This window comes from Achroia grisella, unplaced genomic scaffold (genome assembly GCF_030625045.1).
Source record: "Achroia grisella isolate CSIRO2021 unplaced genomic scaffold, CSIRO_AGI_Agris_v1 utg976, whole genome shotgun sequence".
NCBI lineage: Eukaryota > Metazoa > Arthropoda > Insecta > Lepidoptera > Pyralidae > Achroia > Achroia grisella.
This window is the reverse complement of record NW_026713078.1, coordinates 1,287,323-1,431,501: the sequence shown is the minus strand read 5'-3', so window position 1 is coordinate 1,431,501 and position 144,179 is coordinate 1,287,323. Positions and strand designations below refer to the sequence as shown.

The 144,179-nt window shown below is 32.9% G+C and overlaps 1 protein-coding gene across 1 annotated transcript; it reads left to right on the top strand.

The window, feature by feature from the left end:
• The first annotated feature begins 78,880 nt into the window (after window positions 1–78,880).
• LOC131854293 (elongation of very long chain fatty acids protein AAEL008004-like) lies at window positions 78,881–138,548 on the top strand. Its single transcript, XM_059205391.1, has 7 exons — window positions 78,881–79,081; window positions 119,820–119,885; window positions 132,353–132,543; window positions 134,930–135,010; window positions 136,269–136,431; window positions 137,281–137,417; window positions 138,099–138,548. The coding sequence occupies exons 1-7, from the start codon at window positions 79,075–79,077 to the stop codon at window positions 138,354–138,356; spliced, it is 903 nt and encodes a 300-aa protein (XP_059061374.1). The 5' UTR covers window positions 78,881–79,074; the 3' UTR covers window positions 138,357–138,548.
• The last annotated feature ends 5,631 nt before the right edge of the window (window positions 138,549–144,179 follow it).

The following is a 144,179-nucleotide window of genomic DNA, read 5'->3' as shown; positions in this document are numbered from 1 at the left end:
GAGAAGACAGACAAAAAAATTCAAAAAGTTATATGTATATACTCCATATGTATTTAGTGAAAAGCTATTAATTAATTTGACACTACAATCAGAGATATCACTTTCATTTATTTATATCTATATGTAGATTGAGATATGTTGTGTTGATTTTTTTTAATTTAAAAACCCACTTTCCACTGTCTTGTTAAATACACACCGTCAGAGCAGATTCAATGCAGGAGTACCATTCAATAACCATAAATAAAACATTTAAGTGCTTTTATTTACCTATATATAGAAATATCTTTATTGTGTTTGTCCGTTTATTGAAGGTTTGCCAACATTTGCTGTTGCGATTACTAAAACACTGGCATACAATAATTTGAAGTGACTTTTTTTTACGCGAACGAAAGATAAAACGACTGATACTTATATAAAAAATACGTAGGGTATTTTTAATAACATCAATTCAAAATATCTTTATTCATGTAGATCTAATACAAACTCTTATGATATGTCAAATTTATCGTCCGTTCGGAGTGCTTTCGAGCTAAAAAAAAACAGACAAGAAACTCAGTTTTTATTCTTTTTAAATGAGTTTGTCCGTGATGACAAATATACAGATTCATTTATTAAATGTCAAATAGAGTGAATGTAATGAACACTAACCTATGTTATTGTATTTTAGTCCTAATAAATACTCTAATCTGTTGCCTCTAATATCGGCTCTCACACATACACCACTGTTCTCACTCGATGTTCATAGCATAATGGCCGCATGACGCCAGCAGTGTGCGCAAGAGACGATATAATGCTTCCTTCTCTTTCCTACATATACAGATATATACAGATACTTCAGTCTCACCTATTTCACTTTTGTAAGCTGTGTTTCATTAGTAGGATTAGGCAGTGAAATTTCAGGATAAGAGGCAGTCATGGCGATACTGAAATTCTAGTATTGTAATATCACAGACGTTACAGATCTGAGCTAGACATATTTACATGTAACTTGTTGAATTTTAACAGAATTACTTAAGTAATACGTAAATTTTAAATTGTTATTGTTTAATTTTTCCTAAGAGCATATTGGGAAACTGTAATGCTCGCTTAGTTCTGATATCAATAAATAAATACATATACACTAAACATTAAACGTAACTGTATACTCTAAGGAATTAGCACTTTAATAGAGGATAGACGCTACGTTCAGTTTTCAAACAAAACAAGTGCAAGCTCAGACTAGTTTCTTGATAACAAGAACTTCTATGGTTGTTTATCTTTAGAAGTGCTGACAAAGCTTTTCTAGTACATTAATTTGCTAAGATCGTACTTTATATATACATGTATAAATACACACACATGTTATTTGAAAACAATGTAAATGTGTAGATACATATGTATTTATTTAATTTATTAATATTCAGAGTACCTATGTTATATAGGTACATTATATATGTATGTAAGATGTGAGGTATATGACTGTAAAAATACATACAAAAAAATAGATTTATACATTATATATGAGGAAAACTAATTTCGGTACTTTTATAAAAGTTTTTTTTTATTTAACTGGAATGGTAAAAATTACGTAAAGTGGTAACTTTCATTAATATACATGAACAGTACCACGGACCATCACGTTATCATGCGACGCCCGTGATGCAAATCATGCATCGCCATTCCAGGCGACTAAGATGTCATGCCTCTTACCCTAATTTCGTTGCTGGGGGGAAAGGGGAAACCCTATTGCTAGCAATGGGGTCATCAGTTCACATTACTAAGTGTCAGCTTGACCTCTAGGCGGTTCCCATGGGAACCATCATGACAAATCCCTGATGAATTTGTCATGATGGGCAAATTGACCTGACCTTTTCATCGTTTCATCCTCCACTGGTGCCCCATAATCGTTAACGTAGTCGGGTGCACTACTCCATTATCATCTGTAAAAAAAAATTTACTACTCTAACTTAAAAATCATATTTAACTCTTTATTTGTATACTCTTGGTATTTTTGTACACTAAATGTGACTATAATAATCCCTTCGTATCTATAAGAGAATAGTTAACTAACAAAATCGTAATTTGTATATTTACCAAAATTACCCAAGTCTGCAGTGTCAGTGGTTGCAATAAATTGCTACGGTTAATATTGATCAGAGGCGGCCAACTGTTATGATACATTTTGTCTAAATAACAAACAAAAGTTCTTCTTGTTTGTTATTTGGTCAAAATGTATCTACTTAACTAAAAAATGGTAATTTGTATTTTTACCAAAACCACCCAAGTCAGCAGTATCAGTGGTCGCATTAAATTGCTACGATCAATATTGATCAGAGGCGGCCAACTGTTATGGTACATTCTGAACAAATAACAAACAAGAGTTCTTCTTGATTGTTATTTGGTCAAAATGAATCTACTTAACTAAAAACTGGTAATTTGTATTTTTACCAAATCTACCCAAGTTTACATGGTCAGTGGTCGCAATAAATTGCTACGGTCAATATTGATCAGAGCCGGCCAACTGTTATGATACATCTGATATCCGTGGCAAATCACGCGGTGTATGACAGGGCACAAATTATCTATATGTTTTTTTATTTGACGTTCAATATATCACTCATACATATTCTATGTGGTGAGTTGGCGTTCGTTTAACATGCTATTTTATGTTTTATGTCGGTCTCTTTTGGAATGGAGATGACGTATTCAATTCCTTAAATATATAGACCTTTCAGATTTTTCTACGCTGGCGATTTAGGCATTTATCATTTTGTTATGAGAAGGTTAAGTTAAAAATTCTTAAAGGTCGTAAACGGTAGGGGACGCTAGGGTAGGTAATTCACATTCATAAGCTAATATTTCCTACATAAATAAATGCTTTATGGATTTTTTGAATTTTTAAATTTGAACGCGTACGTGACACCCCTGGTCATTCGAGCGTCCATAGGCTTAGGTAACCGTTTACCATCAGATGGGTCGTATGTTTCTTTGGCATCAACGAAGCAAATTTTTTTTTTTTTAATCTTTTTACTTATTTTCTCAAGCTAAAGCAGACCTTGTATTGTGGGTACTAACTAGAGAACTAATATTTATTATATATACTTAAATACTTTTTTTGCACCGTGCTGGGAATCAAACCTGTGACTGTAACTAAAGTTATAAATTTCTCTTCTTACCTTTATAAATTTATTAAAATATCAAATTAAGTTTCTTAAATCGGTGGTTACATGGTGGAATAAGGGTTATAGAATTTATATTCTTCCTAATACACTGATACTGAAGAACTTTTTCTTCTCAAAAAAGAATAAGTTCTTCAGTATCAGTGATTTGGTGATCAGACGAAAGCGTGGTCTATTGGCTAAAACCGACTTGACAAAACAGATACGATCCTATAGATTTATGAGGACAAAGTCGAGGCCATTTTCCAGTTGGCTAACAGAACTATAACGGCCATAACTAGTGTTGATTGTAATCCAAGTTTAAATTAGGTTCTCGTTATTCAGTAATCGAGAGTCCACTCGAGTCCGTCGGCCGGTATCGACAGGAGGCTGTAACTGGGACGCGGTTAGAATGCTAGCGGATAATTATATTAGAGTAACTAAAAAAAAGATTAGAACGCTAACGGATATATAGAATAATTAAAAAAAAAATAAGAAGATTTGATTCGTTCGATTCCTAAATAAGTTAAGCTATTTAAAGCTTGTGTTATAGGTACTAGATAACTGATACTGTTGTTGTTTGTCACAATAATAATCTTAGGACATAATAATCTTAGGACAATTCACACAGTGCCATCTAGACCCAAGTTAAGCTAGCTAAAGCTTGTGTTATGGGTACTAGATAACTGATACAAAATACATAGATAATTTTTTTTTGTAAATACATACATATTATACATAGAAAAATGTTTGTTGAAAACAATTGTTTGAATGAAAACAAATGTTTGTGCCGTGCGAGGAATCGAACCCGCGACCATCGGTCGTAAAGCGGTGTACTAGACCGCTGGACCACCGAGGTCGTCGACAATATATATTCAACACTAAGATATATGCTAAAATATATAATACAATTCTTAATAGTAAAAAATACAATTTAAATATGAGATTTAAAACTATATATGGCCAGTACATCAGTAACAGATATAAATACATAAATTTTTTTTTTATTCGTATATACGTACATATATGCAATAACAAATATAGACCACCCAGACCGATACAAACAATTATACTCATGAATACAAAATGTTTGCCCGTGCGAGGAATCGAACTCGCGACCATCGGAAGTAAAGCGGTGTGCTAAACATCTAGACCATCGAGACCGTCAAACATATATTCATTCAATTTGATACGTCGACGAACAGAGACTTTTTGCTATAACGAGCAATCTATAGAAAATAATGATGTATGTAAAAATCGCTTTGTTTGCAAAGTATGACCACAACTTAGCAGGCACTCTAAAGATTCGATATTATAGGAGGAGCGAAATGCATTCTAAGATTAATGGCTCTTACACTTTTTGCTTACCGCCAAGCACAACACAATAGCACTTAACGTTTTTTTATACAACGCTGTTCGCTCCTTTGTAATTTGTTGCATTATATATATTTTCTTTCATTTTTTATACAACACGCGTATTTTTTCTTCAATATATCATCATACTAGTTTTCACACGCGATTTCATCACCGGAGAATGAACGTAGAATAGCTTTTCCGCATCAAACTCTCGCTTTATATGTAAAGAAATACTGTTAAAATATTTTAGTTTATTTATTTTATTTGTTACCTCTTCAAATATATAAAAATATAGTGATATTAATTATATTTGTATTCATATATTTAGTCTGTATAAAAACGTAAAAAACTGTCGCATTTTTATAGTAAGAAGTTTTTTTTTAATTTTGTCAATTTTTATGCATATGGAATGAACGAACAAACTGACCGAGAGCCCTTGGAAGTGGTAACCGTCAGTTCTTTTAGTTTGGAGTAGCAATCTTTATTTTGGAGTTATTACTAAGATTAATATTAATATCAAGTAGTCGTCTAAATAGTCATCTCGATTTAGAACACATTACATCTATACTATACTAGCTGAAGAGTTTTGTTTGCTCGTTTGTACGCGCTTATCTCAGGAACTACTGCTTCGATTTGAAAAAATATTTTCTTATCGGATAGTCTACTTGTCGATAAAGGCTTTAAGCTATATAACAATACGCTACGACCAATAGGAGCGAAACTGCAATGGAAAACATTGCAAAAGGTGAGGAAATTAAACGCAGATGAAATTGCGCGGAACAGCTATACTATATGTATAAGATTTATCCAATCCTATCTTACTGAACCGCAACTATCTCAGCCTTTACGGTAAGGGCTTTAACAGAACTGTCCATATACACGTCCCGTAATTGGATAAGGTAACAAAGCGGGAGATGTCTTTTGTTATGCCTGGAACAAGCTACAACAGCTATGTGAACGGTATGTTAATTTATATGTAGCTTGCCTGGAACAAAAGCGAGTGCATTTTCAATAAACGCTCTAGATTTAGGCGAAGATGACCCATTTTGACTACTAGTTTGACTTTTAATGTCAAAAGATCTTTGTTATGCCTGGAACAAGCTACAACAGCTATGTGAACTGTATGTTAATTTATATGTACCTTGCCTGGAACAAAAGCTAGTGCATTTTCAATAAACGCTCTAGATTTAGGCGAAGGTGACCCATTTTGACTACTAGTTTGACTTTTAGTGTCAATAGATCTTTGTTATGCCTGGAACAAGCTACAACAGCTATGTGAACGGTATGTTAATTTATATGTACCTTGTCTGGAATAAAAGCGAGTGCATTTTCAATAAACGCTCTAGATTTAGGCGAAGGTGACCCATTTTGACTACTAGTTTGACTTTTAATGTCAAAAGATCTTTGTTATGCCTGGAACAAGCTACAACAGCTATGTGAACGGTATGTTAATTTATATGTAGCTTGCCAGGATCAAAAGCTAGTGCATTTTCAATAAACGCTCTAGATTTAGGCGAAGGTGACCCATTTTGACTACTAGTTTGACTTTTAATGTCAAAAGATCTTTGTTATGCCTGGAACAAGCTACAACAGCTATGTGAACGGTATGTTAATTTATATGTAGCTTGCCAGGAACAAAAGCGAGTGTATTTTCAATAAACGCTCTAGATTTAGGCGATGTTGACCCATTTTGACTACTAGTTTGACTTTTAATGTCAAAAGATCTTTGTTATGCCTGGAACAAGCTACAACAGCTATGTGAACGGTATGTTAATTTATATGTAGCTTGCCTGGAACAAAAGCGAGTGCGTTTTCAATAAACGCTCCAGATTTAGGCGAAGGTTACCCATTTTCACTTTTCGTGTCAAAAGATAATTTATCATATTGTGGAATATTTACTTGATGATCTTGACCGCCTCGATGATCTAGCGGCTTAGCACACCGCTTTACTTCCAATGGCCCAGAGTTCGCTTCCTTGCACGGTACAAACATTTGTATTCATAAGTATGATTGTTTGTAACATTCAACTTTGAACTTTTAACAATAACATTCTGGGTGTTTTCTATGTATATTATGTATGTATTTACAAAAAAAAAGTAATAATATCGTAGTAGTATTGTCCAGTATCCATAACACAAGTTCGCTTACTTTGGGACTAGATGACGTAGTGTGAATTGTAAAGGGAATAAAAATATATAAAGTACCTTTAATGGAGGTTCGTTTTTTTAGTATTAAATGTTAAAGTGGAGAATTAATATGGTAACATAAAACATCAACACCTTTTAAAATAACACACATTTCTATTGTCCAAGAATATTCTATAATCACATGTACTGGCAGTCGCACAGGCAACAAAAGAGAACGTATTTTATTTAAAAAATAAATATCATTCTGCACTCCTTCTCTATATAAACCATAAGTCTGAAAATTTCATTCCCCTCCATCTGCGCAATTTTTATAAAAAGGTGTATAAAGTTTTTGCTTCACGTATTAATCAATATATATAGATTAATCAAATCATGTTGATTAAGATCAGAGGCGGCCAACTGTTATGTCAGCTCTGAGTGGAATATTTTATTTTTTCTTTGTAAATTCGGTTGAATTGAAAGCATTTTTATTGTTCACGGTCAGTTAAGTAAACATCGGTAGATGATCATGTTTAAGTGATAGCAATATTACCTATTTCCTTATTATTTGTGATCAACGGCTTATGTACGTACGTATAAAATTAATCTACTTAACTAAAAACTGGTAATTTGTATTTTCACCAAATCTACCCAAGTTTACATGGTCAGTGGTCGCAATAAATTGCTACGGTCAATATTGATCAGAGCCGGCCAACTGTTATGATACATCTGATATCCGTGGCAAATCACGCGGTGTATGACAGGGCACAAATTATCTATATGTTTTTTTTATTTGACGTTCAATATATCACTCATACATATTCTATGTGGTGAGTTGGCGTTCGTTTAACATGCTATTTTATGTTTTATGTCGGTCTCTTTTGGAATGGAGATGACGTATTCAATTCCTTAAATATATAGACCTTTCAGATTTTTCTATGCTGGCGATTTAGGCATTTATCATTTTGTTATGAGAAGGTTAAGTTAAAAATTCTTAAAGGTCGTAAACGGTAGGGGACGGTAGGGTAGGTAATTCACATTCATAAGCGGCTAATATTTCCTACATAAATAAATGCTTTATGGATTTAAATTTTTAAATTTGAACGCGTACGTGACACCCCTGGTCATTCGAGCGTCCATAGGCTTAGGTAACCGTTTACCATCAGATGGGTCGTATGTTTCTTTGGCATCAACAAAGCAATTTTTTTTTTAAAATTCATTTTACTTATTTTACCTCAAGCAAAAGCAGACCTTGTATTGTGGGTACTAACTAGAGAACTGATATTTATTTTATATACTTAAATACTTTTTTTTGCACCGTGCTAGGAATCAAATCTGTGACTGTAACTAAAGTTATAAATTTCTCTTCTTACCTTTATAAATTTATTAAAATATCAAATTAAGTTTCTTAAATCGGTGGTTACATGATGGTATAAGGGTTATAGAATTTATATTCTTCGTAATACACTGATACTGAAGAACATTTCCTTCTCAAAAAAGAATAAGTTCTTCAGTATCGGTGATTTGGTCATCAGACAATCCCAGAAAGCGTGGTCTATTGGCTAAAACCGACTTGACAAAACAGATACGATCCTATAGATCTATGAGGACAAAGTCGAGGCCATTTTCCAGTTGGCTAACAGAACTATAACGGCCATAACTAGTGTTGATTGTAATCCAAGTTTAAATTAGGTTCTCGTTATCCAGTAATCGAGAGTCCACTCGAGTCCGTCGGCCGGTATCGACAGGAGGCTGTAACTGGGACGCGGTTAGAATGCTAGCGGATAATTATATTAGAGTAACTAAAAAAAAATAATTAGAACGCTAACGGATATATAGAATAATTAAAAAAAAAATAAGATTTGATTCGTTCGATTCCTAAATAAGTTAAGCTATTTAAAGCTTGTGTTATAGGTACTAGATAACTGATACTGTTGTTGTTTGTCACAATAATAATCTTAGGACATAATAATCTTAGGACAATTCACACAGTGCCATCTAGACCCAAGTTAAGCTAGCTAAAGCTTGTGTTATGGGTACTAGATAACTGATACAAAATACATAGATATTTTTTTTTGTAAATACGTACATATTATACATAGAAAACACCCAGACCGACACAAACAATCATACTCATGAAAACAAATGTTTGTGCCGTGCGAGGAATCGAATCCGCGACCATCGGTCGTAAAGCTGTGTACTAGACCGCTGGACCACCGAGGTCGTCGACAATATATATTCAACACTAAGATATATGCTAAAATATATAATACAATTCTTAATAGTAAAAAATACAATTTAAATATGAGATTTAAAACTATATATGGCCAGTACATCAGTAACAGATATAAATACATAAATTTTTTTTCGTATATACGTACATACTATGCATAGACCACCCAGACCGATACAAACAATTATACTCATGAATACAAAATGTTTGCCCGTGCGAGGAATCGAACTCGGGACCATCGGAAGTAAAGCGGTGTGCTAAACATCTAGACCATCGAGACCGTCAAACATATATTCATTCATTTAGATACGTCGACGAACAGAGACTTTTTGCTATAACGAGCAATCTATAGAAAATAATGATGTATATAAAAATCGCTTTGTTTGCGAAGTATGACCACAACTTAGCAGGCACTCTAAAGATTCGATATTATAGGAGGAGCGAAATGCATTCTAAGATTAATGGCTCTTACACTTTTTGCTTACCGCCAAGCACAACACAATAGCACTTAACGTTTTTTTATACAACGCTGTTCGCTCCTTTGTAATTTGTTGCATTATATATATTTTCTTTCATTTTTTATACAACACGCGTATTTTTTCTTCAATATATCATCATACTAGTTTTCACACGCGATTTCATCAGCGGAGAATGAACGTAGAATATCTTTTCCGCATCAAACTCTCGCTTTATATGTAAAGAAATACTGTTAAAATATTTTAGTTTATTTATTTTATTTGTTACCTCTTCAAATATATAAAAATATAGTCATATTAATTATATTTGTATTCATATATTTAGTCTGTATACAAACGTAAAAAACTGTCGCATTTTTATAGTAAGAAGTTTTTTTTTTAATTTTGTCAATTTTTATGCATATGGAATGAACGAACAAACTGACCGAGGGCCCTTGGAAGTGGTAACCGTCAGTTCTTTTATTTTGGAGTAGCAATCTTTATTTTGGAGTTATTACTAAGATTAATATTAATATCAAGTAGTCGTATCTCGATTTAGAACACATTACATCTAGACTATACTAACATTATAAAGCTGAAGAGTTTTGTTTGCTTGTTTGAACGCGCTTATCTCAGGAACTACTGGTTCGATTTGAAAAAATATTTTCTTATCGGATAGTCTATTTGTCGATTACGCTACGACCAATAGGAGCGAAACTGCCATGGAAAACATTGCAAAAGGTGAGGAAATTAAACGCAGATGAAATTGCGCGGAACAGCTATACTATATGTATAAGATTTATCCAATCTATCTTACTGAACCGCAACTATCTCAGCCTTTACGGTAAGGGCTTTAACAGAACTGTCCATATACACGTCCCGTAATTGGATAAGGTAACAAAGCGGGAGATGTCTTTTGTTATGCCTGGAACAAGTTACAACAGCTATGTAAACGGTATGTTAATTTATATGTAGCTTGCCTGGAACAAAAGCGAGTGCATTTTCAATAAACGCTCTAGATTTAGGCGAAGATGACCCATTTTGACTACTAGTTTGACTTTTAATGTCAAAAGATCTTTGTTATGCCTGGAATAAGCTACAACAGCTATGTAAACGGTATGTTAATTTATATGTACCTTGCCTGGTACGAGAGCGAGTGCATTTTCAATAAACGCTTAAGATTTAGGCGAAGGTGACCCATTTTCACTTTTCGTGTCAAAAGATAATTTATCATATTGTGGAATATTTACTTGATGATCTTGATGGCCTCGATGATCTAGCGGCTTAGCACACCGCTTTACTTCCGATGGTCCAGAGTTCGCTTCCTCGCACGGTACGAACATTTGTATTCATGAGGATGATTGTTTGTAATATTCAACTTTGAACTTTTAACAATAACATTCTGGGTGTTTTCTATGTATATTATGTATGTATTTACAAAAAAAAAGTAATAATATCGTAGTAGTATTGTCTAGTATCCATAACACAAGTTCGCTTACCTTGGGACTAGATGACGTTGTGTGAATTGTAAAGGGAATAAAAATATATAAAGTACCTTTAATGGAGGTTCGTTTTTTTAGTATTAAATGTTAAAGTGGAGAATTAATATGGTAACATAAAACATCAACACCTTTTAAAATAACACACATTTCTATTGTCCAAGAATATTCTATAATCACATGTACTGGCAGTCGCACAGGCAACAAAAGAGAACGTATAATTTAAAAAATAAATATCATTCTGCACTCCTTCTCTATATAAACCATAAGTCTGAAAATTTCATTCCCCTTCATCTGCGCAATTTTTATAAAAAGGTGTACAAAGTTTTTGCTTCACGTATTAATCAATATATATAGATAAATGGAATTATGTTGATTAATTGTCAGCTCTGAGTGGAATATTTTATTTTTTCTTTGTAAATTCGGTTGAATTGAAAGCATTTTTATTGTTCACGGTCAGTTAAGTAAACATCGGTAGATGATCATGTTTAAGTGATAGCAATATTACCTATTTCCTTATTATTTGTGATCGACGGCTTATGTACGACGGAGTTGAAGCCAGCGGTGTGGAACTCGTAGCCAATCATTAACGTTCAATGTAACGTTAGCAAAAGAAATGCTCACAAGCATATAACATGCACTCCATATAGATTTTTTTTATACCACGTAGGTGGCGAGCAACCATACGGCCCATCTGATAGTAAACGATTACAACAGCTTATGGACGCCTGAAACAGAAGGGTTGTCACATTCGCAAAAACCCCAATCTGTAGTCGCTCGAAAAAACTTAGGCAGGTAGTTCATTCCACAATCTGTGTTCCCGGGAGGAAGCTCCTCTGAAACCGCACTGTCCGAGACCACTTAGGTTTCAGATATGAAAATTGTATGAAAGGAACTAATTAACGAAGATTCAGTTAAGGGCAAATGTTATCAGACTGACACTATCAAACCGGCTACACAGTAGTCCATTGCACAATGTTCTCATACAGTTAAAAAATTGTACCAGATGGAGACAAATTCCGAGGAGCTCTATCACCAATTACAATAATGAAGAGAATTCACTGATACCATCAAGAAAGCGACGACCATTCTGTCAATAACGTACTACTAAAGAAGAACAAGATCATTTGAATAGAATAAGAGAAAGGGAAGGAGGAAGAGAAGAAGAATTGACAAGTATCCCATACTTGTCAATTCTTCTTAGATCGAAAGCACTCTCTCACAACTGATAGATTTAACATATCATATAAGTCTATAATAGAGATGAATAAAGATTGTTTGATTTGATTTGAACTTAAGGAAAAAAGGACTTTGTATGAAATCTATGTAGTCAACTCTATCCTAATTATTTCAATCGTCAAGGAGGTTGTTAGTGTTTTGGAAGGGCATATATAGCAATTAAATTATAGGATATACACCTTATACGTACAGAATGGTACCTCATAAGTATCATAGACTATATTTGTAGTACTATACATGTATTTAAGCATTTTATGTTACTATGTCATTCCCCGAGCGGTGTAGTTTTATTCGGCAAATTATTTGTTTCAATGCTTTCAATGTTTTCCTTGACTTTGCAAATAAAACTGATAAGCTTTATGAGTGTATTTCTTTTTAATAAATTAGAAACAAAGGGACCAACCAGTTTATTTGGTGTCAAATGACTTTCACTGTCTTTAGAGATGCAAAGGTTACACACGAGAGGAATTGCAGGGTAATGGCATTTGAAGAAGATATCCTAGGTCCTTCCTTAATGGTTTTGATATCGAGATTGGAAAACATCTCCCAGTTTCATCGACTATGCCTAAATTGTTAATACATTTTTTTAAGAGATATATCTATCATGAAGACTCGCTAACCTCAGGGGTAGGAAAAACGGGTACTACCAGCTAAAATCACCACGATATTCCTCACCGACATAATGCTGGAGCCACGAATTCGCTGTGCATTCTACTGCGATCCATGTGAACCTGTTATAGAAATCTAAGACTCAAATTATTTTGCTATCCGTATGTAATATACGAAGCTGGTCTGTAGTAGGTTGCTCTTTCCTATATCGATACCAATTTATAAACATAAATCTATTTGCGCTGAAATTAACTACGCCTGGCTGCCCTATGCAGTTTTTATAGAGTTTGCAGTATTATTATTCTTATTTAATTTTATTTCTTTCTTTCAGGCTACTAATGGCCCATATTATAAATATCTTATAGATTAATATACATAGGTAATAATAATGTAAATACAAATTGTCTCTGTGGTCACGGCATAGACGACGGCAATTTTGCCACGGTAGCGCTGATACACCAACCTTTCTGCCAGTAGACCTCCTTCATGAAGATGGTCAGCATGTTGGTGCAGTGGCACAGTAGTTCCGATTAGCCTTATTTTAACAGTTTGGTTTTTTCTGCAGTACTATGTGCAATTTTTATATAAAAAATGTTACCATAATAAGAATAATGATAACCCTAAACAATTCATACAGCGCCATATAGTCCCAGAGCAGTGCTTATGCTATGTGCATTAGACAACTGATAGGATATAGTTTTATATTTTTTGTAAATATATACATAATATACGTAGAAAACACCCAGACAAATAAAGACAGTCATACTCATGAATATGTACAATTTTTTGCATTGTTCGAGCAATCGAACCCTTGAGTTCAAAACCGCTGGACCATAAAGGCCGTCAGAATATTATTTATATATACAACTAGCTTTTGCCCGCGGCTTCGCTCGCGTTAATTTATCCCCTTAGGGGAGGAATTTATCAAAATCTTTTCTTGGGCTACGTCGTAGTAGATTTATGCATGCAAAGTCTCAGCCCGATCTGTTTAAAATTGACAAAGTTTCATACAAACTTACATCCCCTACTTTATCCACTTGGTGGTAGAATTAATTAAAATCCTTTCTTAGCGGATGCCTACGTCATAAAATCTACCTGCACGCCAAAATTCAGCCCGATCCGTCCAGTGGTTTCCGCTGTGCGTTGATAGATCACTGTGTCAGTCACCTTTGAGTTATATATTGATGTGTATGTACTTAAAAAAAAGTAGTTATGTTATGTTTATATTAGTTGTCTAGTACCTATAACATAAGCTCTGGATTAGATGGCGCTTTTATTATTATTCTTATAGTGAAAATAGTATCGAAGTCCTTTACGTAGTTCAGAAGAAGTAAACAGATAAATAGTCAGACAAAAATAGCCAGTTTCCTTTATACTATATAAAGATATGTGCATTATTAAGTACATGTTTGTATACGTATGTTTATATTTTATTATATATATTAATAGGTATATTTATGTACAAATATATCTAGACATATTACGATTATATATATATTATTATGTCAAAGCCGAGTTCAAGTATATATATTTATGTTAATTACGTGCACTACCTACCATTTTCTTATCTTAATGTTAAAATGTGAATTATGTGTTATTGTAAATATGTACAACATTTAAAAAAAAATACGAGCTGAGTTTCTTGTCAGTTCTTCTCATCTCGAAATCATTTCGAACTGACGGTAGATTTGACATATCATACGAGTCTGTAATAGACCTACATGAATAAAGATATTTTGAATTTGAATTTGTTACTTTCTCTACTGGTAGTCTGAACGAAATTGCTTAGCTGTAAGACCGACTTTTGTATCAAAATTTTCATGTTCTGTGTTTTCTTTGTCTGGTGCAATAAAGAGTTTAAATAAATAAAACAAATATATATCTATATATATATACAGATAAAACAAAGTATGAATACTGCAACTACCCTCTATAATTTGAGGGACAATTTACCCTGTAATAAACAATCTGATGTTGTACATTTTATTGCGTACTTTCTCTAACAACTGCCTCATTAGTGGATTTTTATGATTGATATTATTCCATGGGGCGATGACGTCACGAGGGTAGGGTAGGAAGGGTAGGTACACTCCCATAGGGTGAATAAGTATAACATCAGAATGAGATATATCGAATTTTCTTGATGTAGTACCACGGACCCTCCGCACAGTGGAGACCCTTATCTCAAAGTATGGGGTTTGATTCAATGGCGAGATATTTTTACAAGAGAAATAAATCCTGCGGAGATTGTGTTTATTTTTTCAGATCCGTTGTACGTGTCGGAGATAAAATATCAATTTCGTAGTTCAGTTCAACACAAATGTCTATTTCATTGTATATAATTGTATAATATGCCCCGGCTTCGCTCGGGTGATCATCACTTTGTGAGTTTGCATATATTAACATAGTATGTATTATACAATGTTATGTTATAAAATTGAAGAATTTGTAAACGATAATAATGTTTTTGCAGAAAAAAATAAAAATTCATAACGCTGACAATATTATCTGATTGCACTAAGAATGAGTGCGTAGCGGTTTATATGTTGATTATCGCATGCCTTTTACTTGTTATTGTGTAATTATTTATTTTTAATAACATCTATTCAAAAGAAGAACACACAAGTTTCTTGCTCATTCTTATTGTGATGAGTCTGCGTTCCGAATGAGTGGTAGAATAAAAAAAAATGCCTATTCAAAAGTGCTTGTTTTGAATTTATTTGAATAAAGACTATTTCTATTTCTTATGCTACTCTATAATAATGTAATAATAATAACTATAATAGTAGAATATAATCAATTGATTACACACCACGTCACAAAAATAACGACACTCACAGTAAACAAATAAAGAATTTAACAGTACATGCAAATACACAGTTACAACATTAAGTATACATAGGTTATCTAATATAATATAATAATAATAATAATATATTTTATTTTCAAAAAGATGATTAATGATATGTTTATAAGCTTGTTCTAATTTGTTCCTCATAAGAGGTGTGGAAATTCTGTTTGGTAGGTATTGTTCGATTAATATATATATTTAGTGTATATATGTGTAGGTATATAAAGATCTAGCTCATACTTGGTCACGTTTTTAATATGTGTGTATGTTTTTGACAGAGCACAATAATCAGTGGGCATGTAATACAATTCTCCGTATCGCCATCATGGAGGGCCGCGACCCATATAAATAAATCTCGTTCGGATATCCAATAAATACCGACAATTTTGTTTTATCGACTTAAAGTGGTTATTATATATAGAAACTATACATGGTGTTATTTTTAAACTTTCTCTTACTGTACGTAATAGTGGTGCCCGCTATATACGCGTGTATATTTTAGATCACCATGTATAATATAGACAAAAATAAATTAACTTATAACCAAAGTTGTCTAACCTATTTACATCCTCAGTAAATAGGTTATCCAACATTAGAAGAATTTTTAAAATCTGATAATTGGTAGTATTGTTAATAATAATAAAACGACAAAAATAAATAAAGTTATAAGTAAATATAGCCTATAGACTTCCTAAATAAATGGGCTATCCAACACTAAAAGAATTTTTAAAATTAGATCAGTAGTACCGGAGATTACACCAAACATCCAGACTCACAAACTCTTCATAACATTGCTATACATTACAAAGTACTAGAAGAATATTAAATTGTATCATAGAAAGAATTACACCCTGTATAAATTCAGCTAAGTTATTCGGTTCTTGAATATTTATAGCCGTTAAGTTAACGGTTATGGCGGCACTTGACATATACCGAGCATTATTTTTATTCTCGCTGTAAAAGTGGCGCATATAAATGGTGCGGACATCGCTTAGGATACGATCCAAAACAACGTCTACTTACTCTGTAGTCGATGAATACATCCATCCGTCCATCTATCCATCCATACTTACGAACTTTCTCGTTTATAACATTCAGGCCGAATTTCACCAAAGAAACTGATCGCGTTTAGTTCGAACTAAACGCCATTAGAACGTTTAAACGTGTGCAAAGGTTCATTTTCCTTATATAAATTACCCACAACCAAAAACATCTATTAAAAAGGCCACACACAAGTTTCTTGCTCATTCTCCTTGTGATGAATCTGCATTCCGAATGACTGGTAGAATCAAAATATGACTATTCAAAAGTGATTGTAATGAGTTTATTTGAATAAAGATTATTTCTATTTCTATTTCTATTTCCACAGCGTCAAATATTATTTTATAAGCGTGTAAAACTGTGAACGAATGGAAATCTAAACTTTATTTTGGTAAACGCGATCTATGTAACGCTGGTGAATTCCATTTAAAGTAAAACGAGATCAACGTCGTTTTTTCGAGTTCACGCTGAACTCCGTTTCATTAAACGTGTTTATACTACGATTGGTGAAATCCAGCCTTAGTAAGATTGACAGTGTATATTTCTAATGCATTGAAAAATTAAATGAATTTAATAAATTAAGTACTATTATAACTTCATCATGCTGATTTATACATATAAATAAAATTGGAGTGTCTGTTTGTAATATTGAAATAACTGTTTTTTACTACATGCATATAAATACGTATGTATTTATATGCATGTATTACTAAAATAACATTTTTTGCAATTTTTGTCTGTCTGTCTGTCTGTTCCGGCTAATCTCTGAAATGGCTGGGCCGATTTTGACGGGACTTTCATTGGCAGGTAGCTGTTGTAATAAGGAGTAACTTAGGCTACTTTTATTTTAGAAAAATAATGTTAAATTCCACGCGAACGAAGTCGCGAGAACAGACAGACTTAAATATAATTGACTAGCTGTGCCTGAGGTTTCACTCGCATGAAATTTATAGCCTATGTATAGATAGATTGTTGTAAAGTATAATCAAAATCCGTTAGTAGTTTTTGCGCGAAAGAGTAACAAACATCCATACATCAATTACCTAATGTATTGAAAAATTAGATTATTATACTTATATGAATATAATAAATATAATTGACTAGCTGTGCCCGCGGTTTCATCGGAAATTTATAGCCTATGTTATTCTGATGTATAATATAGATTGCTGTAAAGTTTCATCCAAATCCGTCAATAGTTGTAGCGTGAAAGAGTAACATCCAGAAGTTTGTGAGTATGGACGGATGGATGGCCATCCGTCCATACTCACAAACTTTAGGGCTTATAATATTACTAAGATTGATAGTGTATATTTACCAATGCACTGCCAATAAATATACTTCAAAATCACTGAGTAGAGAGTAGTAGAGAAAGAGAGTAGAGAGATGAATACAAGATACCATTTCTACTCACTCACATATACAAAAAAAATATGCAAAGCTTACTAATATGTTGGACATTTTGCAATAAGCGAGCGGAGTGTTAATATTAGACTCCACTACATATGCATAGACTCACATATACAAAAAAATATGCAAAGCTTACTAATATGCTGGACATTTTGCAATAAGCGAGCGGAGTGTTAATATTAGACTCCACTACATATGCATAGTGCTCCAGAAGCGACATTATCGATCATCCTATTGGGCTGTCATTTGTTCCTAGTGACATTCGCTCACTCATCAATCAAACGGCGCGTCCACCACCCTAATCACGGTATACGATGCACAGAGATGTAGAGGAAACACGGATATAGACGGGAGACAGCAAGTACCATCTTAGTCCTTAATATTGAAATTATGTTTGTTACGCTTTCACGCAAAAACTACAGAACCGATCATCATGAAATTTTGTACACATGTTCTTGGAGGTATTAAAATTAAGTTTTTATTTAAAAAAACAAATATTTTTTATTCAATCTGAGCGAAGTCGCGGGTAATTGCTAGTAAAATTATAAATGCGAATTTTTGTAAGTATGGATGTTTGTTACTCTTTCAGGCAAAAACTACTGAAGGGGATTTTCGATGAAACTTTACAGTAGGTAATATTGCTTACGTATCAGTTTAACACATAGGCTATATTCTTATTGAAATTTATATATTACAATTTAACGCGAGTGAAACCGCGGGCACAGGTAGTATTATTACATAGTATAAAACAAAGTCGCTGTCGCTGTCTGTTCGTCCCTACATATGCTTTAAAGATTTAAGCATATACGCCACGGATTTTGGAGCGGTTTTTTTTAATAGACAAAGTGATTCTAGAGGAAGGTTTATATGTATAATACATGTACACCTGGGCGAAGCCGAGGCGAGTAGCTAGTTATTGTATAAGTAGTAAACAAAATCTTCAAAATTTTCGTTTTATTCTTTATTAATTCAGGGACTCTTATTCATTCAAAGAACATTATTTAATAAACACAAAAAAAACAATTAAAACTATATATTATAAGTGTGCCATTAAAAAGGGATTAGAGGATTGGGGATTATTATTAATATGGATTGTGTTTTTGCTAGCAATATCAGGTTGACCGCCACGCGGTTCACCCTGGAAACCATCGTTATCAATTCCATTAAAATTAATCACGACGGGCTAACTGACCTGACGAGCCTGAGTGCAGAATTCTACTACATTTCTTTAATTATGAATAAAAATACATTCATAAATATAAAAAAAAATTACATACACGACCATGTATTTGACATACTAGCGGATGTCAAAGTTTGCGTTCACCACATCGACAGTTGACAATCCGGATGACCGTGTGTTGGTTACGTTCTTACCCAGATGTTAAATTCAATTGCGGACAACAATATCTCAAAGTCCAAATAAAACAATACGACTTATATTAAAGATGAAAGCAGCACTTAAAAGTTTCAGCAACTTTATAGGAAATGGGGAAAAATTCAACTGTCCCAATGCATGCCGTAAAAATACAACTTCTGTATTGGCAAGAATTTGAACTATTAAAGGCAATATACGACTTTCTCTAGATATTTCTCCTCTGGCTGCGAAAATCATTTAGCGTATAGAATACAACAGTTGTATTGCATGTTGCGCATTTAACAAAAATTATAATCTATACATATAAATAAAATTGGAGTGTCTGTTTGTAATATTGAAATAACCGTTTTTTACTACATGCATATGAATATAAATACGGTACATACACTAAATGCACGTAAAAGTATATACGATACTTATATAAATTTGTCTTTTTGTTTGTTCTTGCTAATCTCCGAGAAGAATGGACCGATTTTAAAGCGACTTTCACTAGCAAATATCTTATGTTATAAAGAGTAATTTAGGCTAATCTTTTTAAAGAAGTTTTATTTAATTCCACCCGTACAAAATCGGTAATATAATGACTCTGTATTATGTACGTCTAATTTTCAGATGGATTATTTACTCTAATAAAATTAGGGTCTTAAGTGAATTGATTCCTTTATCATCACGCTCAGTCAAAAGTGGATCAATCAACACTGTAAAGAATTAATAAGATACCCACCCTCGACCTGCACATCATTTGTATGAACCTGATGGGTACGAAGCTTCATTATTCACGAAGTAATTTCGGTTTGCTTTAAGATAGCCAATGATGGATTTGCCGGATTTTGGTGGGAATTTGCGTTTTCGCTTTGTCTTGTGAGACACTTAAATATTTGCATTACTTTATTGTTTTATCTTGAACGGGTTTTTATATATACTTTATGGCATAGTTATCTTACTAATATATATATCAACGACCTCGGTGGTCTAGCGGTCTAGCACACAGCTTTACGTCCGATGGTCGCGGGTTCGATTCCTCGCACGGCACAAACATTTGTATTCATGGGTATGATTGTTTGTATCGGTCTGGGTGTTTTCTATGTATAATATGTATATATTTACGAAAACTATAGATAGGATATAATATAAAAAGATATTATGTAAATTGGGAGATATAGATAGATAGATAAGTGTGATGCAGACGAAGTTACGCGGATCTGCTAGGATAATAGTAATATCTTAGGACAATTCAAATAGCGTTATATAGTTCCAAGTTACGCAGTACTTGTGTTATGGGTACTTGACAACCGATATATTATAAATATATAGATAAATTTTCTTTGTAAATACATATGTACATTATTACATAGTACAAAATAACGTCGATGTCGCTGTCTGTCCGTCCCTATGCTTAAATTTTTGAAACTACGCAACGGATTTGGTAGGGTTTTGTTTTCAATAGATAGAGTGATTCAAGGGGAAAATTTCTATAATAATTTCTAAAAATACATGTACGGGTGTGTGGGAAGCCGAGACGAGTAGCTAGTAATATATAACAAACACTCAATACAAACAATCATACTCATACAAAATTAAGACTCTGAGTCTTCTGTGAATATCCTCATTTCTGATAATATCACGCAGAGAAACTCCAAGCATAATCCTCTGCATTGTCCTCTGAGTGACTTTGAGCTTATTTATGAGACCCATAGCTAAAGTGGTCGCTAACTATTGGCCTCGTAGTTTAATAAATTCAATAAAGAATTCTCCAGCTCTCATTAAAGTATCTTTATAACAAAATCTTTGACATTTAGATGCTATTGTTTCTTTTGTATAAAATAATGAAGTAACAAACTTGTTCAATCTTTTGATATAAAAAGACGGTAGTAAATATGTAAAGAAACCCGGAAAAGGTTATCAAATCGGTAAAGTCGTAGAAATATTAACAGGAAGCGCAAACTGGGCAGCAAAAGAACATCTTATGAAAATAAGAAAAGAATATTCTAATACAATAGGAAGGGTTCGCTCATATCATTCCGGGCACACATGTGCAGTTCATAAGTTTTTGCCCAATTTTTCCCTCTTTATAAATTCTGCCGTATGTATCGAAGGAACATCACACAAAATATAATAATATTGTGTTTATCTCAATTACTTTATAACGATACTGGATCAATACTCAATAATATCTGCAAACGATTTTTTTTTTCATAATTATATAAAAAATTATTCTCGTAGGACATTTTAGCCGCTTATGAACATCATTTTTTTTGCTATTACATGATTTTTTAATTAAAAGTGATCTCCGAGTGAAAGTCCCGTCAAAATTCAAGGTTAGCAAGAACAAACTAACCGAGATACAGATTTTTTTTTATATTAACATCGTACATACTTTCATATGCATTTAGTGAAAAGTTATTAATTCGAAATTATAAACACTTCAATTTTATTTATTTACGTAGATGTTTATATATCTATCTAAAACGTAACATTCTTTTGGTTTATAATAAAAATCCATTGCTTACTCCAGTAGTTTCCCGACCGAGTGATGGAATCAATATCAATTTGCCATCAAGAGTGCTAGCACTCCAGTATTTGTTGCTATCCTAACAGTCTAGATCATAATTCATTCCCAAATGGTTGGAACTTGTGTAATTTCGCCTCTAAGTTCCTTCCTCGGAAATGTTTCTCTCAACTTCACATCTGGGGACATTTAGGCAAAAATAAAACATAACGACAAAAAGTTCTTGTTTATTTATATACTTAAGTAGCTTGAATTAGAAGTTTTAATGCTGAGAAATCCCCCTGTGACTTAGTGGTTTATTACGTATAACGTTAATTCGAATCTGGATAAAATTAAAATTTTTGTCAAGTTATATTTCCGACGGCCTTTGATGTAGCGATTTAGTATACGTACACCATCTTACTTCCGATGGTCGCGGGTTCGATTCCTCGCCCGGTACAAACATTTGTATCAGCATGTGTGTTTTATAAGTACAGACCGGAATTGAGGCAGTGTTCTAAACCTCTACACCGCTGAAGGCAATATATAACGCAGATGTTACAAATCTTACATGTATTTATATTTCAAACAGCACTCGAAAATCGTAATTATAAAATCTACGTTCACCCCTTTCACCCCCTGCTCAGGTAGTCAAAGCGAAATTAGAATGCGCTTCGTAGAGACAGGATTTTGGTGTTTCGCGCAACGTCAATTCTAACGTGATTAATTATTACGTAAACTATTTCTCGTGGTTTGTCCTGAGAATAGAAAATCATTTATTTGAATAAACTTAATTTAATCCCTTTTGAATAGTCACAGTTATCATTCTTTTAATCTACCGCTCATTCAGAAAGCTCATCACAAGAAGAACGAGCAAGAAACTTGCGCGTTGCTCTTTTAAATAATCATTGTAAAATTACATTTAAATCGAAATTTGCGAATACAAGCCACCAACTAGCACTAATTTATTAGGGTCTCATATTAAGTACCCAGTAGCATTAAAATAGTCGTAGTGATTTTTTTTATGGATGATAATGGAATGTTGCACGCACCTTGAGCTAACGGTTTACGCCAACGGGGCACCAGTGGAGGATGATAAGACGAACATGAGGTCAGGTCAGTTAGCTCATCGTGACAAATTGACGACCTCGGTGGTCCAGCGGTCTAGTACACCGCTTTACGACCGATGGTCGCGGGTTCGATTCCTTGCACGGCACAAACATTTGTATTCATGAGTATGATTGTTTGTATCGGTCTGGGTGTTTTCTATATATAATATGTATGTATTTACAAAAAAAAAAATATCTATGTATTTGTATCAGTTATCTAGTACCCATAACACAAGCTTTAGCTAGCTTAACTTGGGTCTAGATGGCGCTGTGTGAATTGTCCTAAGATTATTATTCCAGTTTCCAGGAACCGCGTGGAGGTCCACCTGACATGGTACATTGCTACTAATGAGGTCATGAGTCCATATTACTAACAATCTCCGCAGTCGTAGTGATAAGAGCAGACCAGTCCGTACAAACAGTACTCGTTCACGAGTATGACGTACAAGTAGCATTTACTCCTCTTCACTTTGTGGATTTAATACATTTTATAATTGTAAATAAGGTGCTTATTCTTAAATTGAAGCCGGTCCTTGTTATTTGATATTGGGTGAACAGGGCAATTGTCAGTTAATTAAATAGCTTAATTAATATTTGTATTTTAGACTCCGCTTCAGTTTTACAGGCGTTCAAATGAAATGGGCTTTTCCACTTCATCTATCAGGCCAAGGATTATTAAACAATAAAATTGATCTGTTTTCTCGTTATTCATGTAGGTCTATTACAGACTCTTATGATATGCCAAATCTACTGTCACTTTGGAGTGCTTTCGAGTTAAGAAGAACAGACATAAAATTCCGCTCTTGTTCTTTTCAAATGATGTTGTATATGTTTACAAAGATACACATTCATTTTTAAATTCACAATATCAATATTCATGTAGGTCTATTACAGACTCTTATGATATGTCATATATACCGTAAGTTCTTGGCTTTCGAGCCAATTACTGCCAATAAACTCAGCTCTTATTCTATTTAAAGGAGCTTCAACATGTTTAGAGAAAATCTGATTCAGTTCTTAATTCAATAAGGAAGAATAAGGGAGGATTTCCTTAGTGATTGTATGAGGATATCCTATAGTCGTATTCATATTTTGCTATCTCGATCTAGAGGTTTTAGAATTCGATCTGTTTTAAGTACATTAATAAAAGGAGTGCACCAATTAGTCAAAAATGTTCCATCAGTTGACACACATAGTTATTTTGAAATCGACCAGCAACAATTATTTTCTTCCTGTGAGAGGTACAATAATGAGTTTTGCATTCATTCATTATAATTATAATTCAAGAGTTTATGTGAAATGATGGAAATTGGCTTCATTGAGTCGGAATTTACAGAGTAGAACAGCAGATTTGAAGGCGACCATTGGGGTTGTGGAACTAAACCACTAGGCTATAACACTACAATCGTATGCCCCTCAAACGGGGATCGAAATTACAACGGCCTGAGCCGAGGTTCGAAGCCTTAGCGGTGCCCTCAGACTAAAGTCGTATCCGTCAGGCGACAGTCGCTCCATAAGTCCTTCCGCGGGTTTGGGACCCCTATCGTCCGGTGAAGCTGTAAAGGCCAGCTACTTACAACAGCATTAGAGTATTCCGAAAAAAAAACTACAGTCAGATTATATAGTAGTGGACATCTAGCGGTCGAAATTAGATCATAATTAATCTATACATATAAATATAATTTCAGTGTCTGTTTGTAATATTGAAATAATCGTTGTTTGCTACATGCATATGAATATAAATACGGTACGAGAACATACACCAAAATATCATTTTTTACAATTTTTGTCTGTCTGATTGTTCCGGCTAATCTCTGAAATGGCTGGACCGATTTCGACGGGACTTTTTTTGGCAGGTAGCTGATATAATAAGGAGTAACTTAGGCGACTTTTATTTTAGATCATAAAGTTAAATTCCACGTGGACGAAGTCGCAGGAATAGCTAGTTTAAAATATTATTCCGAATATTATAAGTTCTATTGTCAAAGACTATATACATACTGCTATGCGTGTGTATATCTATCATATACATGATAGTATGTGTAATGTTTTCTTTATTGTTTTAATGTATTTTTTTATATATAATTTAAGAAAATATATTAGTATTCTGCACTTGTTCGTTTATACAGAATAAACTATATGTGGGCGATATTTTATAAACGTACATCCGCGCAATTTTCGTAAAAAGGGGTACAAAGTTTTTGCTTCACATCTTGATATAATGTAATATATTTTATTACTGTGACGCATATTATATTTATTTTTAACTTTCTAGAAGTTTTCGTATACCATGTCAGCTGGGAGATACATATTTGCCACAAAAACTTTTAGGAGAAAAAGGTCAGAGTAAAAAGTAAATTTGAGAAATGACCACGTTTCGGGAGTTACGCTCTTGACCATTTTAAGATAGAATAAATTCTTATCTTCCTGTCTCTCTTTCTATTACTATAATCCCACTAGTGGGCTTAATTCTACAACCGTGGATTTTTAATCTATGTAGTATCCAAACACGGTGCCCTTATGACATAATTATATTGACTTAAAGCCAAAGATTCTTATTTGGATTTGAATGACGAGTACCTCGGTAGTCTAGCGATTGAGCTTTATTTCTGGTGCTCGCGGATTCGATTCCTCGCAAGATAAAAATATTTGTAATCAAAGACTGATTTTATTGTATATAAAAAATACGTTATTATTGTTAAAATTAAAATCACAAGATAACTTATTACTTTATTAATATCATAATTTTAGGTTTAAAATCTAAAATAATAATAGATATTATATCGTATTTATTTACATACAATAATTGGACTTAAGAAAACAAATAATTTTATCTTGTATGTAATTAGAATAGCGAACAATTAACGTCCCGCCTTATGGTAAACTAACCATCGCCAATATAAATATGAACATCACTACAATTTTTTTTTTAATTTTATCCTTTTACTAGTGAAATCTAGAATCTTCTGACACATCTTGTCTGTGAACCCACTAAAGTTCTAGAACTTTAGTGGGTTCATATTAAAACGTGTATCTAATATAAAGTTGCAAAGGCTCCTACCAAATTTAGCTAACAGAGAGAGAAACAAAAGCAAGGCAAGTGTTGATGTACGTTGGCAAGGGGCCCGGCCCACACCCGGGTCACAAGTCCCGGGAACTGCTCGGAGTTTCCCTCTCTGCCACACTATAGATCGTCTCCCGCATTGTGTATCTGTGGAATGCTAAGAAGTCTTACTCATGCGTTGCATTTCAGAGGACTAAGATGTCATGACACTTATCCTGTGTATCGATAGGTCCACAAATATGTAATCAAATGTTTGAAGTTCTATGGAAATAATAAATAAAACTCCTGGACAAATTACACTACGCCATCTAGTCCCAAGTTAAGCAGAGCTTGTGTTATGGGTACTAGAAAACTGATATAAATACTTAATTTTTTTTTGTAAATAACATAGAAAGAGGGAAGGGGTTTGTTAGTAAAGTCATGTGGACTCATGACCCCATTACTAGCAATGTACCATGTCAGGTTGACCTCCACGCGGTTCCGCTGGAGACCATCGTGATACATTTATGGTAAGTATGTCTCGATGGGCTAACTGACCTGACCTCATGTTCATCTTATCAACCTCCACTGGTGCCCCGCCAGCGTAAACCGTTAGCGCAGGCGAGTGCACCATACCATTATCATCCATAAAAAAAAAATAACATAGAAAACTCCCAGACTGATACATACATCATACTTATGAATGCAAATCTTTGTACCGTGCGAGGAATCGAACCCGCGACCCTCGACAGTAAAGCGATGTGCTTAACCACTGTACCATCGAGGCTGTCAAATAGATACTGAAGTAAGGATATTATTTAGAAATCGGTCCCTGTTCCTGACGTTTTGAGGTCAGTTAGACAAGTCATATTCTACGGGCTAGCTCTAAACTGTGTTTATAACTTTGTTCCAAATATATTGTTATCAATTGTATGAGATAATAGGACATATATATATATATGTATAACTAGCTGTCTCGGCAAACCTTGTTTTGCCTTAAAATAAAAATAAAAATTTAGGGGTGGATTACCCCTAACATTTAGGGGGAGAAAAATAGATATTGGCTCATTCTCAGACCTACTCAATACGCTCACAAAATTTCATGAGAATCGGTCAAGCCGTTTCGGAGGAGTATGGGAACGAAAACTGTGACACGAGAATTTTATATATAAGATTTAAATCAAATCAATTAAAGAAATATTCATTCAAGACCCTTAGGCCTCTTAGGCCTGGCCTTTTTATCAATATCACTAATATCTCGTTCAGTTGAGAACCCACAAGAAACTCATCAAGTACTTTTCTATATATAAAATATCTATACAAATATTACAAAGAGGTAAAATTTGTGCGGGGGGCATTCTACGTATCTACTGAACCGTTCAGTGTTGGGTGGTGGGTTCAGTGGTAGTAAAAAATTGTTCAGTGTTGGATAGCCGTATTATTTCGATCAGTGATTCCCAAAATGGTCTATATCGAGCGGTCAACTTGTTGTTTTTAATTTATATTTTTGACACTAAACTTTACTACAGTAAGAAATTTACAAAAAATCAATACCAGTTAAGAATGGAGGGTCTACCCAAAACCGAAAAATATGGCAAGGATCTACGACACAAGAAAGTTTGAGAACCTCTGATTTAGATGTATAACATATGACTAATAGGAGCACAGGAGCAATAAAAAATATAAGAAATTCTGGGAACATATGACGCAGACGAAATCGAGCGAGACGCCTAGTATTATACATATATACTCGTATATGGAGTCCGAGATGAAAGCGGTAATTAATTTATATGACATAATTCGTATTTTATACTAACATTCCGAAGATGGAAACACTAGTAACAGACCGAGATATACAAGAAACAACAAAATTAATAATTAATTTATATTGCTTACAAGATCAAACAATGTCACAGATTCTTCACTATATCTATAAACATGTATAAAATGCGGTAGCACAAGTAGGTACTATAGCAAATTTAAAGTATATAAATCAGCCCTGGGTTAAACATGTCCTGAGCGAAGTGGATACTTGGCAACTCTATTCCCATCTAAAACGCTTCAAACTTGTTGAAACAAATTATTGTCTAGCTACTGGCCAGAAACGATCTTTTGAACTTAGTTTAGCAGCTGTTTATGAGTTAGATCGAAGCTTAGGTACATACAGTTTATGGGCATTTAGAAAAGTTTCAAACTTCCGATGTCATGCCGCTGCTGTATAGTGTTTAAGAGGTAATTCTCTTCTTATATACATATACGTGTGTATATACATAAATGGAGAGTATATGTAGACTATGAAAGTATGACTGCCTGTCTGTTTTTTTTTCACATCTTAACGGTTGAACAGTTCCTTATGAAATTTTCCGAGAAGATAGACTGTATCACGAAGATAAATAGAAGATATCTTTTATATTAAAGATTATTCTGGAAACACTCTATTTTTTCTCATACAACCTGTTCCTAGCTATCAATCTGAACATTTTATAGAATAATAGAGTAAAATGATATAGAATGGTGTTCTTCTTCTTCGTTTCAACGACAACCAAATACATATATTTAAATATATTTTCCCCAGAACGCCGCGACAACCCTTGCGCACTCCGTCGCATCCCTTAGGTCCCCCTTTGTGCAGGATGCTGGGCACAAAGGACAAGCCAGTGTGTGCCATAGTCTGGAATGGCGCTCCGCAGTCACAAGCTTCCCTTGAAGCGGCACCCCACTTTACCAAGTTGTACCTGCAGCGGTCCATCTAGGTTCGTAGTCTGTTGAGCGATTTCCAAATGGGCCATTGCAGGTCGCTACCTGGGAGCAGGTGTTCGACTGGTTGAATAAAGCCCAAAGGAGCAGGATGATTGATTATTTATGATTGATGATTTAACTTCCATAAGTCTACTTTGAGAATGGTGTTGAATGGGACAGACTCAAAAAGTGAACATGACCTCCTGATACTGTCCTCTAGTGAAGTCACTGGCCAGTTATTGATATATTGACGTGCTAGAGTTTTGTAGAACATTCTTAATTCGAATTCTGAAAACGTGAACATTCTCCAAATAATGTTCAACTCTTATGAAGTCACTGGCCAGCTATTGCTATATCGACGTGTACCAGAGTTTTGTAGAACATTCTTAATTCGAATATTCGAATTTTGAACGTTCTCCAAATAATATTCAACTCTTGTGAAGTCACTGGCCAGCTATTACTATATCGACGTATACTAGAGTAATATGATATTACGAATACATAGTTCTCTTTATTAAAATATTCTTCATTTGAAATTTTAAAATGTTATCCAAATTGCATCTTGTGTGAACTCGCTGGCCAGCTGTTCGTATGGTAACAACGTGAACTAGTAAGTAGATAAGTTTTACGAAAAATACAAATGACATTATAAAACATTCTCAATTTGAATTTGGAATAAGTGAACATTATCCAAATAATGTCCAACTCTTGTGATGTTACTGGCCAGCTGTAGCTATGGTATGGACGGGTACTAGAGCAATATCGTTTTATAGAAAACATAAACGTCGTTATTAAGACATTCCGTATTTGAAATTGTAAAAAGTGCACGTTCTCCAAATTTTGACTAACTCTTGTGACGTCACTGGCCAGCTATTACTATGGTAACGAGGTCTAATAGAGTAATATCATTTTACGAAAAACCTAAAAGTCATTATTCAAACATTCTTAATTTTGAAATTTTAAAAAGTGAACTTTCTTAAATTAATTCTAACTCGTGTGAACTCGCCGGCCAGCTGCTATAGTCCACTTATTTGGTCTAATGAAAAAAGTTGAAAACACTGGTCTCACTTTCAAATTCATATTCTCCTGAATATTACCAGCTCGTTTCGCTCAAGATTCGGTATAGCTTTTAATTATTCAAACACAATTTGTCGCCGGGATTATACTTCGAAAATACACAAAATTTTATAACGAATAATTATAGAGGACTGCCTTCGCTCGGCTGCAATTAGTTTATAATATATGTTTATTTATTTTTAAATAAAATATCCCTAATGTTTCTAATATTAGTATACAAACATTGACAGCCGCAATGGTCTAGTGGTTTAGCACACCGCTTTACTTCCGATGGTCGCGGGTTCAATTCCTCGCTCGGTACAAACATTTGTATTCATGAGTATGATTCTTTATAGTTGTGATTGCTTATATTGTGTGGTCTGGGTATTATATATATAACACCCAAAATTTATGTGTTTTTACAAAATAAAAATATCCGAGTATTTCTATCAGTTGTCTAGTACCCATAACTTAGGACAAGATGATTGTTGTATAATATAAATACTAACTTTTACCCATAGCGATGCTCGCGAGGAAATAGTAAATAGATAATTAGTAATTTTTTTTCAAATCCAATACTTCTTTTTAAAATAGATATCACTTTAGGTGCTCTATTTGCCTTATGTTTCTACTAGGCTTGTATGCGTGTGAGACGTGGACATTATATCAAAAAGAAAGGGACAAAATGAAGGCGTTCGAAATGTGGTTTTGGAGAAGGATGGAAAGAATTAGCTGGAAAGATAAAGTAAGAAATGAAGAAGTACTACACAGGGTAAACGAAACAAGGCAGATATTGAACACAATAGAAAATAGACGAAGAAAAATGTTAGGACACTTGATACGGCACGATGATTTCATGAAAATTATTATTGAGGGGAAATAGAGGGAAAGAGGGAAGGGGAAGACCAAGGCATTGTTACATCATACAAATTAAGGAGAAAATGGGAGTTTTGTCGTATCAACAATTAAAGAGTATGATGGAAGATCGCGGAAAGTGGCAAGAGCTCCACCGGCAAGAGCGTGGCTCTTAAATTATGAATGAATGAACCTAATGAATGAATTACTTTAGGTAAATTGTTATAGTGATATTGGTTGTTTATACATTAACTTTTCACCTCCTTAAAAATCGTTTGACTGGAAAATGGTACTGGCAATGTGACAAAGTAATGAATATTAAAAAAAGTAATACTGAGGGTTTATAATATTAAAAAAAAGAATAAAAATTCTTTCGACAAAATAACGAACATTTATAAAGTAATAATAAAACAAATTATCATAATTATTTAACTTAAGAATTCGTAATACGCTTACGTCGAAATAGTTTAATGGTCAAGAAACAAAGTGAGTATAAAGAATAATTATTTGAAAATTTTCACCTCTCTGAAAAATCATTACTAAGGGTATTTTTGAAAAATGTTAGAACACTCGAACAATGCTGTCTGTACGTGAACATAGAACCGTCTAAACTTTTAGTACAGTCAGCTTGTTAGTAAATTTTCGCTGGTTTTCACTTCAAAAATGTGTCGAAACTTTATAGGTAGATCTTTGCGAACACAACCCTTTTAAATATATTTTTTTATTTGTTAGTTGATGTAAAAGGATAGGGCTAGTTATTTCAAACGTCAGTGAAAGATGCAGAGCATCATCTGGTTCTTCCTTATCCCATTTAATTGGGGTGGCGTAATATGTTTTTCACTTCCATTCATCCCTGTTCGCAGTCATCTCGTTATTTACTCCCTTTCTTATCATACCACCTTTCACACGGTCAATCCATCTCTTCTTCGGCCTTCCTCTGCTGTTGTAACCATCTACATTTATATGTAACACCTTCTTTAAAATATTATCTTCATTCCTACGCATTACATGCCCAAACCATGATAGACGATCACTCTTCAATCTCTCCGACGCTGGCGCTACTTTTATACTTCCTCTAATGTATTCATTCCTTATCTTATCCATTTCACACCACACATCCATCTCAACATTCGCATTTAAGTTGTATGGAGTCGTCTTTCATACATTATTGTAGATATAATTGTTTTAATGCTTCTCTCTCTATTAGCAAGGAAGCTGACTGATCACCGGGGGGTAAGTGCCATTCTTCTCCAAACAACATTACGGAATAATTAGTAAAAATTGCGGGCTCTTACTTATTTTTATTAAGTTGTATTACATTAAATATATGTGAAGATACTGTGAGTATAGTTTGCCGAGATGTTTATAGAGTAAGTTGCAATAGTAGCAACAAAGAAGACGTGTGAAGGTGGACGCATATGCCCATAAAATATATTTTATTTACCATCTACCTGCTGCTCTTCAGTTTACCCGTGATCATGGCGTTTGAAACACTGTCGATATATCGGGAACTCAATAAAAATAAAACGTGGTAAGATCCCGTGATTTTTACTAATACGCATAAACATCACAGAATTTATTATCTCAGCCTTTAAGCGAAACAGCTTATAAAGCAAGCTGCTTGGCTGCTGAAATTGGTGAGACAGGGATATGTTACTTCTCTATTCTGTGGGGATATAGCATGTATCAAAGTCAACCTCGCTAAAAAATACATGGAACTGAAAAAGTGAATTCCCCATGGAACTAAGTGAAAAATACACGATCAAACGATCTTCACCAGTAATATTCCATTAGTATTACACGAATATGCTTCATTCGAAGATATGATTCTAAATTCTAAGAAGTGAAAATGAGAGGATATAGATTCTAAGCAATCTTTTTAAGGATGATTTTTATTATACTTATACTTTAGCATATAATAAAATCTAAAATATATATAGGTATAATAAAAAATATATATATATACATACTAGCTATATAGTATATTATATATCTTACACCTATACAATGTTTAGAAACACGATTAATTAAATTTTGCATTCACAGCTTATTTCATTATACGCAAATATAATTAAACATCGCTCTGATCAAAGGATGTGTGTGCGATGTAATATTATATTTACCTGGTAATCTATATTATTTATAAATTGTTAACGAGCCAACTCCTGTCAGACTGAGAATAATTTTGTGAAACAAATTAAGAATACCCCTTTATAATTACTTATCAAAGAGTTTTAATTACAGATTACGGAAGCAGAAATAAATATAGATTATTATTTTATCAAAAAGTTGAAAAGTAAATTAATTTTTTTTTATGAAATACGACTTTGGCAAACAAGCATATGGCCCATCTGATGGTATACGGTTACCGTAGTCTATAGAATGTACGCCTGAAACACCATGAGTGTCAGGTTCGCGTTGTCGACCTTTAAGAAACCTTAATGTAGGGTTTATTAAGGTTTCTTATGGGTCGGCAACCACGTCTAAAAATCCCGAGATTTTCTCGAAATACTACATATTTTGAGAAAATGAAAATGCTATGTCCATACTATTACTAACATTATAATGTTAGTAATAGTATGGACATAGCGAAAGTTGGTACTTGTGGATAGATGGATGATATATGTATTATAACAGAACTGTAATATAAATATTTCAATTATTTATTATTTTAATTGTTAATAGTAAGTTTAGTTATATAATTTATGTATGTACGTGTGTTTTGTTTTATTGATTTACCTCTTAGAAACTAAACAAGCTTAGTTTGGGATTAGTTGACGCTCTATGAATAGTCTTGAGTTATTATTATTATACTAGCTGTGTCCGCGACTTCCCCCACGTGTTATAGTGGCCTTGACCAAATATAGAAAGAATATTAAATAATATAACCCAAAGAAAAAAGTTTCATTGTTCTAGCTTCAAAAATGACGAATTTCCATACAAATTTTGATTCCCTATATTATTTTACCACCTTAAAGGTAACATTTTTACAGACTTTGAATGTCATATTTATTTATATTTAATCTACAGCTTAAAAAATGAATTACAATTTTTAAATGTGACGATATTTCCAAACAAACTTTCATCTCCCTTTTCAACCCCTTACAACCCTTCTTTCGCAATAAATTGTAGCTTATGTCCTTTCTCAGGGTCTAGACTAAATGTCTACCAAATTTCATTTAAATCGGTTCAGTAGTTTTGGCGTGAAAGCTAGACAGACAGACAGACAGAGTTACTTTCGCATTTATAATATTAGTAAGAATAGCGACATTATCAGTAATAACATGGACTGTATTTTATTTTAAAAAAGTATATATAATAAATGTATATAAATAAAGTCATAATTATATATCTGAACTGTGTCGGGAGCTTTAGGGTATTAGGTGCATTGAAGAGCTAACTGCGAGATCGTGTGTCAAAGTTTCTCTGTAACATAGTATGCTTGGTCAGTTAGATTTTAATCTGTTGCTAACAAGCCAAGGCTTGCGTTAACGACGCAATGGACAGTCACCTTTAAGCCGCAACTTCGTAAATATTTGATCGCAAATGCGCTAACCACATATAGCGGATTTGCCTTGCAAATAACATATTATGAATAATACATATTGCATGTAAATTTTAGTTTAACATTACAAGAGTACACACTATATCACTGGAGACAGGGGCGCAAATAATATGAGCGGAAATTTGAATAATATAACTAGTTATTCGCCGTGACGATGCTCAAAGACGATGCCGTGAGTTCAAACAAAGCGTCGTTTGTGTGGATTTACGATAATTCTATCTGCAAACCAAATTTTGACCAAATTTGTTCAACTGTTGTAATATCGTTATGTTACAAACATACAAACTTTTACATGTATATATTTTAAAAATTGCGCAATTTTTTTTCAGAATATCTGCGCTTATATAACTAATTCTTTTTTTTCTATTTGTCAATTGTCCTACCAAGGTTTGTATGAAATAAAAAATATATATAAACAGAAATATTAAAAAAATGTTAATAATAATATTTTATCCATTTCTTTATTGAATGGATTTATATTATTTTGTTCAGGTCCGCTACCATCGGTATGTATGAGACCATAAATATTCAGTATGGAAACCTGCCTACTGCTATTGGAACCTTACGACCATGTATAGAGCTCGGATATAGCTTGGAAGCCTAGTGTTGGCGGAGGTTCAGTTCGAACAATCAACACTAGGCTTTCAAGCTATATGTCTGTACTAGCTTTGCCCGCGGCTTAGCTCGCGTTAATTTATCCCCGGTGGAATTTATCAAAATCCTTTCTTAGGGGATGTCTACGTCATAGTAGTTTTATGCATGCAAAGTCTCAGCCCGATCGGTTTAAATTTGATAAACTTTCATACAAACTTTCATACCCTATTTTATCTCTTTGGGGATAGAATTAATCAAAATCCTTTCTTAGCGGATGCCTACGTCATAACATCTACCTGCATGCCAAATTTCAGCCCGATCCGTCCAGTGCTTTGGGCTGTGCGTTGATAGATCACTATGTCAGTCGGTCAGTCACCTTTGAGTTATATATATTTCGATTATTTATGCTTAAAATCAACCCTATATCCGTTGTAAACACAGATTATTATATTAGAGCCCGTAAGTTTCTAACCTCCTCTTTTTCCCTTTACTTAGGTAAGGGACAGTACGGACCGTCTTATCTTGCGCGTGCACATTCCCTAATTATGTATAATAAAAAAATATTATAACCTGTGTGCAAATTGAGTGATTAATTGACGGAAAACAAGTGAAAATATGTACTGGACGTTGGCCCGTGTTAAGGAGGCGAGGAAACCCTATTAGGAGCTGAGGAAACCCTATTAGGAGCTGAGGAAACCCTATTAGGAGCTAACGAACTGAGTCGCGGTTTGGTCGACGAATAGTCAACACTACGCTTCCGAGCTATATCCGAACTCTTTTCAATGCATTATGATACCTCGTACAGAAGCGAAACACAATATGAGTGTAGACTCAATAACGGTCGGAATTTGATCACCATTAGAGAAGGTCATAACGGAAGTCAAGTTTCCACGCTGAATATTTGTGGTCTCATATATGCTTTTTGGTAGCGGAATTAAACAAAATGATATAGAATAGAATAGAATAGAAAATCATTTATTCAAATAAACTTAATTTAAGCACTTTTGAATAGTCATAACAATTTGTTTTTTATCTACCACTCGTTCGGAAAGCTGTCTCATCACAAGAAGAACGAGCAAGAAACTTGTGTGATGCTCTTTTAAATAATCCTTGTAAGTTTACATTTACAAGTCGAAACATGTGAATACAAACTACCAACAAGCACTAATTTTTGGGTCAAATATAAATATGCAATAAAATTAAATCAGTCGTAGTGATAAGAGCAGACCAGTCCCTACAAGCAGCACTCGTTTCACGAGTATGACGGATGAGCCAGCCATCACTGCGCTCGACCATATTTTAGGGAGCCCAATAAGATAGTAATATATGTATTTACAAAAGTATATTTAGTACCTACAAGCTCTGCTTAACTTTTAACTCCATGACGTTGTGTCAGTACTCCAGGGGTATGTATTTTTATGAATGCTTTCCCACTGGCTACTAAATCGAATTTGTTATTTCAGTAACACAGTTTCACAGTCCTTGCTTAATGAAATTAGATTTGGAAGCTTGCAAAACTCAATAAAATGATTTTACCTTTAACTGGCAACGCTGCGGAGGATTTGAAAGCCAGCAACAAATTTCTAAGCACGCTAACTAAGTTTAAAATGACTGGCGAAGTTTTAAATTGAATCTTTCACTCCTATCCGGATGGTCGAGTTTTGAATTTCCTGTTAGTAATTCATTATTGTATTAAATCACCTCACGTTATGAATGGTAAAAACGTCATATATTAATATCATATTTAAATTCAAATTTCAAGTTTTTAATATTTTCTATGAGTATGTAGGTAGTAGCAACAACAATACTAAAAGAAAAAGGAGGTTATGTTTATATTTATTAATTGTAATTGTAATTTTAAGTTTTTTTCGGACTACTCTAATGCTGTTGGCCGCAGCTGGCATATACAGCTTCACCGGGCGATAGGCGATGCAGATGGCACTGCAAACCCGCGGAAGGACTTATGGAGCGGCTGAAGGCCAACTCCCGCCTGAAGGATACGACTTTAGTCTGAGGGCACAGCAAGATATTTGAAAGTAGTAAGCTTGGGATATAAAGTATTGAAGAAAATGAGTTGCTACCAATAGTTTCTATTATGTTTTTATAATAGTTAAATAGAGCACTCTGTGGATGAGCGCGCCTTTGTTGCTATGAATGTGTATTGCTAGCCCGTGGTACAATAATACAGATCCAAACAATCTTGATACTTTGCAATACAATACATGAACATTTTAAATATACTTTATTGCACTAAAACTATAAAATAAAGAGAGTTATACAAAAATGTGAGCAAGGGTGGGCTTGTCTCTGAAAGAGATCTCTATCAACCAACTATGTAATGCTGTGACATAGGTGGTAGTTAAATTAGTATCGGACAACAATAGTGCTCAAGTTTGAGTAATTACAATATTATAATGTATACTTTAAAAAACATATTTCATTAATATTTCTTCGGATATAATAAAAAAATCGCTGGACAATTCACACATCACAATCTAGTCCTAAGCTAAGTAGACGCTGTGTTTTTAAATACATAATAATGTATATTATGTATTTAAAAACACATGGAAAGGAAACATCTAGACTGTTTGTACCGTGCGAGGAATCGAACCTACGACCATAGGAAGTAAAATGGTATGCTAAACCACTAGACTATCGAGGCCATCAATAATGAGATATGGTGCTCCACTTGCTGTAACAATATATGCTGGGTGCTCACCGGTAGAGGGCATCCTCTGATTTCGATTCCTCCCACAGTACAGACATTTGTGTTCATTCGGTACAGACATGAGTATGATTGTTTGTATCGAACTGGGTGTTTTCTATGGTTTTTTTTGCGAATGATAATGGAATAATGCACTCGCCAGTAATGTGCCTCGCCAGCGTTGACGATGTGTATACATATGTGTACTTACACAAAAAATATTTAAGTATTTGTATCAGTTATGCTATAAAAATGTATTATTATATTAAAAAAATATCAACAATGAATGACCGCAGTACACCAATGTAACTAGTACGGTAACAGCGACCCCCTTTCGATACAACGTTTATATTAAAACTCGATGCGTCCAGGAAATTGCTATCATACTTGATCTCAAACTGTCACTAAGTTACAGGGAGTCGATAGTGGCGAGCGGAAAGCGAGTACTTACAAGCGGAGCTACTAGCGGGCGGCTACATCTTTTCGGCTGAAGACCAACTCCTTACTGACGGATACGACTTTAGTCTGAAGGCATCGCTAGAGGTTCAAACTTCGGCTCAAGTGGTCGAATTTTCGATCCCAGTTTAAATTGATCGGGGCATTGTAAAGTGAGCATATTGGAATCATATTTTGCAAGGTTTTTTTTAAGTCTACGCTGACTCCATAATTAATCTGATTTTTAACTACATTTTTAATTACCGGAGAGGCGGAAAAATGAATTTATGCTTAAATTTTTAATGTCGACAAGATTACGATCTCGCAGTATATAAGACGGGGTTATGTCTAAAGGGTCTACGTATAATTCAGTACCTACCTGCTGGTCGGATTGACGGACGAGTTGAGTTTATACGTTCACACATATAAATCCATCACACTTTGCTTCGGCATAACACAATTTTGGTAGTATTCACACATTTCACCTTAGAAATGTAAAGTTATAACTAAACTAACTATCTCGGCAAACGTTGTTTTACCTTAAAATAAAAAAAAAATTAGGGGTGGACTACCCCTAACATTTAGGGGGATGAAAAATAGACGTTGGCCGATTCTCAGACCTACTCAATACGCTCACAAAATTTCATGAAAATCGGTCAAGCCGTTTCGGAGGAGTATGGGAACGAAAACTGTGACACGAGAATTTTATATATAAGATATTTAAAAGAGCAACACACATATTTCTTTCTTGTTCTTCTTGAGATGATCTGTTTTCTATGTGTATATTCATAGAAGAAAAGGTCCAATCTAAGTATCATTCTGTCTGTTTGTTTATTTATCATAGCTCTGCTTAGTTTGGCTCTAGATGTCGATAGTAAGAATCTTTGATAAATAAATAAATAAATTAACTTATCAACGCTTCTGCTATTACAATATGTTCTCAATATTATTGACATTGTTATAATGGTCTCTGCAAATAAAATTGATTTCTATTGAAAAGAAGAAAGGTAAAGTTTGCATAAGCATAACATCATCGCAATGCAAGACTATAGTGGAACTAGGTCTATAAGATTAACAAGTTTTAAACATTTGTATTATTGTGAAATTAATATATTTGCAAAAAAAAAAATGAATTTAGTTAATAGTAATATGTCAAGGTTTTTTTTTAACTGTTATTGGCAACTGTTTACTAGTTGCCCAAATTTATAGGCATGAAAATTATGAATAAGTTATAAATTAAAAAATCCATCTTTTATTAAAATTATTGTATGTCTATGTAGGTATATACATATATATGTGTATTTATATTTATGTATATTTGCATGTATTATTTATATATTAGTTGTGTTGTTATTTGCACCACCTACGAAGAGATTGCTTAGCGATAAGGCCGCCTTTGTACCTATGATTGTATATTTATTTATTTATTAAAGCAAAACCAAGGCTATTCAAGTATATCTTAAATAAAATCAATATATACGTCATACTAAGCCACTGACAGGCTTTCACTAATAACAATAGACTAATTCTTAAAAAATTTACATCACTACGTATAAAGGCATTATAAAATTAATTAACAAGAGTACAGTAACAAATAGTAAATTTATAGAAATATATACATATACATGATTTTCAATAATAATTAATTGTTATTTAAAGAAGGGCTCACTTCGTTGGTGACTCGTTGATTTAATATTATTACAAAATATATCTATATTAACTGTTTTAGATAGTTTATTAAAATTGTTCCTAGCTCGCCAGAGAAATGAATTCTGCTTATAGTTCGATGACACTAGGGGAACAGATAGGAGAGGATTGTGCCTTGTTGATACTCGTGGTACATATAATAATAATAATTAATATTTTTTTTTGTTCTGGTGCAATAAAGTGTATAAATAAAATAAAATAAATAAATTATTGTTAAAGTCACTATTATATCTCATTTAAACCTTGTATGTTGTCCTACACAGCCGATGGCTTCGGTGGTCTAACGGTTTGGTAGACCGCCTTAATTGCGGTGGTCGCGGGTTCGAACCCTCTTGTATTTGCATGTGTGTTTTTATACAAAATATGTATTTATGTGTATGATATCAGTTATCTACTAACCATATCACAAACTTAACTTGGGACTAAATGGCGCTGTGTAAATTGTTCTGGGTTATTATTATTATCATTGCTACGTTGGTACTTTCTCTTGTTTGAGAGTTGGTAGGATATTAAGATTGATAAGCGAATTATATATATCGATAAATATCAAATTATGGAGTCTGTTTTGCAAAATTAACTTCATAATTCGATCCCGCTGACAACCGTAACAATAAACCACTCAAATTTAATTGCTCTAATTATTGTACAATGTAAAGGACGATTAACTATATATCTTGTAATTACAATAATATTCATTCATTCATAATTTAAGAGCGACGCTCTGGTCGGTGGTGCTCTTGCCACTTTCGACGATCTTCCATCATACTCTTCAAATCTTGATACGACACGACTCCAATTCTGTCTTCCATTTGCTAGATGTAGCTGTGCCTTGGTCTTCCTCTCCCCCTCTTTCCATCTATCTTTCCCTCAATAATTACTTTCATAAATTCATCATGTTGTATCAAGTATCCTAACTTTTTTCTCGACTATTTTGTATAGTATTCAATATCTGCCTTTTTTGCTTCAACCTGTACAATACTTCCTCATTTCTTACTTTATCTTTTCAGCTAATTCTTTCCATCCTTCTTTTATTTTAATTTTGTGAAAGAGAAAATATGAAGAGGTTTGAAAGAAAGGAACAAACTGGACGCTTTTGAAATGTTGGACAAGGATGGAAAGAATTAGCTGGAAGGATAAAGTAAGAAACGAAGAAGTATTACATAGGGTAAAAGAAAAAAGGCAAATATTGAACTCAATAGGAAATAGATGAGGAAAAATGTTAGGACATTTGATTTCATGAAAATTATTATTGAGGGAAAAATAGAAAGAAAGAGGGGGAGGGGAAGGCCAGTCAACCAGCTGACCAACACAGATACATCAAACAAATTAAGGAGAAAAGGGAGTCGTGACATATCAAGAATTAAAGAGCTTGTTTGTTTGTAATTCTTTATTGTACAAAATAATAATAGATACATATGTCTGAAAATATAAATACATGGTACAATAGCGGATTTATCCCAAAAGAGGGATTATGGAAGATCGCAGAAAGTGGCAAAAGCTCCACCGACAAGAGCGCAGCTCTTAAATTATGAATGAATGAATGGATAGATAATAATAATATCTCAGGACAATTCACATAACTCCATCTAGTCCCAAGCTAAGCAGAGCTTGTGTTATGGGTACTCAAACATTGAAGGCTGTAAAATGCTGGTCAACTGGCAAAATTTGGAGCAAAAGCAACTAAGCTCGAATCAATGCTCAAATTGAGTGTTGCTATTGTTTAAAAACAATACATCATGACTAGGCCCATCACCGGTCGCCGCAAATTAAATAAACACTTGGCAAACTTAAGAAGGAAGAGGGAACGCCACTACACATCATATATTTATTGTATCGCACTCATGCATAAAGGAAATATCTTTTCTAGAAAATATACACTCTATCGTCTTGTGCCGTGCGAGGAATTAAACCTGAGACCATCGGAAGTAAATAAGAAATAATAAATTTTCGTGTTTGATACATCATAAGTAATAAACCAAGTTTATTGTTTGAAATATTGTAGTTACAAACATCCGTCTATAGGAACTCTAGAGGTTTAGTACTCGTACACTTTTTGACGGCTCGGTGGCCTAGTGGTGATGGTCGCAGGTTCGATTCATGGCACGGTACAAATATTTGTTTTTTATTTATTCATAAGTATGATTGTTTGTATCGGTCTGGGTGTATTCTATGTATATTATGTATGTATTTACAAAAAAATATCTAAGTATTTATATCAGTTGTCTAGTACCCATACCACAAGCTTTGCTTACCATGGGACAAGATGGCGCTGTGTTAAATGTCCAAGGATATTTATATTTGTATATACATACAATAAATAAGTATGAAAATATGTCAGCATTGCGAAAGATAATATTTTTAATCGGCTTTTGAATATTCCTATACTAGAGTTGACACGTAGTTCGTGAGGTAAAGAATTCCACAATCTAATAGCCGATTAGTATTCTCATTGCTATAGTGATGTGGACGATGTCGCGGGTGAATGGTAGTATATACGTCGTAAACAATGATCTCTACTAGTTCAAATGTCATGGATTGCACGTTTTTGATGAGCGGTTTTGCTAAATCGCTAAATCAATAGATACTGTAGTATGCTTACTGCCATACCTTCTAGCAGACGCAGGTTCGATACTCCTACCACATTTGTATATGTTACTACTTAAATTATATGACAATTATTTACCACTAAAATATACCTACGAAATAAAAATATACTATGTTTATATATATACCATAATTTTTCTTTACATTGGGTCTGTTTTCGCTTGCTTAATTTTACACTATTATTTTGCATAGAATATAAATACTGAATCCAATAAATCAATGTATATAAATATTCATTGTCATTGTCATTTATTCATAATACAATTGTCTTTGAATAAAAATACTATTCATAAAAAATATTGATCTAAACTACGATTTTTTTTATTGAGTAACTTTAACATTGGTTTATTTCTGAATAGTTAAAAACTTCTAAATATGAAGTAAGGGAGTATACTCCATTCTATTTCTTTATTTCAACTAACTGCATATGGTTTTTAAGTTTTATAATATAAAGACGATCTGTCCAGACAGTATGAACTTAGCTACTAATTAAATATAGATAGATAGATATAGGTATATATCGTTTATTTGTTTGTTACTAATCACACACAACATGTCATAAGAATAGACAATACATAACACGACATAAGATTTATAAAATTGTGTTATTATGTGTGATCTGTAGCAATACAAAAAGGTTGAAGCTCAGCGTGAAACATTGTTCAAGGGACAAAACACTGATTTTCAGCTTCAACCCATTTGAGGGGACGTGAAAATAATAATTAAAATGAATATAAAATAAAAAGAGCAATTTGGTGACTGTCTGTGCGTTGGGTATATAATAAAAATAATGTAAATAGTTCAGAGTATAATTTGATATAATTTTAACTAAGCGGTAAGGATTAAACGAGAATAAAGAACATATTTATAAGACATACATAGAAAAAAATTTTAAAAATAAAATTAAAAATCATTACGTGAGATTGCAACCGATAGCCAATATACTGTAAACTAAAGAATAAAATCATTACTTTTTTAACTTAACTCTATTTTTTTATTATTTTGTAACGTAAGGGACAGACGAGTTTGCAGATCACCTTATGGTAAGTGATTATCGCAAGCAATATTTTGTCGGTTTTTTTTCGCTTACCTCTTCTAAACCACGTAAAATATTTTGATATATTTTTTGATTGGGAAAATAAATAAAAAATGAAATTGTAAATATTACATGAACGGGAAAGTTTGTTTAATTCACGGCTGCTCGTATAATGTCATTTTTGTCCGAGTCACTGTTCATAGACCGCCATCTTGTATTCCACTACTCTCTAAAAACCCGAAGTGATAACAAACACATAATTAATATTGTATTTTTTTTGTAGAAGACAGACATAAATCTTTAGTTCAATCAGATGCGATCACATATCATAAAACTGTGCGGAAATTTAGACAATTCTCTTGGATTTGCAAGCGTTTTATATAAATCAAGCTTTATTGGCATCGAGAGGGCCGTATCATTTCGCAAGATATCTATTCAGGAGCTATGCCAACTGAACGTGGTTGGAATACCAACTATTACACAGCAAACATAAAATGGTATATCATCGAGTGAGAATTTTTCACTTAAAAATTTTAATGACCTGTTTTTAAAGTTGAAAATCGTATGATACGGTGATTTGGTAAGTGAATATGTAAGTTGGTTACTAGAACAATGTTTCCTACACTATCTGTCAAACGATGAAATAAAGTGAGAATAAGTCCAGATATTTTTATGATTGCTGTAAAAGGTGGTGGACTCCATAATACCCATGTTCTGTTAGTCGAAACTTCGATACAATATAAAATGGACTTTATTATCGTGAATATAGTTTTCATTTTATAGAAGTATATTTTTTTAATTTAACATAGAATAGAATAGAAAATCATTTATTCAAATAAACTTACATTGAAGCACTTTTGAATAGTCATAACATTTTTTTTTTAATCTACCGCTCATTCGGAATGCTGTCTCATCACAAGAAGAACAAGCAAGAAACTTGTGTGTTGCTCTTTTAAATAATTTATTCTTACTTACAATTTAAGTTTAAGTGTGTGAATACAAACCACCGATTAGCACTAATTCAATTAAATACTCAAAAAGAAAAAAATATTGAATACATAACCAACTGGTTAAACAATTAATAAGAGGAAATCAGTCATAGTGATTAGAGCAGACCAGTTACAAGCAGCACCCGTTCACGAGTATGACGGATGAGCCAGCCATGTAACAATTAAATTCCCTTTATAAAATGAACTTTATTTCTGAGGACATAGTTTTTATGTTTTGAACGTAATTATTTCAATTAAATAGAATGTGACAAAGATGTAAAATCCGTTCTGGATTTACGTATTTCTATTTAACTAATTTTGTGAAAAGGAAAAATTTAATATTTGATATATTTGTTTATAATTCATAAACGCAAAAACTACATGACCGATTTTGATTTCTTGCACGAACCAGTACCACCAGTAGCACGCTACCAGTAAGTAGTAGGTATGCTGTTATAAAAAATTACATTACTATTTTTTGCTGAGTGTATCTGCGCGAAGCCAGGGCGAGTAGTCAGCAATAAAAAAGCTAAATTTTTTAAAACATGTTCTAGAGCTCTTAGTCAAATTTACAATGCCTTTAAAACTCCATACTATGATTTCCATTGTTTTTGTGCCAAATAGTAAGCATCTCTACTTGCTCAATTCAACTATTTCCTCATAACGCAGTATTGCATTACACTGTTCTAATCATTTACAACTCTCTACTCCATTGTAATAAAGTTGAAAATGCTTTAAATAATATTTCACTAGTTCTTAAAGATTATTTGGTTTGCCTCTGTTTTGTTACTAATGAGTAAAACTGAAGAGATTGTTTGTCTGTTTGAACGCGGTATATCTCTGAAACTGGTTGTTGTATTTGAATAAAAGTTTTTGCCTTTGATAGTTCAATTCTTAAATAAATTTACCGCGGTAAAGAAGTTTTGACTAATGTACTTTTTTTTAAATTTCGTCTGCATGCAATTGGTACCTCAGTTTCACCCATTTTAGCCATCAAACAGCTTGCATTATAAGCTGATTCGATTAAAGAGCGAAAGCGAGCGAGCGAAGATGGTGAAATTACGAGATAATAAGCATCTTAGATTTCCAGAATTGCATGGGTGTGATGAGCGGTGTTATGGGCGTCACATGATAGTTCTTTTATACAGAAGAAGGTTACCACTTACCATCAAGGGGACCTTCAGCTTCTTTCATGAAAAGGAAGTAGTGGCAAGTCACGTTACACGTTACGCTATAACCCTTAGAAGCTGAACAGATAGAAAAAAATCTGCCTAAACCCAACGCTAAAAAAATAATGTATTTTTTACAAACTATTCTAATGCTGTTGGTCAAAGCTGGTCTTTACAGCTTCACCGCAGATGGCGAGTGCAGATTACACTCCAAATCCGTGGAAGGACTTATGGAGCGGCTGAAGGCCAACTACTGCCTGACAGATACTACTTTAGCCTGAGAACACTGCTAAAGATTCGAAATGAATACATTATTTTTGTATTTGAATTTGAATTTGAAAGTAGTAAGATTGGTTAAATTTGCAACTTCTACGTGTCGGATACGACTTTAGTCTGAGGGCACCGCTAGGGGTTTTTTTTTTTTTAAAGGATGATAATGGAATGGTGCACTCGCCTGCGCTAACGGTTTACGCTGGCGGGGCACCAGTGGAGGATGATAAGATGAACATGAAGTCAGATCAGTTAGCCCAACGTGACAAATTCACCGGGAATGTATCACGATGGTTTCCAGGGGGTACCGCGTGGAGGTCGATCTGATATGGTACATTGCTAGCAATGAGATCATCAGTCCACATTACTAACAATCCCCTTCCCCCCCCACCGCTAGGGGTTCGAACCACGAATCGGACCGTCGACCTACGATCTCCGTTTGAATTGGACGGGGGTTTAATGAGAGGAGTTAAAAATAATAGAATAGAATAGAAAATCATTTATTCAAATAAACTTAATTTAAGCACTATTGAATAGTCAACATTTTTTTAAATGTAAATGTAAGTAATCTGATGTGATGTGTTGAGACGAGTATGGCCGCCATTTCTTTATAATTATTCAACCCGTGTAACCGCGGGGCATTGCTAGTTTTACTAGAATATTATAAACTATAAATACTAGAATATTACACCGCAAGGAAACCGAGGTCGTTATAGTAAATGAAGCGTGCACAAACACACATATTTGCAAGTTTATTACGCGTATATGATTTTAGGTGTTCATATTGTGGCCATTTCTGATTCTGTTGGATGATTTCTAGATTTGTAGGGTAGTTGGTTGTGATTTATACTATAAGATATCTATAAGGCGTTGGGAATGATATGAATAATTTCTATATTAGTTTTTTCTTCGTCAACGAAAACAAACTTGTTATAATTGACTAACTGTTATTTATTCTTAATTCAACTTTGTGAACACCAAAACCTACACTTTCTGACATAAATAACAGATTTATTTACGGGTAACCACTTACCATCAGTTTGTTTTCCATTTCATTTACATAAGAATTTCATGATATGACGGTTTGAGTGGTGTAGCAGTATAGTACATAGTTTCACTTCAGATGGTCGCGGGTTCAATTCCTCGTACGGTGCAAACATTTGTATTCATGAGTATGATTGTTTGTAACGGTTTGAGTGTTTTGTATGTATATTATGTATGTATTTACAAAAAAAATCTAAGAATTTTTATTAGTTGTCTAGTACCTACCCATAACACAATCTCTGCTTACCTGGGGACGAGACGGTTGTGTTAATTGTCCAGAATTATTTATTCACTTATGACATATGTTTGTTGGGCACTTTTTAAATACAAATGCATTTTGTACCCCAAAAATACACCTGCGCATTTTAACTCTATCTTTAGATATTAGTATACATTAACCACAGACAATACCTGGCTATAATATAATAGCTGTCTTTGCTACTCTTGTAATTCAAGAGTATTAAAATTTGCGTCATATTCCAAAATAAATCATCTATGAGTATATTAATCCTCACATAGATAGAGTTAAAGTAATCCATTTAATATAGTAAAAATTTCGTCAAGTAACTACAGATGAAATAATATAATCAGTCAACAAAACGTAAAAACAGCTCTTAAATTTTACCGCACTAATACTCCAAACCACAACGTCCCCACTCTAAAAATGTTTGTTTTAAAAACAATCTGAGACCCTCTCGCTTTCAGAAGAAGTAACGCGTTGGCGACACACCATGTGTGGTTAATACCCACTTTGTTGAAATGTTTTTTTCCAATCTTTTTCTTTAACATTTTTTCGTATTTCTTCTTGCGTGCGTAACACGTGTCAATACTTAATTGTATGAAGATTTACAGCTGTCTTTTGCCTTTTAGATGACATAATGTAGAATCGTGTTATAATAACGGATTTGGAACCAAGGGAATCATTTTTTATATTAAATAACGTGAGAAAAATGAGTTATTTTTTATATGTTCAATTTTTTTTATTAGACACAGTTATAACGATATTTTTAATATTAAGAATTGTATTTCTCATATATCTAACTGGAGTGGTAAACAAATCGATGATTAAATGCCAAAGGGCTACATGACGCAAACGGTAAATTTTACAGGAGAGCTCATCGAAATTATCACTGTGATATTTTTACTTTTTTTACGAAGCTATAAGTATATATATGTGTTAGCTCTAGAATCATGGGTGTCTTTTTTTAATATAAAAATTATAACGATTTAGATACCGTTTTTGGATAAAAAATAATTACAGTTCTTTTTTGCGTTGTGGCTCTTTGGCATTTGAATTTGAAATGGAGTATTATCAGATACATATACATATATACATACTTATACTATGATAATCTAAGTATATTGAGTTAGATAGATTCTTTATTCACCATTTACAAACACATCATAATTAAGGTACAGAAATAATAAATATAAAAATTAAAGAAATGGAGGTAGCTTTTTTTTTTAGTGGATGATAGAATGATGCACTCGCCTGCGCTGACGGTTTACGCTGGCGTGGCACCAATGGAGGATGATAAGATGAATATGGGGTAAGGCAGCCTTATTATAATTAAAAATTCACTTCCTTAATTGTTTATTTATTTTCGATGGTTTTTTTTTTATATAACGCGGGGACAAACTGACATGCGGCTCACCTGATGGTACATTGATTAGCAATGCCGCCCATGAGCACCCGCAACTCCAGGAGGGAAAAGGATTGTTGTCGCCTTTTAAAAAGGAATAAGCTTTTTAGTAATCAATATCGTGTCGTAGGAAATAAACATGATTTCTATGTATTTAATTTAATCTGACAGAAGATTTACTTTGGCAAAAGAAGAATGTTTAATTCTCGCTAAGGTTGCCTTTAAAACATTGCTTACAGCAATAAGGCAGCCTTATTATAATTAAAAATTACTTCCTTAATTGTTTATTTATTTTCTTTACTATATGTTACAAATAGTATATTCCTTCTTTTTTATTTGACGACCTCGGTGGTCTAGCGGTGTAGTACACCGCTATACGTCCAATGGTCGCGGTTCTATTCCTCGCACGGTACAAACATTTATATTCATGAGTATGATTGTTTGTATCACTCTGTGTGTTTTCTACATTATCTTAAGTATGTATTTACAAAATATATATATGTACATATTTATATAAGTCGTCTAGTAACCACAATACAATCGCTGCTTAAATTATGGTGCTGTGTGAATTGTCCTGAAATATTACATTACATAATATCTATCTAATTCTTGATATATATATATAATTTCTATGATAGTTCATTTGTATAATTTACAAGCTGAATCAGCAGTTGGCGGACGTCTAATAAACGTCAGTGTTATGCAGTAATATAGGTTCTTAGCAAACCAAGCGTGTTATTTACTTTGGCCAGTGCTACGAAGCATATTTCATAGTCTTTTTGGTTTAAAACATGAGTATAAATTATGACGGGGATTTCGAGAAATTGCAACCATTTTAGAGTATAGCCAGTACGCTATTTATAAATTTGTTTACTGTCTGTATGTCTCTAATACTTGTTATTTCTACTCTATGTATTCTAATATGGAAAACTGTTGTGTTACACTGTTTGTAATCGAACTCCCCTGTAACTTCTTGAACGATTTTTATAAAATTTTTGGTAAGTCTGAGAATAGATCATAGGCAATTTCTTATACATAGGATTAACCCTATGCAAAATTTAAAAAGGGTTTGATTAGGCTGACCAGAGACATTGGGCTTGCGGAAGACTTCTCGCGCATTCCCGTAGCTCTGGCAAAAGACTAAGAGAAGAAACAACTTGGGTTTTATAGACGGTAAAAGTCCAGCAGTAACCATCTACCCCCGGGCTGGTATGAAGACCGCTTCATGAGGATTTTTGCCGAGAGGGGCCTTAAAAAAAGGGTTTACTCTATTGAAAAATAATTTATACTGCAAAACAATTCCTCGGTGGTCTAGTGGTCTAGCACACCGCTTTACGTCCGATGGTCGCAGGTTCGATTCCTCGCACGGCATAAACATTTGTATTCATGAATATGATTGTTTGTATCGGTCTAGATGTTTTCTATGTATAATATGTATATGTATGTATTTACGAAAAAAATATTGATATATTTGTATGAATTATCTAGTAGCTAGGCTAACTTGGGTCTAGAGTGTGCTGTGTGAATTGTCCTGAGATTATTATTATTATTTGCTTGGACAGCTATGTAGTCTATTTTACTATACTATATTTCCTTTTTAATTTTGTATCATAAAAAAAATTGTTGCATTTCACAATGTAATTTTTTTCCAAGCTTCATATTGATTAGTTTTTCAATGGAACGAGGCATAAGACCTTTTTGGTTTATAATATAAATATAAATTAAGACGACAATGATGAGAAATGGCAAAATGATGAAATCTGTTTACATGTGTTATATATATAACTTAACGTAAACACAGCTCTATACTCATTGCAATATATATTTTCTAAATTATGATAATTCCTTTTTTTAAATTCCTTTTTTACCGCCGCGACACCATGGTGAATTTATATTGATTTTTATTTCCACAAAAAGCTTGTTTAGTTGTAGAATTTAAGTAGTTTTATATATGGACTAAATTTATAATTTTATTCTTTGTATTAAATAAATATTATTCTTGTCAATTAAGTAGGAAATAATATTATTTTAGTTTAGTCTACAAAATACGCTTTTAAATTGAACTAGTTTTTATTGTAGAACAAATTTTAAATTGTCATGAAATCGTTATCGTTGTAATTAATACTGTCATGACCTAAGTCATGATCTGTCATGACATAAGACATTCTAAGAAATTGTAATAATATAATAATTCTGTGAATTTTCAGTCAAGTCAGTCACAGCACTCTAATGACATTTTATTTAGTTCTCACACTCATTTTTTTCTTTTCACTTGATTAAGCCTTACTATTTATTTAAAATTATATTGACTTGTAATCCAATTTATATTAAGTTCAAATTATATTATTAAACATTTCCCACGTGGTGTGTTACGGTCAGGTCACTATTTTCACTTATCTTCTTTTAAACTATTTTCACTTAAGGTAAGTTGGGTACAAATGAGTTGAATATGCAAATCAGTGTACTGTTCTCTAAACAATCTACCACTCTCAGCTTATGACCTTTTTATATAGATAACACATAATAACACAAACTTGTTATTCATATATTATTTATATGTTAAAAAAACACACATATGACAATGTATATGGAAGAGCGCAATGTACCTCACACAGACATTGCTATGCTTACTAGGTCATCCCAACATTGTTATCGTAATTCAATTGTTTAGAATAATAATCATTTTTTTATTTTCTATTTCATAAGTTGAACTATATATTATCTATATTTATATAAGCGTAATTGTGTGTGATTGGAAACAATAAAATAAACGAATAATCACATTGCTATGTTTACTAGTTCATCCCAACACTGTTATGGTAATCCAAATATTTTTTAAAGAAATAAATATTTATTCATTTTAATTTTCATATGTTATCTATCTATTATCTATATTTATAAAAATGTATCTGTGTGTAATTGGAAACAATTAAATAAACGAACTATCAGTCTATCTAAATTTGAGACAGAATTTGCTATAGCATTTTTAGTTCTCTGCAATATACGAACAACGTCTATTATGCAATCTGCGCGATCGCAGTCAAATATCTGGAAATTGGCATAATTAAAGAGCGCCGTGGGAACATTTAATTTCACCCGTTCGGTGCGCCCTCAAAGGGCCTTATTGAATTTTTTCACCAGCACCAACCTTTGTGCCAAAAGAGTTCCATCTTTAATTCTAAAAAACGACACCATTCAAACTATACGAAGGTTGAAAGACTGGTTTTGCATTTGAAATGGAAGATATTAAATAATTTTCTTAATTTGAATTTGCAATGATTTTCATAAAAGTGGTAAATCGTTTTTCTTTATTAAATTTATTTCTTCGCGTCAGTTTCTTTTTAGAGTTCCCAACAAACAATGTATAGTGACAATTTATTTGTACTTACATCTGTAAGGCTGTCTGTATTCGAAACAGTCGATTTGAAATAGTTTTCAAACACCAGTTTTCTAAATTTCTATTCAATTTTAATTTTTATTCACACACTTTTTCTATAACAAGCTGTGTTATGTTTATTGGAATACCTCTACATTAAAGATATTTTCTCCGTATGCTGTCGTACAAAAGGTTTGTCAATATAAAATGTTCAAAATTAATCTTCACTTTGTTTCTTGGTGAAAGCGTTTCAGTTTTATAAGTTTGTTTGTAATTATTTACTGTACAGATTATATATAGAAGGATAAATGGTACATTGGCAGACTTATCTAGAAAGAGGGATTATAAGTATTCTACCTTTTAGCTTAGACCGATTACAAGTTACACAAAAATCTGGGACAGTATTGGGGAGCACTCTGGATCTTTTTCTTTTCGGACTACTCTTTACTAGATCGCCTTGTACGTAGCGAAAGTTGGACAGGTTTCAGATAATATACAACTGCATTACTGCTACCGATTTTTGAGTCGATGTAGACTTTTTATAAATGTTACCATTTACCTAAGGTAAATGTAAAAAGATAGACTTTCGTCTATTTTTGATAGATACATTGATAGACTTTCGTCTATCTTTGGTACTTACATTTACCTAAGGTAAACTATAAAAAGTCTACATCCGTCAAAGTCGTCTGCGGGGATAGCCTCGCCTATTTTAGCTGTCAATCAGCTTGCTTTGTAAACTGTGTTTCGATGTAACGTCAGATTAGGCAGTGAAATTACAGTGATAAAACGCATGACATCATAGTGCTCTGGAATAGCAACGCATGAGTGGTATCACGGGTGTCACATGATAACGTGATATAGGCAATGGTTACGGCTTTCCAAAAGATTTCCAACAGACAACAAAAAAGAAAAAAAACGATTGGTTGCCAGCTTTTTATTATTAGGGGGTTTGGGCTATTATCAGGTGTTTGGATCCGTAGCACTGTGATTTACATAGATAAATTATGCTCGCCATTTTTCAGAGTTCGCTACCTAGATCCGTTAGGCACAAGAATTGAAGGATATTCTTAGGAGCGATGGTTTTTATTTCCTCAGGACAGAGTGTAAACTTTCCAAAGGAGATATTACATTTATGCATGAGTGGGCTATACCCACATAAGATGTATAGTGGCGTTTTCTATTCAGTTTGGCAAAATCTGCAGATTTTTGTTGTGCACAGACCAAAGTTTGCCATGTCTGTTTAATTTGCAGCGTCCTGTGAGGGCGTCAGCTTAGTTGCCATTCCAGTTTCATATAAAAAATATATATCCTTTTTGCGTAATCTTGAATATATCTTATAGTTATTTGTGATTAGTTGCTTTAAGCAAGGTCGGGATGATTAGTTCCAACATGGTATCCATAATATTAGACGTATCAAGAAACTATCAACACGACTTCTCGGCCTAGATATTACTTGCAAATGGTCCATGTACCTTGAAATGTCAGAAACTTTGCGCCAACCGGCAAACTTCTTCGGCCACTGTTTGGCCTACATTTAGTATGTTTCGTTGAAACAGCGGAAATGTCTTAATAAACAGTTAATATAGGTACATTATAACTTTATATGTTTGCGATAGCCTTATGTTTGTTTTAAAAAGAAAATTATTTAATTTGAAAATAGAACGTCACGCTTAGACCATCGATATTGGTTTGTTTCTCCTCGCGACGCCATCTTTTAGGCAGCGCGGTGATTTAAAAAAGTAGAATGGCGGGAAAGCAACAGTGTGCATCACAGTTTTATGGTTGAGTTTTTTTAAAATCAAGTATGATAAAAAACATCGTACGATATATGTCCGTATTTAATACAGTCGGCTCTATTATGCCCTCGACTTCGGCTCAGGCTAAAATTCTGCTTCGTGTGTTATAATCATCCTAACGCACTTATATTCTAATATATTATTATCAATAGATACGTTAATAACAGTAAATAAGAAAGTATTGATATAAATAAAACATATGTCTATGTTTTAACATTTATGTGTTGGTTTTATGTCTTTATCAACGATGTATCCGGCCGTTTATAAAATAAAAAAAAGAATTTCCCCCGAACAAGTGAAGACGACATAACTTTCAAGTTACATTTCCCGGTTCTTAGTCAATTTACATAACTTTGATACGTTAGAAGTTGGTGAAATAGGTTTCCGGACCACCTACATTGTCTAAGTTGTACCCCTTGAGTTACGAGAATCGAGTTGAATTTAATGTAAATTTTATCCATATTTCTTATGTTATATCACTTTTTTCCTTTTAGCTAAACTGCCGAGAGGAGGGGTGATTTTCAAGAGTTATACCTAGTCTTGCCATAAATATTGTTACAAGGAAAAATCGTTACTTTTGTATTGAATATAACATTTATTATTGTAATGTGTGTTAGTTTAAAGATTAAAAACATATAAAACTTGTTGGAAATGATCTCCATTGGCTGCCATAGGATTTTTAATGTCTAGATCAAATTGGTAATAAACCCGTAGATTAAGAAGTGAACTGACTTAAATTTAAAGGAACGTATTGGAACTTTATTGTTACACTTATATCTCCTATAGTCCTAGTAGATTGAAGACGGAACTAGAATTTTGTATTTAGAAGTATGAGTTTTATTTTATACATTTTTTTAAATATTCGCTGTTTATACGTTGTGAGCCTTACCAAGTATATATATATTTTACTTTTAATTTTATAGTTCAATATTTACCTATACGTACGCAATACTTTATCGTCAATGTGTCTAGAAAATGCTTGTTTGAAATCTTTGATTAAGGCATCTACATGAATGATATTATATTATAATTAAAGATAAATGAAGATAATCCTTGTACCTCTCTTTTTTATAATATTTTTCTTTAATATTCTTGTATGTACAATAAACATTATAACGATACTATAATAATGACAGTGATAGAAGTTTGTGTGTAACAGCGTAAGGGGTGAGATTAGGCAATGATATTAATGATATAAAGCACAAAGGCATGACACTTTACTATAAAAATGGGAACGAAATGGTACCAAAGACGTTATAAAGATAGTTACCACCACCAACGCTATAAGGACTAAATATATAAAAATAAAACTATTTGACCCTACAAATATTAGCATAAACCCTTCAAGTAGGAACCGTGAATATACCCAAAGCAAATATAGTATATTGCTCTCTTTTTCTTATTTTATTTACGCAAACGCGCATCGAGAAGGAGGTTCAAGATTGATACCACAATTGGCTGTAATAATATATTACAGTCCAAGAGCAGGCAGATGTCAACCATAAATATTCTAGATGTGACCAAATAGATATTCCTAACTTTAAAACAATTCGTATATTATTTAAAATAAAAAAAACAATGACTCACGTTTACATGCGCTGACTTTCACGCGCCAAATCGCGCGCGCTTCTGAACGCATGTAAATGAATGTGTTGGTTATAGGCAGTTATAAACGACACATTCATTCACATGCGTGGATGCATGTAAACGTGAGTCATTGTTTTTATTTATTTCTTGTTGTGATAGGGGTTTAATCTATTTCATCCCTTTCATGTGTATGTCATAGTATCTTTTAAACTTTAATTTAACTCATATATATCCAATATATACATTTATATATACTGGACCTACAAACAATATATTATTATATCTTTCAAGAGCGTTAAGAATTTAGCGCGCGCGATTTAGCGCGGGAAACTCAGCGCACGCATACGTGAGTAATTGTTTTCATAAATTTTTGTTTGTTTGTATCGGTCTGGGTGGTTTCTATATATAATATGTATGTATGTAACGAAAAAAAAATATCTACATATTTGTATCAGTTGTCTAGTATAACAAAAGCTTTAGCTAACTTAACTTAGGTCTAGATGGCGCTGAGTGAATTGTCTTGAGATTATTATTATTATTTTATCTCTTTCACGCATAATTGTGCGTATGTTTATTGTCCTTCATATTTAATAAAGCAATATTAAATACGAAGTATAAATGAACAATATATAATTTTGAAACTTTATTTCATATTCCATTGATATTAATTTCTAAAAATGTGCATAGTTGCGACACTATAATTATATCTGCACATTTTATTATTTGTCTATATTCAAATGTCAGCCATTTTATCATAATTAACTAGAGTGATCGACATAGCCCGAAGAGTTGCGACTTTGAAGTGGCAATGGCAGGGCACATAGCTCGTAGGACAGATGGCCGTTGGGGCAGTAAAGTCCTCGAGTGGCGACCACGGACCGGAAGACGCAGCGTGGGAAGGCCTCCAGCAAGGTGGATCGACGATCTGGTCAAGATCGCTGGAAGGCATTGGATGCGAGCAGCGCAGGACCGATCGTCGTGGAGATCTTTGGGGGAGGCCTATGTCCAGCAGTGGACGTCTTCCGGGCTGCGATGATGATGATGATGAACTATTACAAAAACACGCTAAAGCATGCACTATTGCAGGAAGTGGAAATGCGGGAGCTGGTGGTTCGCGTGCTCTTTTTCTCTCGTCGATTATATAAGATACTATCCATTGCAGGCTTCATCGTAGGCTGCAATGGATAGTAAAAAGATGAGGGGTTTTCTGATTCAACTAACTTAATTTCTATTGGCTCGGCTATTAAAGTTTGGCTACTTTAGGTCAGTTGCCGACTTTTTCCGATCGAATATACTTTTTACGTGAAACTATTCGGAAATAGTACAGCTAGGAGTTGACTTCACAAAGTAGAGGTGCATGGCAAAATTATATACATACAGATAAATAATAATAATAATCTTAGGGCAATTCACACAGCGCCATCTAGATCCAAGTTAAGCTAGCTAAAGCTTGTGTTATGGGTACTAGATAACTGATACAAGTAAATAGATAAATTTTTCGTAAATACATACAAATTATACATAGAAAACACCCAGACCGATACAAACAATCACATGAATACAAATGTTTGTGCCGTGCGAGGAATCGAACCCGCGACCATCGGTCGTAAAGCGGTGTGCTAGACCACTAGACCACCGAGGTCGTCAATACTTACAGATAAATAATGTATTTGTAAAATATTGCGCCATTTCCAGTTACAACTGTACATCAGGCGTGAAACATAGTGGATCTGTATGCATTGGTTGGCCGACCCCATTTGTAGGAGCCCGCCAGATCGTCCCATAACTTATGTCGACACGCGATTGATCAAATATTCTTGCAAGATATTTATGATAGCTGACCGTTAACTTGGAAACAATATTGGGTAACGATACATGTTCATGTTTCACAAGATTAATATGTTTCAGTTTCAGGCATATTGAAGTTGCTTGAAATACGAGCTCTTGGCTTTGTGACTTGGGCAAGCTGATCTTATTTATTTTAATTTTATATTTTAATTTCAACCAATAAAATATATTTCAATCAATCAATCAAAAATCATTAATGAATGAATGAAACTATTTATTGTTCCTCTCACAGAAATACAATTACATATACAATTATGTATAAAATGACAAAAAAAACACAATTAACAAGACAAAGAGATAACAATGGGCAGCCTTATCGCTAAACAGCGATCTCTTCCAGGCAACCTTAGGATAAAGAAAAGTGATTAGATTTGCGTCTTATAGAGGTGTATTAATGTATTAATGTAGGACATGTCCCCTTATGAGCCTTAAATAATTTATTTCACTACCGTCCAATTAAGTATACAGATTTCATTGAGAAGAACTGGTAAGAAACTAGAACGGTATTTCTTTTTTTTTTCTTGCATTCTTTAGTTTGATTGTGTGGTGGTATGTTTAATATCAATATCAATTTTACAATAATGTTTACAGAATGTTGTTGCGTTTGCCGCGCTTCTGTAGTGCATCCACAATGTTTGCAGCAGCATCTACAGGCGACCTGTATGCCATCAGACGCAAACGGATCGCCTCTATATCGCACAGACTGAGGGGCAGCAGTAACAGCATTCTAAAAATGCTGTGCAATAAATTTGACAGCCCAATACTTTGTTTTTGGACCCATATTGTTACGGGGTCCCTTAAATGATAATATGTAATTTTAGATATGCTAACATAGGCTAAGTACAATTGTTACTAACAAATTGGATCTCTGTTATCTGAATAAATCATCATCAGGTGTTACCTACTCACCACTAGCTATGCCACATTGTTGGGTTGACTGGTAGAGATCTCTCTTAGAGATAAGTCCACCTTTGCTCACTCTGTATATGTTTAAGTTTAGAACTGTATTTAAAAGTGCAATAAAGAATATATATAAATAAATAAAAAAAAATATATATGCACTCGCATTGGTGCACTCGCATGCGCTATCGGTTTACGCTGACGGGGCTGGAATACATTTTGGGCTATTGTCAGGTGCTTGTTACAAGTACCTGTAGCATTGCGACCGCCATAGATTTTTTTTTCCATGGAATGGTGCAACCGCCTGCGCTACCGGTTTGCCCTGGCGAGGCACCAGTGGAGGATGATAAGATGAGCATGAGGTCAGGTCAGTTAGCCCATAGTAAATTCACCAGTAATTTGTCACGTTAGTTTCCAGATGCAACCAAGTAGAGCTCAATCAAAAGATACATTGGTAGCAATGGTATGACCTCGGTGGTATAGCGGTCTAGCACACCGCTTTACATCCGATGGTCGCGGGTTCGATTCCTCGCACGGCACAAACATTTGTATTCATGAGTATGATTGTTTGTCTCAGTCTGGGTGTTTTCTATGTATAATATATATGTATATACGAAAAAAAAATTATCTATGTATTTGTATCAGTTATCTTAGTACCCATAACACAAGCTTCAGCTATCTTAACTTGGGTCTAGATGGCGCTGTGTGAATTGTCGTAAGATTATTATTATTATTATAATGGGCTTATTAGTCCACATTACTAACTAATCTCTGATCCCCGAAACGACATACATATAGTATTGTAACTACAAATAATATTGTAAACCATTTAGGTATAACGAATTTTCAATTGACAACTTCATGCTTTGTTATTAAACGTTTGATGACAGTTCAAATTGTTGAACTTGCTAAAGTTATTTGCTTGTTAGTTACTGCCAAGTATTCCAAACTATTGATTTGCTTTAGTATTTTATGCCTATAGTAGATTATATTTTAACTATCTTCTGCAGACTAAAACACTATGGAACTTGCGTTTTGTGAAACGAAGTTAAGATATCACACTCTGTTTAGCAATTACCTATCTACGAAAAAAACATTAAAAAAATAACTAATTCATGCTCTCGGTATTCTAGCGGTTAAGCACAGCGCTTTACGTCTGACAGTCGCGGGTTCGATTCCTCGCATGGTATAAATATTTGTATTCATTTTTCATTTCATTAAATTTATGTTTATTATTATTCGTATTGGTTTGCGTTTTTTCTATGTATATTATGTATGTAATAAAAAAATGGATAGTGTGAAAGATTGTATACTATAGCAAGAACGGGTGTGAGTATCGAGATCACTGCGAACATGGATGAATGGAAGAGAAAACATTAGGCCGACCACAAATAAATGATAGGGAAGAAGCGGATGATAATGAATACATCAGAAAGTGGCACCGATGTCGGAGAGGTTAAAGAGTAATCGTCTATCGTGGTATGGGCATGTAATGCGTAGGATTAAAGATCATATCCTAAGGACGGTGTTACATGAATGTGGATAGTTATAAGGGTTGAGGAATACCGAAATTGTTTATTATTATTCGTATTGGTTTGCGTTTTCTAAAAGAGATGGATGGACTGTGTGAAAGATGATATGGTGAGAAAGGGAGTAAATAACGGGATGACTGCGAACAGAGATGAATGGAAGAGAAAAACATATTACGCCGACCCCAAATAAATGGGATAAGGAATGGAAGCAGATTATAAAGAAGCGGATGATAATGTTACATATGTACATATATTTTAAAACTTAATGCCAAGAGCGATAAAAATTAGGACAAAACTAAAGTGAAAGAAAAACAGACAAAATTAAATCCATATTGCATAAGACTTAATTTGTTTCGGGTTGTCTGTAAGAGACTGCTGATAGCGATAAGACCGCCTGTAAAACATTTATTTCCATTGTTTTGTACTTAGTTATTGAAGTCGCTGGCGGAAGGCTCAAAAAAAAACAATTTTATTAGTAAAAGTAAATTTAATTCTAAAATTGATTATTACAATAAAAGAGGTGTCTTCGGCTCGATGTGTGATCCGTGAGTGAAGTTATATAAGATAAAAAATGAGGGAAACGGGTGCTATTGCTGCGGGAATTGAACTGCTGACTCAACGCAGATGTCTTTCCCGGTATCTACTATTACAACTTATTGTCCTTTGTTTATGTATGCACAATAAAGAGTTATTATTATTATAAATTTGCTGTGATTGACTTTTTATTTGTGGTTAAAATCTTTAGAATTCCCGGTAGTATTATTTGAATGCTTGAATAAATTGAATACTATTTAAAGCCTATTTTAAATAGGTTCAACAAACAATTGATACTGACATGGTAAATCTCGCCAAAACTCAATTTAAAACCTAATATAATGAATAAAGTATAGCTACTAATAAAATAATTATAGCTACGCAAATGGTAAATCTCGCATAAATTCAATATAAAACCTACTATAATAAATAAAGTATAGCTACATATGTGGTAGATCTCGCTTAAATTCAATATAAAACCTACTATAATAAATAAAGTATAGCTACAGATGTGGCAGATCTTGCTTAAATTCAATATAAAGCCTACTGTAATAAATAATCCATAGCTGCTAATAAATAAACTATAGCTACAGAAATGGTAGATCTCGCAACCTTCATCGGTTTTAGTGAAGTGCAATCTGCAGGCTCTAGCGCAATTATTCTACGCCTAAATTGAACAGCGCTGTAACCGAGGCGATTGCAAGTGCCTATATAAATCTAGAGGCGAATTCGATATCCTATTGGAATGACAATATGTAGAGAATAGATATATATTCAACGTAAACAATCGAATATTCTAGAGTAAAATGTTGGAAGAAGTGATACGTATTAGATACAAGTTTATTTATGTGACGAATTCTTAGCATTCTATGGATTCTCCGTGCGGGTGCTATGTCCATCGTGTACTAGAGAAGGAAAGTAGAGAATAGATATATATTCAACGTAAACAATCGAATATTCTAGAGGAAAATGTTGGAAGAAGTGATACGTATTAGACACAAGTTTATTTATGTGACGAACTACTTAGCATTCTATGGATTCTCCGTGCGGGTGCTATGTCCATCGTGTACTATAGAAGGAAAGTAGAGAATAGATATATCTTCAACGTAAACAATCGAATATTCTAGACTAAAATGTTGGAATAAGTGATGCGTATTAGACACAAGTGATACGTATTAGACACAAGTTTATTTATGTGACGAACTACTTAGCATTCTATGGATTCTCCGTGCGGGTGCTATGTCCATCGTGTACTAGAGAAGGAAAGTAGAGAATAGATATATCTTCAACGTAAACAATCGAATATTCTAGACTAAAATGTTGGAAGAAATGATACGTATTAGATACAAGTTTATTTATGTGACGAACTTCTTAGCATTCTATGGATTCTCCGTGCGGGTGCTATGTCCATCGTGTACTAGAGAAGGAAAGTAGAGAATAGATATATATTCAACGTAAACAATCGAATATTCTAGACTAAAATGTTGGAAGAAGTGATACGTATTAGACACAAGTTTATTTATGTGACGAACTTCTTAGCATTCTGTGGATTCTCCGTGCGGGTGCTATGTCCATCGTGTACTAGAGAGGGAAACTCCTAGCAGTTCCCGGGGCTTGTGACCCGGGTATAAGTTTAAGGAGCCTCTTAAAAGGAGTTTAAGGGTGGTTTCTATGTATAATATGTATGTATTTACAAAAAAATATCTATGTATATGTATCAGTTGTCTAGTACCCATAACACAAGCTTTAACTAGCTTAACTTGGGTAGATGGCGCTGTGTGAATTGTTCTGAGATTATTATTATTATTATTTCAAGGGAACAAATCATGTGTAATCACATAGCTAGCTAGTTATATTTAGTAAGTATGACCTGAGCTATCAAAATATGCCGAATCACGATTACTTTGTCACATTTCTATATTTAAGACATTGAACACAGAAACCGTTAAATCTACAGCCTTCTGTGAGGCATAGATTCCCTTTATAGAATCTAATCCTGATATTGAGTTTCGAGAACATTCTGGAACTTTCTTACAATGGTTCGGGCGATAAACATAGGTAATTCTAAGTCGAATATTAAACAAAGGCCTCGACGTTGTTCGAACACAATAGATTAATTGATTGCTTGTCTAATTAGTATCAAAAATATTTTGTATACAACACAATATTTGGAGAAAATGCCTCAAGGTGTTAAATCCGAGGTATGTAGCCTTATTTTTTTTATAGGAATTTAATTTAAGTATTAATAAATAAATAATTTAATTAATATATTATTACTGAAAGACTTTCTAAAACGATGTCTACGTGGATAATAGATCTATTTCAGCCGTTAAACAGCTTGGTTGCTATAAGTTGTGTTTTAGTTTGAGGCAGTGTAATTACAGGATTTCTTATATTGAGGGTTTTGGACAATTGTCAGGTGCTAAAACCTCTAGCACTGCGACCTGCGTAGATCTATTGTGCTCGCCCTTTTTCAAAGTTCGCTACCTAGACCGATCAGGGACAAGACTTGAAGGATTTTCTTAGGAGCGATTGTTTTTATCTTCTTTGGAAAAATTACAGGATACTCAAACATGTCATCAGGCAGTGTACAGCCTACCTCTGTATATGACAATCATAATACCAATAATATCTCAGAACAATTCACACAGCACCATCTAGTCCCAAGTTAGGCAGAGCTTGTGTTACAGGTACTAGACAACTCATACAAATACATAGATACATTTTTGTAAATAAATACATAATATACAAAAAAAACACTAAGACCGATACAAATAATTATATTCATGAATACAAACGTTTGTAGCGTGAGAGGAATCGAAGTCGCGACCATTGAAATTAAATGGTGCGCCACAAACCACCGAGTCCGACAAAGCTACTCGTATATTAAATCAACTGATAATCTGTCAATGAAATATAGACCATATTCCTAAAAGGCTATGTTATAAATTACAAAAAGCTTAGAATCGGTCAGATTTTTCCCCGACTATCGTATACCTATAACTAAGAACATTATAACAAATCCTAATATACCTGCGTGAGATGAACCCGGTTTTCTAGTGCGTACCAATAAATCATTCAGGCTAATGGCACGGCTAGAGTAGGCCTTTGTGATCCTAAATCCTATTTTAGACAAATGTTTGCTATTTTTCTGAGCAATGCTGGAGAATTGTTAAGTGCCAACATACAATCACGTTTCACATCTCGAAAGAGTAGCGTAGGAATGCTGGTAGCACTTAAATTCCGTGCTGAGAATGCATTAGACTATAACAGATATTAGACAGCCTCGGTGGTGTAGGGGTTTAGCATAACACTTTACTTCCGATGGTCACGCGTTCGACACAAACATTTGCATTCATGAGTGTGATTGTTTGTATCTGGGTGTTTTCTATGTATAACATGTATGCACTTAAAAAATCTATTTTTTCATTTTATTTATACTACTCTTTATTCACCAATTACAGAACAAGAAAAAACAATTAAAATAGAAAATATACATTGACTGATACAAAAGGCGGTCTTATCGCTGAACAATCTCTTCCAGAATACATACATACATATACTTAATAGTGCACATACATTTTGAAAGAATGAAGGAAGAAGGGGCTATTAGTTAAGAGAATAATAAGATATTAAAAGGATATATGTTTTGTATCAGTTATCTAGTATCCATAAAACAAGCTTTAACCAGCTTAACTTGGGTCTAGATGGCGTTGTGTGAGTTGTCCTGAGATTATTATTATTATATGGTAACAAAGGGAGTAAATAACGAGATGACTGCGAACAGGGATGAATGGAAGAGAAAACATATTACGACGACCACAAATAAATGGTATAAGGAAGAAGCAGATGATGATGATGTGTATATATGTATTTACAAACAAATATCTAAGTTTTTATATCAGTTGACTAACACCCATAATACAAACTCTTATAATCAATCAAATATCCTCACCGTTGCTTCTCAATACATTTATGAAAATATCATCTATGCCAGGAAGAATATAGACAGTTTCAAAAGAGTTAGTGATTGCGCTAATAAAAGCTTGCGTAACAATAACAAACTGATTTTACCTAAATGTCGTTTGGTTAAAGTTAGTAATTCGTTTTATGACAATTGAGTAAGGTTTTACAATAAAATACCAGAGTCTGTTATAAAGCTGCCAGAAAAATGATTTAAATGTCAAATAAAACACTTCCTTTGCAAAAAAGCTTACTATAAAATTGAAGAATTCGTTAACGATAATAATGTTTTTATAAAAAAACTTTAAATCCATAGCACTGACAATATTATCTGATTACACTAATAATGAGTGCGTAGTGATTTCTATGTTGATTATCGCATGCCTCTTACTTGTTATACTGTAATTATTTATATAAAAAAACATCTATTAAAAAGAGCAACACACAAGTTTCTTGTTAATACACTTGTTATTTCAAACTTTCGTATATTTTCAATCACATAGGTGTCATTTTTAGTTACAACTAGCTGTTCCCGCGACTTCATCCGCGTGGAATTTAACTTTATTTTTCTAAAATAGTTCTAAGTTACTCTTTATTACATCAGCTACCTGCCAAAAAAATGTCCCGTCAAAATCGGTCTAGCCATTTTAGAGATTAGCGGGAACAACAGACAGACACACAGACAAAAATTGTAAAAAAATGTTATTTTGGTGTACATATATACCGAATTTATATTCATATGCATGTAGTAAGAAACAGTTATTTCAGTATTACAAACAGTCACTCCAATTTTATGTATAGATATTCAATCTGTGGTATTTTGTAAGCAGAGGCAAATTTGTACCTAGTACCATTGTCTAAATTACATCTGTTCCAAGTCGCTTGCTTTTTAAAAAGAGGACATTCTTTTAAACTAATGTTTTATGTTAGTACCGTATTATAAACGTATATAATATATTTGCATATACATTTAATGAAAAGCTGTTAATTTGAATATATGTGAATATTTCTATGCATGTGTGTGCCAAATACATTTTTATTGATTATATGTAATTTTTATGCATTATTAAAAATGTATATAACTCAAAGGTGACTGACATACTGTGATAGTGATCTATCAACGCACAGCCCAAACCACTGGACGAATCGAGCTGAAATTTGGCATGCAGGTAGATGTTATGACGTACCAAAGTCCTTTCTTAGCGAATGTCTAAGAAAGGATTTTGATTAATTCTACCCCCAAGGAGATAAAATAGAGGATGAAAGCTTCTATGAAACTTTTTATAAATCTTCTTAAATTTTCGACTGATTGAACTGAAATTAAAGATTGGAGCTACTATGATGAAGACGTTTGCTTAAATAAGATTTTGGTAAATTCAACCCCCATGGGGATAAAATAAGGGATGATGCAGGATGTAAATGTATTAGTTTCAACCTATCAGTACCTACCTAATGGAACGAATAAATTAAGATAACAAAATAATCTTTAGGCTACTTTTATTTTAGAAAAATAACGTTAAATTCCACTTGGACGTAGTCGCAGGAACAGCTAGTATGAAGTATAAATGTGTAAAATTTCATACTTCTCCGCTCTCACTATATCCGTAGAAAGAGGTACAAAGTTTTTGCATTATGTATTAATTTAATTATTATTATAATTACATAAAGAACCTACCTGCAGTACTTACTTATTTTTTAATAAGTACCCTCAGTCAATAAAGAAATCTCACCCTATCTGTTACTAAGCAGATACTTTTCGCTCCAAATTACTGAAGCTCTCGAAACTAAGGCTCCACGAAAAGTTATAAACCAGCGCTTGGGAAATTCAAATAAACAACTCTTAATCAAAGCTGCTAATTTCAGTTTTACAGCCACAAAGAGGTACGAAATTAAATTCAAGCAATTTGTTTTAATGTATACAGGATTTTAGATACTACGGAGCACGCGTTATGATCTATACATATAAATAAAATTGGAATGCCTGTTTGTAATATTGAAATAACCGTATTTTACTACATGCGTATGAATATAAATACAATATATATACGAAAATGACATTTTTTTTAATTTTTGTCTGTTTGTTCCGGCTAATCTCTGAAATGGCTGGACCGATTTTGACGGGATCTTTTTTGGCAAGTAGCTGATGTAATAAGGAGTACCTTAGGCTACTTTTATTTAAAAAAAATAAAGTTAAATTCCACGCGGATAAAGTCTGTGTCCGAAGTAGGTATACGTAATTAAAAAACAAGATTAAAAATATTTTTCAATGCGATCATCAACGTGTTAATTATTAAAACTTGAAATATGAACTGTTTTGAAGAATATTTCCAATTCATCTGCCTGCTATAACAGCTTATGCTGGCAGGGCACCAGTGGACGATGATAGGATGAGCATGATTTCAGGTTAGTTAGCCCATCGTGACAAATCACCAGGAATTTAATATAATTATTTCCAGGGGCAGCCACGTGGAGGTCAAACTGACATGGTACATTACTAGCAATTCGGTAAACGAATTGCTAGTTCATAACAATTGTTATTAAACAATATAAATAATTTGGAAATATATTTTACATTAGACATTAAAAGAAATTAATTTTAGTTATAGCGCCATCTGTTAAAAGAAGCGTGAACTTATATATTAGGCGTCCTTATTCTGCGTGTGTAAAATACGCACCTGCAACAAGTAGTAAGTGTAACGTGATGTCCGATAGATGGCAGAAGGTATAGCTTCTAAATCATAATATCTTTTTCATACAAATTTCCATGTTACAATAATTGCTTTTTGTCTACATCTAATATTACAGTATTTATTAACTTAGAGTGAGACTTTAAATACTAACTCACCACCGTCCGTTACAAAATGATGGCAAGAATGAAAAACCAGTTTAAATCGTTTTATGTAACATTTATTATCTATTCTATAAATTATACCTATTTTTATCTGTATCTGTAGTTCTTATAAATTACCTATTTTTTATTAAGATAGCTTTTCAGGAGAGTAGATTGTTAGTACAGGGGTCTTTATGGTTACATTACTGTTCTATGTCAGGTCGACCTCCACGCGGCCCCCTCTGCAAACTATTGCTGTTAATTTATGGACTTAATACGATAGGCAGGGGGAACGGGTATTGTTAGTAATGTGGACTGATGATCCTATTGCTAGCAATGTACCATGTCAGGTTGACCTCCAGGCGGTTCCCTCTGGAAACCATCGTGATAAATTCTTGGTGAATTTGTCACGATGGGCTAACTGGCCTGATGTAATGCTCATCTTATCATCCTCCACTGGTGCCCCGCCAGCGTAAAAAGTTAGCGCAGGCGGGTGCAGCATTCCATTATCTTATCTTCATATCTATCAAACTGACTTGAATTCATGTTCACCTGACGTCTGAATGTACCATACATTGCTTGCTATCAAATAAGCCACTGTTTCCACATATAGTACTTCCCTTATTCACAACATCCACTTTATTCAGAGGATTTCGCAGTGTGTCCACGGTATAAAATTCTTCCGTATTCATTCTATATCTATTCAGAGACCTTGCTTCTTATATTATTATTATGTTATTTATATTATTATATATATTCAATTGAAATTTTGGCGTAAATATTTAGATTCCTCTTCACTCGGTTTACCCATTATTATAATACACTAGCTGTCCCGGCAAACGTTGTTTTGCCATATAAATTAATAACGCTATAAAAAAATAGGGGTTGATGATAGAAGGGTGAAAATTTAGGATTGTATGTATTTTTGTATGTTGTATCATAAAAAAAATTGAAACTAAATTTTTTGTCGAAAATAAAAAAAAAAATTTAGGGGTGGACTACCCCTAACATTTAGGGGGATGAAGAATAGATGTTGGCCGATTCTCAGACCTACTCAATACGCTCACAAAATTTCATGAGAATCGGTCAAGCCGTTTCGGCGGAGTATGGGAACGAAAACTGTGACACGAGAATTTTATATAGTAAATATAAAGTATTTTTTTGTTACTCTGTAAATTAAATATTATTACAATTATTAGTAGGTATATAAATATTTGTTGTCCTATCCTATGGACAATATTTCAAAGAATTCAATAAGTTATTGTAGAATATGTTCATAGTTGCACGTTTTGTATGGAGAGGAGCAGTGACATGTAGCCTTAATGTATAATATTTTTGTCTACTTTCGCTGTAAGATGATTGTTTAACAGTCAAAACAATCATTAGATGACACGACACGACATACATCATAAGAAATCATTTGTCAAGTAACTAACAACAAAATTGGAACCGATTTATCATCAATATTACAAGGACAACCGTTCACTTTACAATAACTTTAGAGGATTTAAGCTGCAGTTAAACTGACCACAAGTGGTTACTGTCACTCTTGACACACAAAAGATATATCCACCACAGGTGAACGTTCAATGAGTCTTCAAAACCAGTTACCATTACAGAGAAGATAATATTACATACTATATATCAACAATAGCTAGTAAATTCGTTTGCGGGACGAAAATTTCTCCGTTTTTGAAATATTTTTCATTGCAGTTCTTCTCCATCTAGTTCCAAGATCAACCGGTTTTTAATCCCTCATTGAGATCTACTCGCCCCGGTTATGTGTTATAAACTCCCACCTCGGAGTTTTTAGGAGAAGTCTCACTGTACCCGTTTGCCCACCTCGGGAAACTTTCACTTGGAGAAAATCCACTCGACCCGGGTTGGCCAAACGGGTACCCTACGAGTTTATAACACATAACCGGGGCGGGCGAGTCTGCATGGGGATTTTCTCCTAGTCAAATAAATGGTTGAGGAATGTAGCGCCTATTGCCAAAGTCACGGAATCGCAATGATCGGCGTCTGCCAGCTTTAGTATACGGGTCCTTCGCTTTGCTATTACAGCTTTACCCCTGTCTCGTACGAAGGCGTCACTTTCTCGGGATTTTCTTGGAGGTGGAACCGTCCCCGCGGTCACACCTCAGGCCTATGCAGCAATCTGGGACGTCTTTTCGCGTATTTATTGTCCATTATGCATTTTCCATTTTTTGAGGCTTGGCTGCCCCTTCACGTCCTTACACCTCTTGAGCGAGGATCACTTCTTCGACGGCACCCAGTAGTCTGCCGGCCTGCACTAGTCCCAAGCTCAACCATGTCGAGACACACAAAGCAAGCTGCTTGGCAACCGCAATGGGTAAGATAGAGGATCCCACGCTGACAACTTTATTCAAAGTCTACTTATGAACATGTATCTTACTAATATTATAAATGCGAAAGTTTGTGAGTATTGATGGATGGATGTTTCTTACTCTTCCACACCAAAACTACTCAACAGATTTTGATGAAACTTTACAATAATATAGCTTCTACGTCAGAATAACGGATAGGCTATAATTTAATAAGATATTATGTAAATTGGGCAAAATATAATGATAAATGTCAAGTATGTGAGATGCAGACGAAGATGCGTGGATCTTTTAGTAAATCTGATATTTTTTTTTCTTATAAACAATACCACTCAAATTCGCTACGTACTCGTATCAGTCTTAACTATTCCAGCCGCTAAACAGCTTACTTTGTAAGCTGTATTTCAGTTGTAGGATGCAGATTAGGCAGCGAAATTAAAGGATAAGAGGCATATTATCTTAGTCCTTTACAATGACAACTCATGAGTGATATCAAGTGTGTCACGTGACAATTGAATGCCTGGAGAGTTGCTGCTCTCGTTTATGATCAGGTAGGACGTTTGCTTCTTTGTCATACCAAATAAATGAAAAATCAAAATGAAAAAATTTGTTCGTTTTTTTTTTTTATACAACAGCGTTAGTAAATAAACATACGTTCTATCTGATTGTAAACCTTTAGTCTATAGACGTCTGTAATACTGTGTAATATTATATTATCTGTGGTAATACTAAGGGTGTCGCGTGGGTTGGCAACTTTTAAGAAACCTTAATATGCCCTTTTTGAAAAACCACATGCTGTTTTTTTATACCTGTCAAAAAAAATAAATCCAATTGTAAAGGATTAAGGGATGTGTTCTCACTACAATCGTTATTGCATACAAGGTCAAAGTTTGGATTCTAAGGACATCGAGGATTCAGGTCTGGTTGAGGATATATACATTGATTTATTTTAGAAATTTCAAGAGAAAACCTCGGTTCTATAAATAGAGTATTGCAGAGTTAATCAATGAACACTTGGCATGGCTGGTGATTAATGATTGCAATCCGCAGTCAAGCAGTATGTATACGAAAATAACACAATACCATAACTGTTTCAACATGGAAAGCAATGTCAGGAACATAATTATGTTATATGTGTATACGAGTGTATTATTGTGCAAGTTTCTCTATGTACATTACAAGATAACTGCTCTACGACTTTACCAGAATTAGATGATTTTCCTGACAAATTACAAATTGAATTGACGGCCTAGGTAATCTAGTGGTTTAGCATACTGCTTTAATGGCCGCGGCTTCTGATGGCCGGGAGTTCGATTCCTCCCACGGTGCAAACATTTGTATTCATGAGTATGATTGTTTGTATCGGTCTGGGTGTTTTCTATGTATATTACAAAAAAAGTATGTAAGTATTTATATCAGTTCTCTAGTACCCAAACACAAGCTCTGCCTACCGTGGGACTAGATGGCGCTGCGTTAATTGTCCAGAAAAAAAAATGTTTGTACAAAAATCACGCAACAATTATGATCTTGCTGAGACAGACTTTGTAAAAAGTTAACATGTCATTTTTGTGTGTTTATTGACTCTGTAACATAAATTTGTATCTGCAGGAAATTGTACTAAACAAATTGTTGTTTTTAAGAAATATTTAATGTACAGTCAGTCTAGTATTTATGTCTTATGCATATTTTGTATTTAAGTATAATTAATTATATTATATGTACCGAAATAAATTATCAAACAGTCAATGCCCACAGATAAATTATTGCTCTAAAACCTATTGAATCTACATATATATGCCTATTAAATATTTTATTAATAGGTAAAATTAGATTTGTTGTTTTTAATATTTAATTGATTTAAAAAAAAACTTTAAAGAGAATTTGTATAAAAAAAGTGAGTAAATTGTTCCAAATGTTGTTAGTAAAAAGATACTGGTTACATTGCTAGTAATATATGTACTATGTCAAGTCAACCTGCACATGGACTCTGGAAACCAATGTCGTAAATTCCAGGCGAATAGATAGATATCTACGTCAGAGAGGTACATATACATACACATTTTACAACACAGTGTAATCTTAAAAAAGCGGCTGATTCAGGGGTGGAGCATGGGGGTCATGACCCTCCCCCCCATTTTACAACACAGTGTAATTTTTAAAAAGCGGCTAATTCAGGGGGCAGGGTCATGGGGGTCATGGCCCCCATTAGCTGGTGCCAGGACTTAAGTGGACTATAATGATTTTATTTATATATTTTGACACCATACCGATTTTATGTAACTTTATACTTTCATTATTTAATTAATTTAATAACTTTGTACATTATTAAAATACCTACTTTTTACTTGTATCTATTGTTATCAAAATTAAATTATAAGTTCTTGACTTGACCACCACTATGTGTTTCCCTCCTGGCGCCATGACCACAACTATGTGACTCCTTCCTGGCGCCAAAGCTTGATCCGCCCTTGATCAGGGTACATCATTCCACCCAGCGCCATTCCATTATTACCCATTAAAAACAAACCTCTCTTAATTATCTATATAGCATTAAATGAAGCCCTTTTGAGGGAAATGTGCGGAGGAAGTAGGGAGACACGAAATTTCACACATTTATGGTTTAAATAAAGAAGGAGTTTAGAATGGTATTTTTTTTTGTTAGTCCCTATTACGTACATTAAATCAATAAAAAAAGTATTATATACATATATTATATACATATACCATGAATTTAACACACACAAATATATATACTTTTTTCTTCATCTATGGTCAAATTGAGAATAGTTTAATATTATATGTATATAGTCGAATTTCAACCACTGGACTATTAGGCACATTGATTTTAGAAGAAAAAGTCTAATCCGTAACATATAAAATAAGTAATCATGTTGCTAAGTAACAGTTAGTATTTTAACAGATTTAATTTTGTATATGTTTTTAGCTACTATTGTTCTATTGTTTACTCTGCTGTATATTGTTTTATATTATGTATGTTATTTAAATGTAGAGATGTAGAGTGTCTTAAATGTAATAGATTAAGAGTCCGTATTAGGCACATTGGTTTAAGAAGAAAAAGTATAATCCATCACATTTAAAATAAGTAATCATGTTGCTAAGTAACATTTGATATGTAACGCAAGTGTGATCGGAACGAGAACAAATTATGTTTACTACTGTATATATATATCCACTGAATATCTCCACGGACGACTACTATTATAGATAGATAGAAAACAAACAATAACTATGCAACATGAAAAATCTGGTTTTATTACAAGCCCTTGAGCCCTTGAGCTGATTTGTGAATAATTATATACATTTATCAAAGCGCAAAACCTATAAGGTCAGCCAATCGCGTCTCTGGGTTTAAGGCCAGACGTGTCTAATGCACGGCACGATTTGTGACATCCAATCGGTGGAGACGACACGTCGGTCCGATAAATTGCCACATGAGAATTTTTTGACTAGCTGTAACTGATGGCATTTTAGGCAATTTAAGTACTAATATGGCTATAAAAAAGCTTGAGTTGACCGTAAAAGGGTGAAAATTTGAGGTTGTAACTATGTATTTTTCAAAGTAAAGATTTGTTTCCAAAATTAAAAAAAAAAATAAGGGGTGGATCACCCTTATCATTGAACGGTATGGAAGAATATATGAAGGCCGAGTCACACAAAATTTTAGAAAAATCGATAAAGCCGCTTCGGATGAATTTGGTAACAAACACCGCAATAGGAGTTTTTTTTTATTAGATAAAGTCTGGTCTTTGTGGTGTATTTACTATATTCCAAAGGGGGGGCATTAAAAGTCTTGCAGGCCTCTGTTTAGACAATATAAAACTACTACTCCTACTCCACTAGCCTGCACTACTAATGTAATTACTATATTTGTAAAGAAGCATTAAAAAAAATCCTAACCACTAAAGAACATTACCCGCGAAATCAGGTTGGTGGACAGATTTCCAAGAATTATATAAAAAATGTACAATATATAATAATAATAATCTCAGGCCAATTCACACAGCGCCATCTATACTCAAGTTAAGCTAGCTAAGGGTTGTGTTATAGGTGCTAGATAACTGATACATATACATATATTATACATAGAAAACACCCAGACCGATACAGACAATCATACTCAAGAATACAAATGTTTATGCCGTGTGAGAAATCGAACCCGCGACCATCGGACGTAAAGCGGTGTTACCGCTAGACCACCGAGGTCGTTGAAGCGTTAGCGTAGGCGGGTGCAAAATTCCATAACTATCCAATATAAAAATGAAGATATAATTTATCAGTTGACCAAACTTATTAGTAGTTTTTGCGTGAGAGTCCAACATCCAAACATCCATTCATCTTCATAAACTTTCACTTTTATAGTGTTAGGAGGGCTTAAGTGGATCGACAAATGAACCTACAAAATACGTATGAAGAGTCCTAGTCTATAAGTTTCATAGGCTGGTGGACGCAATATAGTAGATACATAATAATGAATAATAATATTAAATGCGAGATAATGCACACAGCGCCATCTAGTCGCAAGTTGGACAGAAATTATTTTATGGGTACTAGACAACTGATATAAATACTTAAATATTTTTTAAATGTACGTACATGATATACATAACACAACACCCAGACGAAACAACAAACAATCATACTAAAACAAATGGTGGTGCCGTGTGAGAAATCGTGCCCGCAACCATCGAAAAGAAGCCGTTGTGTTTAACACATACACTGTTTACCACTCGGATCCGAGTGGCGCAGGGACATAGTGGCGGTGCCTTCACTAGGATCCGAGTGAGCGACACATGTTTTTTTTATTAAAATAATAATAATAACAGCATTCATCCATATTTTTAAATATTCGTATGTACTTAATCAAAATTCGCCTTAAAATAAATTGGTTTCCTGGTATGATTTTCCATTATTTTGACGGTAGCGAATATATTAATAGTTAGATCGATATGTCAATTGAAAGTTTTGCCAAGCTTTTACTCTAAACTACCCTTTTCTACATAATAGTGTATACTTGACTGCATGGTCATGATCTATTGACAAACATTTCGCTTTGTTCGCCCCTGGGTGTGTAAGTTTTGCAAGCACCTAATAGCAAGGTCACACAGAACTTAGTCCCGCCGTACATCGCTCATGACGGTGTGTCCGATTATGTCAGGTGAAGTCAACATTTTTTATATAATAACTATGGGACACAGTCACCTAGATACATCAAAATAATAATTGCATTTAATAATGTCTAGTAAGATAAATTCAATATTGTCTACTAGGCACTGCTGTGTCTAAACTGTGTCACCCCACCTTACATTTTCCTATTGTTATTTAGTATATAAGATCATTATTTCTATGTACATATTGTCAGTTTATTATCATCTGTATTATACATCGTCTCGACCAACAACATCGTATCATTTACCAGCAACAATAACTATTCTAACTTTTATTACTAATTAATTTTAATTTTTATTTCTTAAACTGTTACTTTATAATTAAGTTGTAATAATACAACTTAATTATAAAGTAATAGTTTAAGAATAAAGTAATGGGTATATTAATCAATATTACCAAAATTCCCCTTTCCCCTCCGATTAAAATAACCTCTGTACTGTAATATAATAATAACAAATTTATTAAGCTACAACCATATATATACTGGTCTTAAATCCTTGTTATAAACATTTTGTGACTGTAAAATCCAGGGAACTGAAGATCAGAACTCATGCCTCGCTTATGTTCTACATAGGTTTATATAATAAGGTTCTTGAACTGAAAAAAAGCTTTACAGAAAGAAGACGTTGCGTGTATATAACAAGTATACACGCAACGACGACTTTCTGTAAAGACTACCTCTGGTGAATTGACATTTTTTAAATTATTTTAAACATACTTGGGACTCACCATTAGGTGAGTTAAGTTATTACAGCTCTATATATGCTCGCAGAGGAAATACGTAAGTATTTTACCTGCCTTTTAGAAATATAATATTATTTTGACTGTAACAATATCCTAACGCTTAAATTGACAGATAGTATAAACATATAGTAATGTAATGATAAATTGCAAGCAAGGAAACAAATAAGTAAACATAAAAATAACTTGACAGACAAATATCATGCTTTTTTTTATTATAACAGCCACCAATCAATATTGGTATTGATTAGTGGCTGTTATAGAAGAATTATAATTTAACATTACAGAAGCACAAATAAACTTTATACAATTTTGACAGTTAAATAGAAGCGTCACGAGATTTAACGTTGATTTCAGTATCGACATTTATCTGAAATTCCAAGATTTTTATTCTATATTTTACGTATATATCAACAGTACATATATAAGTTTGATAAAATTTATTTGAATTAAAGTTTTTTCAATTAAATTTTAATACTAATTTAAACAAATCGATATTGACATTGAACCACTTAGTAGTTAGAGAAATAAGTACAATTACGAGTATATGATATGCAACTACAACTAGCAAATGATTCATATATCAGTGCAAAACCGATAATTTCTTAGATAAATGATAATTGTTAGCAACGACGTTACGTAATCAAGCAAACTCCTGCAATTTTTGAAGTTAATAATATTCAATGCCGAATGTTGACGATACACGTCGTCAATGAAATGACTTGCACTTCTCGCCATTGAAAACTATTACGTAAACCTTTTGTAAGCAACTGGCTTGATGAAGATGTTTTTTTAATTATTCTGTACTAGTCCATGGTTGGGGGGAGGGATTTCAGTAATAGCAGTTCTTGGCTCCACTGCTGTCTATGTATATGACAGGCTGGGTAGTCATTACTGCTATCGCCCTGGAAACTTTTGTCTTTAATTCCTCATGAATTTGCCACAACAGGCTGGTCTGAGTTCATACCCTTTTTCTATTAATAGCTATTGCTCCTGGTCCTGGTTCCCCCTGAGGAACTCACTAGGAATTTAACATGAAACCATCATGTTAAATTTCTAGTAAATTTGTCGCGATGGTCTAATTGACCTGACCTCGTGTTCATCTTATCATCCTCCACTGGTGCACCAGTGTAAACCGTCAGCGTAGGTAGCCTGCGCTGATGGTTCCACTGTCTTCAATAAGCCATTTCATTATTGTCAATCAAAATCATCACGTTTAATATTGTATTTTTTACATTACATTGAATAAAATATTTTTCTTTCTTTCTTTCTAATAATAATATTTATTATTTATTTATTTAAGGAAGAAAGAGCAAGGAGCAGAACATTATGATCAGGTGTAATCTGACATTGAGGCTGACCCAGCCCGGGTTACCACCAACATGCTGCCCACCTTCAAGAAGGTGGACTGCTGACCGTAGGGCGCCGAAGGCGCCATCGTGGTAGATTGGTAGTATCGTGGTAGATTACTGTCGTTAGTGCCGTGACCACACAAACAATTTCAATATATTATAATATTTATTCATATTTATTGACTAGTAGCCTGACATAAATAAAATAATAACAAAACAATGTCACTCCATAATTTTACCTTCTTACTTCATACCACAATATTTTTTATACCTGCACGGATGATTACTTCTAATCAATTATATTTGTATTTATTAGTCTTTGAATCCATTGTTTAGCGGATTCAGTAACATACCTTTGAAAATATTCAGGAACTTCTACGAAAATCTAATACAACAATTTTTTCGATTGTTTGATTGGGCAGGGAGAGTAAAACTAAAAATGGCCTTATGGCTTTTATTTTATTTATATGTAGTCAAAGTGGGAGCGAGAGGTATATCAGCGAAATATTTCTACTATCTTTTAAAAGATGTTGGCTTGAGCCGAGGTTCGAATATCGTTGCCCTCAGTCGAATCCGTCAGGCGGGAATGGGTCTTCAGACTCCATAAGTCCTTCCGCGGGTTTGTAGTGCCATCTGCATTCACCCGCTATCGTCCAGTGAAGCTGTAAAGGCTGAGGTTAACAGCATTAGAGAAATCCGAAAAAAATACGCCTCTATGAGCTAACTGACCTTACTTCATGCTTATCATTCTTCACTGTTGCCACGGCAGTATATACCGCCAGCACATGCAGGCAAACCATTCGATTAGATACTTCGTTAAAAATAACTACAATTATACGCAAAAATGTTTTACAATTCGTAAGCATATTATAGTTATATTTGAATTCTTAATGATATTCTAATCGGAATATATTTTTTTGTCTTAATCTATAACTATTAAGGTACGATTATTAATTCATATACTCGTATTAATCATTGTCACTGTACAAAGAAAAAAAATGTACTTTTAACAAGGACATCAACAATTACTTCTATAGATATTAGTGATAATTGTAAATATTAATGAGATTATTTTTTTTATAAAAAAAAGAGTAAAATCTTAAAATATATGTGACAATAAACCTATATATATCAATTTCAGCATTCCAGGTTTTGTATTTTGGTTGTATATTATATTGTTAGTCATCGATGGACAAACGATGTTAAAAGTAAATATGGTGAAATACATTATTTGTAAAAATGGGTAGTATATACCTAACCTGACCATTTATTCTTCGACTCAAAACGGGACATCGGTGTATTTACGTCAGATAATAAATGACAAACTCTTTTTTTAAATATCCATCCAGAACAAGTTAGCTAAAAAGTTACGAATTAAAAAGTATACCCGATAGATATAATTAAACATTTTGTTTAGTCATAGTTATATTTATCGGGATGTAAAGGGAGGGGACGTCCTAAAAAAGATGGATGGATTGTGTGAAAGATGATAGGAATAAAAGAAGAGTATGCTCAGATATGGTGACCGATAGAGAGCAGTGTAAGAGAATGACATACCGCGCCGACCCCAAATAATGGGATAAAGGCAAGGCAATGACGAGTTATATTTATTGGATGAACAAATTTGCTTTTAAGAAAGAATGATATTCTTGGCACATTTTTTTAAACTCACCTTAATTACCAACAACCGGCTCGTCTACTCAAAATTTCGCATAGTTACCAAAAACGGGACAATTTTGCGTCTCAGAATTCATTTCGGATACAGCGGGACTCGTCTTTCTAAAAAGGGACTATCCCATTTAAAACCGAACGTCTGTTCACATTATATACCCTACCCATTTTCACAAATAGTGATTTTCTGCCATGTTAATTTTCTATTTATTTTTATCACAAAGTAGTAGTTGTAGTTATCACAAAGTGGGAGATGTCATTACATCTAGTAGTGACTAATACTTATTTTTATTTATTTATTTATGGTACAATATGTACAGTATATCCTTAAAATACAATGAGAGAAAAGGGCCCAATTACTTGCAATATAAGTAACCTTTTATGGCGGACCACATGTCCACATGTCCGCAATGTCATGGTTTTTATTTTATGGTGAAATCATCATCGACTTGACATCCTCATCACATAATCTTCATCACCAGCAGACCCTGAATCACCATTCAATTATCATCAACAAAAACATGAAATTTTCATATCAAATTGATCGCCAAAGCGTGAGTGATCATTTAACTACCTATTTGTGAAGTAATTAGTGATCACCAAGGTTTAAATTATATTTGTCAAATAAAATCTATGATTAAAACTTCCCAAATACAAACAAACAATAATAATTCTCGATTTACGTATACGCAAACACGTCCACGGTCCATCTGTGCGATCACAGCAAAGGTCGAACGACTCTCAAGAAATTTACGCACGTGTTATACTAACATAAGGTTTTTATATTTTACAGCGCGGTCTGATTGTTTATTATCATTGCGCCCGCGCAGGTTCAAGCATTTGTCTTGTAACGCAAGAGCCGCACGGTAGACAGCCGGAGGCGGTTAGTCGATGAGCAAGAGCAAGTAATCTCGATAAGAAACTTGTCAACTATATTTTTATGTCACAAAATATTGATACAGTTCTTCAGTGACAGTGCTTGTGAACAGATTGTGTTTTTATGAACTATATGTGATAGTGAATCCAGTTCGACAATGAACGGTAAGTTTTGTAATTGTAATGACAAATTAATTGCAGGTAATTATGATTATTTCATTAGAGAATACAGTGGAATAATAAACTGCATTATTGCGCAGAAAACGTATTGTCATTATTATGCACTATGAGCTAGTTAGGAAATCGGTAGATGTAGGTAATTGATATTTTTTTCTGCTACAGAAATCGACTACTGTCGTGGCATTGACAATTAGTATATAAGTTTATACAGTTTTATATTATTTTTTAATAAAAACACAGAATTATATTTTAAGGACTGTATAAAGGATAATCAAAATCGATCCAAAATTAGCGGTGAAATCTCGTAATACATTACATGTAAAAACTAACCATATGAAATATAAAATCAAAAATTGTTACAAACCCATTTTAACTATTACAGATATAGGAATTTTCTTTTAAAATAAAAATACAGGGCGAAAAGTAGAAAGTACACATAATATGTTCATTCTAAGATTTGCGTTTTTATAAAATACATAAGAGGGTAGAAGTCTAAGTAAGTAAGTATGGAAGTCATTTATGCACTAATCTCATATATAAAATTCTCGTGTCACAATGTTAGTTACCATACTCCTCCGAGACGGTTTTACGGATTTTTATGAAATTTTATATGCATATTGAGTAGGTCTGAGAATCGGCTACTATCTATTTTTCATACCCCGAGATGGGGGATTGGCCACCCCTAAAATTTTGGTTTTAGTTATGGACAATATTTTATTTTTTCCATTTAAAACACACGACACTAAATTTTTACCACTTTATCACCTACCCCTATTTTTTAATAGCGTATTGAATTTATATGGCAAAACAACGTTTGCGAGATCAGCTAATCTTATCTTATATATAAAATTCTCGTGTCACAATGATAGTTACCATACTCCTCTGAAACGACTTGAGCGATTTTTATGAAATTTTATATGCATATTCAGTAGGTCTGAGAATCGGCTACTATCTATTTTTCATACCCCTGTGTGATAAGGGTAGTCCACCCCTAACATTATTTTTTTATTTTTTGGGCAAAATTGTTTATTTATATTATTTATTTATTTATTTATATGGCAAAACGACGTCGGGATAGCTAGTATAATATAAACATGCATGGAAATAAATGCAGATTCCAGAATCTTGCACTGAGATTTAGATGATACTAAAATGCTTACAGATCGTTATAGACAGATCATACTATATTAGATAGATAGATAGATATTCAGATCTATTCTTCAAATATAATGTACCAGAATATTTGTAAAGGCGTGATCAACCAGGATACATCGCTTATACTACTGGCTAATGACAGCTTATAAAAAAAAATTATCTAATATTCTTACAATTCTTCTCTGTAATATTTATGCAGATAAACATGAACTACCTACTTATGTAAACATTTGGAGTATTGATGTATGATTGTATTAGATATACATAATACATATGTTTACTGTTTTGAAAGCTTATTTACTCATTGTAAATATTATTCTTGAACGTGTTAATATTAATGTTCAGGTTTTTCATGTGTCCACCTTCGAAATAATCAATTTCTTTCCATTTGACCATATCAAATGAAATTAAATGAAATTATATTTATTCAGTAGAAGAAAAAACAAAAACACACATTAAACAAACAAAAAAAAGAGAAATGACAAACAGTGATTAAACCAAAAAAAAAAGAAATGACAAACAGTGATTAAACCAAATCTAATGATTTGGTTTGGTTTAATCACTGTTTGTCATTTCTTTTTTTTTGTTTGTTTAATGTGTGTTTTTGTTTATTCTTGATTTGGTTTAAATTGGTTGTTCAAAATAGAGATTTGTATTTTGTTTGAAATATATGTGTGACTTTATTCTAAGTCATATATAGTGTAGGTATTGTTTTCTCAAATATTAAGAGAGAAGCCTGTAAGAGATGTAATTTCATAGTATCTCTCTCTAAAAATAAGATCATGGCTTACAACCTGCTGGCAATAGAATAATAACATTTAATTACATTTATTTGTTCCATTTTGTTAATTATAACTCAGTACCGAAGTACCGGCATCAGTGGTTTAGCGGTGTAATGCACTGTTATGTTGTATGTTATATACCGCAGCTAATTTCCAAAAATTGCGGGTTCGATTCCTCGCACTGTACAAACATTTGTATTAATGAGTATGATTGTGTGTTGGTCTAGGAGTTTTATATATATAACAAGTACGTTTATAAAATGTATCTTAGTATATAGTTGTCTAATACTTATAACACAATCCCTGCTTAGCTTGGGACTAGATGGCGCTGTGTGAATTGGCCTGAGATATTAATATGTAATATTATAAATGTAATAGGATTACAGCAGAAAATCATATGGACATGTAACTTTCAAATGTATAGTCACAAAATCCTTCCCATTAATCCCATTTTTTTTAAATATAGTATATTAGTGTGAGCATATCGTGGAGTCTTCTATATCCATTCCTTACTATTAATCTTATATAAAAAATTCTCGTGTCACAGTTTTCGTTCCCATACTCCTCCGAAACGGCTTGACCGATTCTCATGAAATTTTGTTAGCGTATTGAGTAGGTCTGAGAATCGACCAACATCTATTTTTCATCCCCCTAAATGTTAGGGGTAGTCCACCCCTAATTTTTTTTTATTTTAAGGCAAAACAACGTTTGCCGCGACAGCTAGTTATAATATAAATGCGAATGTATATCTATCTGTCTGTTTATTCTTATTTCACAATTCGATAGTTGAACAGATTTTAATAATTTTTGACGTGAATATAGTAGTAACGCGAGAAAAGACTTAGGTTACTTTTTAACACAAAAAAGTAGACGAAGCCACAGATTATAGTTAGTGTCCTATAAAAGCATTTCTTCAAGTAAATCTGTAATCGTTTGGGAAGTGATTTACTTTGTACTTCTTTAATTGTCATGAAGGCCGTTTAATGAAATTCTTTCACCCGGAAAAATGAAGGAAAAAAGCTTTTAAAATTATAAAACTATACTTAAATATGACCACGAAATAACCAACCAGCGACATAAGATCATGGTCGCCGGTTGATATTTACAACAAATGTAAATTTCCTCATTTTTATATAAGGCAGGTACAAGAAAGTGAACTTATATCGAAGCATCCGGGTCTCATAGCATTAACACATGAAACAAGAACTTTATACCTCTTTTTTTATACATCCTCGAACCATAACCAAATCACTTAATCCATTTCTGAGATTGGCGTAAATGTTTTTGAATGTACTACGTTAATAAATTACTTCAAAAATAGTTACCTCATATGTTTTCCATGTACATTAATATTTGGCCCGTGCGTACCGGGGCCGCTTGAAATGAAATGAAGTGATATTTATTTCATTTCTTGCTAGTATAAATAAAGGTTAATAAGGATAAGGTTGTCACGAATAAATTGAGTTACATTAATTAAATGCTTACAGGAAAATTTTAATCAATGTCACTGAGAATTGAAACACAAATGGATAATATTAATAGTTGTACTCAGCTGAGATATGCAAAAATAGTTGTACTCAGCTGAGATATGCAAAAATAGTTGTCTCTTCCAGCTGCTAACATCTCTTATTTATAAGTATATGTGCTGTTTAGTTTACGTGTTTTTTAATTGTTTAATTAACTGTATTCACTGAGATTATTACATATTTATGTGAGTTTCATTAATTGTATATCTATATCTATACATATGAATAACATTGGAGTCTGTAATATTGAAATAATCGTTTTTTACTACATGCACATGAATATAAATACGGTACATGCACCAAAATAATATTTTTTACAATTTTCGTCTGTCTGTCGGTCTGTTCGTTCCGGCTAATCTCTGAAATGGCTGGACCGATTTTGACGGGACTTTTTTGGCAGGTAGCTGATGTAACAAGGAGTTACTTTTTTTTTAACTTTTGGTTAACTTTATTTTTCAACAGTAACATTACTTATGTTACTTTTATTTTAGAAAAATAAAGTTTATTCCACGCGGACGAAATTGCGGGAGTAGCTAGTGTATAATAAAAATGTCCTCATAAATATTATAACACATATATGACATTTTAGCCGCTTATGAACGTCAAGTTTTTAAGCATATTTTTTCTCTACCGTCCAGTTCAATATACAAATTCCATTGATATGAACTGGCAAGAAATTGAACTGGTTTTTTTAAAGCCCATCTATTTACATTTGTACTTTATTGCTGTCTGTTTAACATTAAATGAAAACCCCAACATACGTGAACAACTATTGCCATGCAAGTTTGTGATTTAAGTAATCGTTTAGTGCGTTTTTCTCATTAAATATATTTATCAGATGTTTTAAATTTATTAAAGGTAATTTCAGTATATCCTTTGGTATCTTACTGTAAAACTTTATACCATTTCCCATAAAAGAGTTTTGACTTTTTCGAAAGACATATATATATATATATATATATATATGTATACATAATATATCTACCTTAGAGGTACAAATTGTTTTTGATAAGCTTCTTGTTGTAAAAAACCGTCTTATTACACCTTACGTTAATTTAACTTCATCTGCTAATGTATTATGAGTTTTTACAATATTTTTCCTTGCAGCTCCGCTCCTATGTTTACCTCTTTATAATATTAGTATAAATAATTATTTTAGTAGGTATAAATTATATAAGTATGTCTGTATGATTTCACCTCAGTGGTTTAGCGGGTTAGCACACCGCTTTTCTTCAGATGGTCGCGGATTCGAACCTACACACTATATAAACATTTCTATTCATAAGTATAACCACAAACGGTATCAGTCTGGGTGTTTTCTATGTATAATATGTTTGTATTTACAAAAAAGTGTCTATATGAGCTGTCTAGTACCCATAACACACGCTCTGCTTAGTATAGAACAGGGATGTTAGGGAGATCCATAACCGTAACCGAAACTATCGGATATCCGATATAAAAAAATATCCGTAACCGTAACTGAATCCGAAATAAGAGTTTCGGATAACATCGGATAGGGGCGGAGCCTAATTGAGACACAATTATGTAACACCAAAAAAATTAATATCCGTAACCGAAATTATCCGAAACTAACGGATAATCCGAAATAATTTAATATCCGCATCCGTATCAGTAACCGATATAATAATCATTACTATATCCGAAACCTATCCGTATCCGAAATTTCATATCCATAACATCCTTGGTATAGGACTAGATGGCGCTGTGCGATAAAGTGGGTTATTATTATTATAAACATAAATTTCAATATAAAAAAGAGTTTCCATGAATGTTTGAAGAAATCTACCTTTTATTACAGGTATATTCTATTTATAATAATAACAGAATTTAGGTAGACCGGTTTTTATGTAGTTCCCACATAATTATTTCATTATTATATTTTTTATGAGACTAGACTGATAAACAACCTGACTAATTGGCGGAAAGTGGTAATCCTCAGCTACATAAAAATAATAATAGTATTTCAAAACAATTTACACAATGTCATATATTCACACGCTAAGCTGCTTATATTATGGGTACTAGACAACTGATATAAATACTCATTTTTTTGTAAATACAATCATACTAATAAATACAAACACTTGCACTGTGCGAGGAATCGAACCCGCGACCATCAGAGGTAAAGCGGTATCCTAAACCGCTAGACACTAAGGGCGTCACATCATATATATCACAAAGTATGATAGCCGTGGTAGAATCTCATAATGGATGGCCTTGCATCACACCGCAACTTGCAAAGTAAGGTACCTGGATACTTAAATAGGTGTTTCAAAGACACTAAATAGACTCCTTTAAACTTCTCCAGTGTCATCTTTAGAAAAGTTGATTTCAATTTCTCAATTAATAAATATTGTTACATTATACTTATCAAATAATATTATCTAAATCCGTAGTTATTGATTAGACACATAATTGTAAAACATTGTTACTGTTATCAACAGTTACCTAAGTAATAAGTAATTTAATAGCTAATAAAATAGTATAGGAAACAGCTACTTCTAGTTAGTGCAACTTTATATAATGTAATCTAGGATTTATCTTATATATAAAATTCTCGTGTCACAGTTTTCGTTCCCATACTCCTCCGACACGGCTTGACCGATTCTCATGAAATTTTGTGAGCGTATTGAGTAGGTCTGAGAATCGGCCAACATCTATTTTTCATCCCCCTAAATGGTAAGAGTAGTCCACCCCTAATTTTTTTTTTATTTTAAGGCAAATCAACGTTTGCCGGGACAGCCAGTAATCTATAATATTTAGTTTATGGCATTCAGAATCCACATTTAATTAAATAAACAACAATGGACTCCGGATTCATAAAATTTCATTGAAAATTATCAATTGTCTATTTTATCAAACTAAATGCATACAGCCTTCAACGTCCAATCTTTGTACAAAGAAGGTACGCGCATTAATGCGTCTTATTGTATTGATAATAATCATAACTTGAAATATAAAATTATACCATTAACTTCGCAAATCTGTCATTTATGCCCTTAATACCACTCAGCACAATTGCTTCTGAGGCAATCTTCATAGCCCTTTGTTCATCAGATTCGTCTTAAATCTTTCGAAATTGGTGATATAAAAATTTGTATCGAGTTTTATTGAAATCAAAATAATCTATACTTAATTATTGTATTACTTGTATAAAATGTAAAAGTGTCTTATAGGCTAATAAAGTTTATTATTATTATTAATCTTATAAACGTGAATATGTGTATGTCTGTCTATTTGTGAAAATTGCACAAATTAACTACTGAGCGGATTAAAAAAAAAATTAACATGAATATATATCGTATTGTAAGAACGAACATAGGCTATCTAGGACACAAGTACATAGGACATAGGTTATCTAAAAAAAAGCGGAAGAAGTCACTGGAAATAATTAGTTCATTATATAATTATGTTTATTATGCAACAGTTAGGTGGAGCAATGATATACGTAGGGTTGTGGGTAACTAGACGAGAAGGGCTGAAGATCGTGCCTAGCAACGTGCCTTGCGAGAGGCCTCTGTTCAGCTATGGATTGCAGTGGAGTGATGATGATGATGATGATGATGATGACGATGATGATGATCATAATTATTCAGACAGTTCGGAATATGGTTTCAGTCGAAAAGAACCAATGAGAAACACAGCTGTATCAAAATTTGTTTGTATAGCCACGGAAGTCTATATATGAAACTTGCTTATTATAACAAATTCATCTGCATACGTTTGTTTTGCGTTTTGATCTACTCTATTAAGTACAAGGTTACTAATCTATGTATCATAAAATTTATTTCTATATAAACAAAAAGACTAGACAAAACTTCAGAACCACAAGAACAGTCACTGTGCTACTAATCCGTTCCGATATTATAAATGTGAACGTATGTGTGTTTGTTTGTTACGTTTTCAGAAATAAACGCTGAACGTATTTTAATGAAATTTGGCGTAAACTAAGATCATATTATTAGGATGGATACAGATGTAGAACTATTGATACTAAATAACAATCCAGAAGGGTTGTAAAAGATAGTGTTAATCTTAATAATATTATAAACACAAAAGTTTGTAAGTATAGATGTTTATTACTCTTTTACGAATAACATAGAGGCTATATTTTTTATAGAAATATATTGACATTTAACGCGCTTGAAACCGCTGGACAGCTAGTATTAGAATAAAATATTAACAGTAACAGATACTAATAAGGAATATTTTTTATATTGAAGACGAGACTTTTAGGTTCCCAATAAATTCAATCTTCAAAGCCAATTAATCAGATTTCGAAATCGCTAAAATTAATTTTAAAATGGTATTAGTACCTTGTAGACAACTAAAATCAATAAAAAAAAAGTAAATTATAGAACAAGCTGCAAAATAAATCTATCAATAAAAATCTTAATCTTAAAAATATTATAAACGCGAAAGTTTGTAAGTATGGATGTTTGTTACTGTTTCACGCAAAAACTACTGTACAGATTTTGATGAAACTTTGCAGTAATATAGATTAGTATAACATATAGGCTATATATATTATTACAGACAGCTACTATAAATTATTTAATTAATTAATTAATTAAAGTTTGTATAGACGAAGTCACTAGTAATAGACACTAATAAAGAATATTTTTAAATTAAAGACAAGACTTTTACATTCCCTCAATTTTTAAAACCAATTAAACAGTTTTCGAAATCACGCAATATTTATTTAAAAATGGTACTATTACCGTTTTGAAGGCAACTAAAAGGTCAATCATAGAACAAGCTGCGTATAAATCTATCAATAAAAATTTCACAACAATTTTACATTTTGCTTTTGAAGTTCGAAATATTATATAATATGAATATACAATATATAGCTTGTGTCACTTGGAATAATATACATTTCAAACAATCAAAGTTCTCAAATCGGTGCAGCAGTCCGGAAGTTTCATTATGAGAATTCCCGTTTTTTCTTAGTTTATGTAACGACAAATCTGTCAGTTTCAAATAAGAAACATCAATTTACATAATTTTAAGATCAATACCCTGTCCTTCTTTTAAAAATATTTTAAAGGAAGCACCATTATTCAATTTTAATAATTTCAAGGACCTTAAAGTCAGCGATAATATATTAAATCACATTATATCATATTGACGTAAAACGCTACGTCGAAACTATGAACATGTATGATTATATATACATATATAGACCTGTTAAATGATCCATTCTTGTTGTTTTATCTATTAGAATTTTCCATTAATACATAATTAACTATATACGTTCTTTATATTTACAAATTTTATTGATTTAACATTATGATGACGGTATTATAATCTAATAATATATTATAACTATTTATAGTATAATTTACATACATCTATTAAATGAACTTGATTTATTTATAGTCCGCCGTAACTTTTAGATGTAGTTTATAGCTGTATAGAAGGTTGAAGGGTATATTTGTATGTTTATACACGCTAATCTCTGAAACTACGAATCGGAATTCAAAAATCCTATTTCGTAATTGATAGATGCATTCTTAAAGCAGATACTAGGCTATTGATTATCTCGCTACTGCATTAAGTGCCGTGTCAAAAAAAAAAAAGTCAGAATATATGCTGAGCGAAAAAAGTAACAGTAGTGGGTGGAGAAAAAAAATTACCGTCATTTCTTTTACAACGAAACTCAACGCAAGGTTTAACTGCGGTACATAGCTAGATTTTTTTATATGGTAACGATACTAGAAAACTAGTTAATAACATACCTATGGTTAAATCATATGACGCAGTTGGTAATAATAATGTGCATAGCGATTTTTGTATATAATATAATAATGGTAATGAAGATTTTAAAAATAGGACCTATAATAGACCCCTGTAGTACTGCTGCTAATATAACTGATTCATTAGACTGTTTAGTTACATTATAGTGTTATTTTATTATAAATAAAATATAATTATTACAATTAAAAGTTCGATTTAAATTCAAGGTAATTTTCACTAATTGCTAATCAATATTGTCAAATGCCTTACGGAAATCCGTATAGCCTGTCAACAACCCATTTAGGAATATTATCCATATGTAGGAACAGGAAGCTGATGTATATACGTATGTTAATAAAGTAGTTATGAGTTGACACGTTTCATAAAACCGTGCAGTTGTTAATGATATCATTAGATACTAGTTCTCGCCCACGTCATCACTCCAGAAGAATTCAAATGATACGTGCAAAGACTATTTTTTGCAATTGAAGTAATTTAAATGATTAATTAATAGATAATAGTGTATTGCTATCGAACAATTTTAACAAACGTTAAAACCAATTCATTACGTTATTAAAAATGTATGTATGTATGTGTAATAACATATCAATTGAATTAAAATATTACGCTTTAAAAAAAATACTATATAAAATAAAAACCATAAATTGAACTGAGGACTAGACATATACTTTTTTTTATTATTTTCTTTTTTAATGCGATTGTTTGGATGACAAAGAGCTCTATAACGTATTTAAATATAAAATTATATAATTTGAAAATAGAACATCACGCATGGAAGGTTATGTTCCTTTTTATGAATTTTCTCACATCTTCTAGAACATTCCGTAATAAAAAACTAAAAACTTATAGATTGATTAATCTATAAGTTTTTTATTTCTTCATTATTATATTAAAAACTCAATATTCCTTCATCAAACTATTGTACTATAATCGTACATATGTGGTATTATAAGCTCTTTTTATTATTTTTTCCAATTATTAATTTATGTTACTGTATTCAGAATCGTTATGTAATAGTAGGTAAGCTTTTAACCCCTTAATTTCCATAATAAAACCCATATTAACTAAGTAATTTTACTTATAATATTATCGTTTAAAATTATACTATACAAGCTGACTCGCATTTACTTGACATTTATCATTATATTTCTCTCAATTTACAGAATATCTTTTTAAATTATTTCGTGCGTTATTCTCATGGATAAGCTACATTACTGAAAAGTTTCATCAAAATTCGTTCAATAGTGTCTCCGTGAGATAATAACAAATATTCGTCCATAGATCTATCCATCCTAGGCTACAATGGGACTGGCATGTCCTTTTAAATTGTACAACAGTCCCTAGACTTTACAAGAAACGAAAAAAACACCTATCCATCCATACTCACAAACTTTCGCATTTACATACGTTAAGATTTTTAATTATGGTATAAGATAAAAAAAAATGCGACGTAATAATGGTAGTTGAAGTTGTTTCTTACGTAGTTAAATTGTTGTAATATAAAAACATCACCATACAATCATGAATTATTAATATAAAAGCATTGACCATAATTAAACGAGTAGTGCTGCTAATAAAAAATAAGAACACCATAAAAAAGATATATCCATACATATAAATAAAATTGGAGTGTCTGTTTGTAATATTGAAATAACCGTTTTTTACTATATCCATATGAATATAAATACGGTACATACACCAAAATATTTTTTTATTACAATTTTTGTCTGTCTGTCTGTCTGTTTGTTCCGGGTAATCTCTGAAATGGCTGGACCGATTTTGAGGCTACTTATTTTAGAAAAATCTTTTATTTAAGAAAAATAAATTTAAATTCCACTCGGACGATGTCGCGGGTACAGCTAGTATAGAATAAAGTTTTCCATTCTTTTCTATAATACCTAACACTATAATTCTATAATTAGATTTTTATTAATCCATTATGATAATAATTAATATATTATATGCTTAATTAAAATAATGAGAATCAGTATAACATGAGAATATTAGTTACTAGGTTACACTAGACGACCTCGATGGTCTAGCCTTACTTTCGCGGGTTCGAGTCCTCGACGGTACAAACATATGTATTCATGAGTACGATTGTTTATATCTGAGTGTTTTCTATGTATGAAATGTATGTATTTACGAAAAAAATATACGATTTATTAGATTATATAATGACTATCTTGTACTGTTATCAATAAATTTCTAGATTTATTAAAATTAATACATAAATAGTGTTTTTTTATTATTAATAAATAATTATTATACTAGCAAGTATTTATAATAATTAGTAGTCGGTCATTGGTGGAAATTTGACCATAATTATTTTAAATTATAATTTTAAACATTTTTAAAGTTCTAGTATCAAAGACTATATATATAGGTATATACTTCTATTAGTGTATATGTACAATACTTGGAAGTAAGTGGAATGAGTTTCTATTGATTTAATGTATTTTTTATGTATAATATAAATAAATTAGCATTCTGCTCCCCCTCTATTCTCTATATTTATTTATTTATATAACTTCAATGCACAAAATACCAAGGTAAAAGTACATACGGCGGACTTAACGCCTTACGGCATTTTCTACCAGTCAACCACAGGTTGTGCAGAGAAATTGTAGGCGGTATAAGGAAAACAATAGGTCAAAAAAATTTATACAAATACTAAAAGTGAACACTATATACATACACAAATACATATAATATATATATCAATCTATAAATAAATATGAAATAAAATATATAAATCCAATATAAATATCATATAACATAGTCTGACAATGAAAAAGTGAAAACAGAGAGTGACAGTGATCTATCAACGCACAGCCCAAACCACTGGACGGATCGAGCTGAAATTTGGCATGCAGGTAGATGTTATGACGTAGGCATCCGCTAAGAAAGGATTTTTATTATTTTGATTATTTCTAATATAATTTCAGATAAAATAGGAGATGAAAGTTTGCATGAAACTTTGTAAATTTTCAACCGATCGTGCTGAGACTTTACATGCATAAAGCTACTATGACGTAGGCATCCCCTAAGAAAGGATTTTGATAAATTCCACCCCGAAGAGGATAAATTAACGCGAGCGAAGCCGCGGGCAAAAGCTAGTCTATAATAAACGTATATTACGTAAATTATAACCTTAAAATTGTATTACAAGATTATTTAAATCATCATAATCATTAAATAGCGTAAAACAATATACAATCAATTAACAAAGCTGATTGAATCATATGAAGAATAACCGTGACCTTGCAGCAATAAATGTGACATACAAACACACATACCGCTCGACGCAACACGAGAAAGTAATTTGCGGTCATCAGCCAAGTTCACGTTATGCAAGTGTGTTCACGTCATCATTTGATGTTCTCTCTAGGTTGAGTCTGTTTAAGTGATTGTAGAATAATGGAAGAATGTTTTTTTGTAATTACATAAAAAATCGTCTATAAATAAAATAAAAAAATTGGGATGGACCACAGCGTTTATACTGTGGTATAACCATACATAATTCAAGCATACATAATCAATAAATTTCAGAGTTGTGCTATTATATACATACCACAGCTCTGAAATTTATTGATTATAAATATTATCTTGTCTCGACGTTAATAGGGCTTGTATTATGGGTATTATTATATGTATAACTAATAGAAATACTTAAATACATTTTTTTAAATTAAGTAAAATAATAAATATAACTTAAGTAACATAATTAATTGTTACTTAAGTTATATTTCTTACTTTCTTTCTATATAAGAATTAAATTTGTTTATCACCATATTTTATTGCGAAGTTTGTCAACCGATAAACATAACAATGGGCAGTTTATTTGAGGTCATACGTCTTTGTTCAATAAATGCAACCGCTGCTTATTGATTATTCAATCGGCGATACAAATAATTTCAATAAACTGTATTGAGTTTTAGCAACTCGGAATTATTCATTTGCTTATATTTTTTAACAACTAAAGTATGGGATATATGAAGATTAATGTATAGTAATAAGTTTTATATTTACTTCACTATTTCCTCGGACAACATAAATATTGACTTCGAGAAAAGAACTGCAATAAGAAATGAAGAAAAAGAAAGGAAGTAACGAAATAATAAGGATACTGACAAATGTGGTTCAACTTTGTTTGAATAATTAAATACAAATGAATATGTAAACAAACTTGACAGCTCATGGTCAAAGTATAATAATAACATAATCTGTTGTATAATTATTAGAAATTATAGATATTATATTTAATAAGACAGTATTATTGTAAATGAAATATAGAATGTGACTTGCTACGTTGAAATACTATAATGACGGTGTACCACAATATTACTAAGCACTTACACTTAATCTGAGCTAACATAATGTGTGTCGATTAAAGTCTGAACTAAACAGATATATGAAAAGACACTATTAATAATAGAAACCATAACCTAGATACTCTCAATAGATTAATGATTCGATGATGTCAAAAGATAAATACTTCATATATATTTTGATTGATTAAATAGATAATGTTGGATTGAATGTTAAATCAGTTGTTATACAAGGTCAGTATTAATTAGAAAGCCCTCGGCAAATTGCGTAGCTAGGTTTGTTTCAGGCACACTATTGAAATCGGGTATCGTTTCCTGGGATACTTGCAGTTGCAGGGCTCCATCCCATTTACTATCGTGCTCTTTGAGTGCACCTGCAGAGATTTACGGTTGGGCTCCGTCCTAATTCATGTCCCACCTCCTGTTGTGCCCTTTGAATCCAACGACCAGGAAAAACTTGCGAATGCGGGGATCCGTCTTAAATCATGTCTCCTATCGTGCCTTTTGAGTCCAATGTCCTGGGGAAACTTGCGGCTAAGGGGTTCCGTTCCACATCATGTCCCATCTCCTGTCTTGCCATTGAATCCAACGACCAGGAAAAACTTGCGAATGCGGGGATCCGTCTTAAATCATGTCACATCTCCTGTCGTACCTTTTGAGTCCAACGTCCTGGGGAGACTTGCGGCTAAGGGGTTCCGTTCCACATCATGTCCCATCTCCTGTCTTGCCCATTGAATCCAATGTCCTACTGTGACCTGCGATTGCAGGGCTCCATCCTAAATTATATCTCCTGCCATGCCATTTAAGTACATCGCCCTGGGGAGATTTGCGACTAAAGGGTTCCGTTCCACATCATGTCTCATCTCCTGTTTTGCTCATTGATGCCGACGTCTTACGGTGACCTGCGATTGCAGGGCTCCATCCTAAATTATATCTCCTGCCATGCCATTTAAGTACATCGCCCTGGGGAGATTTGCGGCTAAAGGGTTCCGTTCCACATTATGTCTCATCTCCTGTCTTGCTCATTGATGCCGACGTCCTACGGTGACCTGCGATTGCAGGGCTCCATTCTAAATTATATCTCCTACCATGCCATTTAAGTACATCGCCCTGGGGAGATTTGCGGCTAAAGGGTTCCGTTCCACATCATGTCCCACCTCCTGTCTTGCCTATTGAGTCCGACGTTCTGCGGTGACCTGCTATTGCGGGGCTCCGTCTTAAATCCCCCGTCCGTCCGTCCGTCCGCAGTCCGTCTTAATGCCCCGTCTCCTATATAATAAGAATTAAAATGTGTGTAAATTATAATAATTATTTACTTAAATCCACAATTCATTTTAATATTGTATCTTCTTTTTTAGGTAAAATTTGGTTAAATTCATAATATTCTCTATCCACAGATCTCAAACTCAAACTACCAAACGACCTCTCAGGTTGGTTGATTGAGATATTACCCACTACTATTTAATTCTCTGCAAAATTCTTGCTTTTAGGCTTTTATTCTTTACAATCTTTTAAAAACAGCTTTTGTAACATAACGACAAGTTGTTAGAGACGTATTTACTTTTTGTGTACTTGAATGTACTTGTTCTATTAAAAAATATCTAATTTCCCATACATTGTCTACTATATTTATTAGATCCTTCTTTTTTATATAGCATCAAATTGTTCGTTTTAACCTCATATATGTTTAATATTAATGATCGTTAATTTAGTTGCTCGAAGCAATTGCTTTTTTACATTCCTATTTACTAGTAGGTAAGAATAAATTAAAAACTGGTTTCTATATTTTTAAATTTATAATCAAATACATATAATAGAAGGAAAGACTGGAAGGGAAGACCAAGATACAGATATATCAATCAGAATAAGGAAATAGTTGGAGTCGTGTCGTATCAACAACTAAAGAGATAAAGGAAAATCGTGGAAACTGACAAGAGCTCCATCGATAAGAGCGCAGCTCTTAAATTATGAATGAATAAAGGAATATCTTATATATAAAATTCTCGTTTCACAATGATATCATACTCCTCCGAAACGGCTTGACTGATTTTTATGAAATTTTATATGCATATTCAGTAGGACACTTAGAGGTATGAAAAATAGTAGAATGGGCTACTGTTTTTCATACCTCTAAGTGATTATGGTTGTCCACCCCTAACAAAATTAAATTACAACAAATTAAAAATACATACAACCCTTAAATTTTGGCCCTTTTAATGTCAATCCCTATTTATAATAGCAATTTTAATTTATACGGCAAAACAACGTTTAGCGGGACAGTTACTATATGTATATAATATATGTAGGTATATATATACGGTTTAAACATCATTTATCTTTTTTATTCACGTTTTACGTAAGTACTTATAGGTGTAATTCCGACCTAAGGTAACGTAAAAACAAGGAACGGTCAAGATTAAACATACCTCGTCTGAGATATGTGGTCCATATCCATACATATAAATAAAATATGCTATGCTAAAAAAATATATATCTATACATATAAATAAAATTGGAGTGTCTGTTTGTAATATTGAAATCACCGTTTTTTACTACATGCATACGAATATAAATACGGTACATACACCAAAATAACATTGTTGGCTGTCTGTTTATTCCGGCTAATCTCTGATATGGCTGGACCGATTTTGACGGGACTTTTTTTAGCAGGTAACTTATGTAATAAGGAGTAATTTAGGCTACTTTTATTTTAGAAAAATAAAGCTAAATTCCACGCGGACGAAGTCGGGGGAACAGCTAGTAAAAATATATACGTATATTAATATCTCCAGTCACCTTGACTTGTGGACCACCTCCTTATTTTTTTATATAAGACTCCAATGCTATAAATACGTTTTATGATTATCTTCGTCTTCGTCTACATTGAACCTGTTTTTCACCCATAGAAGTTTTTTTTTAATTTTAATTGGAATGGTGAACAAACTTCCGATGATCGCGGGTTCAATTACGGCACGGTACAAACATAAGCAAATGTTGATGATGAATATGATTTGAATGATTCTGATGATGAATTTGACATGAATATGATTGTTTGTATCGGTCTGGGTGTTTTCTCATTTAATATATTTCGTTATTAAGTAACTTATTCAGGGCATGCAGCACCAAGGGATGTTTTGTTTTATATTAATTTCTAATCAGTTATAATAATAATAATTATATCCTTGGACAACTCACACAGCGCCATCTAGTTCCAAGCTAAGCAGAGCTTGTGTTATGGGTATTAGACAACTGATATAAATACATAAATACTTTCATACAATACTTAATATAATTTATGAGATAATTTCTCTTTTTACTGATTAATGTAGTAACATATTTGTGTATTTATCTGTTACAAACAAACATACAAAAACAATCAAACCTCTTTACACTTCATATCAGCGTATATTCATTATATTAGTGGAAAGTTCCTATAATACTGGTCCTGAAGTAGCCTGTTTAATAGGCTTGTGTAGTTTGAGAACGAGTAGTTCAGAAGAGCGGCCCCAAAGACGAACTAAACGAACCAGTTCATAGATCTCGCTCTTTAGTTCGTTATAAAATGCACAGGTTTTCCAATGTAGGCACATATCACTATCTATTTTGAATTATGTGTTTATGATACAAGATTTATGTATAATATGTATGATAATCTTTTATAGATATATTACATTGATTTTTTTGTCAGTTTTGTGTAAATTTTTAATTAGTTATTGTTTTTAACATTGTATATGTGTATTATTTGCACTAAATGTTACCTACTCATTATTACCTATGCAACTGTTTTGGGTTAATTAGAAGAGATCTTTTCTAGGGATTAGTTCACGTTTATCACCTTACATTTGTCTCAAAAAACTTTTTTATTCTATTTTTTTAAAGCAATTTAGAAATTATTATAAAATATAATGTCTTGTTAAAAAAATAAGAACACATGTTTGCGCGAAAAAATATTTATAAGTATAGAGGTTGAACAACCTTTTATTTGCCTCGAGTTGGGAGCGAACGAACTAAAAGAACGACATATTCTCAAGAGAGCTACGAACTAAATTGAGCTATTTATTCGACTGTAGTTTGACAATATGTCAATTCAATCCTTACTAGACCGGTAATATAGTTTTAATTCGTTTAACAAATATGTAATAGCATATGTTCGCGGTCACTACATTCTCACTAATTATATTTTAAAAATAAATCCGTTTTTTTTTTAATTATATACAAATTCATTTGAAAATAATAATAGCGGGAGTTTCTTGTTAGTTCTTATCTCGAAAGCACTCCGAACTCCGACTTTTGCACTCTTATGAAATGTCAAATTTACTAGTAGTAAATTTGACATTTCATAAGAGTCTGTAATAGACCTACCTGAATGATTATATTTTGATTTGATTGATGGAAATATGACTGATGGAATCATCAATCTAGTTTGGCTCTTCAATCACATATTATAGTAACATTATTAATATGCAATTATTTTATTATACACTTACGTTCGTTGCGCAAAGCTTTTGTGTCATAAACCGGTCAGTCTTGTGTTCCTTTATAACCTATAATTAAATGATTAGTAATTACTTAATGAATGTTGTTATGTAAACTGTTTGTTTTAATTACGTATTTACGTTTTTTTTTAAACGAGCAAACGCATTTTTTGTTTTCAGTGGCATAATAGCCTCTTGCCAAAGAAAAAAAAAACGCATTTTTACTATTAAACAAAGTTTATTTGAAGGAAAATTCTATAAAGTAATTTATGTGAATACATCTATCACACTTAATTAGGTCGCTAAGTAGTTTCTTTCGCAAGCTGACAGGATCGGTGATGTAGCGGTTTGGCACGACGCCTTACTTCCGATGGTCGCAGGTTTGATTCATTGCGCGATGCAAACATTTATAATAATTAGTATGATTGTTTGTGGTCTGGATGTTTTCTATGTACATTATCCATAGTCCCAAGTTAAGCAAAACATGTAGGGATTATGGATAATGGGTACCAGACAACTGACTTAGGTATATTTGTTTTAATATATATAGAAACTAGCCGTACCGATACAAACAATCATACTCATGAATACAAATGTTTGTTTCGTTCGAGGAATCGATCCCGCGATATCAGAATTAAGGCGGTAATAAGGGTGTGGTGTATCGGCGCTACAGTGGCAGATTACCGTCATCACAGTGCCGTTACCACAGAATCAGTTCCAATATATTAGTATATAATATTAATTCGTATGTATGTTAGTCTCCTCATGTATTTATAATACGGGCCTAGTAGCCTGAAATAAATAAATAAATCTATACATATAAATAATTGGAGTGTCTGTTTGTAATATTAAAATGACCGTTTTTACTAGGTCTATGCATATGAATACAAATACGGTACATACACCAAAATAAAATTTTTTACAATTTTTGTCTGTCTGTCTGTCTGTCTGTTTGTTCCGGCTAATCTCTGAAATAGCCGGACCGATTTTGACATGACTTTTTTTGGCACGTAGCAAATGTAATAAAGAGTAACTTAGGCTACTTTTATGAAGTCGCTGGTATAGCTAGTGTGTGTGTATGTATATATATATATATAAATGATCATGATGTGATAATAAAATTATCAAAGATGTATCATCCAAGTCTGTTGAACGATGACATAGAGTATATATATATATATATATATATATATATATATATATATATATATAATCATTTATATATATATATATATAACATGATCATATATATAATATTAAGTTTGATAAATCTAAATATATATAACTAAAGACTTACAGTGATCTATCAACGCACAGCCCAACTATGATGGATCCATCTTTGAATAGCAGATTCTTACAAAACAAATCTAAAGTGCATGTACTTTGAGTTTCATTGTCACTATTGTTAGTAGTACTTCATGGATTGACTAGAATTACACATTTTCTTGGCCTTAAACTAAAGCGTGGTGTCCAGTGTTAGACACGAGCGATAATATTACAATAATATTAAGTTTCATAAATACACAATAAGATTAAATCTAAAATCACTCTATCTATTAAAAAAAACCGCTTCAAAATCCGTTGCGCAGTTTTAAAGATTTAAGCATAAATAGGGACGGACAGACAGCGACAGCGACTCTATTTTATACTATGTAATGATTTATTATTTGACCCTAATACTAGCACTAATTTTCTAGTTGGAAGTTTGTAATCACATGTTTTGAATTAGAAATGTAACGTTGAAACGAGTATTTAAAAGAGCAACACGCAAGATTCTTGCTCATTCTTCTTGTGATGAGACAGCTTTCCGAATGAGCTGTACATTAAAAAATTTGTGATGTCTATTAAAAGTAAAATGTATATATCCTTAAATATAGTTTATTTGAATAAAGGATTTTCTATTCTATTCTATTCTGGAGATAACCAGTTTAGCGCGAGTAAAGTTCTTCGATAAAAAAACAAAATCATCAAATATAACTGTACACAGAACAAGCTACGAATATACAATATACGATTAAATTAATACCAAATAAAACAACATACATCGAGTGACAACCCATCGGTTACTTAAGATATTAAAAATAAATAGATTTTGACGTACATTTTTTCAGCTTACATGGAATTGAGCTTCGTCCTTTATTTTGAGTAATATATATTAAGAGTAATAAGTTAATTTTAAAGTATAAAAGCTAATTATATTTTATTATAGCTACAGAATTTAGCCTCATAAATAAATAGCTTTATGTTATATTTTACTATCCGACAATGCAAACGTCGTTTTGCCATATAAATTAAAATCGCTATTAAGAAGTAGGGTTTGGTGATAGAAGGGTAAAAATTTAGGGTTGTATGTATTTTAAGGCCACGTTATAAAATAATTAAAAATTAAAATTTTGTCTAAAAAGTAAAAAATAAAGTTAGGGGTGGACAACCCTTATTATTTAGGAGTATAAAAAATAGATAGCCGATTCTCAGACCTACAGAATGTATATATAAAATTTAAAAAAAAATCAGTCAAGCTTCGGAGGAGTAGGGTAACTAACATTGTGACACAAGAATTTTATATATGTATAAGAAGATAGTATCGCTTTTATCGGTTAACAATCACATTCGAGGGCACTGATTAAACTATGAAATACCACTTTACTTGATTCTACCTTAGAAACCATTACTCATTGTACAATGAAGTATCCAGTCCTTAATTTAGTATTAAGCAATTTTCCATTATATTTTCAACACAAAGTAACAACCGACTCTGAACCATTTTAAAGTAATTTTTGTAGAAAAAGATTATAAGTTTTCTTACTACAGTTGGATGCGTTTTAAGGACGTTTATAGAATTATAAGTTTTACTCACGTTAGCAAATTGACTTTAAAAGTATAATTTGATTGATCAATTAAAAAAAAAACATATGAACAAATATTTATGGTAGGTATGTTATAAAATATTTGTAGTCTTAAGAAAATAGTTGTAACGACGTTTAAAGACTCCATTTCTTTCACTGTACAGATAAAGACTTTTATCTGTGTAATTAAAAAAAAAAAAATAGGAGATATATAAATACGTTCTTGTATGTATATAATTGCATAAAATAAAAGTGAGTTAATGATAAAAAATTTCATCAAAAACTTGATAAGAGCTAGCTAGCTGAGCTAGAACTGTACGACTGATAAATGATGTTATGATGTTATGATGTTAAAAAAATATTAATATATCAATATTTATAGCGACCTCATTTCACCTCTCCCTTTTTTAACCTCTCTCTATGTATAGTCTAGGCATAGGCATAGGTATATAGCAAACAATAATATATGTGTATAATAAAAAAAACCCTAATTGTAACGGATACTAAACTAGAGAAAAACATATTACGTCTACCCCAAATAATTTGGATAAGGAAGCAGCAGATTGTGATTGATCTTTAAGGTGAAAACATATTATATAAGAATAATAAGAAAAAAGATAGTCTATGGACTATCTTTTATTTACTCAAAAACAAAAAAAAACAAACGAAGTCTCTGATAAAGTCTAGTCTAATATTATAACACGTTTAATTGAATAATAAATGATACGGGTCAGTGACAATTCAGTAATTACATTCACACAGCTATAAATGTACGCTTCAAACCGTATATGTAGACAGGCCTCGATCTAATACGACCTTTGTAATTAATTTTTTATTGATAGTCGATTTTACTTATAATATATTGTACCACGTACACTCGGGTAGTGACTATTCTTATTTTAAATAGTTCATTTTTACGTGACTGGAATAACAAGTAGAATAGGTCCATCTATTGTGAGTGCGTTACCGTCGTCTATAAATCTGGGCATTACGTTGCCATTCCTGAAAAGTGTGGTGCCATGTTTTATTATTCTGCAATTTCTCTATCCTATCCCATCTTTCACACAGGCGTCAAAGCTATCTACTGCTGTCGACACATTATGTGTCAATATTGACAATCTGACATCATAGTGTATGTAAGGTAAATTGATTATCAGTCTACTCTTTGAATCATCAAAAATCCACTAAGCAAGTAATCACTACGTTTTTAATTACATTCTTGTAATAATTGCGCGGGAAAATAAATATACGATTAAAATCACATTCCAAATTTAAATATAACATTATATATATTTGAATGAAGTCTTTTCTAATAAATTGGCAAGTAAAAAATAAATACCTAGTATGATTTAAATTCTAAATTCAAATAAATGAAATAATATTTTATTACATCTATTGTAATAATTACGCGCAAAAAGAAAATTCCTATCGTTAATATAAAAACCTATCGTTCTGCTATTCAGAATAACAATATAATAAAATAGTGACAAACAAAAATTATCTAATTGATTATTTTTCTGTTAAAGTTTCAAATAACAATGGTATAATAACATATTTACAGACACGTTTTTAAAGAGAATTTAAATACATGTAGTTGAATATATACACTAAAACCTGTTCAGAAAATACAGGCGGATTTTCAATATTCATTTATTAGCACAATTCATTTATTATTCAATGATAGATGCTGTAGTATGCTTTAATGTTATCATTCGATTATGATGGTGATATGGTGATCTATAAATGTACATTTTTTTCATATAGTATTTTAATTTGCGAGACAAAAAACGTTTCGTGAACATAATTATCTTTATCCTTAAGAAATTACATCTATATGTACAAGTAGTTTGAATGAAATAAAAAAAATATATTACTAGCTGTGCCCGCGACTTCGTCCGCGTGTTATAGTGACCTTGACCAAATATAGAAAAAATATTTAATAATCTAACCCAAAAAAGGCAAAGAAAAAATATTCCTCGTTATAGCTTCAAAAATGACTATGTATTTTCTATAAAAACTTTCATCCCCTATTTTTTAACCACTTAAGGGTAACTATTTTACAAACTTAGTCATATTTATTTATATTTAATGAACAGCCTAAAAGTATTTTCAAGATTCTAGGTTTAAAAATGACAATACTTCCATAGAACCCTTCATCTCCCCTTTTAACCCCTTACTATCCTTTATTCGCATTAAAAAGCTTATGTCCTTTCTCAGGGTCTAGACTATCTGCGTACCAATTTTCATTTAAATCGGTTCAGTAGTTTTGTCATGAAAGTGAGACAGACAGACAGACAGACAGAGTTACTTTCACATTTATAATATTAGTAAGGAGTAAGGATAAGGATTAAATATTACCAAGATAGACTGTAAAAAGTTGTCTGTGTACCACTGTCTCCTCTATTTTAACCGCCATGCAGCTTGCTTTGTATTGCTGCTAGCTATTGTGAGGAGGTATGGGTGGTAATATGAAAAAAAACAGTGAAATTACAGGATATATGGCATCTTAGTCGTTTGGTAACGCATGAGTGCTATCACGTGTGTCACGTGATAACGTGATGACTCTAATGCAGTTCATGTATATAAGCGACTGTTATCACTTACCATCAGATGAGCTGTTAGCTTGTCCCCTCCGATCCCCTGTCCAATTCAAACGGGGATCGAAACTAGGACGGCCTGAGCCGAGGTTTGAACCAAGCGGTGCCCTGAAACTAAAGTCGTAGTCGAAAGGAATTATTAGTAATGTGAATTGATAACCCCATTGCTAACAATGTACCATGTCAGGTTGACCTCCACGCGGTTCCCCCTGGAAACCATCGTGATAAATTCTTAGCGAATTTGTCACGATGGGCTAACTGACCTGACCTGATGCTCATCTTATCATCCTCCATTGGTGCCCCGCCAGCATAAACCGTTAGCGCAGGCGGGTGAACCATTCCATTATCATCCATAAAAAAAAAACTAAAGTCGTATCCGTCAGACGGGAGTTGGCTTTCAGCCGCACCATAAGTCCTTCCGCGAGTTTGGAGTGCCATCTCCACTCGCCCCCTATCGGCCGGTGAAGCTGTAAAGGCCAGCTGCGGTCAACAACATTAGAGTAGTCCGAAAAAAAACGATTAGCTTGTTTGCCATCCTGTATAATGTTGCAAATACTAATAGTGTCAATTTAAACGTATATGTGATAATAAATATTACATAAGTCAAGTAAATTACAACGATTTATCAAAAAGAGTAAATAGATATCATAACATAGTTGTGTCCTATTTCTTTCGCAATAAAGTGCATATTTTTTACGTGTTTATAATTTGTTAATGTCAGGTAATTGTTTGTTTTAAATAGTGCTCGCCGAGTGGTCGAAAGTTTCTGGACGACTTTATTTAATTTAAACTATATGTTTGGACTTTCTATTGAGAAATAATATTCGACACAACCAATATTCTTAATTAGACCACAGACTTTACCAATAAACAAAAGAGTATATATGCGTGTGTTTGTATCAAATACATGGTAATATAATTCCACTACAATTAGCATGTGTGATACCAAATATTCAGTGCGGAAACCTGACCACCGTAACGCCCTTCTCTAATGGTGATCAAATTTCAACTGTCATTGAGTCTACACCAGAGGTGTCAGAGCAGAGGACCATATATTAAATTTTGAATATGTAGACGGACTAAAACAGAATGTGTAGGCGAACTTCATTAAAATAAAATAAAAATGTACTGAATTATTATAATTGCAATTTATATTAGTTCTACATTACAACTTTATGTACTAAATACACTTTTAAACTTGTTTTATAATGGATTTTATTAAATAAAATAATATTTTATTTATTTAATGTGTGCAGCAGTGGACTGCAGTTGGCTGATGATGATGATGATGATGATGATGAAAAATCACATTGCGATCGCAGGCCCTATTGATACAGCTCAGAGGCCAGATGCGGCCCGCGGGCCGTATCTTTGACATGACTGGTCTATACTTATATTGCGACACATGTTTCGCCACTGAACGTGGCATCATGAGGCTTTCAATGGAGTTAGGATATAGCTTGGAAGCCTAGTGTTGACTGTTTGACGTGGACGTGGTTTGGTTGCCGTTCTCCATTCAATATTTAACAAGGACTAATAACTATACAGCTATATACGTCGATATAATATATGACGTAAACACTTAAATACAGATGAATTCACACAAGTGTAAGCGTTTACTTACAGATGCTTGAGATGAGTGTCACATTATACATTTTTATTGATTAAACTAGATGGTAGGTTTTAAAAATGCTAAATAAAAAAAATATGTAAGTGGCTTAAAATGTTCTGTATGAATAAATAGTATGGCAATGCACACTTGTAAAGTCGAGAGGAACTGGCACAAATAAACTGGTCATTTCGCTTATAAAGAACTTATAGGAAAAAGAAAGAAAATTTGAAAATCGAATATTATATCTCGAACTAAATATGAATTTAGATATAAATAAAACTAATGACTAGGCAGTATAGGCCATGCTCTTCGCCTGTCCGAATTGAACGAATATTAAAACAACAACATTCTAAATACAAATTTAAAGAGTTCATGTTAAAATGTATACAACATATTTTATCTGGATTAAACATATTTTATCGGGATTAAATTTTGAATTTGGAATTACTATAATACAACTCTAACTGTAATAAATTAGTGCTAGTTGGTAGTTTGTATTCACACATTTCAACTTAAAAATGTAAACTTAAAACGATTATTTAAAAGAGCTACACACAAGTATCTTGCTCGTTCTTCTTGTGATAAGACAGCTTACCAAATGAGCTGTAGATTTAAAAAAATAACCATGACTATTCAAAAGTGTTTATATTAACTTTATATGAATAAAGGATTAAAGGATTCTATTTTACAATAATTATCACATAGTGGTTTGATATTTAATGTATAGCTGTGGAAATTTATTGTCATAAAATCTTAAGTCATAACAGGAAAGATGATGTAATGGAATAAACAGACTTACGCGTTAATGGCCGCGACATTAGCCACTGATGTGACCTTACATTAAGCATGACTTTCCCCATTAGACACCAACCATCTACTCCTGTTTATCATAATATTAGCATTTACTTGTTTTTCTATTATGTTAACAGTGTTTACACCTAAAGATTTGAAGATAGTTTTCATAATAAAATTGTTTTTATAACTAGTGGTCGCCAATGGTCGATATTCAACCATAAAAAATGCATCAACAGGGAATTCATCCCCACATGTTAGAACCTAAGTAGTCTCGGACAGTCCGGTTCAGAGGAGCTTCCTCCCGCGTACATAAAATTGTGCAGTGAACTCCCTGCCGTGGTTTTCTGACGTGACTACAGCATGAGGTTTTTCAAGATGGCTTTGCCGACCTTTAAGGTTTCTTAAAGGTCGGCAAAGCGCACGTGACACCCCTGGTGTCTCAGACGTCTATAGACTACGGTAACCATTTACCATCAGATGGGCCGTATGCTTGGTTGCCACCTTCGTAGTATAAAAATGTCACCGTCCGTCAGTTCTGTCACTTCGGTATGCTTCGAGCTAAGAAGAACTGACAAGAAAAACAGCTTTGCATGAGATTTTCACAATCTCATTTGAATTAATAAAAGCTTATTACAAAAATACAGTTTTTTTTATTAAATTAGAAGGAATGTAACGTAGTGGAGAACCAGCATTCTTCTTTTTCTTGATAGTCCCTCACTGCTCAGTATCGCGACTCTACACAATCTTATCGACCAGCTGTCGCCATTGATTGCGCGTAGACGCCTAGTGTAGTGCGGCGCTGACAGTTATATCCAGCTGACTGGATATCTGGTCTGACCGTCTAATGGAACTTCTAACTTTGCTTTGACTTTTTTGTAAAAATTCTATAATTTTTCAGTGACCATAACCCGAACAGACCTATGCCCACAAGCAGTATGCATACTTACCTCATGCCTACCGCAAAAGCAGGCAAGTAAGGTATGCCATCTTCGTTTTGTATAAATTATACATCTTGTATAAATTATCATATAAAATATACTAGCTGACCCGCGTCACTTCGTCTGCATCACACTTGACATTTATCATTATACTAGATACTATATTATATATATAAACCTTCCTCTAGAATCATTCTATCAATTTAAAAACACGCGTCAAAATCCGTTGTGTAATTTTTCAGATTTAAGCATACATGGGGACCGACAGCGAAAGCGACTTTATTTTATACTATGTAATGATTCTGTTGGAAGTATAATGCTGGCCATCGTAGAATTAGTTGTTTGTACATTTTTATAGAATATGTCACTTCGAATATCTCTGGAATTTTTGTTATGTCAACAAGTAAACTTTATCATTTTAATATATTTTAATATTTAGCCTACTGCTGCTTTCTCTTATTTACAAAAGATTCGGCCCGTTTACATAATATCTTTTTGAATTACGGCCTATGTGTTATTCTGATGTATAAGCGTACATTACTGTGAAGTTTCATCAAAATAACAAACATCAATACTAAATAATATTCGCGTTAATATAAGTAAGATTAAATAGAATAGAATAGAAAATCATTTATTCAAATAAATTTACATTGAAGCACTTTTGAATAGTCATTACATTTTTTTTAATCTACCGCTCGTTCGGAAAGCTGTCTCATCACAAGAAGAACGAGCAAGAAACTTGCGTGTTACTCTTTTAAATAATTTTATTATTACTTTACATTTTTAAGTTTGAGTGTGTGAATACAAATCACCAATTAACAGCTGTTTACATTAAAAATTAGCCACTTTCGGTATCCAATTCGCACATTATTGATGTTATTGACAGTCATTTGATGTCATATCAAGGTATTTATTGAATTGCGAATCTGTAGAAAGATGCTTTTTTTTTATGAATGATAATGGAATGGTGCGCTAACGGTTTACGCTGGCGGGGCACCAATGGAGGATGATATTGGGTAAAAAAGGGAAACTAAGGACCAACCTGGTTCGTGTCGTCCCCGCGTGCAGGTCTTATTATACGCGTAGCCGTTTCACTTTAAAAACGCACAACACTACGATGAATTTCACTGGATGATGTACTAATCAGATGATTGCGCGAAGATCGCGGCTGATGGTTCCGTTAACGTTGATTCGCGGAGAATATGTCGATTTGCGTGTGCTCGACGCGACGTACAACGAACGACTCATTTTGTTGATGCTACCCCCAGATTTGGTGGATAAAAATAGGAGTAGGATTTAGGGTAGTAACATATTGCAAGTTGGCTAGAAATTAGTAGATTTATATCAACCATACCGCCCCCCAAAGAGCCTCTAAGCTCTTTAGAGAATAAAAAAAAAAGTAAGATATGAAACTGCAAAGGTTTCCAATAATGTTAACTAAAAAAAAAAAAAAAATAATAATAATGAGATGTAACTAAACTAATAATACTATAAGCTAAGGTTCGATAGCATAAGAATAATGATCGGCTTTAGGCACAAGGTAATAATGGACAAATCTTGACTACTGGTCGAAGTAACGTACCAGTAGAAGTTTTCAACTCTACCACCCTAACAGTACCGTCAGAACCTGGACAAATTTTAGTTACCCTAGCAATTTTCCAACGAAATGGTGGCAAACCGGGATCTTTCAGCAAAACCAAATCGCCTACTTGAACGTTAGGTAGTTTAGCAAGCCATTTGGGTCGCTGTTGTAATGTATGAAGATATTCGGATTGCCAACGCTTCCAAAAATGCTGAGTTATTTGCCGTACTAACTGCCAACGCTTGAGAAGATTTGATTCTATTATTTCTTCTTCAGGTAATGCCTGAAGAGGTTTACCGATGATAAAATGGCCAGGAGTTAAAACGTCCAGGTCATTTGGATCATTTGTCATAGGTACTAAAGGACGTGAATTTAGAGCAGCCTCTACTTTAGTGAAGATGGTAGCTAATTCTTCGTAAACCAGTGAGCGATCGCCAATTACACGAGTAATGATTAATTTGGCAGAGCGAACAGCACTCTCCCATAAACCACCCATGTGTGGACTGGCGGGAGGATTCAAATGCCAAACTATTTGTTGATGAGCTAAATATTTATGGATTTCCTCATGAGAATTTATAATATGTTGCGTAACATCTTTTAGATAATTCCGAGCACCAACAAAATTGGTACCGCAATCGCTAAATACGTCGCTAGGAAGTCCCCTACGAGAAACAAACCGATCGAAGCATGCAAGAAACGCTTCAGTAGACAACTCTGAAACAATTTCCAGATGAGTACATTTGGTAGTAAAACATACAAAAATACAGAGATACGATTTTACGGACTTGGCGTTTCGGATACGAGAAGTTTTTAAGAAAAACGGGCCCGCAAAATCGATCCCAACCTTTTGAAAAGGTCGACAGGATGTTACTCGGTGGGAGGGTAGATCTCCCATAAACGGTTCAATAGATCTAGGTCGTGATCTATAACAACGTTGACAACGAAAAATTTGTTGGCGGACAATTCGACGCGCTGATATAATCCAAAAGTATTTTTGTAATAAATTTAGAAGGGAATTTAGACTAGGATGTAAAAAGACATGATGATAATAGTCAATTATCAATCGTGTCACGTGGTGTGCCTTAGGAAGTAGCAATGGATGCCTTGTGTGGTACGGCAAATTAGAATTGGTAAGCCTTCCACCTACTCTTACGAGACCGATGTTGTCGAAAAATAAATTAAGTCTCATGAGACCACCTTTAATAGATTTGTTTTCCTGTAGCCTTTTAATTGTTCCAGAGAATTCCGAAGACTGAACCAATCGAATGATAGTGTGAGTGCTATCAATCAACTCGGCCACACTAATTGGTCCAGTTCTTCGTTGTGAAGGCTTGCGTAGATTGTGACAGAAACGTTTGCACCAAGCTACTATACATCGTAACTTGGTAAACGAGCTGTACTTGGTGAGAAAAGGAGGCTCCGTAATAGTATGCGTGACATAAGCTGCAGGATAGGAGGACCGTACACCAGGCAAGTCGGCTTCGCTAAGTTCTGATGATTCATTAGGCCATGTTGAATCGTCCATTTCAAGCCATGATGGACACCACCATAAGGGATGATCAACTAATTCAGTAGGAGTAAGGCCTCGACTGGCTGAATCAGCTGGATTCATCATGGACGGTACGTGTTTCCACGTGACATTGGAAAATAAATTTTGGATTTGGGATACACGGTTCCCTTCATAAGTTTGAAGTTTGTGAGGTGAAGTTTTAAGCCACGATAGGACTATGTTCGAATCACACCAAGCAATGACAGTAGTGATTGACATTTTGACATTTAAAATGTCAAACACGTGTTTGGTTAAGCGAATGAGTAAAAGTGCACCGTTTAATTCCAATTTGGGAATAGTTAGTTTTTGTTTGAGTGGTGCTACCCGTGATTTTGCAAGTAATAATTTAACATAATTACCATGAGTATTTTGAATACGCAGATAGATGCAAGCGGCATACCCGCGCTCGGACGCATCACTGAAACCGTGCAATTGACATACAAACGGTTGATCAGTGATAACGTAACGTGATATAGATACTTTATTAAGATGAGGAAAATCTGCTATTAATTCCGACCAAGATTTTTGTATAGCAGGGGGAAGTGGATCGTCCCAACTCTTTTGTGTTGACCACAGCTGTTGCATAAGGTGCTTGGCGTAGAAAGTGACAGGAGCTAAAAATCCACATGGATCGTAAAGTCTCGCGATGTTAGACAAAACGCCACGCATGGTCATGACATTACTCATGTTTGAGACATGATAGATGAAGCTATCCGTTTTTGCGTTCCATTCGATGCCCAGAATTTTGAAGATGTTGTCACCCTGCTCCTCGAAACGGTATGGTGGCTCGCAATGATCGGAGGTGAAAGATTCCAAGAACTCCTTTGAGTTGCTTGACCACTTGCGCAAATCGAAACCGCCTTGAGAGAGAATGGCAACCAGATTTTGCTGCAATTGCTGAGCAGAATCAAGACAATGAGACCCACTAACTATATCATCTACGAATGTATCTGCTAGCAACACCCTACAAGCCTCAGCATATTGGCTAGTATTTAAATGAGCTAACTCGTGAATGACGCGAATAGCTTGATAAGCAGAGCTCGTGACGCCGTATGTTACGGTAGTTAACTCGTACTGCTTCAAGGGTTCAGCAGGAGAAGCGCGCCAGAAGATAGTTTGGTATCTGCAGTCGTCATCATGCATGCGCACCTGTCGATACATTTGTTTTATGTCGCATGTGAAGACAATTTTGTGGAGTCGAAATCGCAAAATAATATCTTCAATATTTTTTTGAAGTTTGGGACCGGACATAAGTACCTGATTAAGTGAAACACCTGTAGAGCTAGAGGCTGATGCATCATATACAGCACGAAGTTTTGTGGTACTACTGTGTTCGCGTAGCACACCATGATGGGGAATATAATATCGGTCACTTGATACTGGACCTGACACTTGACGCATATGGCCAGCTTCAATGTAATCCCTCATGAAGGCAACATAAAGTTCATGCAACTTCTTATCCTTAAGCATGCGACGCTCCAAATTATGAAATCGCCTTAAGGCGTTGGTGTGTGTTTCACCCAAAGGTTTATGATCCACTTTGAAAGGTAACCGCACGATGAAACGACCAGTGCTATCCCTTGTGTGAGTGTTAGTGAAATGTTTTTCACAAATAATGTTTTCAGGATCTTGTATAGGTTGACTGGGAGGTTCCTCAGATTCCCAGAACCTTGAAAGGTTAAAATTAATATCTGTGGTACAGGCCATGGAGACCACACCACAAGTCTGCTGCGATGCTGTGGGAGCCTTGCCCATGATGATCCAACCTAAGATGGATGAATGCGCAGTGGGCATGTCTTCACCCAGGCTACGTTGTTCACCATCAATAATTTTATTAAAACAGTCAACACCTAAAAGAACATCTATTTTTCCCGGCATTGAAAAGTTGTTATCAGCCAAGACTAAGTTTTTACATTTATCTAAAATGCATTTATTTACCATAACTGATGGGAGATTACCTGTTATGCGTTTTAGGATGATACAATTAGTTGATATGGTCTTGGTAGGATCCATAAAAGATTTTATGTTGCAGTGTATCATTCCTCGACTATGCTGAGCTGATGAAGCACCTAAACCAAGAACACTGCTAGACGGTGAACGTGGCAGTCTAAGTTGTTGTGCAAGATTTTCGGTTACAATTGAAACCTGAGAACCATTGTCGATGAGAGCACGAGCTGAATGGTAATATCCATTGACATCTCGTACACTGACAATAGCAGTACCCAAAATCATAGTGGATTTACATTCGACACCATGGATAGATTGAAGTTGAGCTATGGAACCCACTGTCGACACAGCAACTTCATTATCTTTTGGGTAAGGTTTCAGTTGATCGGATGAGATGTGTAGCTTTGTATGGTGTCGGCCACGACATACTCTGCATACACTTTGTGAAATGCATTTTGAAATATGATGAGTTCTTAAACAATTAAAGCAGAGTTTATGTTGAAAAACAAAGGATTTTCTTTGTTCCGGAGTCATTGTATCAAATTTAGAACAGTAATATAGACTATGTTTATCCTGACAGCAAGGACAAATAATTGTACTAAGTTTATTTTTATTGTTTGATTCAATGACTGTTAATGTACTACTAGTAGAAGCCCTATGTATAGAAGCACTAACATTTTCTAAAACATGTAATTGATTTTCCAAAAATTTAATTAAATTCTCAAATGTAGGTATAGTTTTAATGTCAACTTGAGATTCAAATTTGCTTCTTAAATCCAGTGACAATTTTCTAAGAATTATATGAAGTAAAAGAAAACTCCATGATTTAGTATTCATGTTTAAGGCATCAAGAGCTTGAGTGCTCTCTTTAATGGTGAATAAGAATTTTGTTAAAGTTTTTAAATTTAATTGTGTTAAATTTGGCAAATTAAGTATTGCTTCTACATGTTTATCAGCGATAACTCTCTTGTTTTCATAGCGTTCTGTTAATAAATTGTAAGCAACTTGATAGTTCTCACTAGATATTACTAAATGCTTTACCAAAGAGAGTGGTTCCTTATCCAAAACACTCAATAAATAGTGTAACTTTTGAACAGAACTTAAACTATCATTATTATGAATTAGACTGTTGAAAATTGAGATGAAGTTTGGCCACTCTATGCGCTCACACCTGAGTACCTATTTAGAGATATCTTGGGAAGCTGAAAGGCAGGTTCAGATTTAGATGATGAGTGTTGAAAACCACTGGCATTGTCACTCTTTGTTTGTATTGAACTATGCAAAACTTGAACAGAATAAAACATATCCATAAAAGTTGAATATCTGTTTTCCAACTCCTCACGAGATTTGTCACTTACAGACTCAGTACTAGACATAAGAATAGCAAAAGCCTCCTCGAATTGTTGCCTAAACCGTTCAATATCCTTAAATCGAACCATGAAACCAACTTGCTCTTGTGAAGTTAAGTTTGGATTTTGGCTAAGTTTACCTGCAAGTTCATACACATTTCGCATGTTTTTGTAACTCAGATCGCAGTTTGTGGCATACGCTTTGATATTTGCCATTGTATTTTGATGTTATTTAACCAAAATAATGTAATATTTTCCTAAATGATATACGAAAATTAAAATGTAAACAAAAGTTAAACTAACAATTTGATTGAATGAATTAATACTGACGGGTTATGATTGACAACTTACTGTTCTGTGTTGCCAACAATGAGTTATGATTTTTGCTTAAAGCTTTATTGACAGCCAATGAATGATACTGATTTGATGGAATGAATGACAAGGTGAAATATGAGCAAAATGGCTGATATGTACGGCGGTTGATATGACAATGAAAAATGACTTGCAATACTTGATGAAATTATGAGATGAATATGATAATCAGATGATTATGAAATATGATTTATTTATGGGTTTTGAGATGAATGATGGTGATCTGGACGAAGGACCATGAAGAATGTTGGGTAAAAAAGGGAAACTAAGGACCAACCTGGTTCGTGTCGTCCCCGCGTGCAGGTCTTATTATACGCGTAGCCGTTTCACTTTAAAAACGCACAACACTACGATGAATTTCACTGGATGATGTACTAATCAGATGATTGCGCGAAGATCGCGGCTGATGGTTCCGTTAACGTTGATTCGCGGAGAATATGTCGATTTGCGTGTGCTCGACGCGACGTACAACGAACGACTCATTTTGTTGATGCTACCCCCAGATTTGGTGGATAAAAATAGGAGTAGGATTTAGGGTAGTAACATATTGCAAGTTGGCTAGAAATTAGTAGATTTATATCAACCATCCTCTGAATGGTACAAATTTTACGACATGATGTTACTGATGTTGTCCATATAGATGATGATTACCAGTGACCATCACATGGTATATCAGATTGTTTCCGACTCTAGTTCATTAAGAAATAGTATTTTGTTAAATATTTTAAATGTTAGAATGTATACAAAATTTTCTTTCAGTAACAATGTAATAATTCACAGAACGTTATCTAGACCAAGCTAAGCATGTGTGGGTACGAGAGAACTGATAAAAATACATACATACATTTTTTTTAAATAAATACATATTATACAGAGAAAACACCTAGACCGAGACAAGCAATCATACTCATGAATAAAAATGTTTGTACATTGCGAGGAATCGAACCCGCGACCACCAGGCCGTATACAAAATAGATGCTAGATATTGATTTCATTGCTTTATCATAGCCGTAATAGTCGAATATAATTTGGAAATCGGATAGTATAATGATTTTCGTGGTTATTGTGGTTTTTGGTGTGTGGTTTGGTGGTTAAATTATCTACACCTACATTTTCAGTAATGTGTATATATGACTTTAATTTGTACAATATTTATTTACTTATATTTTTCTTTATAAACATGGAGATGGATAGTCAAACAAATAAATAGACGAGCAAATTTGTATATAAAGATTTTGTTTTACTTTATTTCTGGTTTAGAACCCTAAATATTTTTGTGACTGACCTTGAAATGAATACAGTAGAGTATCTTATTTAAAAACTTATTTTTAAATTTAGAACATATTATATTAATAATTTTGTTGAAGTCACCAATGAATATTTGATTATAGAAATAATAAATAAGTGAATATTATTTCTAATTTAAAAACTTACTCATATTTTTAAATTTCGAACGTATTAATAATTTTGTTGAAGACCTCATTGTTTATAGAAATTGAAGATATATATGTGACGTATTAATTTTTTTAATTATTTATGTAAATAATAATTAATTAATTAATAACCCTGGACAATTAACTTAGCGCCATCTAGTCCCACGGTAAGCAGAGCTTATGTTATGGGTACTAGACAACTGATATAAATACTTAGATATTTTTTTCTGTAAATAAAAACATAATATATTTAGAAAATATCCAGACTGATGCAAATAATGAGTGATCATGAATACAAATGTTTGCACCGTACGAGGATCTGAACCCGCGATCATCGGAAGTAAAGCGAACCGCTAAACCACCGAGGCCGTCGTGTGTTGTTGGTGAATTCAAAATTGGGTTATCAACTCAAAATTTGTGTGATTACAAATTGTTTCCATTGGGTCTCTAAATAGCTAAGTGTTTATTTATCAAATAGGTATTTTCCATAACATCTGTTACAGTCTATCACTGGTCACATAATTACTTCCGCATTCCTTGCCTTAACGACCATTGACTTGTAGCATCGTTCTGAACTAAACAAGTTCATACCGTTTGTAATTATGTATGAATGGCGAACGCTGGCAAGTGGTCACATACATGTTCACAGATGGTTAATATTGGACGGCCTCGGTGGTTTTGCCGCGCTTTAGTTCCGATGGTCGCGGGTTCGATTCCTTGCAATAAAATTTCATAAAAACCGGTCTAGCCGTTTCGGAGGAATACTCCTCCATATACTTACCATACGGTAAGTAACATTGTGACACGAGAATTTTATATATAAGAAGATATTCTCTGTATGAGAAAAATGTTTGTTTACATTAAAACATTTTTATTTATATGTGTAATTTATTCATAACTAGCTGTGCCCGCGACTTCGTTCGAAGCTCTCAAATATTACTCTTCTCCGTTTTTACAACATTTCCCCTCCGATCGATCCCCCGTCCAATTCAAACGGGGACCGATGTTACGACGGCTGAGACCCTCGAACCCCTAACGGTGTCCTCAGACTAAAGTCGTATCCATCAGGCGGGAGTTGGCCTTCAGCCGCCCCATAAGTCCTTCCGCGGGTTTGGAGTGCCACTGAACTCGTCCCCTATCGTCCGGTGAAGCTGTAAAGGCCAGCTGCGGCCAACAGTATTAGAGTAGTCCGAAAAAAAAATTGCTAAATTTTTCACTACTTTGCTTCTATTGGTCGTAACTTAACGTTACATATAAATAAAGCCTTCCACGACAAATGGACTATCCAACACAAAAAGAATATTACAATTGAAACCAGTAGTTCCTGAGATTAGCGCATTCAAACAAACAAACAAACCCTTCAGCTTTATAATATTAATATAGATATAGTGTTAATATTAAGTGTGAGATCTCGATATTTCGACGCTATTACAAATGTTTTGGTCATGGATCAACTGAAGAATAAGGAAGAATCTTAGCTACATTATTGTGCCTACTTGAGAAACGAAGTAAGCCAAGCATAGTATGAGATGACGCACATAGTACTTTTTATTTGGAGATCGCAAAAATGAGTGGAGATGTTATTGAAATATGTTTGTTATAGCTATGAGTGTATGGTTAATAATCACTTAACAAAGACATAAGTGACAAATATGGCCGGCTTCAGTTTACTTGAACATACAACCATTATTGTCCTAACAATATAAATAATCACTGTTTTTTTTTTACACACTTCCTTTTGCAAACATGCTGACGATCACTGACGGTAAGTAGTCGGTTGTGTGTATACGTAAATGACTACAATTTCTTTTATTAATTCCCCTTCGATCGATCTCCGTCGAAATTTAAACGGAACTCGAAATTGCGACGTCCTAAGTCAAAATTCGAACTACTAGCGGTGTCCTCAGACTAAAGTCGTATCTGTCAGGCGGAAGTTGATCTTCAGCCGCTCCTTAAGTCCTTCTACGGGTTTGGAGTGCCATCTGCACTCGGCCCCCATCGTTCGGTGAAGCTGTATAGGCCACCTGCGGACAAAAGCATTAGAGTAGTCCGATTTTTTTTTTACAAAATACTATACTACTGATAGTTATCAATACTACTGGTAGATCTGATAGTTTAAAATACGAAGGTAGCGTGTACGATTCCTCGCAAAATACAAACATTGTATTCATGGGTATGATTATCGGTCTAGGTGTTGTCTATGTATTATTATCTTTCAGTTGTCTAGTACCCGTAACACAAGCTCTGCTTAGCATAGAACTAGATGGCGCTGTATAAATTTTCTTAGGTTATTATTATTGTAATCTCCAATCTTGCGGTTTACTTCAGATGGTCGCAGGTTAGAGTCCTCGCACGGTACAAACATTTCTATTATTATTATACATTTACATTTATATTATTATATATGTGTTCTTGTATAATTGTTTGCATTGGTTTATGTATTTTATGTATGTATTTACAAAAAAAATATCTAAGTATTTATATGAGTTGTCTAGTACTCATAACAAGCTTTGCTTATCGTGAGACTAGATGGCGCTGTGTTAATTGTACAGTGTTATTTATTATTGTCGATCTTGTAAAAGTCGCAAGTAACCTTCATAAATGTGTACATGTTCTCTAGAATTTGATATATACTTATTCTCAGCCGATTTCTCATTGTAATTATGAATATGACAAAACCTTCAAACAATGAAATCCCAGTGAGGTTTCTTCATCATTTCTACGTGCTGATTCAGTACACGACGATAAATTAAGTCATTGCTAATCAATATTATGCCTTATGTCCGACAAATAAGGAACTGATCTAGATAAAATTACTATAAGTATGGCCATTTCGTGGAAAATGTATCATAATCGTGAGAATATCAGCTATTGTTAAATCTAATTGTATTTCCGACATATCGGCATTTACGTTATTACAAATCGGTCGGTCATGAACATATAACCTATACATTGGCAGGGTTTTTTTTATGGATGATAATGGTATGGAGCACCCGCCTGCGCTAATGGTTTACACTGGCGGGGCACCAGTGGAGGATGATAAGATGAACATGAAGTCAGGTCAGTTAGCCCATCGTGACAAATTCACCAGGAATTTATAACGATGGTTTCCAGGGAGAACCGCGTGGAGGTCAACCTGACATGGTACATTGTTAGTAATGGGATCATGAGACAGCATTACTAACAATCCCTTTTCCCTATTGGCAGGGTTAACTATGTATACATTCGAGGGATAGGGCATTATTAGTACTGTGGACTGATGATCTTATTGTTAGCAATGTCCTATGTCAGGTTTACAACCATCGGTTCCCCTGGAAATCATCGTGATAAATTCTTGGTGATTTTTGTCACGATGGGTTAACTAACCTGACCTCATGATCATCCTATCGTCTGTCACTGGCGCCTCACCAGCGTAAACCGTCAGCGCAGGCGGGTGCACCATTCCATTATCATCCATAAAAAAGTATTTATACATTACTTAAATGTAGTTGTTCAAGCGGTGTTTGCGACCTCAGTGGTCTAGCACACCGCTTTACGACCGGTGGTCGCGGGTTCGATTCTTCGGTCTAGCGGTCTAGGTTCTAAAAATATCGGTAACAATCCAGCCATAATTTTTTTAATTATATAGATCAATAACCCTATTGCTAGCAATGTACCATGTCAGGTTACCTCCACGCAGTTCCTCTTGGAAACCATCATGTCAAATTTCTGGTGAATTAGCCACGATGGGCTTACCAACTGATGGACTTATTAACTTACCAGCGCATACTGTTAGCGCAGGCGAGTGCATTCTATAAAAAAAATCTGACATGGTACTACATACATGTATTAAGTATTATGTAACACGCAATAAGGAACAGATAAGATGTATGAAGGACAGTAGTAGAATAGTTTACTTGAAGAAATAGGGAGATTTACGGTTGTTGTACAATACAAACAAAATCTTCACAGATGACTCATATTAGACATTAGAGATACTTAATAAATCCGGTTATGATGGAAATTTTAATGTAATTCATAATTGGTCCTTAACAAGTGGTACAAATTCCGATGACGTAATAAGTAATTAATCAATGGGATTTTTAATTGTTGTATTACATCAAAAAAGGAAAGGGCCACAAACATTTTTAATCTCACACGGGACAGAGTCTCCGAAGGTTCATGTGTAAAAGTTTTATTAAAATTTATTTTGTGAAGTGTTTGTGAATTATAATAAGGTTTGTTGTTATTATTTTATTTTGAAACTAAATAGAAATAATATTTATGTAAGCACCTTAGTTACATACAGAAAGAAACTATTCGAAATACTAAAGTAAACCCTTTTTATTTTTGTCATTATAATGTTTGTACTGTAATATTCTTATTTCTTTTTTTTTATTCATTTTATTTGTAGTTGTATTGTTTTGTTTTTATTTCAGTCCACTAGGCTCACTAAAATTATGTAAAAATTTTCGGCACTCAATGTCTATTGTAAAAATATGTTTATTTGTATATTTATATGTTTATATAACGACTGTTTGTTGCCAAAATAAAGAGAAAAAATAAATAAATAAATAAGAATTTTTAAATAGTAATATTTTTATTGTACCACTCATTCAGAACGTAATGAAGTAATATATTTTAACACAAAAAATCAAAAGATTAAAGTTGACTTCAATTTTTTTATTTCCATTTTATTGTCATAAATTATAAAAAATTAAGTCTGTTTCTAAAATGGTCTTATAATGGTAGTTTAGTTTAGTTTAAATTTTAGCACCTACTTTTTTATGTGAAGTTTAATTCAACAAAGAGTTTTGTTATTTTTAATAATTTATAACTATAATATTTTTATATGCTGCGTTAAAACTTTACATTTAATATTTTATAAGCAAATTTTCCTAAAATCTTGTTCAAATTAAGTAACCTTGAGATAAACGTGCATGTAATAAAAAGGTTAGTCACCTTACATTTTCATACAATTTTTCGTAGAAAAATAGCAAATTTCAAAGTTATCGTATACATAAATGCATATTTACATTAGTAGCTTCTACCCGCTACTTCGACTGTCTGACTTTGACCATCTGTGACTGTCTGATTGACTTTAGTTATCTTTACGTACTTTTAGTGTAAGTAAATTTTTCACAATTATTGATATTACCTTATTATACCCTAAAGTAAACTGGTCGAGAATACTGAGCCATACGGCATTAAGCTCGCTTGTTGTCCAAGAGTTTTTTTTTTTGTTCAATAACGCAAAATAATTAAAATGACCTCCGTAGTTGCAAACTTTCGAGTTTATAATATTAATAAGACAATAACGTGAACGTCAAACGACGTGTAATCTGTAATTTCACTGCCTCACCATCCAAACTGAAACCGTTTTCAAAACAAGCTGCTGAAGCAAGGCGGCAGAATGCGACAAGTTTGCAATAAATGATGGCCTTGGTGGTCGAGTGGTTTAGCGCCTTATATCCGATGGTCGCGGATACGATTCCTCGCACGGTACAAACATTTTTCAAATTCATGAAATTTTCTGTCAATCGTTTAGTTAGCTACAATACAAGCTGTGCATAGCTTTAAACTAGATGTGTCGTCATAGTTAGGATTAGATTGTCGTTCCTCGGGTAAATATTATATAGTACAAAGATATTAATTGCAATATTTTTCTTTGCAGGTGGTAATTCTACATTCAACATGTCTATCTTAGACTCCTACACCAGATTTATGCAGCGCAATAGTGGTAAGTAATTTCTTTTAATACCTACTTATTCTATATTAGATATATACACAACTCAAATATTTTTTTTATATTTGAAGTTTAAAACTGACAAAAAAACTAATAACACTATAAAAATATACCAATTGAGTTTCTTGCCACTTCCACACAATACTTCTAATTGTAGTCATTTGAAAGGACTATGATTACTTACCTATTATTCTTTAATTTCACTGCGAATTCTTACATTCTAGTAATAAATCCGATAAATTATTAAAATAAAGAACTTATTATGGTTATATTTTACATTCAGTAAGACTATAGACAAATAATATTAAAAACAAACAATATTAATCTATTCTCAATTTGACCACACACTTTAACAATAAACAAAATAGTATATATGCGTGTGTATTGAATACATGGTAGTATGTGTAATTAATAATTTATGCATAATTAAAAAAAACTCGCACTCTTAATAATAATAATAATAATAATAATCTCAGGACAATTTACACAGCGCCATCTAGACCCAAATTAAGCTAGCTAAAGCTTGTGTTATGGGTACTAGATAACTAATACAAATACATAGATTTTTTTTCGTAAATACATACATAATATACATAGAAAACACCCAGACCGATACAAACAATCATACTCATGAATACAAATGTTTGTGCCGTGCGAGGATTCGAACCCGCGACCATCGGACGTAAAACGGTGTGCTAGACCGCTAGACCACCGAGGTCGTCACTCTTCTATATAAACTATTTATAATCGTGCGAAATTTTATATATATTTTATATTTATATTTCGCGCAGTTTTCGCAGAAAGCAGTGTAAAGTTTTTGCTTCACCTATTAATAAAGTGATACCTTGCATGCAAAAAAATTAATAAAATTACTCATATTCGAAATCATGTTTATTTTGTTTACTACAAGGATAAATTTTAATTGAATAATTATTAAAGTTCATTGACATTTAGTAGCGTAAAATACCTATTAAATTATACTTTATACATAATTAATTAATGTTAAATTATACATTTCAATATAAAGATTGAATGTCGGCCCGGAATTTCATTATGATTGAAGAATAATACACTATATTACTCAATAAACTGATATAGTTACATCATCAATTAAGCAGTTCATTCTCGGCCGAGGTGGTCTAGTAATTTTGCACACCGCTTTACTTCCGATAGACACGAGTTCGATTCCTGAGTCGATGCGAACATTTGTATTCATGATTGTTTGTTTTGGTCTGGATGTTTTCTATGTGAATCATAAATATTCTTTATTGCATTTAAATACATTTGTAAGTATATTAATTATAACTAATGTTAACAACGGAGGACTTATCCCTAAAAGAAATCTCTTCCAGTCATTTATAATTTATAACAAACAAGCATATCCATCCATCTTATGACAAACGGTTACCGTAGCTTAAGGAACATCAGTAGCTTGAAACACCAGGGTTGTCACCCCTAATTTTAATGTCGTGTGTAAGTTGCATTCATCATCTCAGCCCGGAAGACGTCCACTGCTGGACAAAGATCGATTGGAGGAGCAAAGATCTCCACAACGATCGGTCCTGCGCTGCTCGCATTCATTGACTTCCAGAGATCTTGACCAGATCATCGTCGAAGATCGTCATGCGTCTTCCAGTCCGTGGTCGCCGAGAACTTTACTGCCCTAACAGCTATCTGTCCTACGAGCTATGTGCTGCCCATTGCCACTGCAGTGTCGCAATTCTTCGGGTTAAGTCGAGCTGCATTACAAACTCATAATCATTTACATATTATTCTCTATTCTTTCTATTATATTACTCGTCGCAATATAGGTGTAGATGCTATAGAAGTCAGTATTTGATTATTAATGGGGAAGGTCATATTGCTTCAAGTATCAGTGATCAGGTTTTCGCACTAAAAATTTGTAGTCTAAAACATGCGGTAATGAATTTAAAAATAATAAAAATCCATTAAGAACTTGAAATGTAATAAGAAGTGTTTAATTTTAAACTCTTTATTGCATCAAACAATCTCATCCAGGTAACTTGTAAGTACAGCAAAAAAGGCAAATAGTGGTAGGTGGTGCATGAATAAAATAGAGGAATATATATGTATTCTTCTATGGGTGTTAATATAGGCATAGTAATATTACAAATAAATGTTAGAATGTTAGTTACTTAAATCATGCCAATGTCACTTTATTAATAACCGTGACTGTACACAACTCGAAAGAGGTAAATACCTTTATTTACCTTAAATTTATAATAATAATAAATAATAATAATCTCAGGGTAATTTACACAGCGCCATCTAAACTCAAGTTAAGCTACCTAAAACTTTTGTTATTAGAATATTTATTTTTACAAATATTTTATTTTATATTATATTTTAACTACATACATATTACACATAGAAAATACCCAGACCGATACAAATAATCATATTCATGAATACAAATGTTTGTGCCGTGCGAGGAATCGAACCCGCGACCGTCGGAAGTGAGGCGGTGGTGTGCTAAACCGCTAAATCACCAAGGCCATCAGTGTTCACGTTAAGTCCCGGTTAACGATATAAATAATGTACACAATACTGGATTTACTATTTCAATATCAAATATTATATCACCTGGAATGATCAATCGAATCAAATATTATATCACCTGGAATGATCAATCGAATCAAATATTATATCACCCGGAATGATCAATCGAATCAAATATTATATCGTCTGGAATGATCAAACGAATCAAATATTATATCACCTGGAATGATCAATCGAATCAAATATTATATCGCCTGGACAGATAAACAAGGTAACGTTATGGCAATGGTAACCTTGGAGTAATATAAACAGCATCAGGAAAACAAATGTGGTATTATTTTGCAAAGTTTGAAGTAAACAGTCCCATTTGCATAAATATTGTTCATAATCATAAATATATGCTTGTTTTACACTACGGGTATCTTACGGTTTCTAGTCTCTTTTGAAAGCCTTAACTGGACGGTACGGTTAAAAAATTTATTAATAAATAGACAGTATCTATGACATTGAATTTTTTGATGATGATATAGGCTACTTTTGAATTAATTAAAGGGTTTTCGACTTCGATTCGATTACGTGTATTCGACGTATATACTTTTTATTAAATTTTATAATTATTAAACAACGAACTTCTCTTCTCTTCTATATACCCAAAAGTCATAATTGATCTTCTGTGAACAGAATCCGATGCAGGGCACTCTCATCGGCTCTTACATCACCTCTGATTTTAACATCATATGTAGGTTTAAGCTATATAAAGTAAAAATATATATCAAAGTATACTTTTTAAAAAGTCTTGTGTGGGTACCTCAGTTTCGCCTATCTCAGTCAGCAAGCTGTGTTTCAGCTGAAGGGTGAGGCAAGTGAAATTACAGGATACGAGGTATGACATCTTAGTCCTCTAGAATGACAACGCAAGAGTGGTATCACAGACGTCTTGTGATCACGTAATGTCCATGTTTGATATTCTTGTATATAGGCATGTATTGCTATTCCAAGTACATAAAACATAAATTCCGATGAATAGTTTTAGAGTTTGTCGAATTCAAACAAACAAACCCTTCCGTTTTTTATTATATGATGGGTTACATTAAAGAGATACCTGTTAAAAACCTGTTCTTTAAAATCCAGTTTTCAAGGTTATTCACCTTCACCTTCAGTTCACCAAATGAAAAGTGGTTGTTGTTTGCAGATGTTAAAGAAATAATAATTCCACTCGCACTCACAGTGTATAATAATATATGTAAGGTATTATAATAAGTGTAATATCACAGACCAATTCATATAATGATACAAACAATCGTACTCATGAATACAAATATTTGTACCGTGGGAGGTATCGAACCCCTGACCATCGGAAGTAAGGCGGCGTGCTAAACCACTAGACTACGGAGACCGCCAATCGGTTTGGTCATACGAATGAACTAAAGATAGGTCCTTCTTTTGGAAGAAACAGTTTTTCAGTTACGTGTTCTAAAAAAAAACTTTTTTAAAGAAAATCTGGCTTGTTTGATATTACTTGCCTTATTCTGTGGAAGAATATAATATGTAATTGTACAAAAATTTTATAGTAGCACGATTTTTATAGAGGGGAGTCAAGCCGTAAGGCAGAACACAAAACTTAAACTATTTATAACTACAGTCACCAAAACCAAATTAAGAAAATACCAACGCACGGGCGTCACATCATAAAATGATGTCGTAGTTCTGTTTATGAATATAAGCGATGTTTACCACTCACGACCAGGTGGGCCGTTAGATTATTTACCATTCCTGCTACATATAAATAACAATTCCTTATCTTATTTCTTAAAATTGGTTAAGAAGTAATAAACAATGCTATAGATGTTACAAATGACTGTGAAAGATAAACAGTCATGTGTCAGATGGAGTGCAATAAAATATTTACACACAAATGTTAGACGCGAAACGGATGTAAAGTTCAATATATGAAATATCACCTGCGTAGATACCTTATAGCCATTAGACAACCGATTATTATCATCAGCTTCTTCCTTATCCAATTTATTTAGGGTCGGTATGATATGTTCTCTTCCATCCATCCCTGTTCGCAGTCATCTCGTTATTTACTTCCTTTTTACCATATCATCTTTCACACAGTCCATCCATCTCATTTTCGATGTTACTCTGCCGTTATAACCATCCACATTCATATGTAACTTTCTTAATATATGACTTGATTGATTGATTGATTGACTCACTCTCCAGTGTGTGTGTATTGTGAAAGACGGCGATAAATAAAAATATGAAGACTTGACGGCCTCGGTGGTCTCGCGTTCGATTCCTCGCACGGCACAAACATTTGTATTCATGAGTATAATTGTTTGGATCAGTCTGGGTGTTTTCTATATATAATATAGTATGTATGTATTTACGACAATAAAAATATATATCTTTGTATTTGTATCAGTTATCTAGCACGTATAACACAAGCTTTAGCTAGCTTAACTTGGGACTAGATAGCGCTGTGCGAATTGTCCTGAGATTATTATTATTATATAATTACACACGGACAAGGACGCACTTATTTGATGTTCCCTGGAGAAGAACGAAGCTGGCCAGGGTTCCAATTTTCTTGCACTGAGTCTACTCAACGTTGTTGTTAGACGATTTCCAGACGTATTTACCTCTAATTTGTTATATATATGTAAATTTTCACACGGTGTCAATGGATTTCTTAAGTAACACGTACATGTTTAAACTGTTTTTCTTTTAATATTATGTACTAGGTGTGCCTGCGCATGTTTATAGCGTATGTATTATTCTGATTTATAAGCTATGTTCCTTTAAAGTTTCTTCAAAATACATTCAGTAATTTTTGCGTCACCGAGTAACAAACATTCCTTCATCTATTTATCTATCCATACTTAATTTAATACTTTTCCTAAATGAGATTATTGAGAAACTGTAAAACTCCTTTAGTTTTGATATTAATAAATAAATAATATATCAAATAACACTAGTGGGTTATTACTTAAGCCGTATCTCCAACCACAATAACAACTGTTCTATTGAAGTACTAACAGAAGCCTATATGTAGTTAAATCTATGAATTATTATAATTAACTGCATCATCTTCCGCACTATAAAATACTATTTTATTTATGATTTGCATTCCTGTACATGTAATTGATAAATGGTATTATTTGACGGCCTATTCTAGTGATTTAGCATGCCAGTCATCTACAGATGGTCCCAGATTTGATTCTGTTTTGATACTAACATTCATATCATTAGCTTGAACTCCTGGTTTATTATTGTTATATTGAATTTCAAGATTATTTTCAATAAGCATTTCCAATTTTATGGTTGATGATTCTTTATTATCATGTTCTTTATATTAATATAGTGATGTTTAACTTATTTAGGAACCGTTAATACATTCTTTAAATCTCAGATCGTTATACGGTCAAAGTCAAGGTTCTTGTTTAAATTATACGATTCATGTAAAATGTGATGCAACCTTACTTTTTGTTAAGATAGATATATACAATATTAATTGTTTATATATTTATGTCATATTTATTTTGTATAGTAATAATAATCCAGGATAATATATACATCTAGTCTAGATGAACTCCCTGTCGATGGCGGTGGGATAATAAAAGTTTTTTTATGGATAATAATGAAATGATTCCCCAGCCTGCACTAACTATTTACCCTGGCGGGGAATCAGTGCAGGATGATGACATTAGCATGAAGTCAGTTAGCTCATGATGGTTTCCAGGGGGAACCGCGATCAGATCAGACATCAGACATGGTACATTGCTAACAATTTCAAATTCAAATTATCTTTATTCATGTAGGTCTATTACAGAATCTTGTGATATGTCAAATCTACCGTCAGTTCGGAATGATTTCAAGATGAGAAGAACTGACAAGAAACTCAGCTCGTATTCTTGTCAAATAGATGTTGTACATGTTTACAATAATATAGATTTATTTTAAAATTTGGGAGTAATTCAACAAGGGCTCATCCACATTACTAACAATCCACTTTATCCCTTGATACTAAAAGTTAGGCGTAAGCATCATGTCGAACAGTTCTTTTTTTTTATATTACCATGGTGGCAATCAATCAAGCAACAATCTTCAGAATAGTTTCAGAAAGTTCTTCCTGTAAATTGTCTATAGCACAGATAAGATAATATTATATAATCTATAGAACTTAATATAATAAATAAGCATATTCAATTTCCCTCATAGTGTTTTATACTGGGTGATAATATAAGTCAATATATTGAGCCACTTTGGATTTTACCCATTATTTATAGGTTTATTATACCATACAGATGTTTAGGATCCTTCTCAAACTGGTTGGTTCAACTAGTCTGACCAGCATATTTTTCCTTTTCATCGAGCTGCATTTTGGTTGATAAACGGTCAAGTGCGAGTCGAATATCTTGAGAATCATATATTTTTTTATATGATTAGATATATTGAGAGCGTCGAAGTGTATAGTTTCAATTATCCGACTCTGTGAAAAAGAAGAAAATCGTGTTTTATATTTATATTCTTGACTCACTCTCCAGTGAATTATTGTGAAAGACGGCGATAAATAAAAATATGAAGACATGACGGCCTCGGTGGTCGTGCGTTCGATTCCTCGCACGGCACAAACATTTGTATTTATGAGTATGATTGTTTGTATCGGTCTGGGTGTTTTCTGTGTTTAATTTATATGTATGAAAAAACGTATCTGTATCAGTTATCTAGTACCCATAACACAACCTTTAGCTAGCTTAACTTGGGTCTAGATGGCGCTGTGTGAATTGTATTCCGTTTATTATTATTATTTTTCTTTTTTTTATATATATATTTTAGGTATCTCCCTTTTTACAGTGTAATACATTAAAAAATAATAATACTAATCATATAATATTAATAATACATATTATTATTATTATCTGTATTCAAATCAATTCTATTAGTTTATAGTTACAAGTATAGTGCTATTATTATTGTTATAATCATGTATTTGAAAAGATTACGCGCTGAGTTTCTTGTCAGTTCTTCTCATCTCGGAATAATTCCGAACTGACAGTAGTTTTGACATATCATAAGACTCTGTAATAGATCAAGATGAATAAAGATATTTTCAGTTTGAATTTCAGGCGAACAATCGAAGTAATGGCCACCATAAATATGGATTATCAGATCATTAAGTATTTATTTATATATAATATTTATATATCTATGTTTATATTTATACATTTATTTATGTATGTTTATTATTATTATTAATTTTTATTGAAATTTATATTTAAAATATTTTGCTTTATATTTATATACATCTTTTTTTTTTGACATTTCTCATTTATATTATTGCACCGCCAACAATCTTTCTCTGCACCACTCATGGTTGACTGGTAGATAACGCCGCATGGTGTTAAGTCCGCCATATGTACACATTGTTTTTGTGCATTAAAGTTAATTAAATAAATAAAAAATAATGGTTCCGTAGTACCACAGATAATATAATATTACATAGTAGTACCTTCTGGTGCGGTACCCTAAAAAGCAGTCGTTTTAAAACCCAAATGTCATCGTCCTAATATGTTGTTGTAATATGTTATTTCGCCGATACCAAACCTTTTTATTCAACCACCAGTTGCGTCCATGGCTTCGTTTGTTGTATGTAGAATAATAATAAATTACCTTACCGGTTTTGTTTCGATCCGATTGGAATTAAATATACACCGGATTTATATTGGTTATGCCAAATAAATTGAACAATGGGACATAGAAATTAATAAATATTACAAAATATTTTTTGACAAAATTTGTTATATATTTTTTATTTATATAATATATATACAAAATCTTATCTCTTAAAAATTTTGTGACCAATATTTTCAAGAGAGATATGTTTCTGATTGTATATTGGCTGATTTACGAGTTTATGATATCACTAAATAGGTATATATTGATATCCTCATCTGCTTCGTTTTAATGTCGTCGAGTTCAAATCTGGCGAACAACCACCAAAAACTTTTGAGTGTATCTTTATGACTGTCTCTCCAGTGATGGAGACACCAATAACAAATGAGTCATAGAGACAGCTCGAACTACGCCACGTTTAAATATATCCAGCGTAATATGGACCCCATCGGCGGTAGCAATCTTGAAGGTACGCATAATACAATTTCTACGTAGTTTGAGCCTAGGCAATGCCCAATGCAATTTGTGCGGTATGCAAGTTGTCAAAAGTCATTTACATGTTTTTCATAATATGTTAAAAATAAAATAACCTACTAATCATCATTAATACACTGGGAAATCCGTTAGTTAATGTTTATATAACGGCTATTAATGTAATGCTTCACCAAAAAAATACCTATTTAAGTAGATTATGAGATTATGACATTTATAATTTTACATCTTCCTGATGAATTTGACAAAATTTTACAAGCACCATTTGTAGACGAATTGCAATTTCGAATAGTAATAGAACTTATCTTTATTCAAATAAACTAGTTACAAGCACTTTTGAATAGTCATATTTTTTATTCTACAACTCATTCGGAATGCAGATTCATCACAAGAAGAATAAGCAAGAAACTTGTGTGTTGCTCTTTTGAATAGATGTTTTTTTTTAGGTAAATAAATAATTAAAGTATATAAAAAAGTTTTGTTTTTCTCTTTTCACTGGAAGCCTAGAGATCTTACAAAAGAAATTGTAAAATTTCATTCTGTAACATGGTTTGATATCATCACGACTGCAATCAAGGGGATGGTAAACAGAGGCATTTCAATGTCGACGTCTCGTGTTGAACGCAATTCGTGTTGAAATAAATTTTAAAGAAATAAGGAAATCCTATAAAGTATAAAAAGATTGAAGATTTATTAGTAACTACCAATAACCTGCTTAATATTTTGTTCAACAAAAAGCCGATGTCATTCTGAATTATATTGTAGGGCGAATTTATAGCCATCATCAAGTAACGTACTTAAAAAACTGTTATTGTGAAATCGTTTCTTGATAGTCATGTGATATAAAATTTACATTTTAATGCAAATCTAAAACACAACGACCATAATAAATATATTACGCATTATCATAAAAACATATAATATTATAGACAACAAATAATGTGATGTAATTAATAAAATATTATTACTAAATAAGTAATATTATTAAAACATTTTAAGTAAAAATAATAACAATAAATAAACCTGGATTAACACTGCGCCATGTAGTACCAAGATAAGCGGTTTCTCTTATGGGTACTAGACAACTGATGTAATTACTTGGATATTTTTTTTATAAATACATACATAATATATGATACATAGATACACCCAGACCGATACAAACAATCATACTCATGAATACAAATTTTTGCATCGTGCGAGGAATCGAACCCGCAAAACGGAAGTAAAGCGGTGTGCTAAACCGCTAGACCTCCAAGGCCGTCGTGAAAAACGAAACTCGAAAAATAATAAAGCGAATGAAAACGTCTTTGTAAATCTCCAATCTCCATAAATTGTAGCAAAGGTCCAACTATATGTACATAAAAATAAAAAAAAAATCGGAATTGGACAAGCACCCAGACAAAGCTGGGTCGGGCTACTAGTTAGTATTAGTCAGCATTATATTTAAAAAACAAATAATTTTACCTGTTGTGCCGAATTGCTTAATTCCGAAACAAACATATGCAGACTTTTTGTGATCATCAGTAGACAGGGTTGCCATCATTTTTATGTAAGAAAACTTAGTATTTTGATATTAAAACTATAGTTTTTTTATTTATTTTCCACTTTATAGAGTACTTTTATAGAGTGATTCAAAAGGAAGATTTATATGTATAATACATGTACACCTGTGCGAAGCCGGGGCGAATAGCTAGTTTTTAATATTATGCATATAGTTTTGACGCCCACGATGATCTAGCGGTTTACTACATCATCGGACCCCTCCGATCGATCCCTCGTCCAATTCAAACAGGGATCGATATTACGACGTCCTGAGCCGTGGTTCGAACCCCTAGTGGTGCCCTCAGACTAAAGTCGTATCCGTCAGGCAGGAGTTGGCCTTTAGCCGCTCCATAAGTCCTTGCGCGGGTTTGGAGTGCCATCTGCACTCGCCCCCTAACGTCCCGTGAAGCTGTAAAGGCCAGCTGCGGCCAAAAGCATTAGAGTAGTCCGAAAAAAAAACACCATCGGATCACGGTACAAACATTTGTATTCATGAAGAAGATTGTTTATATTGGTCTCAGTGTTTCCTATGTATATTATGTACGTAATTACAAAAAAAAATGTATTTATGTTGTCACATAACACAAGCTATACATATTTTGGTACTAGATGGCACTATCTTAATTGTCCAGGGATCATCATGATCATCATCTGCTTCTTCCTTGTCCCATTTATTTAGGATCGGCGTAATATGTTTATTATTATTATTATTACGTCCAGGGTATTATTATTATTATTAATATAGTACAATTGACTAAACTATTATAAGATATATTACAGTGCAGGTAACCCTATCTATAGATGACATAAACATCTGAAAAAAATATAATTTATGTACATAATTAGATTGATAATAAACATAGACATTTCCTAGTCTTTGTGCATTATTCTTGGCTGTCGCAATATGTTGCCAATGATCTCTATCCACCATCACATCTGATTTTACTCTCCTTTTTTCATATCTTGATCTTGTAATCGATTCAATCAAGTATATAACAGATTTGTTGTGGGAATGAAGAAAGAAAGAAAGTTACTCTCCTTTTATGTATCTTTTTTCAAACAGTCCATCCATCTTTTATGTTCTTTTAATAGAATACCTTCCAAGATATATTTATCTTTGATAATTAACATATTAAATTGATGTTTACTAATCAAATTGTGTTTGGCGACCTTGGCAGTGTAATGCGGTTGCGGGTTCTATCCCCGCTTAATACAAATATTTGTATTCATGAGCATGACTGTTTGTATTGGTCTGGTTATCTCATAATACATAAATAGATTTTGTTAATAGCTCTAGATGCTGTTGTATGTATATCTCTTTTTATTTTATTATATTACTTGATGTATTAGTTCTGAAATAAAATTTATTAAGAGAGAGAGAAAATGTTGTTATGAGGAAGTGACTGATGTTCAATCTCTCTTTGCAGAAAAAGCTTCACATTTTATAAGTGAAGTTATTTCACAGTGACATAATAGGCATATATATCATATTATGTAAAAACTATAAAAAAAAACCCATAAAGTTTCGGACATACGGGCGAGAATTCGGCCGGCCGGTCACTGGTGATTATTATTATTTATTTATTCATTTCATCATACCCCGCAAATGTTGTTTGCCATATAAATTAAAATCACTATTAAAAAGTAGGGGTTGGTGATCGAAGGGTGAAAATTTAGAGTTGTGTGTATTTTTTAAAGCCACATCACAATAAAATAAAAAAAATGTTATAAGTCTACAACCCTTATCGCTTAGGGGTATGAAAAATAGATAGTAGCCGATTCTCAGACCTACTGGATATGCTATAATATAAAATTTCCTAAAAATCGGTCAAGCCATTTCGGAGGAGTATGGTAACTAATATTGTCACACGATAATTTAATATATAAGGTTAGTTTTTTGCGAATTCTAGACGTGTACAAAAATAGACGCATTTCAATTCTGTATTAATATATAAGTATACTAGCTGACCCGCACAACTTCGTCTGCATTACACTTATACATCGCCCAATTTACATAAAATCTTTATAAATTATAGCCTATTTGTTATTCTGACGTATAAGCTATATTACTGTAAAGTTTTATCAAAATCCGTTAAGTAGTTTTTTCGTGAAAGAGTAACAAACGTCCATACACACTCATTATACACATTCGTAATATTAGTAAGATACTATTAAGGTGTAAAATGTGATTTTTCTAAAACATAAATGTTTTTCTTTTGCAGATCCAAGAACGGAGAACTGGTGGCTGATGTCAGGCCCTGGACCTCTACTCACGATACTGGCGACATATCTGTACTTTTGCAATTCAGTTGGCCCCCGCTACATGAGAGATAGGAAGCCATACGATCTCAAGAATGTCATAATGATATATAATATATCACAAGTTTTAATGAGCATTTTCTTGGTGTATGAGGTAAGTGTAATTATTTGAAGAAGAATGTATATATTACTATCTGCGCCCAATAAAAAATATTCCCTATATGATATTGTGACGCATAAGCTATATTACTGTAAAGTTTCATCAAAATGTATTCAGTTGCGTGAAAGAGTAACACAAACAATTCACAAACATAATCACAAACTTTTGCGTTTATAATATTATTAAGACATAAGCACAGATAACATAATATTACAATATAAGGATCGGTCGATCGGATGGTCGCGGGTTTGATTCCTCGCACGGTTCAAACATTTGTAATCATAAGTGTGATTGTTTGTATCGGTCCGGTGTTAATTATGTATTTAAATAAATATCAAAGTATTTATATCAATTGTTTAGCACTTATAACACAATCTCTGCTTAGCTTAGGACTAGATAGCGTTGTGTGAATTGTCCACAGTTATTATTATTATTGTGATATACCATTGCCATCCCACTGTTGGGCACATGTACCACATTATATGGTTTTAGATGTAATAATAGATTAGATCTATACTATTGTAATAGCTAACGAGATCAAGTCATAAAAAAGCTACATTACAAGAATCTATATATATATATATATTACTCAAAGGTGACTGACATAGTCATCTATCAACGCACAGCCCAAACCACTGGACGGATCGGGCTGAAATTTGGCATGGTAGATGTTATGGCGTAGGCATCCGCTAAGAAAGGATTTTGATTAATCATACCCCCAAAGGGATATGGGGATGAAAGTTTGTATGAAACTTTGTCAATTTCAAACCGATTGGGCTGAGACTTTGCATGCACAAAGCTATTATGACGTAGGCATCCCCTAAGAAAGGATTTTGATAAATTCCACCCCGAAGAGGATTAATAAACGCGAGCGAAGCCGCGGGCAAAAGCTAGTTTGAAACATAATTATAATGTTACAATGTATTGTTACGCAGTTTTGTCAAGTCTTACTTAATTATGATACTTCCTTTTTTTAAAAATTCTCCAAAAAGCTTTTCTAAAAAAAAATTTCTTTGCAATATAATTATAAGAAATATAATCATATTAAATACCTCTTAATATTTGAAATCGGTTAATAAAAGGTGGGTCAGTGACTAAGCATAGACACAGAAATATGATTTATAGAATGTATGTATTGTCGTGTCTCTAACTGTCTGTCGATATACGAAACCAATAAACACATTATACAACCTGTTGCAATAGGAAAAGTCAAGGTTAGTGTTACGGTATTCGCAAGCAAGTACCTCTGCATTCAATTCTGTTCAAGGTTGTAATGCAATATTAGAAAATAAAGGAAATTAAATATTTGAAAGTTGACCAAAAATTTTCCATTAATTTAACCGATGAATGCTCCTATTGTTACGCCAATGTAGTTTGTCTATATATAGACAGCCTCGGTGGTCTAGCGGTTTAGCACACTTACTTCCGATGGTCGCGGGTTCAATTCCTCTCACAGTGTACAAACATTTGAATTTTCCATTAATTTAGACTCCTATTGTTGTCCACCATGTACTTACAATTTCTATATATAGATGGCCTCGGTGGTCTAGCGGTTTACCTCACCACCTTACTTCCGATTGTTGCGGGTTCGATTCTAATATTACAAACATTTATATATGTATATATGTATAGCGTACAAGCATTTGTATTCATGAGTATGACTGTTTGCATCGGTCTGGGTGTTTTCTATGTATAATATGTATGTATTTACGAAAAAAAATGTACGTTTTTGTATCAGTTGTTTAGTACCCATAACACAAGCATTTGCTAGCTTACCTTGGGTCTAGATGGCGCTGTATGAATTGTCTTGAGATTTATTATTATTATTATACACTAGCTGTGCAAGCGGTTTCACCCGCTTGAAATTTATAGCCTATACGTTATTCTCATGTTTAAGCTATATTGTTGTAAAGTTTCATGAAAATCTGTTGAGTAGTTTTTGCATGAAAGATTAACAAACATCCATCCATACTCACAAACTTTCGCGTAATATTAATAATGATAAGATATGTTCTCAGAGATTATTTTTATGGACGAATAAGTAATAGGATACTTGTCTGGCCTGACAGCATACGCTGGCGGGGCACTAGTGGAGTAAGATAAGATGACCATAAAGTTGGATCAATTAGGCGTTTCCTTTAAATGGTGATAATAGAATGGTGCATCCGTCTGTGCTAATGAATTACGCTGTCACTACTGAATTAAGATAAGATGAATATGAGGTCAGGTCACTTAGCACATCTTGACAAATTGACCAGGAATTTATGATTTTCAAGGGAACCGCGTGGAGGTTACTATAACGCGGTCACATGATACTTTACTAGCAAAAGTTTACATTAATAAAAATACCCTTTAAGATATTTAATATTGTTTTTTGCAGGGTCTGGTCTCCGGGTGGTGGAATGATTACAGCTTCTCATGTCAACCAGTGGATTATTCACTTAGCCCTAAGGCTTCAAGGGTAATTTTTATACCATAATTATTAAATACTAGTACTACTAGTGTACTAGTATCATTATTTTAGTTTAAGAAAGTACTAAAAATGTATTTTGATATATCGCACACCTAATACAGTTAATTACCTACGTTATTAGATTTTTTTTTTAATTATTGAAACTTGTTTCTTGTGTAAGTACCTGTAGAGTAGATTTTCTAAAGGTTGTACGTTTTGAGTTAATTCAGTGTTATATTAAGTGTGCGATATGATTATATATACATACATACATGTATGTAAAAGGTAATTCGGATTATTACTAATTTATAAGTACTGACATAGTTTGTAGCTAAAATGTTTTAAATGGATATAATTAGGCAATATATTACGTAAAATATTTGAACCGGATGTAATCTGATCTGACTTCTCAATCATAGTAAAACGACGATCAACAATTATTGTATTTACTTCTTTTTATTTGCTTTTTTCTTGTCAACTACACACTTTGGGTTTTTACAAATATTATATATGTCATATGTAAATTGGGTCATAGTATTCAATATCAAAGTCCTAAATGAATTAACCGATTTTTATGAAATTATTGATGTATATTGGGTAGGCCTGAATAGATATAGATTGTAGGTTATGTTTTATACCCTTAGGTGATAAAGGCAGCCCTATCTAGAAATAAATTACATAACATAATATCGTTTGCAGGGTTAGTCAGTGTATATGTATATAGTAATGTATTAAGTCCAGATAGATACAGATTCACACTCCCCTTGGAAGGTGAAGGTTGGTGCCGAAGATTGAGGTGAACGACTTCCCCGGCATCGACTCGGGGTAACAGGGGGGTAGGGTGATTGTTAGTAATTTGGACTCATGAACACATTACTATCAAAGTACCATGTCAGGTTGACCTCCACGCGGTCCCCCCTGGAAACCATCATGATAAATTCTTGGTGAATTTGTCATGATGGGCTAACTGACCTGACTTCATGTTCATCTTATCATCCTCCACTGGTCCCCCTGTCAGCGTAAACCGTTAGCTCGGGCGGGTGCACCATTCCATTATCAACCCTCAAAAAAAAAAAACTCGGGGTAACAGCTTCCGGGTAACTAGATCAAAGGTTCTTGTTACTCGGACAGCTAGACTGAGTAAAGCTAGGGACTTAACAATTAAAAGTGGTATTTAAGGTTATTATTAAACTTAGCCTTAACATAAGGACTAGTGCCATTTTTTGAGACTCGTATAGATTTTTAACTAGAGTTACATTTTTTACAGATGGCAGCAGCAGTCTGGTGGTACTTTATGGCAAAAATCATTGAACTTCTCGACACAGTGTTCTTTGTGTTAAGAAAGAAGAACAGACAGATTTCTTTCCTACATTTGTACCATCACTTCATAATGCCAATTTGCGCTTGGATTGCCGTCAAATTTTTACCAGGTACATGTTATTTCTTTATCTAACAGGAGTACTCTTTGTTCTTGCTTCTATATTCGTATGGGAATTTCAAACATTTACTTTTCTGAGTCATTTTTTTTAATAGTACTACTATTTAGATTTTAGTATACTATTTAGTACCTGAGATGTTTATTAAAAACAATAATATTGACATTGAAAAATGAATCAAACTTCTAAGGTCTTATAATTAAAAAAATTACGAATGTTTTACATATAGCTATTCGTACGTATGTACATACTTATGTCTTATAAAATTTTATTAAGTTAACTACAATAATAATTTGAAAAATACTAGCAAACTCCTCCTACTGCAAATATCTCTAGCGTCAGTGTCTACATTTTTTTAATGTAATTAGAATGGCAAGCAATCTCACGGACTACCGAATGGTAAGTGGTAACGGTCGACTTTACACATGATCACCTACTGACATCACGTTATCAATTTAAATCCGTGATACATGTGGTGCTATTTCAGAGGACTAAGATATCATGCATCTTATCCTATAATTTAACTACCTTATTTACATTTCGATGGAAACAACTTACAAAGCAGGTTGCTTGGCGGCTCAAATTGGTCAGGCCAAAGTTTCCATATAGACGACTTTTTACACGGTACTTATATATTCTCTGCGGAAGAAAAGAATACGGAAGAATTCTGTTCGAGATGCCGTCAAGCGACTTATATAGTCGGCCATCCAGGCACAGGATAGAGATTCCTGGAGAGTATTGGTTAGAAGGAGCATTCATAATGGTTACGACCCTCAGTCTTGAGGAATCGACCAAAAAGAAGACGTAATCTTTGAATCTGTTAAAACTTTTTTTGCATTCCAGGTGGTCATGGAACTCTTCTGGGTGTAATCAACGCTTTTATCCACATCATCATGTACACTTACTACTTCATCTCGGGTCTTGGTCCGCAGTACCAGAAATACCTGTGGTGGAAGAAACATGTCACCACCATACAATTGGTATGTATTTAAAATAATAATTTATTAAAATATATCTTTGCGACTATTATCTTAGATGGGTAAGACAGAGTCTAGTCTACTGTAGACAGATAGGACAGACATTTCACTATATTTGAAATGTCTTAATTTTTTGATTAATGAGATTTGTTATCGGTGTTTTCATAACGTGTACATAAATTAAAAATATAAATATATACTAATATTATAAAAGCGAAAAAGTGTCTGTCTATTGTTACCTTTTCACATTAAACGGCTGTATATATCTTCATGAAATTTGACATGCAGTTATCATTTATATTACAAAGCAGACGATGTCGAGAGTAACAGCTAGTTCTCAATATTATTTGCTGTCGTCTCAATTTATTAGGCATTTGACCTCTGAGTTTAAGTTCAGCAGACTTACCCGACTCAACCATTAGACAACTGCACCTTTCTTATACTCGGTAATATTAAAAATATATCTATTTACGTAATATTTAAACAATAAATTAATGTAAATACATCAACAATATATGTATAATTAAACTTCAATTTATTTATTTACTCGAATATGAGTACAAATATAGGTTGGGTGGTAAATACTCGAATATGGGTTTTAAAATTGTCAAAACATGCTCTGCCGTTTCTGATTACATACTTAGTAAGAATATAGTTATTAAATTATAATTTCTGTATTTTCAGGTACAGTTCTGCATAATCTTCTGTCACAACTTCTTCGTCATGTTCAATGAATGCAACTATCCCAAATTCATTAATTTCCTGCTCGCTCTCAACGCCGCACTTTTCATTTACATGTTCGGTAACTTTTACTACATCAACTACGTGAAGAGCAAAAAGATCGCGCAAAATGAGAATGTCAAATCAACAAATGAGAATGTCACATCACCAAACGAGAATGCCACATCAATATCAGCAAACGGGAAATCAAAAGACTCATAATGTAAATTAAAGTATTTAGTTATTTATAAAGTTGAGAGAAGCTAATCTAGCTTTTCGTAATGTTGTGATAATGATAAATATTGTTATTCTAAACTTAATTACAGTTTAGCAATAGCAACCACCACAAGGTCTCGGAATATAATAAGTAAGAAATGAATGCATGCTATGATAAATAATTTTTATAATTAATTATTTTAAGTAAATATATTCTGAATGTATTTTTAACGTAATGTAATTGAATATTATAATTAATGTATAATATAAATTGAATTTTATGAATTTTGTAAATAATGATTATATATTTTGTACATTTAATGTAGTCTATTAATGAAATTGTTTTATACTTACCATATATGTAATTTCAGAAATGCTAAATGAATTTTATTACTGGTTTTATTGAAAGGACAAATTTATACATAAATATTTCTCTTTTACAATTTCGACATGGAAAATAGAGAAAGGGTGATCATGTAATTATATACTGTATTAACAGTATTAACAATAAGTATCCTAAATACGTAATAGTTGTCGTAATTTTTTCTGGATACAAATGCGATGCGGTATGAATCTTGTCCCCAATATTTATGACATAATTTTCTTACCGTTCGATATCTGAATATTATCTATTGGCCTGGTATATTAATATTATAACTGTATTCGATATATATCGCGCATGATTTGTGAATGTTTCTCCTTTTCTATGAATAAGGGTAGTATTATTCTTACAGGTATTATTTTTGGGTGGGATTTTTGAGCTCTCCCTCCTCTTAGGCCTTTTGAGAAACACTTGAACTATTGCCAAGCCTGTCGTAATGTTAAATTAGCCGCTTATATATATTAGATTTGATTTATTTAAATAATTGTATTTATTTTGTTATAAACTTTTTTATATATGGTTCTGAGCAAAAATTTATGATTTTTTAACGTTTTAACTCCTAAACTACTACAGTTGGCGTTTTAAAACACTGACCCTACAGATATTTAAATATGGATTATTAAAATGTATGTTATATATTTTAATAGACTGACTGAAATTAATAATATTGTATAAAGTTGCATTACATATATTATATCACAAAATGGAAATAAAAATTACACTTCTATAAACTACCTATATCTACTATAGACTATTTCCACAAATATAATTTTTATTTTTTTAATATAATATTCATTACTAGATAAATTACAAATTTTCTAATTAGATATTACACTAGGCGTCATCAATATCGGAAATAGTCTATGATACTCAGCATATACAACATAGTTACCGAAAATTACCTCTCTAATTCAATATAATATACCTAAGTAATAGTTATATATTTTTGTAATAATATTTTTAATATATTCAATGAATATATCGATATAGTAGTTATTCATGAATGTTAATAATGAATAAATGTATGAATTGTAATAAAATAACAACAGTATATAATATATTATAATAAAACCATATAATTAACATTTAAAAGTGGCATAAATAAATAATATTAAGAATCTGTTCAATATAAGACTTGTTTATTATTAAGAATGGAAATATAAGGGTTGCTTTATATTTAATGTGTTTTTTCTGTCCCTAAATACACGTATTGGGTTATTTTTTTTTGATAATATTTAATATTAATACATAGTACAAAACAAAGTCGCTGTCGCTGTCTGTCCGTCCCTATGTATGCTTAAATCTGGATTTTAAAGCGGGTCTTTTTAAGAGATAGAGTGATTCAAGAGGAAGGTTTATATATATAATACATGTAACTAATAAAGATTATCATCGAATATAACAAAACAATACCTTCTTTTAGAAAAAGTCAATAGATCTTTTATGGGAATACGTATAAAAATTTACAATAAGATACCAAAGGATATACTGGAACTCCCCTTAAATAAATTTAAAACATCTGTTAAGTCATATTTACTGAGCAAAGCCTATTATTATCCTATTACTCACTAAACGATTACTTGAATGACGAGCGTGCATGGCAATAGTTGTTCATGGACGGGATTTTCATTTAATGTTAGATATAGATGTGTATACATCGTAAAAAAACTGACTTTAAAAAAAAGGAATTCAATTGACAGTTCTTCTCCATCTATATACTAAACGTCCATCTATATACAGAACTGGACAGTAGGGAAAAAATGTAATATAAAAAATTTGACGTTCATAAGCGCTAAAATGTCCTACATGAATAAATGTCAATTCACACAGCCCCATTTAGTCCTAATCAAAGCAGAGCTCGTGTTATGTACACTAGACAACAGAAATACTTAGATATATTTTTTATTAATATATGTACATAGAAAACACCAAGACCACTACAACCCATCATACTTATGAATACAAATGTTTGCACTCGGATTGCAACCCAAGACAATCGGTAGTAAAGCGGTGTGCTAAACCGCTAGAGCACAGAGGCCGTTATTTCAAGAATCATTCCTCAGAATATTTTTACTCTATTAGCCAAAACTTCTCAATAATATCTTATTGCTGCGACAATATACCTCTAAAAGTATTCATTTCAAGTATTTGTTATGTGATATCTTCGCCAAACCGAATACATTACTTACAACGTTTTATATTTATTGAATTTGCGATATTTCGGCAGTGTTTCAACCGCCACGATCACGGGTAAACTCTGCCCGTGGTAAGATCCCTTGATTTTTACTAATTATACATGAACAGATATTAAAACTTTTTGGTATCAATAAAATATTTGGATATCAATTCTTTAAAAAAATGCATGATATATATCTTCAAAATATGTAAAGTAATAACTTTTTTTATTGAGTATTTTGGGCTATTGTCAGGTGCTATGATATATGGATCGCCCTTTTTCCACCTACGCTACCTACCTTACTACATTCGCTACCTACACCAGTCAGGGATATGAATCGAAGGATATTTTTACGAGCGATGGTTTTTAAGTCCTCTCGATAGACTATATAACAAACAACAAGATATATGTAACAAAGAACAATTATTAAGCATATAAACAAATGAACTCACCTCTTGTATATGTACAAAACAATACAGTATTTTTACATTAATAGGACATGTATTTAATCATATAATTACACAAATCATAAATTTAAAGCAAAATATTTGTATAATTTTTTCCTGGTATACACGTCAATATTTGATTTTACCAAGTTCAAGTGAGGTAGGACAAACTGGTCATGGAATAAAAAAACCATAGATACCCCAGTTTAAAAACTAGTCTCAATATAGGAAACATTTCTTTTTTTATTGTGCGATTTCTTGAATCTGAATTTTGAAATTTTATGAATAAGTAGATATTGATTATTTCATATAATAATATAATAACACACACACACACACACACACACACACATACATAATCTTTTTTGTCTCAAACAAAAATGAGGCTAGTGATAATAACAATCATCTTTATTTGTCTCAAACAAAACCTAATACAATTGTTGCCAATAGAATAATAAAAATTAAAAGTAATGAAGGAGACAAAACAGTATATGAGTCTAACTCAGTGAGGTCAGTGAGTCCACTCTCTCTGCTATTCTGTTATAGTCTTTATCAGTAAATTAATACAATAAGAGATGGAAGACGACGATAGCACAAGTTAAGTTCTGAACTATGACTAACAAATATATTGGTATTTAATTCATAAAACGGGAATACGAATGTCGGGCGTTCTTTTCAATCAGAGCAACTTATATCCTGGATTTAACTGCCTATGTTGTATAGACAGACAGACAGAATATGTTGTATGAATAGAGAAATGTATAATAATAATAATCATAGGACCATTCACACAGCGCCATCTAGTCCCAAGTTAAACTACCTGAAGCTTGTGTTATGGGGACTAGATAACTGATAAATATATATACGTTGATTAAATACAATAATGACATTTTTCAAAATTAGAAACTAGAATTGCCTCCTTTTATATAAGCCAATTAAATTAACCATGTCGTCTTAATCATTATCTAAATATTTTTGAAATCATATATGATACTTAATAATAATAATTAATAAGTGGTATTACTTACCCCTACTACTACCCCTAATACTTCTTATTAGGGGAAATAATTAATAATAATATTTTTTGTTAAATCTTTAAAGGAAAAGATAATAATTTAAATAAATTCAAAATCTTTAAATGTTTGTCTTTTAAAAAAAATTACATTTTGAATAGTGTCATTTTTCTATTTAACCGACGATATATATATTTTTGTCTTAAATACATACATATTATATATCGAAATCACCCTTTTTTTGATTATAAACAATCATATATTTATGAAAACAAATATTTTTTTTATTGCGAGTAATCGAACTCACGACCATAAATATAGTAGGTTTTATGACCAATTTTTCTTTAATTGTTTTTTTATAAATACTAGAACACCGAGAAATATCAAGTTTATAGACGATAGACAATAATACAAGTCATCAGAAATAATATAATATATAACAATAAACATAATTCTGTGTATGATTCCATTAGGAGTAGGTTTTAATGACACTTTTTCTTTAATTTTCTAGTTTCCTTTTCTTTTCAATTCGTTGCTTCTCAATATATTTATGAAAAAATATAGTAGGTTTTAAGAATATAGACAGTTTCAAAAGAGTTTTTATAATTAAATAATAAAAGCTTACGTTTATACAATAACAAACTGATTTTACCTAAATGTCATTTTTTTTTTTATTGAGTAAAGCCTCACTAAACATAAATATAGTAGGTTTTAATGACACTTTTTCTTTAATTGTTTTTTTATAAATAAAATACCAGAGTCTGTTATAAATCTATAAAAAAGATTTATATTTCAAAGAAAACACTTAATTTTTTTTTATTGAAAAAAGCCTTACTATAAAATTGAAGAATTCGTTAACGATAATATAAATAATAAGTTTTTTTAGAAAATTTTAAATATTTATAGAAAAACTGACAATATTTTTTTTTTTATTGATCTGATTACACTAATAAATATAGTAGGTTTTAATGCGATTTTTCTTTAATGTTTTTTTATATTATAAATAATAAGGAAACTCTTACTTGTTATAAATATAATTTATATTATATAAAAAAAAAAAAAGCATCTATTAAATATAGTAGGTTTTAACACACTTTTTCTTTAATTGTTTTTGTGAAATATAAATAATAAGGAAACATTCCGTTTATAAATATTGTTTATATTTATAAAAAAACTCTTAAATATTTTTTTTTATTCAAAAGTGCTTGTAAATATAGTTTTTTGAATAAATTGTTTTTTTATAAATATAAATAATAAGGAAACTACCCTTTTTTTGTTTACCAAATATTATTTATATTTATAAAAAAAACTCTTAAATATTTTTTTATTCTCGCAAAACATAAATGCATGGCAATAGTTGTTCATGCACGGGATTTTCATTTAATATTAGAAAAGACAGATATAGGCATACAATGTGAATAAACTGCCTCACCAAAAAAAAATCAATTGAGTTTCTTGCCAGATCTTTTCTATAGAATCTATATACTGAACTGGACGGTAGAGAAAAAAACATTAAAACAAATAAAGTTATTTGTTTTAATGTTTTTTTCTCTACATCTTGATGTTCATAAGTGGCTAAAATGTCCTACACGAATAAATGATTTTTGATTCGATATGTTAGCCTTTGGGCAAAATAGATTCGGGTCACAAGTAACCTCAATGAGCCGCGCTATGAAAAACAATTTGACGTAATAAAATAAATGATTTTTGATTCGATAATTAAAACGAATAGAAAAAATCTCAAGAATTTTCATATTCATAATCATCATCATCATCATCATCTCAGCCCGGAAGACGTCCACTGCTGAACAA

Bases quoted from the DNA above. Each gene is read 5' to 3' on its own strand.
- LOC131854293 (XM_059205391.1), top strand. The intron at 135,011-136,268 runs GTAATTTTTATA...CATTTTTTACAG, and splicing joins TTAGCCCTAAGGCTTCAAGG to ATGGCAGCAGCAGTCTGGTG. The intron at 137,418-138,098 runs GTATGTATTTAA...CTGTATTTTCAG, and splicing joins ATGTCACCACCATACAATTG to GTACAGTTCTGCATAATCTT.